Here is a 141655-nt window from a genome sequence, read left to right as displayed (position 1 = left end):
TTTGCCTTTGTTGTAGATGTAGACTATAGGTAAAGACTGAGATTGTGATGTCATTTTATGTACCCCCAACATTGCATTTTGCATTGTGCATATTGCATATTGACCCCCTTTGTACCTAAAACACCTGCACTGAATCTGGGGTAGGGTAGGGGTACCTCAACTCTGATACATGGGTAGGATGACAACTCAACATACCATATTTGATAATGTGGTTACAATTAAACATGCCTTTGCACTTTGCAATTATATTCCAGGATTTTATTTAGGAAATTGTTGAGAGGAACACAGATTTGAGATTGTTGATTGGTTATTTGGTGCCCCTTCTCTTCAGCTTTCTTTCTTTATGACTAAATATTATAGTGTTAATACTCACTGAACTATGCAGTTCTGTAGTTTCTCACCTGTGGATATATATGTACTGCATATTTTGATAATGTCTTGTTTGTGACCTAGGTATTGTCTAGATATCAGTGATAAAGTAGAGGTGGGAAACTAACTGTGCATGTAAATTTGCAGTGAGTTATTGTTCCTTCTATGGGAAGAAGGTGGACCCGGAGCCAGGACGATGCAGGAGGACTGATGGGAAAAAGTGGAGGTGCTCCAAGGAAGCCTACCCAGACTCCAAGTACTGTGAGCGACACATGCACCGTGGCCGCAACCGTTCAAGAAAGCCTGTGGAATCACAAACTATGACTCAGTCATCATCTAATGTGTCATCATTGACTGTAACTGCTGGCAGCAGCAGCAGTGCAACTGGAAATTTCCATAACCTTACCACCACAAATGCATATGGTAATCCCCAAGGGACTGGTTCTGGATCAGACCAAACCCACTATCACATGGATTCCATTCCCTATGGGATCCCAAGTAAAGAATACAGGTATGGACATTTTTGTTATATTTCAAATTATTTCTTTGTTTGCAGAAAGAAAAATTACTTCAATGGAAACTATGTCACTAGAATCATCTTGCCTGGCATATTTTGAGAAACTGCCTAGTGCCTATGCGTGTGCTTGTTATTGAGTTTCAAATTTCAATATTGTTATCTGAATTTGATGTAGTTCTTCGATTTCTATTCCATGTAGATGAATTTTTGTTATATAGATCATGATATGCTTAGTTTTTGTAATTTGGGCCCATATTATTGTCACTTTGTTTCCAGTAAGAAATATGTTTACCTGCTGCACTTGATAATTCCAGGAAAGCATTGGATGTCAGAATAGCAGCTTTTTCCTGTTTATTTCATTTTAATCACTGTTCTGGGCCATGATGTCTTTGTGCAGCTTTTGAATTCTGTAGTGATTTATGAGAATGGTGGGGTTGTGTTTGACTTTGGTTATGTTGTTGCATAGATCTCAACTCACTTGATTTTGTTGTTAGAATGACATTACTGCAGAAGTATCCCTTACATTTTTTCTCTTTCAAATTTTGTCAAAGGACAAACAAAACTGTTAACCACCTGAATTCGCTCCATCTTCTGTCAAAAATTGTTTTGTCATGTTGAAGACACGAGTTATATTTCTTTCCCTTAATCCTAAACTATTTATGTCTTTTTAGTACAATTTATATTTTGTTATATTTTCTTGTCTTGGTGATGCTCTAACGTTTGGAGCTGGCAGAATATGGAAAGCCTCGTGAATTGAAATTGCCTACAATCTTCTTATTTGGTTTCTTGACTGAATTATGAGGGAGAAAGATGGTCATTTAATTGCCTTTTTTCCCCTTCCATTAATTTATTCCTGAATTATGAAGTGCACTGTGAAACATCCTAGGATGCTAATTTCCTAATATGTCTATCTGCAATATCTGTCATGTGGGGATAATGGGAAAGGTAGGTGCACTGATTTAATGTCCTACAGTTTTCTTTTTGTTAGAAAGGAAATGTTACGTTTTCCTTTAATCATTTGCATTCACTTTTGATTGTGCTTCATGTGATTGCTGTCTATATAATTTCAAAATCAAATAATGATGCATTTATATATATATATATATATATATATATATATATATATATATATATATATATATATATATATATATATATTATAAAGATAAAGATAAAGATTTGGCCCCTCCAAAGTATAGGATTCACCACCTTTGATAAGAAGATCTAGGTATTTGATTTTTCCAAATTCATACTAAGCTACCATATTGCTTTTACTTTATAAAATTCCAAACAGTTGATTTGTTGATTAATAATAATGGAAACTCTTTACTTTAGAGGATCCTAATTTTAATACAAGGGACAATGTATAACACCCAATGCAGATCACATCTAGTCCTCTGAATTGAACTTTAATGGAACTGATCTTATAGAAGTATGGCATCAGAATTAATACCATCTTGATGATGAGGGTTGAGGGCTTAAAAAAAGAAAAGTTGAAATTTATGCTTAAGTTTTTAACTCTATTGGAGTTTGTTATAGAGAGAGACTTTGAATTTAAGATGTCATTGCACTCTGAGAAGTTTCAGCACCACTGCTTCCACCATATGTGTTAGAAATTTGAATATATGCTCATTTACTCAAAATAGGGTAAAAACAGAGCGATATTCTTCTTCTCTAGGAGAGGCAATATATATATATATATATACAAATCTGATAACAACATGCCTAATTTAAGCATAATTACAATCTCTAAAAAAGGTTCCGAATCTTGTAATTACAGATATGCTAATTTCTATAATTACAGATATGACAATTACTATGATTATAACATAATTATATGCATGCCTCATGCCAACACTCCTCCTCAAGGTGGAGCATAGATATCACTCATCCCCAGTTTGCCTAGAGAGTCATGGAAGGCTTGGCTGGCAACCGCCTTGGTCAAAATATCAGCTAGTTGTTGTATGGTCTTCACATATGATACTTCAACAATTTTTTCTTGAAGCTTCTCATATATAAAATTGCGGTCGATCTCAACGTGTTTAGTTCGATCATGTTGTATTGGATTTTCTGCAATCTTTGATAGCAGACTGATTATCACAATATAATTCCATAGTCCCTTCAGCAAAAAAAACTGAGCTCCTCTACGATTCTTTTCAGCCACAATAACTCTTGCATTCCTTTGACCATAGCCCTATATTCAGCTTCTGCACTTACAATGAAACAACCTTTTGTTTTTTACTTTTCCAAGCAACTAGATTACCTCCAACAAAGGTGAAATACTCATTTATTGATCGTCGTCTTTCTCCCTTGGTGCCCCAGTCAGAATCACAATACCCACTGACAGCTGCATGGTTATGTTTGGAAAACATAAGGCCTTTTCCAGGTGCAGACTTCAAGTAACGCAAAATTCTAAAAACAGCCTTCATATGAACTTCACTTGGATTATGCATAAAACAGCTAACCACACTAACAGCATAAGCAATATCTGGTCGAGTATGTGATAAATATGTTAGTCTACCAACCAATCTTTGGTATCTTCCCTTGTCAGGAGGAACCTGATTTGGAAGTTCCTCAAGGCCATGATTTTGCTCTATTGGTGTGTCAATCGGTTGGCAACCAAGCATGCCAATTTCCTTTAAAAGGTTAATAAGAACATATTTCCATTGTGACAGGAATATACCCTGTTTTGACCTTTTAACTTCAATGCCTAAAAAATATTTTAGACCTCCAAGATCCTTCATGTCAAATTCAGATGCCAAGTAAGTCTTCAACTTAGCCATTTAGTTAATATCACTTCCAGTAACAATCATGTCATCCACATATATGATAAGAATAGTTATCTTACCATCTTGTAGTTTTAAAAACAAAGTATGGTCTGCATTGCTTTGAGTATAACCATATTTTTTCATAGCCAATCGGAATCTTCCAAACCATGCTCTTGGTGATTAGCCCCTACAATGCTTTCTTTAGCTTACACACCAAACTCGTATCCCCAAAGAAGTTGTATCCAGGTGGCATGGCTCTGATACCAACTCAAAATAGGGTAAAAACAGAGCGATATTATTCTTCTCTAGGAGAGGCAATATATATATATACAAACCTGATAACAACTTGCCTAATTTAAGCATAATTACAATCTCTAAAAAAGGTTCTGAATCACGTAATTACAGATATGCTAATTTCTATAATTACAGATATGAAAATTACTATGATTATAACATAATTATATGCATGACTCATGCCAACACATTTCTTCTTCATGACATATTTGACTGATACAAATCTGTTCGAAGTAATGAAGTCTGAAATGCTTCAATGTTCCTGAATAATACAAACTTTATTGGTGGCTCTGCACTAGTCCGTTGCTCTTTTCTTTCTTTGGATTTGTTATTCTTGTGCTGTTGCCATCATCATCAATGTGATTATTTGCTTCCACCATTCAATTTAATCAATTAGGAATCTTGTTCCACTAACATGATTACAGAATATTTTAGCAAGATCCTTATTTTTCTCCCACTGAATTGTGGGAAATCTTTATTTGAAACAAGCAGGTATTTTCAAGGACCTAAATCTGAGGGAGGTGAACATAGTTTCTTGTCCAAAACTTTAGGAAGCAACAAGGTTCTTCACATGGAGTCACAGATGGATAACACTTTGATGCCAACCAGTGGAGTTGCCTCATTCTCTACATTGAGATCAAATAATAATTCCATGTTGCAGGGTGATTATCTGCAGCCTTCTTTCTTATCTAGTGAGTATGCCTCAGCAGAAACTGTGAAGCAAGAGGGTCAGTTCCTTCGACCTTTCTTTGATGAATGGCCTAAAAGGAGGGACTCATGGTCTGGTCTGGAAGATGAGGGATCCAACCACACTCAACTCTCAATATCCATTCCTATGTCAGCATCAAATTTCTCTACAACTAGCTCTCATTCCCCACATGGTGAGATTTAAATTAGGCCATGTTGAATGAAACCACCTGAATCCTGTAATTATATTGCTGCAGACAACTAAGAACCGCCCCTTTGGGTTCTGAAAGGACCAAAGAGCCCCTTTAGTTTCGACTCTAGCTCCCGTGTTTTGTGCACTTTCTGTTGAGCAAGTTGTCTACCACTGTGGAACTTCATCTGGTGGGTGGATTTTAATAGAATCCATCAACTTTCTTGTTTTCCGTCTAATGAACAAACAACAGTATTTTGTCCTGATTTAATGGATGTTGAATGAAGTTGCTGGTTTTGTTCATGAATTAACGCATCCCTTGGAGTTCTTTTTATGAGTTTAAGATGGAGAAAACACTTGAAATTTGGTACTAGACTATTATTAGCTGGCGGGAAAAATAAGAAAAATTTAACATGATATGTATCAATTCAATTGAACATAACAAAGTGTTATGGAAGCTAAATATGTGCCATGAATACATTTTATATAATATTATAGACCACTGAACATTTGGCTTTCTCAAAGAAAGAACATAAACGCGTAGAAAATATTCCTGGCTCAACGCCAGTCTCTGGGTTGCAAATGGCCACTAATACCATAAAAAGTGAATTGAGTTTTTGGGCCAAAAAAAGTGAATGGGGTTAGATGACTTTCAAGGCCCATTGGCATAGCCACAGTGCAGCTTGCATTTCAACGGCCAATTTCAGTTATATCTTCTACTCCGTTGCTATAGAGAATGAGGATTGAGTTTCTTAAGTGCCCGTTTAATTTCAAGTTTTGATAGAATTGTTTGTGGTCAAATTAATTTTAAATTCTTAAATGTGATTGAAATACTTGTTCAAATTAATCTTACATACAAGTTATTTCTTCTAGTTCAATCCATTTTTTTACTCTATAGTAGTGGTAACAGAGGTTGAACAAGACTTTGTACAGTTACAAATCATACAAACTCCTCCACTAAGCTGACTTTAATGGGTTTAGTTCAATCCATGTTTTGGTTGACTTATTGTGGCCTATGGTTGGTTAATATTTGAAGTTGACAGTTAGAAATTAATTCTTTTTAAAACATAGGGATTCAAGGTGTGTTTTAAAGTAAAATATCAATTTACTAAATTCAACCTAATGGTGAGGAATTTATATAGTATATGAGATTTTAGGTTCAAATCTCATCATTGTCATTATAAAAAAACATAAAAAAAATGATCCTTTGTGACTTGTACAATTAGTATTTAGTAGGATCAAATGGAGGAAAGAGGGAAAATAATCTATCTGTGTTTATACAAACATGTACCTCATGCCTTTTTTTATTTTTGTCAACTACCTCATGCCTATTGTTGTTTCATAATTTGACAACAGTGCCAAAACCTCAAGAAAATTTTGTCGAAAAAAAAAACGTTAACAATCTGAATTGTTGTGAACAAAATGAATTTCACAACAGCGCAATGCCAAAAGCTCAACATTCATTACATATAACATCTAATGGATTTTTGAATAATAGTGAACTCGTTGTCTATTTTAATTCTTCTGAATTCAGCAATGCAAGCAATTTGGAAGCTAGCTAAAATAGTCCACAGTCAGATTTAAAGAACCAAAATGAATCCTATACTGTAAGCAGGCTCCAGTCCAAAATATGATCATTTAGATTACATTTCTACATTTTACTTCCCCATGCCAGCTAATATCGGTTACTGGATTGCTGAGAAATGGCAAGGTGGAATATGAAATGAATCATTTTTCCTTGAAAATATATTCTTTCAATTTGAAATTGAGTTTTCTTGCACCCAAAAAAGGAAAAACAAAGAAATGGTGACTGATCATTTGCATTACGCGCTCTGGACTTTTTTTTTTTTAATAACAAACTAAGGTACAGTATCTTAAATACTTCTTGAATTATATTTCAATTGAAATTAAAGTTTTATCATAAAATCATTTAAAAATGAGTTCAGCGTTTACTCTTTACACCTAAATTTTTGTCATTTTTGTTAACCCTTTTTTGTTCCTTCAGTACTTCTTTTTGTCTAAAGATCTGTCTTTAGGAAATGCTATTTAGTTTTAGTTAAAATTAAGGATGAAGTGAAATGAGTCATAAACATCCTGAACTCCATTGCCACTAACATGCTGATAAGTTACGAGATGAACCGGTTTGTTTGTCTGGGACCAGAATTACATTAAAGTAATATAATTTAGATTCATTTTTTTTCCACAATTCTTACAATATGAAGAGAGGTGAGAAGAAAAGAAAGAAAAGTATATGTTTCTTCCTCTCTAATTATAAGATTTTTTCTATTAATTTATATTTAATTAATCACATTAAATATATTAATTACTTATATTATTATTTTAAATCCTTTTCTTATCTTTATATTCATTTAATTACTTTTCATTAATATTTGAAGAAAGAATAATTAAATAAAAATATGTAAGAAAAAAATAATTAATGTATTTAAAAATTAGAAAAACAACTTATAAAAAGAGACAACCAACTTTTAAAAAAAATGTCTTATAACTAAGCATGGAGGGAGTAAGGATATCTCGAATAAGAGAAGTCAAATTAAAATCTTAAACACCTTTCTGTGAGTTTCAAGATTTTATAAATTTTTTACTCAACTACAAATTTCGACATCTTAAATCATTTTTTAGGTCTTATAAGAAATCCACAGTCTAATAATTTTAAAATAATAATTATATATTTTTTAATTATATGCATCCCCTCTTTCAACTTTTTTTCCCTTCCTTCATTGCCCCCACCCTTTCTCCTCCTTCATTTTTTTTCCTTTCCTTCTCCAACCCTCTCCTCCCTCTCTCCCATTTTTCTTTCCCGATCCTCATACTCCCCCCACCCTTTTCTTCTTCCGCCACCCACCTCCCCCGCTCCGCGCCGCTCCCCTCCCCTTCGTGCTCCTCTCTGTGCCGATGAATAGGGCGAGGAAATGGGCCTAAGAGGATGCTACTCCTCCGTTCCTTCAAAGACACTGACCTTTCCTGTCAAAATACTCACAAATCTTACTGCAAATCAAAACACATTAAGAATAAATACTGATATAGTATATTTTTTTTCTTCTCTATATGGTATTTTTCTCTTTTTTAAATAGATGTTAGACATTATAAAATAAAAATATATTTTTTAGAAATATATAAAAAGTATAAAATTATTTAACACGTGTCTTCTTAAGTAATTAAAAATATTTAATATGATGCGTATAAATTATGTAACCGGTATCTTGAAAACCATCGTTACCAAGTTAGACACATGCACTCTTTGCAATTTGCATTATGGTCTAATCAAAATATCAAATGATGGCAAGGAGGTTAGCTGGTTATATAAATTATTATTTGTCGGGAGTCTAACTTAGTTGATTAAGTAAAAATGGGTTAGTTATTATAAATTTTTTTATATTATCTTTCATTTATAAGGATTAAAAAAAATCAGCCGAATAAACATTTTAAAAATCTATATATCTACAGTCAGGGAAAAAAAATGTGCAAGCCCTGCCTATATAACAAATATGCTCATTGTAAATGCCAAAAAACGCACAGCACATGCAGGGCTGTTGAACAATGTAAAAATAAAGGAAAACGTTGAATCTATGCTCTGGTTTTGTGCTAGCTAGACAGCTGTAAGAAAATTAAAAAACTAAAAAGAAAGAGATAGTGAAAAATAAAACAAGTAAATAAGTTGAAAAATGAAATAAAAAAGTAAAAGTAAAAATATAAATAAAAACATTTAATCAATTGATCATTAGGCAGTGCATATAAATAATACATTGCTCCGGTCAATAAGCTGGCTAGGTATGTGATTAATATCTAAAACAATAAATAAAATATAGATAAAAAAAAACGAATCATATTCTCCGAGTTAGAATGTTCCGGTTGTTGAAAAATAAGTTTTTTGATCTCGTCAGCATCCGTGAAATGGAAGCAAAAGATGTGACTTTGTTATTTTTAATTTTCTAGTGGTTGTATTTTACGAGTGAAGTGAATTCTTACATGTATGTGTTGTTCCCCACGATTAAAGTGAAGCGGAAACAAAAAAAAAATTATATCTGTTTAAGTTACAATTTTTATTTTTATTTTTAATGACCAGTTATTGTTTAATATTTTTTTATAATTATCGCTTTTATATATCTCATTAATTATTTTATCTAAAATATGATAAAAAAATACGTCATAAATCATAAATATGAAAAAATCAATACCCTTTGAGACAGTAAATAAAATCATAAGAATATAAAAATAATTGAAAAATAAAGAAAGGACCAAAAAAATGACTAAAATCTAAAATGTTTAATATAAAAATAAAATAAAAAATGTTGATCGGCTCATGTGATTCCGGGCAATAAACAAAAAAATCCACTAACGGAAACAAATGTAGCTAATTTGATTTGAATTTCAAGTGAGAGTAATAGATTAACTGAATCGATATCTAAACTAAGCTGATTGGTTTGACTTAGGTTGTCAAATTTATTGAGTCAATTTTAATTCGATGAAAATTTATTTGAATTTAAATTTAGATTATTATTTTTTACATCTTTTTCCATTTATATTTAGGAGTGTAAGTGAATTGTGATGAGCCCGCAAGTTCAATCAATCTAACTATAATTATTGCGTTGATTTGGATCCATTTTAGCTAATTCAAGTATATAATTAGGTTGGATGTTGGATTAATGACTTCCAAACACAAATAACCTGGCCCAACTCGATATACATAAAATGTTAATAATAAAATAATAATTATTATTATAGTTATATCATTATGTGACTATGTAGGGCATGCATTTTTCTTGTAATAGTGTTAGATCTAGATAGTTTAACTTGTATTTTAATTTAGACATGGATTGGAATCTTTAATAACATGACTAATTTTTAATTGTACTTTAGTTAAAGTGGAGTGTTTGATTTTAATTGTCCTCAAGTCAAAGGGGTTTATTTTATGCTTTCATTTTAAATGTGATCTGTCTGATTGTGCATGATTATTGTTTTAACCGGCTTTTGCATTTTTTAAATTTTGAATGACTTGGTTTTGAATGAGTTTAACTAATTAGGTAGTTCATTCCAGTGATCTTTTTTAATATTTTTTCTTTTTTGTATTTTCCATAATGTATTATTATTGTAATTGATCGACCTAACCATCTAACCCAAAATAACTTTACCTAAACTAGCCTAATTAAAGTTGAATTGACTCATGCTGGGTTGCTTTTAAAAAAATAATATTGAATCCATCCCAATTCAATTATGTTTTAATAAATTTTATTGTCTTTAAAATAGTATTGTTATACTTATATTATTATCTTCAAATTTAAATCAAATTAATATTTTCTATATTTTACATTAGTTTGATTTAAAAATATATAAAAAGTAGTTGTATTATTTTTTCATACCACATTTTATGTGTTTGATATTTCTTCGTAACATCTCCATACATTTTATATCTATCTCCCTTAATTATATAAATTATTATACAAAATATATTCTTTTCTTGAAAGCAATACTTTCCCATAGCTATCACAAGATTAATCTAGGATCTATAAATTATTGAAATGAGTTTTACTTCTTCTAATAAAATACTTTTTATGTACACAATCATAAAATTGAATTTTGTCAACATACTTAAGAAATCAAACTATTTATGAACTGTGTTTAACAATATCAGTATAAATAACATTTTTCAACCTGAAATAATAGTGTTACAGTATTAGTCAACATGGATCATGACGTCATAACTTCATTTTTATTGGTCTAATTTAAGTCTATTTTTTCAAAGACCCGGTTCGAAACATTGAATTAACTTACACCTTGTCTCACCATTATTCACTAAGCCTTAATGGATCTCATGTAGAGGTTAACAAACGTGAGGTCACTTATTAAGATCTCACATGCATCATAAACGCAACAGAAAGCATGTTCAGATATTAACTTTTAAATTTTAATTGCTTGGAGTTTCATATTTTTGTTTTGGCCATTTTTACTAACAACTTTGTAAAAAAAAAAAAAAAGAACATGAAAAGTATATTACTATTGTTATGTGTAGTAAAACTTAAAAGAGAAAGAAAACCCATCAAATCCAATTAAAAAAATAATGAGGAAAAAATTATGGAAAATGATTTTTTTTATAGGTAAATATTAGTAGTGAGTATGTTATATTAGTGGGAGATTCAAATTCATAATTTTTTACCACTCTAATCATTAGGCTAAACGAAGTATTGGTGAATATCTCAACCTTGGACATATTCGACCCAAACTTAAGATTGGAAATCATTAATGCAGCCTACCATGATAGAGCCCTTAATTATTACAAAAACCAACTACTAGTTGCTAACTATAATTAAAAGATCCTTACCTAACCCCGGGTTTAATATACCTTGTGACAAACGCTTCTTAGACACCCGAAGTCCATATACATTAAATAGTATAAAAAATTGAATGCATGCCCTTAATTTTTTACATGCTTACAATGTACGTAATAGATTAAATGAAATAAAGTATAATTAGATAGTTAAAACTTAGAATTTTATTTATAGAGGTAAAATGTGTAATTAAATGAGCCCTTAATGTCAGTTACTTCCGTTCCTTGCTGACTATTGATTTGTTGTTTGACCAGACTCAACATCAACATCTATTACTTCACTAAAATGACCTTTTCTCACTGCACTAATAAAATGACACTTTGAACACTCATTGATGCGATTAGATTAATAATTATATTTTATTTTTAAAAATTCAATAAATAGACTTTAATTAAAATATATTAATAGTGTAAAAATTGTTTACACAATCACTTAATCATGAATTGTCATATAGTTAAAAAATATTAATTTTGTGATAATTATTTTAAGAATCATATAGTAAATGATTTTTATATGATTGATAGCATAAAAATATATACACTAATAATACTTGAAAATTAAACTCTTATAATAGTTATCAAAAAATATATGTATAATAAATCATAAATAATTAACAATATAAAATTTTATATGATCTAAAATTAAACTCTCAAACTTTCATTAATATGTCGTGAACCTTTCAAAAAGCCAAAGAAAAACGAAATTGAAGTAAGTGATAATTACATGACATGTGGGTAAAAAAAGTTTGGAATTATTTATAATTGAATTTTAATTTATTTAAAATGATTTTTTATTATAAATAAATAAAAATAAACGAGTTTTTAAAAACATGCATAAACCGTGACTAAAGAACAATTACGTCTATGTACATTGGTTTAATTTGTTCATAAAAATAAAAAAGACTTAATTATATTTTTAGTTTTTAAAATGTGAGATGAATCCATTTTTGTTTGAAAAAAATCATTATATCTTTTTATAAAGATTATTCAGGCATTAAAAACAAAATTTTAAAAATTATTTTAGTCTTTCAAAGTTACTAGTAATGTTTAGGAATTCAAAACATATTTTTAGAAAATTATTTTAGTCTTTCAAATTTACCAGTAATGTTACACACACACACACACACACACACATATATATATATATATATATATATATATATATATATATATATATATATATATATTTTAAATTTAAGCATCAATAAGTCACATTAAATCATTATTATGTTAAGAGATTTAATTTAATTAGTTGACTAAAATGTGTGAGTTGTTATAAATTTTCTAATATTATCTTCGATTTTTATATATATAAAAAATAATTATATAATTTTATAAAAATTAATAAATTTATTATAAACGATATTATCAAATAATGATATATGTTTTTCATTTTCTTTTCCTTCCTAATTCTTGTTCGATAAAAACGTGAAGATATACGGGCAAAACGTGAGGCACAAACGTCTGCCAATGAGGCGTTACTAATGACCCACGCAATTCCCACGCGCTTTTCTTGAACTAATACGCCTCACTGAACTCACACGTGCGGTGCGGGGTGCTCACTTCATCCACCCTTGACTTGTTTATCTTCGTGCCCCACAGGTTCGTTTACAATAATAAAACGTAAATAAATAATAATAAATGACTGAATAAATAATAAATAGCTAATGGAGAAAAAGTAATACTACTACTAAAAAAGCAAATAAATACAAACTACTAGTAAACATTAAACAACATAAATAAATAAATAAGGTGTTATAATAAAAATGGAAAAAAATCTGAAATGGAAATAATCCAGAATTATGTTTTTAAGAGATTTTGAATTTGACTTAATTAATGAATCATGCAATTTGATTTAGAAAATCTAGAGAGGTAGAGAATTTTTTTGAGGAAGCTAGATTGAGAGGGAGAGAGAATGGAGGGCAGTTTAAGCCAGCTGGGTTAGATAGATGGATTTTGATTCTGATGAAAAAATAAAAAGCCCATTTGCGAGATTTTACTTTTATTTATTTATTTTTGGTTCAGATAAATGAAAACGAGGAGAGAAGAAGAAAAAACGGAAGAAAAATTTATTATATAATTTATGCTGCAATAAATTATATCGAGTATAAATAATAAATAGGGAGAGTTTGTTGTATGGAATTGTGTGTGTGTGTGAAATTTTGCATGCTCTTCATCTCATCTCTGAACCCTTCATTTTGTGGATCGTCACAGATAGATACTCTAAACTGCTGTAACCCACAATTTCCAATACGCAGATTGATTTCTGCGACTTCAAACGACGTCGTACAGGCGGCCACTTCGCTCTTTCTTCTTTCTCATCGGAATTTGCCTAACGCAAGGTAAGGCTGTGCGATGCAACCACGATGGTTTTCACCTGATTTTTTTTTTTTTTACCAGTTAGGGTTTTTTTATTTGATTATTCTAATTTCCTTTTTTCCCCTTAAAATCGATTTTCGCTCTTATTAATTTTTGCTTTGTTTCAAACTGTTCTGTCTGTGTTGAGATGAATTTATTTGAACAGTTGGATACTTGTTGGTTCTGACAGGGGAAGCTATAATTCTGTGTGTGGTTGGATTTGGGTTTGATTTTGTCTTTGGAAAGGGTTTTGGGACTTGAAGGATTTTTTTTTTTTTTTTGGATGGGGGTGGGGACCTTTTAGCACACTTCAATTAGGATTTGCAAAATTGCAATCTCTCTTAGATTCTTGGTTTAGAGAAGTATTTCACGGAGTGGTACCTGCTTAGAACCTTTTTCTGAAAAAGTTGTGGCAATGTTTGTTAATGTGATTTGGATGTAAATTCTGAATGACATTGAGAAGTTTCCAGCTTCTAGAACCTCAGGTATGAGTCATCAATCATCATAATATTCACGAGAACGTGCAGAAATAACAGGGTAATTCACAGGCTGTTCCTTTTCTTCTTTTATTGCAATCCGTTTATTTTTTGTCACTGTTAAAAAGCTGCCTCATTTGAGTAATATTATTACCTATTAACCTAGAATGGTTGGAAGATCAAATATGATTAACAACATTATGCCTGTCAAGTTGTCATAAGATAATTTTTCTAAGCGTTTTACTCTGCAAAAACTGTAGGAGTGGGAGATTGGAGGTGCTGTCATGTTTGAACAGAATTGTATGCATATAATCTGAATGCATCACGTGTGTGCATTGGTCTTAGTATATATTTTTTGTTTATTGTTTTCTTATTTGCTATTGTCCTCATCGAGGAGCGGCTGATTGAATAGAAATTCTATGGTGCCTAAACTATATTTCTGGATTTAGTTATGGTCTTAATCTTTCTTTATGTTTAAAGAAGAATTCATGAATAGGTAAGTACAGTTATTGAGAATTAGGAGTCCCCCTTAAGCAGTCATTTCAAGAAAAAAAAATTGAAAGTCATTAGCTCAATAGAATGCTCCATTCTCAGCATGTATGACAAGGAAGTCTCTTAAAGAATTTATTAGCTAAAATCCACAAGCCTAACAAGGAATCCTTTTTAGATGTAAGAGTAAGAAACTCTGGCTATAAGTTATGGGATGATTGACATCACAGTATATTCAAATAGAATCCTTCTAAGGACCCAAAACTTCTTATGTGCTTAGAGAAAATATTGTAACTTTACATCATATCCGACTAAATTCATGACTAGCACAATGTCCTCACATTTGAAAAATAGATGAACACTAGTCACTGAACTTCAAAATATGTTTCACAAATATGATAAGATAAATCCTGATGCAGCTTCTGTGCTTGTGAATCATGATAAATCATTCGTGTTAATCCTATGCAGTGACATAGTGAAACTTTGTCACTGGAGGGTATCCTCAACCCTGTAAAAAGCATTAGTTAGTCTGAGTAAAAGTTTTCACCTTTCTTTTAACTTGTGATTTGTTGTGATTATTTTTCAGCTGAATCTGAAAAAAAGTGTGTCAAAATATATCTATGATTCAGAACATTGATATGAGACTTGAATCGGGAACCTGCAATGTGTGCTCAGCTCCTTGTTCATCTTGCATGCATCTTAACCATGCTCTCATGGGGTTAAAGGCTGAAGAGTTTTCTGATGAAAACTGTCGCATAGGAGAGGCTAATTCTATGGATGAGGATAATGAATATTCTCTTAGGAGCAGAGCTTGTGAAAGCTCACAGCACACTGTCAGTGAAGCAAGTAATATGCAGAGTGTGAATTCAAGTCATGACGCACTGTCTGAAAATGCTGACAGTAGACAGATCATACTGAATAAGTATCAGGATTCCAAGCATTTAGAAGGTCTTGATGACAACACTTCTTGTATTAGTAGAGCCAGTGATGCTAATTTAGTGAACGATAGCCATCAAAGGAATGAAGAGAGAATAATAATGAATGTGGAAAGGGATTCATTTTCTCATGTCCCAGAAAAGTTGTCAGAATGCTCCATTGAGAATTCTAGTTCATCATTGACCAAAGAGAGGGAACCTGTTGTTTCTGGCGAGAAATATATTGCTGTTATTGAGAGTACTTCTAAGATTTCACTAAAAGTATGTCCTAAGTCAGAAGCAGATACTGATGTCTGTGATGCTAACAATGAAGATCCTAAATATGCAGTTCAAGACGGACAGTGTGAGAAAGCTCAAGAGCTGGTTAAATCCCCTGGCAAGCAGGAACCTCAATCTGATGACGAGAGTGATGAATCAGATGTTGTGGAACATGATGTGAGTATCTTTTCTTTTCTATTAGTTTTTTTTTTTTTTTTTTACTGGAACTAAATTTGATTGAGATGAAAATGAGAGGTGAGTTCTGTTTCTGATTTCATTGACTGGAAAATAGGTAAAGGTGTGTGACATCTGTGGAGATGCTGGTCGTGAGGATCTACTTGCCATATGTAGTAGGTGCAGTGATGGTGCAGAGCACACGTATGCCTAAGAAACTTTGACCTTATTTTTAGTTTCTATTATATTGTTGCAAGTTCCTTTCTCTAAAGTTCAAAATGAATTTTACAATTATTATGTCTTTGAATCAGCTACTGCATGCGAGAAATGCTTGAGAAAGTCCCTGAAGGGGATTGGTTATGTGAAGAATGCAAAGATGCAGAGGAGAATGAAAATAAAAGACTGGGTAAGAGTGAAGTTGATATCATATTACAAAAAACGGGATTATGGGGTCTGACATTTTACACCCTTTGTGCTTCTGCGAACTGCATTTGCATGCTTTGATGTTGAGTACATAAACATTGAAGCACCATATCTATATCTATGGCTGTATGCTGACTTTTATGGAATTAAATTTTGTGGTTCAGATGTTGACGACAAAAAAATGGTTGAAGTTAGTTCAACCTCACAAGTTTCTGGCAAAAGACTCTCTGATAACATTGAAGTAGCTCCAGCAGCAAAAAGACAAGCTCTTGAATCAAGTATAGGATCACCAAAGACGTCAAGTCCCAAGAGATTAGTTCCACTGTCCCGAGAATCTTCATTTAAGAGCTTAGATAAATCAAAAGTGAAGCCTGGTCTTCTGATGCCTATTCGAAACCACTCTGGTGGTATTGATACAGAGATTGCTCGCTCTCCTTCCATTGGTCCCCGGGGTCAAAATCCAAAAGGTATGGATTTATTTTTCATCTGTTGTGCTTCACTGCAACTTTCTATATTTTCTGTGGGTCTTAAGGTCTTTCGAGCAACTGGGTTCCATAATGATTTTGTATCATGTATCCTAGGGTTTATTTATTCCAAATTCAATTTTGTTCTTATGAATAGGTATGCTGTTGAAGTCTAATTCATTCAACAACTTAAATTCCAAGCCAAGAGTCAAACTTGTTGATGAAGTTGTTCCCCCCCCCAAAAAAGGGGGTAATGAACATACTTCTAAGAACATGGAGATGCCTGCTCGGGTGACTGGAAAATCTACATTATTCAAATCCTCAAGTTTGGGGCGATCAAATGCAACTGAATCAAAAGTGAAAATGCTTTCGCCAAAGTCTGCAACTACTCAGGATTTGAAAGGATCTAGACATCTAAAAGAATCAGGTGCATTTGACAGGAAATTTCCATCTAGGATTGATCGTCCTGTGGCTAGTTTGGTTGTTTCCACTCCTAAGGGTGATCAAAAGCTTACACCTCATGCGGAAAGCAGTAAAGCTTCAGCAATGAACAACAATCGAGAGTTGAAGGTTAACCAGGATGGAAAATCATGTGCATTACCAAGGTCAATGAGTAATATAAGCCGGAAAAGTTTGGAGCCTCAAGTTAGTTCAGGTGTGATCTCTATTGGAAACATATTATTCCTGCTTTCCTTTTATTTATTTATTGGGGGGTGGGGAGAGGGTTAATTTGCTGCTCTTGATACTTTAGTTTTGGTTTCATAAAACCATCATCTATGTTATTTGCCCTTGTTTTAGTTTCAGCTGGGGCATCATTCTTTCACTAGTAAATTTTGTGCTTCAAACTATGCTATCTTCAACTTCAAGTACTGTTCCTTATTTAATTTATCTTTGAAATTTACAGAGAGAACATCAACCCGTGTTGATGAAACTCAACAGGATGTGCTGTCTCAATCACGGGAGACAGCAAATCAGGTTGAGAGAAGCAGAGATAGTTCTAGTGATCGTGGAAGGCCAGCTGTTCCTACTTCAAAAAACCCATTATGTCAAAAATGTAAGGAATTTGGCCATGCTTTGGAATGTTGTACAGCTGGTTCTACACAGGAATCTGGTGCTGAAATATCTGTCACTGCCTCGAGTAGTTCAAAAGAGGAGATGCATAAAGACAATATATTGAAAGTTGCAATCCAGGCTGCTTTACTCAGAAGGCCTGAAATTTACAAGAAGAAAGAAATATCTTATCAAACTGACGAGGTTTCTACCTCAGGCACAGAGTTGAATTGCGAAGTGACTTCAAAAGACCAAGTTTTGGTTTCCAGCACACTGAAGAATAGCATATCTGCTGATGAAACCCAAGAACAACAAGAAATCCTTGAGAATTCTACCTCAGATTCTTCCAAATGTTCATCTGCCAATGATTTGAAGCAACTTAACTCTTGTCCAACTGACTTTCGGTCCAAACCAGGAAAGTCAGATTCCATTGGTCTTGCAGCTGGAAAGCCTGTAGTGAGAGACTTGTCTGATAAAGCTGTGACAATGTCCAGTGTTCCTTTGAAGATGTTGGCCTTTCCTGAATATGAATACACCTGGCAGTATGAAACATCTTTTGATGAACTAGCTTGTCTCTTGTTCTGGATTGCTCTTGCTGTTTTAATTGTCATGTTTTGCAAAAAATTGTGTTGTATATGAGCTTTGTTGTTTGCTTGCAGGGGTGTCTTTGAAGTGCATAGAAATGGAAAGCCTCCTGATTTATATACTGGATTTCAGGCACATCTATCCTCTTGTGCTTCTCCTAAGGTTCTTGGGGTAGTGAACAAGTTTCTACCCAAAGTTTCCCTCAGTGAAGTTTCTCGCTTGAGCATGTGGCCTTCACAATTTCTTCATGGTGGTGTTAGTGATGATAATATTGCTCTTTACTTCTTTGCCAGGGATGTTGAAAGGCAAGCATATGGATATTATTCTTATATTGACAGTGTGGACCATGAAATGCAAAAGTTTCATTTTTCTTTGTTGCAAGAGTTAACCTTTTACTTATGCTCTGTCACAGTTATGAGAGACACTACAAGGGTCTATTGGATCACATGATTAGAAATGATTTAGCACTTAAAGGAAATTTTGATGGTGTCCAACTGCTGATATTCCCTTCCAACCAGCTTCCTGAAAATTCGCAGCGTAAGGAATTATTCCATATGTTTGTCAAACAATCTAACATAGTAAGCAACTTGTGGAAAGATACTTGTGGGATTGGGGTTTGTGCCTTGATTAGTGTTTCATGGACTGCTGAAATTATTTCATGTGCAATTTTGGAATGTCTTGGGGAAAAGATTGTTTGAGAATTCTCTACAAATAGGAGCATTCTTCTGTTCTGGAGTGCACCTTAGGCGTATTTTTTTTGGGTAAATGGTTGCTTGTCATTTGCCTGAGTGGTAATCCCATTTATTTTAATTTAGGATTCTATGTTGCTTTATATGATACCAGAATCCTGAATAAGATTAGTATCAATAAAATGCATTATGTTGCAAAAGATAAGAATGTTCTATATTTAATTTGGACCAAGTCAAAAGCAATAATTTGACCATGCTTTCAGTAGGCATTAGTGTGTCACTAGTTCTAAATTTCGGTTAATCTTTGGTTCCCCTTTTGATCATTAGTGGGTGTTAGATATAAATCATTCTTGAGCCTTTTCCTAATAACTTGAGTTTTTGGGAGAGTTGGTCCTAACTCGGTACTAGATCCTTCCATCTTGTCTCTTAGTTGCCAATAGGAAGTAGAGGTGGTGACTCTAGCATTGTTGTTTTTGCCAATGACTTCTCAAAGAAATATTTTTTAAATTCACTTTTTATCACATTTAGACTGCTAATGATCCTATTTTTTGGCAGGCTGGAATATGTTGTTTTTCTTATGGGGCGTATTTAGGGGGAGGAGGATCAATCATTCAGATTCTGCAAAAAAGATTTGTATTTCCAGTTTGAATGTAATGCCAGTTGAGGAGAAATCCTCAACTGCCATTTTAACTATGCCTGAAACACATTGTTTGCCAAAGTGCAAGGATGAAGAATCAAATGATTGTGATAAAGTATGCAATGCATTTCTCCCATCCACTTCCAGAGACCAACATCAGACTAGTGGAAGTAGGAATGTTGATGTCAATGACCAGACACATTTGGGTTCACAAGTAAACTTAGAGAAGCTAGATAGTAGGATTGACTCAAAATCTACATCAAGGGTTCCAACAAGCAGTACTCTATTATGTCAAGAAATGAACTCCACTGTTTCATCCCTGGTAATGTTTTTATCCTTAAATACATAAAATTTGATAGACTGAAGTTTTTTGTTTTCAATTGGTAAAAATCTATTTGCATGCATATGTGACGTCAACATTATGATCTGGTCATGGTCCCTCGTACTATGTAAGTTTGAAGCAATTCTGTTTATGGTGTATGGAAGCAAGCCAAAAAAATGCCATAAAAAATATAGCACATGGTGTTGTGTCTTATGGCAAAAGCATGGCAGCAGTGATAAAAATATAATATATTTCTGTAAGTATGTGTCAGGATGAAATCCCTTGAGCAAATTTCCTTGTATGTGTGTCTAACATCTTGTTGCTTGTAAGCTATGCTTCGAACTGTACCTACCTTGAGATCATTATTTAAAAACCCATTTTGTGAAGAGTATTTGTTATCTTTGATGCCAATCATCTGAAAAGAGGTTCTTTCTTTATGCAGAAAGTTAGTGTCCTTGAACAAGAACAGTGCAGAGAGTCTAAACCTCCTGAAGCAATGGGAAGAAGTGCAAGTACTAGGATTGTGGAAACAAAAACTGATTCTGATATTTCTGTCAAGCAAGAGAACACTTTGTCTTTGATTCCTTCTCAAAAAGGTGCTGCAAGCAATATTGGTAAAGATACAATTTCAGAGAAAATAAACAGTGATGAAGACCAGCAGAGGCCTAAGAAGAAACTAGAAGAGGATTGTCCCTATATTGATTTGGAGGCAAATATTGATGATCAAGAAACAGTTGCTGCAAGCAATTTTAGTAAGGATAAAAATTCAGGAACAATTATTGTTGATGAAGATCAGCAAAGGCCCAAGAGGAAACAGAAAGATAATCATTATATTGACTTGGAGGCAACACTTGAAGATCAAGAAACAGGTGCTGTAAGCAATATATATGAGGATAAAATTTCAAGAAAAATGGACGTTGAGGAAGATTGGCGATGGCTTAAGAGGAAACAGAAAGATGATCACTATATTGACTTGGAGGCAACTTTTCATGAAGACCCAAGTGTAGAAGGGATCAACTGTGGGCTACCTAATGATAAAGTTCAGCATGTAGATCTTTCTGACACAATTATGCAGGGTTCTGCTGTCAGTTGTCAGAAAATACCTTGGAATGAGGGAAATGCCAAGTTAGAAGACAGAGAAAGTTCTGGCAAGAAGTTAAAGACAGGTTTCGGTGGGATTTATGGTTCTGGAGGTAGAGACTCTTTTAATGACAGTTTTACATCTCTTGGAAATAATCTTGGCTCCTGTTCTTCAGTTGAGGACAAAGGATGTGAGGAAGCTTGTGATGAGAAAATCATCCGGGAGGACTTGGGAACCCTGGAAAGAACCTTCTTTCCAGTTGGCACACAGAATATTACCAACTCGCTATCAGTGATGGATAGCATGTCAACCAAAGGGGTTGGTGAGTATGATGAAGGATTTCAAGATGGGATTCCCAATCTAGAGCTTGCCTTAGGGGGCAAAACAAAACCACCACCAGCTGCGCCTAAGGGTATGCTGCCTTTCTTAGTTGGGGCAGTAGACAGGCAAAATAACCGCTCTGATAACTTGGGAGACAGGCAGGAGGATGAAGGTGTCGCTGCATCTCTTTCCCTCTCTCTGTCCTTTCCATCTCCAATTAAGGAACAAACAAAAGCTGCAGAGCTTTTGCCTGATGGGCAGCGTGTGAACAACTCGTTTTTCCTTTTTGGGAGAAAATAAATCTGCTGGCTGCTTATATGTTGTTTCCAATCATGTAAATTATCTTATCTTGTTCCGGATGGCCCAGCCTGTATGATAAATAGATATAATCTTCCAGCCCCTCCCTACACAAAGGAGCCATTGTCCTCAACAAGAGTCAATAAGTTTTTTTTTTAATCCTTTGTTAAATACATGTTTTTGTGCTAGTTTTTTTTCTTTTCAGAATGCATAGTTAACGGCTGTTTGTATATATAGAGAGAATTGAAGCCGGCATAAATTCAGATGTTACTAGGAACTTGCGGATGACTATTTTTATGGCAGGGTTTCCTCTGTTCCTGGCTCCATTCTGTCTTTTTCTCATCGTTATTCTTGGTAAGCGCTTAATTATTGAACAAGTTCTATACTTCTAATTAAACTCTTGCTGCTGAAAGTGAACTAAGAGTGTGCTTGAATGGAGAATTTTAACTGAAGAAATTAATTTATCTGAGAATTTAAATTTTTGTAATCTAAAATTTATTGTTTGGATGTTTTTTATGAATAATTTAAATTTTTGAAATTTTAAAACAGAATTTTAAACAACTAAAAATGTGTAATTTCAATTTTTTTCTAAAAGGTGAAAAATTGAAATTTTCTTCTTGATAGAAGAATCTTTTAAAACGTTTGCGTATTTCTTTTATAACCTTCATCATCTCTTTCTGAAAAGTTTTCAAGATTTCGTTCTCGAGCTAGTGATTTTTTTTCATGTCAATGATTCTTTTCTTCAAGAAATATCGTATGATTGAGTGTGGGTGTAGGGGGACACATAGAACTACATAGTCATGTGGCGACTTCCTATGTCATATCAGTATTCTTCTCTTTGGAAATACACCAATCATATTTTCTTTTCTTTTTCTTCATTTTTTTTCACCCTCACAATTTTTTTTATCCAAACATAAAAGAATTTTAATTGAAATATTTAAAATTGTTAAAATTTTAAATTTCTTCATCCAAACACATTCTTAATGATTTTCGCCCGTGATTTGTTCCTCTCCATGATTACTAAGGACAAATCTAAATGGCAGTGCCAGTGTTGTAAATGTGTAATGCTGTTTTGTTTTCCTGCAATGTGATTTGTGGCATACTGGCACATGTATCAAACAACCGCGTTGAGTTGAAATTTAAACCACCACCGTTGCAACAAAAGAGGTGGGAATTCTGTAGCTCACTCTTTAGCTTCTCTAGCTTTTACTTATTTTGACATGTACTGGTTTGAGGAAGTCCCCCATCAATTGGATCTCCTCATTACCGAAGATGTAATTCATTCTTCTTTGGATGAATAATACCATTATTCTTTGGTAAAAACAAAAGAGATTATTTACGCTGTAATATTAGTACATGAAAAAGAAAGATCAATTATCATTATCATTTTCGTAACAGCAATAACAATTCAAAATGATTTACTGGTCCTAATTGATCTGCCTTTAATTGCTATACTTTTCTGCATGTGCATCCTTTAATATAACTTGGAAAAACTAATAGTTGATAAACATCAACTAAATTTTGCATATAGAAATAGAACTAGATGTAGTTTATTTAATAATTATGCATTCCCTCGTGAGTCGTGATGAAACTAGTGATAAACAAGCTTAGAATTCTCACTTATTTTTGCTTAAGAGCAGACTAAAATGAAGTGATAAACATGTAGTCAATAAGTTTTCTCTCCTCAAAAGAAGGGGGAACTTAAATTTTAGGGAAATAATCACTTTTTTTTCTTATTTATTTATCTTTCATATGGTATGAGGTTCACTTCATTTTTCTCATTTTATCAAGGTAAAATGTACATTATATTACTTTAAAATTTAGAGAAATTTAATTATGACTAAAGAAATTTTACGTTAAATTATTTAATCTTAGATTATATACTCACATAACATAGACAACTTTTTGTATTGAGTCTTTTTGTTTTACCACTTATTTGAATGAATAGGCACTTATAAATATACTGTTTCAATGGACTTTATATCAACAAAGAACCCTTTTGCATCAAATAGCAATTAATGTGACACCCAAAAACAGAAAGCAATCAATGAATAGAAGAGAAGGAAATAATTAGGTCTCATATTTTTTTAAGAACAAAACTTAAATTAATCTTGAAGTATAAAAGGGATATAGTTGTTCATGACTTTCAACAAAATACAAGAGAGTAATCTTGATCTCCAAAATCAATGTTAAAAAGAGTAAACAAAAATGTTTTAACAATCCCTAAATATTTGGTGTGCATCACAGGAGTGGCTTCTGGCCTATAGGTTTCTTCATCTAGTGCCTATCACTTTTCATTATTTCTTCCTACCTGGTTTTAATTTTTTTTAAAGGTTAAGATGTCACTTTCCTACATAGAATATAAACAATTCATTATTTAAAAAATCACTTGAATACTTTTTATATCTTACTAATCTATTAATTAATTTGGTATATAAATTCATTATTTAATTTTTTGTTACTCTTATTTGGCATAAAATATTCACTAATTTTATGGATAACTAATCTATTAATTATTGTGAGTAGATCCGATTGATTATCCCTGATAAAAATTTTCATATTTATTTTCATTCACAATAATCAAATTTAATATCTTACTAAAGACATTCAAATTTAATTATACTCATACCACCAATATTTTGGTAGTAGAAGATATATTTTGTATATGAATTAAAAAGGAAATAATAAAAATGATTATTTCACTAAGTTTATATTTATTTTTTCTATAATAGGATGAAATTAAATAATTTATTATTCTCCTAAAAAATATTTATTATTCTCCTAAAAAATATTTATTATTCATAATCTTCCCAAAACATTAGAAAATATATAAAGTAACAAATTTATCACAACAGTTGAAGAGTAAATCTATCACAACAGTTTTAGATATGAAAATTCATTTAATTTGGATTTTTTTTTTCATTTGAACAAATGAAATTGCAGATAGATAAATCAACACATAAAATTGCAGAGAAAGACAATGAATAAAACCAACTTGTCTACTCGTAAATCGTAATCTCCTAAGCTATAACAACGCCCTCTCTCTCTCTCCCTCCCTCTCTCTCTCTCTCATGGCAACTTGTTTCGCTCCGTTCTCCGTTTCAGGTGAATTTCTCCCTCTCTGTATTAACCCTTCAGAATCAACAATTTCATTTTATTTTATCACAGTCATTAGTGCCTTGATTTTTAGGGTTTCTTCTGGTTTTGTTAATTTACATTTTCTTTATATATATACCGATGATTAATCCCCATCAGCGAATCTTGGAATGTAATACTTAAGATTATTTTTTCTTTAATTCAATGTTTTGAATTAATCTTGGATTGTATTTTTTGGATTTAATTTGGGAGTAGGTGGATCTCATGAGCTGTGGTTAACAAAGCGAGTTGGACCTAAGCTCACTGTTCAAAGGAGATCAAACCTTGTGATCAAGAGGAACCACACTTCTTCAATTAGTGCAGAATACCGGTATGCCATTTGCACCTCACTTTATTTTTTGCTTGCTTTAAAATAAATTAATACCACCCTAGCCACTATACCAGATTTGTCTTTTTATTTGTACATTAAAAGATTAAAATTTTAAGACTTCGTATTTGGCTGTTGTGGTAACATGGCTGGGAGTATTTTGTGAATCATTAAATATAGAATTTCAGGAATCTCTATTTTATATGTGGTATGTGCAATTGTGCACAACTTGGTGTTTCTTTTTAATCTCGTATAGCCTTAGCTTATGCTAAATAAATTATAGAAGAATCTTCCAGACCAGTTGGTATGGTAAATTTTGTCAATGAAAGATGAAAAGTGAAGAATGGTGATGCTTAATTTTTCTTTTGACTTGTATGTTCTGATTTCATAGTTTTGCATAAATTTTAGAACAAATGGTGAATGGGCGTGTGTAACTGCTTTCTCTGTAATGTAATGAATAAGAAGCAAAAATGGTGGCCACCGATTCATTTCATGATTTTTAGGTTATTTTGGTGCTAATTGTCTTTCAAATTCTGTGTCCTTGGAGAAATGGTTGGAAATTGCACGTCACTAGATCTTATTGGTTGCTTGTTTTAGAATATTATGCAAAGATTTATCATTCTTTCCATTTACTGTCTCCATTGTATAGTGATAATAGAGGAGGTGGAGGTGGGGATTTTGTTGCTGGCTTTCTTCTGGGTGGTGCAGTTTTTGGAACTCTAGCTTATATCTTTGCTCCCCAGGTGATTCCTTCTTATTGTAATTTTAAATTTATTTAAGACTAGTAAATTTAACTGGAAACAATGTATGGCAAACAAGCTTGATTATACAATTCAAAAAGAAAGGGAAGGGAAGTTGCATTAACTGTTTGGCAGATAATTTCTTTTGGAAAAATTAACTTTTTTTTTTTGCTAAAAAAGAAAATGTAGTCATGACAGGACTGACTGAACAATGGACTTGTCACTGTTAACTATATAGTATATATCACTGCTGTTTCATTACTAAGTGGGACATTTTGTTTCATGCTCCAATGGCTAAGTTTGCTTCTCCATGAAGAGAAAAAGAATTAATAATTTTTTCTTTTATATGCTTTATCGATGATGATATCAATGTGCTGTGATGATGAGTTACAGTCATGAATGTTTGTTTTTATTGACAAATTTGAAAAATGTCTATGTAGTGTATCACTAAATTCCCATTTTGATGGCTCGGATGTTGACTTTAGTTTGTGATGCAGATCAGAAGATCTCTGCTAAACGAAGATGAGTATGGGTTTCGCAAGGCCAAAAGACCAATATATTACGATGAAGGGTTAGAGGTAATTAGGCTTCATTTCGATTTAGAATTAGATTCAACTTTTTTCTGGGTTATTGGAATATGCTGAGCTTCTTACGTTTATGTCATGATATTTTGGAAAGCAGAGGACCAGGCAGACCTTGAATGAGAAGATAGGCCAACTAAACTCTGCCATTGATAATGTATCTTCGCGTTTGAGAGGTGGCAACAACGTACCTGCTGCAAAGATAGAAAGTGATCCTGAGGTGGAAGCAACCATGTGAGACGCATTCAGTTTGATACTGTGGTCGATGATGTTTTAAATTGGTGGAAATATAATGAATTGAAAATGAAATCTCTTCTTTTTTTTGACGGTTTGAAGGATAAAATCTTGCTGGGACTAATGTAGTTTTTCTAAAGACTGGACTAAATAGTTAAAGCTGTCAAATTTTTACCTTCCCCCCCATCCCCCCTTTAATAATGGATGATTTTTGTTTCTGTGCATGATGCAATTTGGAATGTGGGGCATTTGTAATCATACTAGGCGTTACTTGCTTCTTATTTTGATAACTACGTTGCATGGACGATAGGTAGTTAGGTACAATGCCAATACCTAGTCGAAGACCATCATAATTAACAAATTCAGAAACCAACCAAATGAAATGTTGCTGTTATGCAATGTATAATGTTTTCATGGTTAATCAGGAAAGCACTGTCATGCCAAGAAAGTTGTAAATATGTAAACGATATATTTTCTCTGCATTTACAATGTGTACAAAATGAAAAAAAGAAACGATGATGAAAATCAATTTACTGGAAGAACAATATGGATGCAGCATATTAAAAAAATGAAAGTACCAGGAAAAAAAATAGATAAATGAAAGATGTGTTTATATTTGGGACTAAAATTGTCCTACGTTCAGTATAATTTGTTGCGACTATTTTCAGAATTATTCAAAGTCTTCAAGGGCCGACATAAATGTCAAAAATAACAAATTGATAACAAGATAATTGTGGTAAATTAAAAAAAGACCTTTTACATTACAATATATACAAATAAATAAATCTAATTTAATTAATTTACAATTCAATTAAAAACATTGTTTTAGCAAGAGTGTCAAAGGCGTATTGCATTTTTTTATGCTTCAGCATCATTATGTTCTTTACTATGTAAAAGGTATTGGATTAGCCCAATGTAATCAGCATATTCTCCTTGCTGGAATCGAGTGTATATCGACTTTGACAGGTCATTGCAACTGTTTAATGCCTGTATTTCACCTATGCATTTTAACACTCTATTTTAATTTGAATATTCTGATTTTATTGACTCAAGCTTCATTGCATCATCTAATTTAGTTTTGACTCTATGTGCAAACACTTCTCTCGTAGACACTTAATTATGTCATTAACGGCCATGACTCATTGTAAGTAACTACATATCACCAATCAGCTTTAAACTCCATCGGCCAAACACATGGTAATGAGCTTTGCAGCTAAATCATGGTTTCTAATAGTAATGGTTACCATTTGTTTTTAATTGTTCGACAGAAACAACTAGGAGTGTCAAAAACTGAAAACCAATTAGTAAACGGGAAATTGAAAAAAAAAAACTAAAAATTGTAAATCAATAAAATTGCTAATAACGTTTTGGGGCAGTTTTGATAGGTTAGGTTTTTGGGAGAGAGATCTCTCTTTGGGGTAGAAGAACAACGTCCTTGATTATTAACTTTTAGACAACAACTTTTATATTACAGTATTTTACATGATGACATTTCACTCAACATTCTTGTTGGTCAAATTGCTCTTAAGATGATTAATTATTCCCATAAATTAAGACAGACTTTTCAGCATGTCATTAATGTTTAGGTTTCAAATAAGAATAAAAAACATACCTGGTGCTTATTTTGAATTGTTGGATCTCTGTTTGAGTCCAACAATATTTTTTTTTTGTTTTTTAAACGTAAAACATAACATAGGATGAATTGTTGGGTCTCTTTTGGTGCATAAAACTTAACAACTAAATAATAACAACAAATAATAATAAGTATAATAGTATTAAAAAATGTAAAAAACTATTTAAATTATAATATAATAAGCTAATTAATAATAACAAACTAAATAAACATGTATTTAAATGTATTTTATATTTTTATTATCATTATTATTTTGTTATATAAAATGAGTAAGCCAAGTCTAAAACTTTCAATCGAGTTTTACGTAAATTCTTAAATTTGATAATTTTGTGTCTCATCCTTTTTCATGAAAATAGAAAGATGGAGAAATATATACAAGATAAATGACTGAAAATCTCAAAATGTTTTTTGATTACCTTCTGATATATAGGAATTCATATTTCCATCTTCACATTTTTACGAATCCAATCAAATTTCGTAAAACAAACACTTTCTTAAATATTTTTAAGCAGTCAATTAAATCTAAAAAAGAATAGTTATCTCGTGCGTAGCACGGATCCAACTGGTATTATACAATTCTACTAAGTATGATATTTAATTTAATTTAATTTAATTTTCAACTTATCTGCCCCAATATTTATTAAGTTACTTCAAAGTAAAGACACTTCACCAGTTCCCCATTTTTTATATAATAGCGAGAGGAAGACATGGATGTGATGTCATCGACAAAATTTAAATATTAAAAAAATTATCAATATTAAGCTGAGTAAATAAGTAAAATAAATCATGAATAAAAATTAATATTTATAACTTACTGATCAGGGAGTGAACATATTATTAATGACATCAAAATTAAAATTGTATTAGATGACATACTACCTATTAAAAAGTGAATATCTTTTTTTTCTCTTGGTAATATGCTTGACAGACATTGGATAAAACCTTGGGAAAAGAATAGTGTTACAAACGCCCCATTGCCATTCCTGCGTGGAGGAATGTGGCAGCACAAAGGGACATCGGTTGCAGGTGGAGCTTCGGATCACAGCAATGGGATACTTGGGTTAGGAGTTTGTGTGCCAAAGGAGCAGCATTAAGAAAAACCAAGCTGCTGAGACCTTGAAAAGAATGAAGCTAAGATCACCAATAATCACGGCAAGAACATTCCCCTGAATTAATATGATGAAACCTGTTGCCATCTCTCACGACTAATTCACGACCAGTTACTATTGAGACTCTTTTCGCAAAATCATGGCAGTCTTTGCATGATCGTGTATTTTTGAATACCATAATGGGGGTGTCAGCTGCAGTGCATATGAGACCATAGGCTATAGCTAGTCTCTCACTATGATCAAGAAGCTGCTCTTTTCGTTCAGTAAAGTCGCATAGAGCATTTTCTTCATTGAGAAGGCGCTCCTTGCTCTTTTTGAAAGAAAAATTGAGTTCTTTTAATTTTGAGTATATTTGTTCTGTTTGAGGGTGGTGTCTATCACCTACCACAAAGCGGTGGACTTTACCCTTCACAATAATCCAGCTGCAACTGACTTCCTTCCTCAAGTTCCTTTCAGCCATCATCTTTCTAAATTGTGCTGCTTCTTCCCACTTCCCAGCCAAAGCATACAAGTTGAACATGATCACATAAGTAGCAGAGTCTAGTGGGTCCAGGCGAAAGATGTTGTCAGCAGCAATCATCCCAATCTCAAGATTCCGATGGCTCCAACATCCTCCTAATAAACTCTTCCAACTCATAACATCAGGTTCAAATGGCAGACTCCTTATCACCTCAAGAGCCTCCTGCAGCAGTCCAGCTCGAGAGTATACATCAATCATGCAATTGTAATGATCAATTGTTGGGTTCACACCGTATTCGTCACTCATTGAATCCAAAATCTTCTTTCCCTCTTTAACTAAACCTGAATGACTACAAGCATTTAACAAACCTATGAAAGTGACCGCATTTGGCCTTACACCAGACCCCTGCATCTCTTTAAAAAGCCTTAATGCTTCAAAAGCTTTGCCATGGTAAGCATGAGCACATATTATTGCAGTCCATGCAACAGTATCAGGTTTATCTATAGTCAAAAATGCTTGATGTGCATAGTCCACTTGGCCGCATTTTGAGTACATACTGATCATAGCACTCTCCCCAGAGAGGTATGCAACTAGCCCCTTTTTTATTGCATCTGCATGGATTTGAGCACCACAAATCAAATCTGAGACAGCAGAGCATGCTTGGAAAATGTTGGTATAGATGAATGAATTCAATAACACTCCTTTACTTCTTATTGCCTTAAAAACCTCAAGAGCCCTGTCAAATTGACCACTTTGGCAATATCCAGCAATTAAAGCACTCCACGAGAAATCATTTGGTTCATGTATGCTCTCAAATGCTTGACGCGCAGCTTCAAACCTTGCACACTTAACATAAAAATCCACTAGTGGAGTACCAACTGAGACCTCGGATTCCAAGCCAAGTTTTATACAGTAACTATGAATTTGCTTTCCAGTGTATAAGTCTCCCAAAGCAGCACAAGCCTTGAGAATTATTGAGAAAACGAACCCATCCAACTCTACACCTTCACTTATCATCTTGCCAAATAACAACAGAGCATCCCTGTTCCTTGCAGCTTTAGTATAGCCCACCATCAACCCAGTGCAAGCCACAGCATTTTTCCTAGTCATCTTATTGGTGGCAACTTCAGCACCATCCAACCACCCACACTTTACATACATATTGGAGATTAACGTCTCAATAGAAATATTGGCAGCAAAGCCAATCCTTATCAGCTGAGAATGTATCTGTTTGCCAAGGTCTAACATTGAAGGATCTGTAAAAGACATTATAAGAGTACTAAAGATAGAGGAGTTTGGTGTAATCCCCAAATCCAGCATACGCAAGAACAATCTAACAGCTTCATCTATACGTCCTTCCTCAGTGTAAGCAGATATAATGGTGGACCAAGAGGACAAATCCTGATCAACTATTTTATCAAAGAATCTCTCTGCACTTGTGAAACTCTTACAGTCGCAATACATTTTAAGGATGCAATTGTCAATGAACTTATTGCTATTGGCCATTCTCTGCAGTCTATTATGAAACAATTTTCCATCAGACAATGCTCCCAATGTTCCACACATTTTAAAGAGGTATTCGTATGATCGAGGATTAATGGAAATACCCACTTTGTCCATGTTTCTAATGAATTCATGCACTTCTCTAAGATTCCCTTGTTTGGCTAAAGAAATCAAATGCAAGTTTTCAACTTGGCCTTGTTGATTTTGATGGGTCCTCAATGAAGAATGACTGCTTTTCAAAGAGACCCATGAAGGGATTTGAGCAAAATTGGCATGTCTGGCATCATTATTTTTATCATTAGCTACAACTATTGGTGAAGAATTGGAAAGCACCCAAGAGCCCTGGCAAGTTATTGAAGACATTTAGTTTGTCTGGGATTGGAAGAATGTATCCTTGTACAAACTTTGGTCAGATCCAAGAAGAGAATCCAGTCCAAGAAAACAAGTCTAGGATAAGGATGGCATCCAAGCCAGATTCCACACACCCCAGCAACAACTATACACAGGCAATCTGAGTATTCTATCTGATCCCTTGTGTTATCTGAAAAGAGAATGAGGGGTTAGATAAAAGCCTAAGAAAAAGTCTTCCTAGCTTAGATCAACCAAGCCTGGTTTAGTCAGTATGCCAGAAGTATTCATTGAATGAGATAAACTTTACAGTAGGAAAAGAAAATAAAAAGGTAAACATGTAAAATGAATTAAGCTTCTTCCATAAGTTAAAATCAACTTATGCAGTATAACTTTTATAGAAGTTCTCCTAACTAAGTTGATTTTAACTTATAGAAAAAACTTAATGTATGTATTTGAGCAGCCAAAGAAACAAGGCAAAGTATTCAAAATCAATTCACTTATAGGTCAATGGAGAATTGAAAAGGAAAAGGCTTGTTTAAATAATCTGAGAATGCAGAGACAATTGATCAAATCCAGTTGCAAAGCCCATAATTGTATCTAGGGGTATTAAAAGTTCAGTTCAGTTAACTGGTTTTAAATTAGAAAACTGAACTGAACTGAACCGAACTGTTCAAATAGTTTTTTTTTGTTGAGCTCAATTTTCTGCAGAAATTCAGTCTTACACCAACTGTTAAATTCAGTCTCACCTTGGGTGCTACCATAAAGTAAAACATTGATTGTAATTAACATTTCACACATATTTATATACAATCACTAATAAAACTATTAAAAAAGAATCCATAATTCTATAAATCGTATGGACTCTAGGAGCTGCAGTAAATATAGAAGCTGTATATGAATCAGAACTTGGTTTTCCTCTTTTGTGAAGGAAAGCACAAAGCGCATTCGTTCCATTCCTAGTTACTAAACAAACAAAGCTTCCAAAGCATATCTAGAAAGAGGGGAAAGAACAGAACAAACACTATCCTGAAATCCAGTCCTATGCAACTTACAGTTGTGTACAACACACAATAGAATGAGTGTCTTTTCTTAAAAGAAAAAAGTACCCATTCAGCACCCACCTGATTCTGCCTGCACCCTCCTTTCAGTTTGAGGACTTGTTGAGATTCAGCCATGCATGCCTGCCTTTCGACTTTTCTTTGTCTTTTGGGCCTTTTTTTTTTTTTTTCTACCCACTACCATAAGGATGTTAAATTTAAGAGAAATGTTAACAACAATTACTCAAAAAGAAACTCTCTTTCCAATCATTTTCGCGATACATTCAAATCGGTTAAAAATCACCCATTTTTGTGAGTCTTATTTATTATTTAATAATTTTTTTCTTCATGATTTAAAAGTAAAATCCAACAAATTTCAAATCAATCACAAACAGAATATTGCTAATATTCCTCTAAATTTAAATACTTTATTTTCTAATCTTTTCAAATTTCTCTATTTTGTAAAATCTGATAATTGAATTAATTAATTTCTTTTATTAGACATTCATATTTATATTAATGTACAAGTGCCTTCAATTTTTAAAAATCATAGTATTAAATACCGATAATACCTGTATATAGGGATGTATATGGTTTGTGTATTTACTTAACAATAACCATAATTAATAAATAACTAGATTGTAAGTAACCTATTATGAATAAATTAGTTATATAATAAGTTATATCTAAGATCAATTACATAACTCATTATGAATGAATAAAAATAAATTATTTTAAATAATCATTTCTATAAAATTAATTATAATTTATAACTATAAATATTTTTAAATGAAAAAAAGTTATTTAAAATAACAATAACTATAAAACTAATTATAGTTTTATAATTAGTTATATAAAATTAATTATATTTATTTATAAAAAATATTTCTTTTACTGCCCTACCCGTATATATTCGTGCACCTGCCAGAAACAGTGCTTAGAGTAATTCAAAGTTAACCTGTCATGGCCATCATAGATAAGATTTTAGAGGCAATGGTTTTCCTTTCCCTTATATGATGTATGAGAAGTTTGGTTAATGTCAATTATGTCATACTGTTCCCCACCTGTGGAACTATGTCACGATCCTGATACTGGTGGACCTCCTCAAATATTTTATTCACACACTTTGATATCATATAGTACTCCTTCAACCCCAAGACCAAGAGCTGAAAGCAACTAAGCTAAGCTTCTACAAGAGTGGAATGAGGCCTTTTGAACACACTTTAATAAAGCATGCAGTTCTTTTCATTTAGTAACTAGCTTTCTGCCTTTCTTCGCCACCATAGCTAGCAACATTACAAGCTTTATAATTCTTACAAGTTAAGCTGGCCTACACATTGTCTATTCTAATTGAATCTAAATTTTGTGATGGTTTTCATTTTGTTCTTAATTACAAAAATTAATTCACATACTTCTACAACTTAAGTACTCACTCCATTGCATCATTTGTATGCACCTTCTAATGTTCTGAGTGTTGTGATACTTAACTATTTCCAAACTTTAAATTTCACGTTCTATGGCATTTGAAATCTTAAAATATTTATAAATTAATTCTATGTCCATAAGATTGGGCCAAACTGCTCTGTTTTACTGCAAATCCATTGATTTGCCCCCTTGAGCATATGAGATTAGACATCGTTAGCCTTTTTGCTTCTGCTTTAATTTTTTAAAATCAAAATTAAATTTTAAGAAGCCTTATTTGAAAATATATATATTTTTTAATTATACTATCTTACTTGTTCAATCAGTTTTAATTTTATTTTATTTGATCTTATCATAATTTTTTTCATATTTTAATCTTATTTATATCTCCATTTTAAATTTTAAAATTATTTAAAGTGATCTTTTTTTTAATACGCACATGTTTACTTTTTAGTTTTTCTTCTAGTTTAATACTGAACTTTTATTTATCCTCCTTCTAGGTTTCCACTTTTTTTTTTTTTGTTATGCTACCCCAAATCTCGGAGTAGGGATGAAGATGTTTTTTTAAAAAAAAAAAATGGGATGAAGATGTTGTATTTTAACAAATCTGCACAACCTAAATATAATCCGTTTCATCGAATTATAATTACTCAACTAGCTCATAAACATTAGAAAATTTCTCTAAAACTCCAACAAGTTGTTTATCAAGCCAAAAAAATGACATCAAAGAAATTTAAACTCGCATCCATGAAAAAGAAAAGAGTTCAAACCAATCACTTGTGCCAATCAACTTTATTATCGTATTGAAAGAGTATAATTTTGAATAATTAAATAAAAACTATAAATTCAAATCTTCTTGTCTTAAAAGATTCGTTTTCTTTATATTTTCACAAGTCTAGTTATACGTACTCCAGAGCGGACTAACCTATGCTCTTTATCACAATTTAAAATGTTCCATAACACATGATGAAATAGCTGTTAATATAATCAGACCACTAACAAATGCAGGATAACCTAGATTCACCTGAAATTTAAGTGGAAATATTTTGGAAAAAATATCGTCCTAGAAATTGACGTTTTTCTAAATTTAAAAGGAAAAGCATTCGTAGAAATTATTAGCGAACCAGAGAATAGGGATGTATCATATGGAGGCTTCTACAAAACGAGTAGCTGGAATGGAAAAGTGAGGCTCCACGCACCCTGTTAACAACCCAACACATGGCCATCCATTTTTCATATATATATATATTCCATTCCATTAAATAATAAATAATAAATGCTGACTAATCTTTCCATTGCCCCACATGTCTACATCTCAACCTTCCAATTGTCAATCATGTAAACAGATACTGTTTCCAATCTTAATTTACAGTGTCCAAACCAAACTCAATCCCTTTTTATTTTTACCAGCCAAAAGTAAACCAACCAAAATAGAGCAACAGTGCATCACTACTTATCTATCTAGAATTTATGCTCAATTATTAACATATTGATTTGAATTTCACAATGATACTAAAGCTAATTTTAAAAAAAGAAGAAGCATAAACATAGGGCATGTTTTGATTACATGAATTTAATAAATTATTAAAAGCATCCATATCCATAATCATAAACGATTTTGAATATTAGATAAATTTGTTAATAATAAAAATGAAAACAGAAGATTATCACAACAGCCCCATCAATTGTTCCTTGTGAAAAAGGAATGCTGATGGTCCTTGGTTCGGGTTCGGAGTGAGGTTTGGATGTAGACTTTGAAGAAAGCCAAAATAGTAAACACTACCTTTACTTTCTCCTTTCATCATCGGCCACCCACCACTACAAACTTATAGCTCCATTCCTACTATACTTGCAAACTTTTCCCTTCTCTCTCCTCTCTGCCTAGAGAGTAGCATAGCATATTGAGAGAAACTTCTTTTTTCTCTATTTCGTTTCTGCCTCCTCCAAACCATAACTTAGCTGTTATCATAAGAGGATCAATAAACCCCCCACCATAAGAGAAATCAAACCCAAAAGTAAATCAACCAGAGTCATGGTTAGTATTATTAGTACCAACAATCAATGTAACCCCTCACATATTTCACACGTGTGCATTTCTCTTTCTACTTTTTTTTCTTCAAATTTTTCTTATTAATTGTTCTTTGTTATTGATTATAATATTATTATATGGAATTAGGGGGGTGGAGGAGGTGCAATTGGGGTGAGAGGCCTCGATGAAGATGATGATGATGATGTTGGAAAGAATGAAGAAGAAAACAAGTGGCCACCATGGCTTGGGCCACTTCTCCAAACAAGCTTCTTTGTTCAATGCAAAGTCCATGCAGATTCCCACAAAAGTGAATGCAACATGTATTGCTTGGACTGTATGAATGGAGCCCTTTGCTCTACCTGTCTTGCTTCTCACAGAGAACACAGAGCTATTCAGGTAAAAGCTTAGTTACTAATAATTAATTAATTCTCTTTGGGGGATCTATGCATAACTCAATTTGATGCAATTCTGTGGGGATTCGAACCCCCAAAAAGCCAAAACTCAAGGATTTGGATGCCTGTAATCTGATTGTGTAACTTTCCTACATTATTACTTTGTTAGGATCCAACCCTTTTTGATTGATCCTAAAGTTATTTGTCTCTTGTGTTGGTACGTGTCTTTCTATACCGAATTATCAATTCCGAAGTCAACTATGGATGGTCAGTTAAAGTTTTGCACTTTGAATTTTCTTCCACTGAATAATTGATTATTGTCCAATTTAAATAAATGTCTATCGGTTCATCCTATCAGATAGATTGTTTATTATTTTAATTAACATTTTGGTACTTTATTTTAACTAAATAATGTTGATATAATCTCTGATGGGTTCATGTATTCTTTCAATTCTTTATTAATTTTTCAAAGATAAGGAGATCTTCATACCATGATGTAATAAGAGTGTCGGAGATACAGAAATTTCTGGACATAACAGGGGTCCAAACTTACATTATAAACAGTGCCAAGATTGTGTTCTTGAATGAAAGGCCTCAACCTAGGCCTGGCAAAGGAGTTACCAACACCTGCCAAGTCTGTGAGCGCAGCCTTCTCGATTCATTCAGCTTCTGTTCCCTTGGTTGTAAGGTATATATATATATATACATGTAGTTGCTTGCTTTATATGCTTTTTTTCTTTTTCTTTTTGGTGCATTTATCTGTGTTTGAAATTTTCTATCTTGCAACATTAAAATAGAATTTCAAAGTTCAAACTAATCTTTGGATTAAATTGCTTATAGAAAATCACGGTGAATTTATTTCCTTAGTGGCGACACTTCAGTCTTATCTCTCCCCAATAATTTATTGAATACAATAAAAGAAAAATCCCAAGGCCCCGGGACCTATTTTTTAGTTAATCACAACTGCAGAAAAAAATTAAAAGTGACATGTAATATTCGCTGGGAAAAGATGTTTATGAGTATTTTTAATGATAATTTCTTTAATGAGTTTATTAAGTTATTTTTGTGGTTTTTATAGTATTTTTTATGATTCTCATAGTGTTATATCATTGTAAAAAATTTATATATAATTTTATTCCAATGATAAAAAACTTCAAAAAATTCATATTTTTTTATTTTTACTTAATCATGATATTGTTACCTATTAGATAAATATTTTTTTTAATTATTAAGAAATAATTTATTACAAAAGATATCCATCTTATTTTTAAGAAACTTTTCTTGCTACATAAATTTGTTTCAATAAAAAAGAAATTATAAGAAATAATTTTTTCACTTAATAAATCTTTCAAGAAATTACATTAGAGACGTTCCAAGTTTTTACAAGAAAAAAATAAATAATTAACCTCAATAATGTCTTAAAGATGTCATGTCACAGGAAGAAAAATATAAAAAAATAACAGATATCAATAAAAATGTACAAATATTATGACTCTATTAGTTTTTTAAAAATAACTATCCAATCAAAGTTGTCCTAGATTTAAAGAAGAAAACTTTAACTAACACTATCCCCTGCTTTATTTTTTGGACTTTTCCCATGAAAGTACCAAAACATCTACGCGTACCTTCTCTGCCTCCCTTGAAAAAGTAACAAAAGAAAAAAGATTATAAACATATGAATACAAATTACATCCTCAAGTCATCAATTTGTTTATTTATTTTCCTCAGATAGTAGGAACCTCCAAGAAGTTCCGGAAGAAGAAAATGTTAGCTGAGACAGATGGGTCCGATGGTGAAGAATCAATAAATGGCATTAGCAATGAAAGTGGAAGAAACAAAATCCATAGCTTCACGCCGTCAACACCACCACCAACAGTGGTAAATTACAGGACTGCTAAGAGGAGAAAGGGAGTCCCACATAGAGCTCCAATGGGTGGTGCCCTTATTATAAATACAACTAATTAATACTAATGTTACATAATTAAGTATTGGTAGGTTTATGGGTTAAGGTGACTTAACAAACAATAATTACACCGTGAAAGATACAACAGTTGTTGCCAGTGCCACTTCCCTAAGTGGCAATATGGCATCATTGGACAATATATGCCTTGTAAAAGTTACAATACCAGAGCCACTGTTCATTGAGGCCGGTGTTGGGAACTGCTTCACTATCTTGTATGTTGTATAGTACAAAATATAGGAGGAAAATCCCCCCCACCCCCAAAATAATCATAAAGGAAAAAGTATAGGTTAAAAATTGAAATAACTATAGAATATAGAAGGGGGGGTAATTTACGCTGGTGTAACTCATATCATATGTGTTGGTATCAGATGCGCAATGTACAAAGTGGCTTGTAGAAAGTTGTTGTATTTTACACAATAAAAGTCTTTATCGTGATTATTAAAATATTCCACTTGGTTGAATTGTTGTATATGCCCATCGTCTTTGCCCTTTGAAAGACCTGAAAATGCGGTGTTGAATTGTTAAGCGGTTGAGTGGTTTAAATTGCAGAAGGTGTTTGGCTTCTGTTTCTCTTTTTTGCGTTTGATGATTGACTTCTTGTGGTTCATTAAATAAACACTCAATTAGTAGCTGATTAGTGTAATGTATAGAGGAATAAACAACGCAATATGTTTAGTTATTTACCACTTAAAAAGTTTTCTTGATTTTTGGATTATTTATTATAATTTTTAGTCTTTTCATTTACTTGAACATCATACAAAACAAATTAAATTATACGAGATAAACATTAGTTCAACATAACTTTATTATATATAGATATAGATACACCGAATAATTGTTTGATAAGATAAATTATAAACTTATTATTAAATATGAAAACGCCTCCGCAAAACAAGATAAGATACCGAAACTGACAATATAGGAATAATAGAGGGACCCGCAGAAGAAAGGAGACCCACCTGGTTTTTTCTATATATCCACGATGATTCTAGCCACTATCGTTTGGGTTGTGTGGCACACTAGGGCCTCCTATTAAACATTAAACACATTGATTAACTTTTTAGTTCCTAATATTTTTATATTATCATTTTTGGTTCTTTAGATATTTTATTAATTTTTTATCATTATTTTACCTTTTTAAAACATTTTTTTTATTTTTAGTTTTTCATTGTTCAAAAATAATCTCAAATATAAAATAAACAAAAAATTAAAAATTGCTAAAATAAGTACTAATTTTAAGTAATAAAAATAAACAAAAGACTAAAAATAGACAAAAAAAATTAGAAGAATTAAAATTGCTAATAGAAAATTATTAAAGGACTAAAAATTGTATAATTTTTTTAAGAGATTAAAAACTTAATTAACCTTAAATATTAAGATAATTTCTTACACTAGCAGTTATTATTAGATTTAGTATTTTTATTTATGTTTAGTTTTAGTTTTTTACATTTATTTTTCATAATTTTTTAATTATTTAAACTAAATCTTTACTTCAAAATGTCATATTATATCAATTAATAGAATGTAATAAAGGTGTAATACTGTAACTCGTCATTAGTTTGTATAGTTTTATAGAAAAAATTATACAAAATAATTGAATAATAATATCTCTCATAGAATTTTTCAAAATTTTATTTATTGCCTATTTTTATGTTATTTTTTTTATCAACTTATACAAATTAATGATTTGTTGTGTGGGAGTTTAAAGATTTTTTTCGAAGAGGAGAGTTTAATAATTATATACTTATAATTTAGAACGATTTCATATTATTTATTAATCATAAATTATTGTTGGTCTGATTTTTTCTCGTAAAATTGAAAACTTATCAAACATAATAATTTATTACTAAACGATGAGTAAAACCGTAATTACTCACTCTTTTAGAGTAAATAAAATCTTAATATAATCTTATCCTTCATCTGGTCTCTTTCTCAGTTTTGATGGGATAACATTCAGTCCTAAAATAGGTGTGACGTGTATCAATAAAACAATATTTATTATTAAAATTACAATAATACAAAATGGTATTAATTTTGCAATTTTTTAAAGTGTTTCATACTAGATGCAGAAAATGTGTGCAACAAATGATAAGATTTATTACTAAAAAGGACGTTCTACTATAAATATTTTGATATATTATTTTCGTCTTTGGAGAAAAACTCACTGCTTATGATATGTTAAAAAAATTATATTACAATTAGTGTTTTTTTTTTTCGTTTAAAATTTAGCTAAACGCGCGAGAGGCACAATAGGCAGTAGTACGTGGGCACTGACGGCAAAATGGTGTCGTGTTTTGTTTGGTTGTCTTATTCTCCAAAACCCTAAAACAAAAAAGAGTTTGCGTTGTGTTGTTTTTGAGTTTTGATTGGTTATTATGAGGAAGAGAGAGTTTAACACTTTTCTCCCTCGCTCTCTCCACATCTTCACATCTTCACATCACCCTCTCCCGAAGAAACTTCTCCCCACTATTCCTCCCCCGACTTGTCGCAACACTACGCATTCTCTTGAGGCAGTTCCGGGGTAGGTTAAGCGACTCTTTGGTGGTTGAGGTTAAACACCCCGAGTTGTGCGTCGAGTTTTTCTTGTGGGCGAGTCGCCAAATCGGTTACGCCCACCCTCCAGTGGTGTACACTGCACTAATTGAGTTACTGTGTTGCAATGGCGATAATGATAGAGTGTCTGACAAGTTCTTGATGCAAATCAGGGATGATGACTGGGAGCTGCTTCGCAGGTTGCTCAATGTTCTCATTCAAAAGTGTTGCAGGATTGGGATGTGGAATGTGGCAATGGAAGAGTTGGGGAGGCTCAAGGATTTTGGCTACAAGGCTTCTCCCACCACTTATAATGCTTTGATTCAGGTTTTTCTTAGGGCTGATAAGTTAGATACTGCTTATTTGGTTCATAGAGAGATGTTGAATTCTGGGTTTGGTATGGATGGGTATACTTTGAGTTGTTTTGGCTATTCCCTCTGTAAAGCGGGGATGCGCTGAGTTTGATTGAGAAGGAGGAGTTTGTGCCTGATACGGTTTTTTATAATAGGATGGTTTCCGGGTTGTGTGAGGCTTCGCTTTTTGAAGAAGCTATGGATGTCTTGAATCGAATGCGGTCTAATTCCTGCATTCCCAATGTTGTCACTTGTAGGATTTTGCTCTCGGGTTGTTTGGGGAGGTGTAAGAGAATTCTTAGCATGATGATGACTGAAGGCTGTTATCCGAATCGGGAGATGTTTAATTCTCTTGTACATGCTTATTGTAAATTAAGGGATTACTCTTATGCATATAAGTTGTTCAAGAAAATGATAAAATGCGGGTGCCAGCCCGGCTATTTGCTTTATAATATATTCATTGGTAGTATCTGTTGGAATTGGCTGAAAAGGCTTATAGTGAGATGCTTGATTTTGGGGTCGTGTTAAATAAGGTCAATGTCAGCAATTTTGCGCGGTGTCTTTGTGGAGCTGGAAAGTTTGATAAGGCCTTTAAGATTATATGTGAAATTATGAGCAAGGGTTTTGTTCCCGATGATAGTACGTATTCTAAAGTGATTGGTTTTCTTTGCGATGCCTCCAAGGTAGAGAAGGCTTTTTTGTTGTTCGAAGAAATGAAAAAGAATGGCATTGTTCCCAGTGTCTATACATATACTACTTCAATTGATAGCTTTTGCAAAGCTGGTCTTATTCAACGGGCTCGCAATTGGTTTGATGAAATGTTAGGAGACGGTTGCACCCCAAATGTAGTGACTTATACTTCTCTTATTCATGCATACCTGAAAGCAAGAAAGGTGTTTGATGCAAATAAACTATTTGAGATGATGTTGCTTAAAGGTTGCAAGCCTAATGTTGTTACATATACAGCTTTAATTGATGGTTATTGTAAGGCTGGGCAGATAGATAAAGCTTGCCAGATCGATGCTAGAATGCAAGGTGACATAGAATCCTCTGACAAGGACATGTATTTTAAGCTAGATGACAACGATTGTGAAACACCAAATATTATTACATATGGGGCTTTGGTGGATGGTTTATGCAAAGCAAACAGGGTTAAAGAAGCCCGTGAATTATTGGATACCATGTCAATTCAGGGTTGTGAGCCTAACCAAATAGTCTATGATGCTCTTATAGATGGGTTTTGCAAGACCGGAAAACTTGAAAATGCACAAGAGGTGTTTGTAAAGATGTCAGAGCGTGGATACAGTCCAAATTTGTATACCTACAGCTCTTTAATTAATAGTCTGTTTAAAGAAAAACGATTGGATCTTGTTTTGAAAGTGTTGTCCAAGATGCTAGAGAATTCTTGCACTCCCAATGTTGTTATTTACACAGACATGATTGATGGTCTCTGTAAAGTTGGAAAGACGGATGAAGCTTACAAGCTCATGCTTAAAATGGAAGAAGTGGGTTGTTATCCAAATGTTATAACTTATACTGCAATGATTGACGGCTTTGGAAAAATAGGCAAAATTGAACAGTGCCTTGAGCTATATAGGAATATGTGCTCAAAGGGTTGTGCACCAAACTTTATAACCTATAGGGTCTTGATAAATCACTGTTGTTCCACTGGTCTTCTTGATGAAGCACACAGACTTCTAGATGAAATGAAACAGACATATTCGCCAAGGCATATATCAAGTTACCATAAAATTATTGAGGGCTTTAACCGAGAGTTTATAACCTCGATTGGGCTTTTAGATGAGCTGAGTGAGAATGAATCGGTTCCAGTTGAGTCTTTGTTCAGAATTTTGATTGATAATTTTATAAAGGCTGGAAGACTGGAAGTTGCATTAAATCTACTTGAAGAGATTTCATCATCTTCAAGCCTTGCAGTTGCCAACAAATATCTATATACTTCTTTAATTGAGAGTCTGTCACATGCAAGTAAGGTTGATAAAGCATTTGAGCTTTATGCAAGCATGATAAATAATAATGTGGTTCCAGAGCTTAGCACATTTGTCCACCTCATCAAAGGCCTTGCCAGGGTTGGTAAGTGGCAAGAAGCACTACAATTATCAGACAGCATATGCCAAATGGTTTGTCACATTTGCTCTAACTTTGTACATTACAAAACTACCCAAAGATAAATTTTCCATGACATTTTGCTGAGTTATTGTAAATATGTTAACATTAAGCACTTCCTTTATGCATTTAGTGGTAAAAAAATTGTCAAACTTTCCATGGCATTCCTTACAAAACTGCTCTGTAAATGTATACTAGATCCTTGAGTTATTATTTCAGCATGTTTATTCTGATCCCTTTTCTGTTGCATTTTCTATCAACATTGCAGGATATACGCTGGCTTCATGAAGAGGTAACCAATGCAAATTAGTTTCTGATGCACAGAACTGCAGATTGAATTTGAGTTCTGTAACCGAAGGAAAACGAATACTGGTAGCTTAGAAGAATAGGTTAAAAGCTGGCGAGTGAAATGGTTCTTGTAATCTATAATATATTATGATGCCCTTCATTTATTATTGATCTTCATTTGCAGATGTGATTTTTTGCAGTCCAGGTAAGACACCAGCGATAATGGAAGCAGAAACATGGGATTTTGAAGAAATCTCAAAAAAAGTTCTCTGTAATCCACTAATCTCCAAGTTTCAAAATCATGTGTATTTGTCCACCTTTTTTTACATCATGGCAGCGGTAATGATTTTGTGGTCTATGATCAAGCCTACTAATTGACGCCGAGGTATATAAAAATTAAACTTCCATCCTTGATATCTTTTGGAGAAAATTATGTCTCAACAATGTTTTTGTTATTTGCTAATATTCTAGAACGAGAGAAATTATATTAAGTGCTACATACTTGCATTATATAACCAATGAACTGATATTGATATAGACAAGGTGGACCACTTTTGTACGTGGTCCACCAAGCACTATTAGCCTTCAGATTAATCAAGGTTCACAATTATATGATACACCCTTCCGCATCATAACTTTCCTCTCCTTTCTCTTTTCTGTACTCTCCATTCCTCTCCAGCAGCCTCCAATGGCGCCTCTGACGTAGCAGTAGAGAGATCCATGAGGGATTCCCACCTTCAAATCCAGCTGGAACCACCGCAAGAGATCCACGTCTGACGCTCCAGAATCTGCAACTCACCAGATCCACGACACTATCGACTTTGCCGGAGTCGCACCAGATCCACAAGACGTTGTATTCTTCCGAACTGGAGCACTGACTTTGCCGCCTGCCTGATTTGAAAAACCACTTTGAGGGGTCTGCACCGCTCCGCATTAGGTCCATGATGCCGTCAACTTGGTCGGAGCCAGACCAGATTCATTCTTAAATTAATTAAACAATACTAAAGCATGAAGTTCTTGGTGAAGGTACCCACGGAGTCTTGTATAAAGCCATTTATACCCACGCAATCCCCCCGAAACTTTCGTCTTCAAATTATGCGAATTAGACTTAAAAATCAAATTTTCCCTATTCTCTTTAATGGGTTGTGAGAATTGGGTCTTTATGTTCAGTTGGTGCAAAGAAAATTGTTGAATCGGAGTAAAATATATATCCGTATATGGCCTTAGAGTAATGTAGAAAGGGAATATACATTTATTTGCTTTGGGTTCCTGAATTTGATTTAGGGGGTTAGTTTCAACAATTTGCTTTTGGGGTTTATTACTTTATCATCATCTTTGCTTCAGACAATTATTTAGGAAAAATCATTGTGTGTCATTGGGTGCGAGGAAGTGGTACTTTGTTACTTTTGTTTAGTGGTGGTAAGAATGTTAGGGGAGGAAAGCTTGAAGCTGCTTAATTAGTTTCAGTGTAGGTTTGCTGGAGAGGGAGGGAAAGTATAGAGAAGAGGAAGAAGAGGAAAGTTTTGATGGGGGAGGTTGTATTGTATTATATTACACCTGGATTAATCTGAAAGCTTATAATAATTGTGCATGGTGGACCACCTACAAAATTTTAAGTGAAAGTCTTGTCTGTTTTTGAAGTTCAGAGACCATTAATCATCTGTTTTTTAATTATGAAGTACCTTGGCAGCTAAGGAATCAACTTTTTGGGCCATGTTTGAGATGCAAGGAGTTGGGGAAGTATCCTTGGTTCAATTCTTTTCTAATCATTTGAGAGACTGGCCATGAGAAGGAATGCACAATGGTCTCGTATTGTGCTCTTTTTACAGAGTATGGTGTCTACAGGTGGACTTGCATGGGTTAGGCTTAGAGTCAACACTCTTTCTGCAAGGCGTGGTCTCTATAGATTGACTTGGTAGTCATGGGTTTGGGTCATGGAAAAAATAGCCTCTCCACTCTGTCCACCTCTCCGGACCTCACAATGGGGGTATTTTCATGCACCAAACTGCCCTTTTGTTTGGTGGTGAACAGATAGATTACAGCCTCAGGGTTTTTTATTACCGTCATCTGTCTAATCTTTGTTTCAAGAGTTGTTTTCTTCCCTTTCGTTTCCTTTTGGCTGTCTTAGGAGGACTCCTTAACCTTCATTTTGATCCTCTCTTTAACCAATGATGTTATATAATAAAAAAAAGGTGTCAAGAAAACAATTCAGAATAGGATCAAAGGCAATGCTTCTTCACTTTGGAATATGTCTAGTGCACAGAGGCTTCCGTGAAAGCTTTAGGCAGAGACAATCAGATCATGATTTCTTTATAATAGAGTGCTCAAGCGAGTTTGTGAATGGGTACCAAGCTTCAGCCAATCTGGAGGGTACAAATCACTCCCAGATATATGTTTTCTGGGGATTTTTTCCTCGACTCGAGACTTGGGGGGATGCAGTCACTGAATCCTTCACCATTTAAAGTGAGCAAGTTGATGAACACTTCCAAAACTACTATGGCAAGTGATCGTATTAATAGTTGAGCATGAGCTGATACCATTGTAATTCATTCTCTATAGATACATACGAGGATCCTACTCCACACATGTTCTACTTTTTGTCTGTCTTCCTACATTAATTTCTTTTCTTTTTCTGTTTTGGCCGGGGTTCACGTGACATATAACTGATATTTTCAATGTAAAAAAAAGAGTTGATAAGATTTAATTATTTGTCATATGCAGATGGCTTGAAACTATAATAAGTTTTGAACCATGTAATAATTTTTTGTTAGTAGGAGACACTCGTAAGACTTTTTTTAATTTACAATCTTATATCCAAGATTCTTAAAAAGGCAAAAGCACCTGTGTATGTTGCAGAGGCAAAACTATATCGTGTGCCTCCAAATTCTTAATTCTTTTACCATCTACTACTAATTAAAGTACTTGTTGTTTCTTCATGTTTAGAGAGATTGATGTTCGGATTATATATAAACGAAGAAAGTCATAATTTTAAACAGCTATCCTGAAACATAAAAAATTCATTCAAAATGTGAAATTGAGCACGCCAACTGTCTCATAAGACATTAATATATTCTTTACAAACTATAAATAAAGTATAAATATCGTTTAAGAAAGGTTTGTACAATTTTCCGGAAAATTAGAGCTGTCAAAACGGGTCAGCTCGGTTCACGTGGACTGGCCCGCAATAGGTTGAACTAAAAGTGGGCTAGCCCAACTCAGTCCACTTTTATGTGGGTTAACAAAATGTCAGTCCAGCCCGATCCACCACGGGTTGGTGGGTTATGCGGGCTGACCCACTTTTTTGCCTTTTTTTGTAAAAAAAAATTATTCCAAACAACTTAAAATAAAATTCAATATAAAAACCAAACTAAATCAAATACAAATATTTAATATTAAAGTGATTGAAGTCTTCAAAATAAACATTCAACATTAAGATAATTAAAATTTAAATGCCATCAAAAATAAATTTTTAAACTATTGAAATTAAACATTAGAGTCATGGACTGTGAAATCCAGAATAACTTCCTCTTTTTTTCTCAACATCACCATTACAAAAATAAAAAATGAACAATTATTAATAAGTCAAATAAATAAAACAACACACATTATTGTTATGATTATTTTAAGAACAATTATTGTTATGCTTTTACCCATTACTTCAGATTGATTATGTGAGTGAGAAATTATATAAATGTGAAATTTACTTACATTATTGTTATGATTATTTTAAGAACAATTATTATGATTATATGTTATAAAACTATACTCATATATTTAATGATTTCAAAGTTAAGTTAATTATTTTATATTTTACTCTTTTTACTTGTTTAAATATTAATAAATATGAAATATACAGGTGATAAGAAAATATATGATAAGTTAATTTAATAAATCATAATATTTGATATATTCTATTTTATGATGATAACCCCATGAAAAGATTGATCATCAATATGTTTAATTTTAAAAGATATTCATAATACTTACAAATTTCATTAATAATGAATTATTTATAATAAATTATAAAATAAAAAAATTATTTTATAAATATTTTATGATGTAAAATTTTAATGAATTTAAATTTAAATAATTATAAATTTATATTTACTATTTTCTTTTTAATTTATACACATAAGGATCAAATCATGAAAATTTTCGATAGACTTAAATATGTTTGAAGATAACACCTGCTTAATTAATAATAATAATAATAATAATAAAATAAAAATTTAATTTCTTAATAATTATAAATTTATAATAATAATAAAATAAAATAATATATTATTTAAATTTAATGAGTTGACGGGCTGACCCACCAACTCACAGGTTGAACCCACCTAATCCACGGATTAAGTGGGTCAGGTTGAAAAAATTAACTATATCAATTTTTTTATTAAAAAAATTGAGCCCAATCCACCTCTACCCCGCAATGGGTTGGGCTGGCCCATGGATCGAAACCCATTTTATCGACTCTAGTTTAGACGTATCTCTGGTTAATCAATACATGATGCTAAGTGAGGATGTGTAAATATTAAAAAAAACCAAACGAATCTGTTGAAATAAAACCCCAGCTAAAATAACTGCCAAGTTTAAAATGAATAATTCTAAATTTTCCTATAACTTTTCTATTAATTATTATATTTATTAAATAAAGAAAATATTGAATACAGTAGGTTTTAAGTTTCAACTTTTGTTTAATACTATATACGACCTCCTAGAAATAATTTATAAGTAATATTTTTTCATTTTAATTAAAGTGCTGCAGACCAAATACATTGCAGTGTCTCTTTCATCTCACAACGAACGTCTCAAGTGACAAAGTTTCTGAGAGTCTTACTCGTTTTGTTTTTGTTCTCTCTAATCTCTTGGTTCGCGTTGCAGATTAAATGATTTTGTATCTTTGGTTCTCTTTTAGGTGCGATTCTCTCACTCTGCTCTTAAATCATGACCTATTCTATTTGGCTTTGGTTGTATTCGTTGATGCCATGGCGTTTTGGCTTTCGTCTTCTTCCGTTTCTCAGTTTGATTACAGCAATTATTAATTACTAATTATATTATTACCACTACCAGTTTCGTGTTTGGTTATTTGATTTTCTCTTTTTCATACTTTTAGGGTCAATGGATTTTAGAGATTTAGCTCACAAGTTCTCTCGTTGTATTGTTACTGTAAGTCTTCAGTTTTTCATATCCTTACTTGCCTTGGCCTTGAGCCAGATCTGTTTGCCCGAAATTTGATGTTCTTTGAATTTAAGCTCTTTATTTCTCTCAATTCAAATATCATGCTGTCATAGACACATCTTTAGACCATACCTATTCTTTAATAAACTGGTAATCTATATCCAAATGCGTGTAACTAACTGGTAATATTAACTCAATAAATTACCTATTCTGTAAGATAAATAAATTATGCTTATGAAATTTTTCAATATAACTTGATTCTGTTAACAGGGTCCACGCTAGTGTATCAAGGTTCCAATCTAAATGCATGTTATTGTTGCTTCATGTTTGATCTATATATTGTTGAACTCAATGAGATTTAACTTAAATGGTTAGTCTATGCAACTGAAAAATATACTTTTCCATTCAACCTAAAATTTAAAGTCCATTCATTGTGGGTTTTAAGGTTTGTACAGATTGGAAATCTCGGGCTTCAACTGCTATGGTACTTTCTGCGAATAATTCTCAGCGCATGGTATTTCATATCAGTCGTGGGTAATTTGTTTGAAAGCTATTTCATCTCTTGTGGAGTATTAAAGAAATACAAGTCTCTTCATTCAGGAAAGGTTCGCTACCTTGCCATTGTCATAGAAAGTGAAGAAGCTTATCAGATTTCCAGAGTTGTTAAACTTTTGCAGTGGCTGGACATTATTGGTGTAAAGAATGTGTGCCTCTATGACATGAATGGTATGAAAGGTTTAGAGAATAAGTGATGTTAAAGTTTCTTTTGCTCAGGCCATGTAATAGTATTTTCCTTGAACTCTTCATTCTAGGAGTATTGAAGAAGTCTAAGGAAACCATCTTCAAAGAATTGAAGAATGCAAAATCCATTGAGGTACCATATAATTCTTTCCCAGCAGATTGCTTCTTTCTTAATATATATTAATAAATTTGTTTCCTGGTTTATGATTTAAAACTTCCTGTGACTAGTCTTATACATTTGCCATATTAACCAGTTTGGGTATTTCTACCTTTGCCTCATTTTATTTTGACTGATCCTTTATTTAGATTCTGGGAGATGATGTGTCCTAGATTAAATTGGTTTTATGCATGAAAAGTTCGTAAAGGTGGGGCTTACCTATAGTATTTGACTATTATCTAAGAAATTATTGATAAGATGAAATACATGCTTCTTGTTATATTATATAAGCTACGTGGCTCTCTAATCTTGATTCTAGACTTAATGCACAATTATGATATAGTCAAAATTAATGGAGAGAAAAGCAAAAGGAAGAAATTGAGGCCACACTAGAAAGTTATTTTATATTTAGGTATTTCATATTTGGATGGTAGGTTGGGAATAGGAGAGACAGAAAATAGGCATGAGAATAGTACCTTTGAGCCCACTAGAATTTTTTGTCTACAAATGAGGTGAAAAAGGAGAGAACAGACTTTGTACCAGATCCACACTTGTTTTTCCTTTTCTTCTTCCAATAATAAGAAAACTGTTTATATTTTCTTCGTTTGTTTTCTTTGTATTTTCTTTCCACATCCAAAAAATGCATTAGATATGGATCATAAATGGCTCAGTCAGATGCCATTTCTGTCTAGCATAAATAATGCTGTTATGTCACATGTTTGATCTGATCTAGCATTAACTCAGTGCAGGAAGTTAATGAAGTTGTCGCACTCCATGATCCAGATCACATGACTTTAGAATTTCTTTCTTATGCGGATGGGAAGGAGGCAGTGGCCAAAGCAGCTAACTTGATTTTTGTGGAGCACTTGAAACGACATAAATTGGGTGGAGAACTAGATCTAATCTTGTTAGAACCTCAATTGAATGAAGCATTGCAAATTGTTGGTGTGTTTACTTTCTAAACCTACTAATAGTTTAAGAGTTAATTGTCTTTTACAAGAAAGTACTTATCAGTTATCATTATTATCAGGTAGCAAAGGTCCTGAGCCTGACCTTTTACTGGTTTATGGACCTGTGAGGAGCCATCTTGGTTTTCCTGCATGGAGACTTCGTTACACAGAGATCATGTAAGTTCTTTCTAGGAAACTATTATTTATGATTAGAACAGTGCAGTAATAAAATTTCACTTGAAGTGGAACTATGCTTGTGTATAGTCTGTTGATGATTTAGCTGAAATATAAGTTCTTGTATATGAAATTTAGTTTAAATCTCAAGTGGTTGGTGAATATATTTGGATCCGATTTACCTTCTCCCTATTTGCTCTATATTCCTCCTGTTATATTTTCTTTCTCCAGCAGTAAATCTGTGGTATAGTAGTGGCTGACTGGCTGCACCATAGTTCTATTGCAGAGACATTAAGCCTTAAAAGTTAATATTTCTTTGTGAACTTCCTTGCAATGCATAGGTTATGGTATGTGATTTGAGGGCCTGCTTGTTTATAATTTTCACTTGATTTGGCCCCTATGTATATATATAGGCCATACAACCATACATGAATGATCAATTTACAAGTTAGCTAGTCATCACGTAATCACTTAAAAAGCTATATACATTTATGGTTTAATGGTTTAAATCCATAGTTCTTATTATATATTTTTAATTAAAAAGACATTTTCTTAGAAACACTCAAACCAACAGCCCCGAGTAAGAAGTTCCATTTTGTACACAGTTTCTTTTTTCTGTTTTCCCCCCTTTGAATAGATTCTGACTGATATTTGTGGGCTTTTACAGACACATGGGATCATTGAACTTCTTGAGATATGGTTCCTTAATGAAAGCCATTTACAACTTCACGAAAGTGCACCAAAATTATGGTAAGTATTCTCTTTACCGAGTCATTTACTGGTCTGCCATGGTTTGACCCCCAATAAATTGGTAAATTTTCTAGTTATTTTTACTACTGCATTTTGCATCTCTATTAATTGGCTAAATCATGTCAGGTTAGCCTAAAACTGGATCCTAGCTCTCAGGAAGAAATAAAACAAACAAAAAGTACCATATATTGAGCGATGGGCAAAATAAGTAGAGTTATGCATTATCTATAGATTATTGCAATTTGTTTTCATTCATTCATTCTTGTTTTGTCGGATTGCTGATAGGTACGTAGAAAAGGAATTTGGAGGTAGTTAAATGCACAAGCACAAAGCATAGGCGTGAAGAATAGAAAAATATCTAGCTAAATATATTTGTGGAAAAAGGGCTTTCTCACTAGTGGTTTTACTTACTGTAAATGTGTCAATCATCATGCATGAGAGATAGAATTGCACGTCATGACCGGGTTGTACCAACTGTTAATTTTTTTTTTTTTAAGATCTGGTAATTTAAAAGGTGGATTGATCTGGTAATTTAAAAGGTGGATTTTTATTTGATGCCGCCACCACCACAACGGGAGATTCGTATGGCGGATAAATTCCTCCTCCCAGTTATATCAAAGCCAGCAGCCAGATTTTGTCTAGACATGATCCTCCGTTGAATCAATATTATAAGTCAATATACATTAGTAAATTATGTGTTTTATATTGAATAAATAATAATTGACAAAATAATTAATATCTATGGATAATTTTTAATTTTGTTTTTTATTGATCTATAATTATTTTATATTAAACTAAAAAGATAAAAATATTAAAAAAATGAAAATATTTATTTAAATCAATTTTTACACCGATTTGGTCAACTCTCATCGGTTCTAAGTGTGCTGATTTTTTTTTTTTTTGGAGATAATGGTTGAAGTGGACAACATGGTATAGTTTTTGAAAGGCTAAATTACATGTTTAGTTATTTATGTCTTAGTTTTTATTTAATTTAATCTTTTATGTTTTAGAAGTTTTAATTTAAATTTTTATGTTTTAAGCTGAGTTAAAATGATCCTTTTGAAATATTGATCATTTTTTATTTTAGGATGTGATTATTTTAAACCTTTTTTATTAATTCGGGATATAAAAATTAGTTTATTAAATTCACTTACATAAAAATTATAAAATTTAACTAATGTTTGAATAAAAAATAATAAACATACTAAAAATTAGGTAAAAATGAATCCAATAGACAACACATTTTTTTTTATAAAAACTAATTTATTTTTTTTTTGTTTACGAGACTCATTGTTTGTGTTTGTGTATTTCACTAAAATCGTTTCAATCTTGATGGACGATGGATACTGGTTTTCTACTTTCTAAGGTCATAATATAGTGCTATTTTTGAAATAACGTATGATTATTGTCTTATGAGTCCAAGTCTTATATGTCAGTTCAAATTGGTATGCAGACTAAACAAGTTTGCAGAAAAATGTACTCTGACACCTGAATTTTCAATTCTTGATCATCAGTCCATCCTCAAAATGAGGATTCTCACAGTACAGTGAAAAATTAGAACTCCCTCGTGCAAGCTGGAGACACTGAAAATTGAAGTCTAGATTCACATGACCAGAATTGTTGCACACAAATTGTGGCCCAACTCTTGCTGAAAAGCCATGTGCCCTATGTACGATAAGATTGTAATCCAGAGGCTCCTGCTTCTTTTTTGAAGTAATTGATAAGAAGTTTCATCCCCCAATAATTTTCAAAGTACCTACTATTTTCTTTTCTCTTTTATAAATAATTAAAGAGAAAAGAAAACTAATGTGTGTCAATTGTCATTGCATAGTTATGTACGGTTTCTTAAAAAAGGAATGAGTAAATTCCAATTTAACAAGAAAAATGTTTATCATACTCGCTCTCTTTTTTCATCTTTTTTACCCTTCATCACATTATTTATTACATTTGTTATTTCTTCCTTTTCTTTCTCTTACTTTCCAGAATAGAATGTATGATTGCTCTGATGATTTTTTTTTTAATGATCGCATTTAAGTTAGAACCTATGATCTATATATATTATCCAAATTTTTCATCATTAAGTTGACCCTAATGGGTTACTAGGTTATTTAATATGAAGTGTTGGTTTATTTTTTTAGTTTTTAAATTTGAAGTCTTCAATTAATCTCTAATTAAAAAAATATTTATATATTTTTACCTTGTTTTTTCATATTTTATAGATTAAAATAAATGGGCTTTTCATGAACTGTAAATATTTTGAGAACTAAATCAAGAACTAAAATAAAAATTGTGCTTGCAAAGAATTAATCGAATATTTACTCTAAAAAGAAACTATCTAGAAATTTGAATTAATGATAGCTACCATTTAAAAAAAAGTACACATTATCTTAGAATATCTCCAATGAAGTTGCTTAACAAAAATATTATTTTGATGTATCGCGTGTGATTTTGAATTTTTTAAAATTAGTAAAAATTATTTATGTAAGTAATTGTTGTTTATGAGTTGTTTAACTTTTGTATTAAATATAGGAGAAAGAAATCAAATATTTATGAGTTAAACAATTTATTAATAAAAATATCGATTGGAGAGAAAATAAATTAAGTTGCTTAAGATTAAGATAACATAAATTGGATTGCTTATATCAACACCGTTAAAAATGCTCTTAACAGAAAAAATGGATTTTATATAAATAATATTTAATGCTAACTCTGCAGGCAATTTGAAAAAACTAATAAATAAATGTAGTGAAATGTGGAGACTGGTATAGTTAGGAGCAGCCTAGCAGATCAGTTCTTGAGAACTACATTAGAGACAAAACAAACGTTACTATTTTTTCTCTAATCAAAGTTGGAGTATGATATAAAATTATTAATAATCCATGCAATAAAATATCAGTGGTAATTATTCAGGTAAAAAAAATATTTTTAATCTAAAAAACCATACTATAAAACTACGACTAACTTTGGTCCGATCTCAAAAAGTAGCCAAAGTATTATTAGGAGTAATATATATAGCCTAAAAGTTTTCCCTAAAAAAAAGTTAAATTTTTTTTTTAAGTTAAGCTGGCTAAGAAAAAAATTGAGAATTTTAAACTTCATATAATATAAATTAAAGCATAAGTAATGACAAGAAAATCTCAGCATTAAGTATGTAGCTAGGAATTTATTCTGAGGTTGAAGCGTATAAAAATGTATTTGTTGAAAAAATATCTTAAGTAAATTTCAGTATCACGTGAAATAAGTACTTAATCTTCATGCCTCCTGCCAATGCCAATAGATACATAAACTGAGTTAATTAAAAAAAAAACTAGCAAAAGTATAATTGAGTGTTATTATTATTAGTATTTAACTCATGTTGAATTTGGGTATAGTTATTAAAATTGGACTAGGGCGGGCGATTTTTTGTATGGTGAAGTGCTTTAATTTTTGCATAGGACCCTCCTTGTCATGCCATTTTCTTATTAATTTATGAAGGTACCATTCCAATGATTCGCCGTATGCTGCCAAGTTCTATGCCCTCTGTGTGGGACCCACGTCTCTGCTTGCACTACCGAGTTTCACGTCTTTTATTTTATGCCCTCACTCACACAACAATCCCGTTGAGTGACATTTCATGGTCTATAATAATGTGTTTGAATATAGCAATTTAATAGGAAATTTGTTTTTTCAATAAATTTAAAATGATTTATGATAAAATAACTTGTTTAAATAGAGTATTTGAAATGAGATTTAATTTTTGTTATTTTTATAAATCATTTTAATTGATTAAAACAGTGAGATTTCAAATTTTCTACAAAAATATAGAATTTGAATTTTCTTTTTTTGAGATGCTCACTCTAACTCACGTTCTTGCTCGTGACTATTTCTCGCCCAACACTCACAACTGCGGGTGATCGATCAAAGTTTTTACGGTTGATATCGATATAAGTTGTTTATCACTAATGTTGGTCGAGGTTTTTTCGGTCATAATTTTTTTGTATGATGTCATCTAAAGCTATTTTTTGCCGATATCAACTAAGATTTTTTTGTAGATGATGTTGATTAGGGTTATTTTCTCATTGATGTTTGTCATGAGAAATTTTTGCTAACGTCTGTCAAGAATTTTTTTTTTTATCATTGTCATCTAGGTTTTTTCAGTTGATGTTGACCAATGATTTTTTTTGTCGACGTTTGGTAGATTTTTTCTACTAACATCGATCATGACTAACTTTTGAGTAGACACCTATTAGGATTTTTCAGTCGACGTCAGGTAGGTTTTTCCAGCCAACATCAACCAAAGTTATTTTTTAGCCAATATCGGCTAGAGTTATTTTTTAGCCGATGTTAGCTAGGGTTTTTGCCTTATGTCAACTAGATTTTCTTAGCCAACGTCGATTAGGATTTTTTTGCTGACATCGACTAGGATTTTCTGACTAACATCAGCCACAACTATTTCTTAACCACATCAGCTAGGTTTTTTGGTTGATGTTGACTAAGGTTTTTTCTGTTAACACCAGCTAGGTATTTTTGACTGACATCGGGCATGACTATTTTTAGTTGTCATCGACTAGATTCTTACAGTCGACATCCACTAAAGTTTTTTCGGTTGACATCGATCAAATGTATTTTTTAGCAAACATCAGTTAAGGTTATTTTATAGCTGATGTTGGGTAGGATTTTTTGTCCGACATTGGTCAAGGCTATTTTTTAGCCAACTTTGACTAGGGATTTGTTGGCCAACGTTGACCAATGATGTTTTTCAGCCGACATCGGGTGGGTTCTATTGGTCGGCATCGACCAAGCTATTTTTAGCCGATATTGGATAGATTTTTTTATCATCGTCTGTTAGGATTTTTTAGGTCGACGTTGGCTAAAAATAGTCTTGGTCAATGTCGTTCAAAAAGACCCTAGCCGGTGTCGGCCAAACAAACCCTAATCGATGTTGATAAAAAAAATCTAGCCAACATCGACTGAAAAATAGACTCAACTAACGTTAGTCAAAAAATAGCTCTGACTGATGTCAGCTGACAAATATTCCTGGCATACTTTGACCAAAAAAATTATATTTGATATCGACCGAAAAATAACATTGGTTGATGTCGGTTTACAAACATCACTGGTTGTGGTTAGGCAAAATAACCCTAATTAAAATTATCAATATTTTGTATTTATAAATTATTAAAAATTGAAAATATTTTTTAATTAATATTTCAAAATTAGATTGTGTTTATTTTCTATAAAGTTTAATATTAAAATTTCATCTATTTAAAATATAAAATTAAAATTTTGCATATGGAGAAAATTGAATTATCCTATCCAAACAAAAAATTTAAAATGAAAGAAATTTAAATTGATTTATCTAAACAAAATATTTGAAAAATAAAAAAAATTAAAATCAAAGCAATTCAAATTTTGAAAAGTAAGAGGGTCACGTTCGTTCAAATAACCTTGGACCAATATTTTTTCTGTTAAAGCAACTCTTATGTTGTTTTTGCGTTAACTCTGATTAAGTTTAACCTTAACCTAATTCTTTCGCAAGCAAACACTAACAAGTTATTTTCTACAATAAATATTTTATAACATTATAATTTTATCTTATTTTTTTCCTTCTCTAACTTTTTGTTACACATACTTACATGTTTTTTCATATAAAATTTTCGTACAAATACAATATCTCTCCATGCATAGATCACTTTCATCATCGAATATATGCCTTTTAAATTCTTCAGCAATATATACCTGTTATATATGCACAAACAGAAGGTTTGATGATCGCATTCTCTTTATTTCTTTACTATTTCAGCTGCATATATTTGTCGTAAGCGATGTTCTTAATATTCAACAAATTAAATTGCACTATTCATGGATATTACTGGTCCCCCTCCACTTATATAAATTTCAAAAAAGAAAAGTGAGTGGGGGTCGAACCAATGCAATGGCTTGCATTAATTAATCTCTCTCGTTATAAGGACCCCCCCTTTTCTCATAAACAAAAATCTAAATTGATTGCCTTTGTTTCTATCCGAAGTTCTAAGTGCTACTATGTATATATGAACAATCTTAGAATTATATCCGTATCTTAAACCACTAAAGAAAATCTTTGGAAATTAAGTTCTCATTGACTTGGACCTATATCATCAACATTAAGCTAGCCAGCGTCACGATATATATAAAATGCATTTAACTTTCTACAGATCGAGCTACTTCACAAAAGTACTATATATGTAATATTGAATTAACAACGAAACATTAATTAATGGAACTGCTGAAGCCAAATAAGCGCTGAAAAGTGAAGAGAAAGATGCTGGCATGGGAAAATTAAGAATCTTAATTTAAGGAGGGAGAAGCTGATGATAAACAACATGCCCTCATTTTGCTTCCCACTTCAGAATGATAGGTACGTACGTGTGCGTTGTCGCGTTGCCTAAATAATATGATTGATGAGTTTTTTGCCGTTTTGATTTTGATTTTGATTTTAATCCCACTCACCATATACGTGGAATCAGAAATCCATTGCCCTCTACTAGTCTGTGTATCTACTCCTCCCCCCACTCTCAATAATTTTATGAGATCAATGTGTATATAAACACTTCTATACGAATAAAATTTCTCAAAATATACAAGTCTCGAAATATATAAAAATATGCATGATCGCATAAAAATCTTTTATTAAGCTAATGTTTTTTGACGAAAATGTTTAAAAAAGTTAATTCGTTTATTAAATTTATTTGTGAATATATATACTCATTTTAAATTTTTTTAATATAACAGTTATGATGGCTATCGATTATTGATCAAGAGTAGTACTTAATTGATATTTATGATATTTAATTTGCATAACTGACTTGTTGTGTATAAATGATATGCAGGTAGAAAATACTCATCCAAAATAGCAGGCTGTTGTTGTTTTCAAATATATATATATATATATATATAAAAATAATTTTTTTGTACTCATTGGTGATATTAACGTTTTAACTTTTATACTTAAACCTCTTCACATACATGCATCTTTAGCTATTTTAGCAGTTCTTGCATGTATATATCATTAATTTTGTACCCCAGCTTTTATCAGAAAATTCATGAGGCATATTTAAAAGAGTAACCAAGCAAGGCTGTATTATTTTAATTATCAACTCAAAACAACGTCTGTGTCTTTTTCTTTGTGGCGCTCCTTTTCAGTAACACAATGGACCGTTAATTGATTGAATCGGTAAATCCTTATAAAGTTGTTATGATTAACTTCTCTACTATATAGGGATAATTCTTTCAGTACGTATCTCAACCATTCTTGTCTGAGATGTCTAAACAGAACAATAGCTTGTTCACTTGATACTTTCTAACTGATACATTAATTTCTTGACAAATTTAATTAACTTTAATTTGAATGATCATATGTGTGATTGTTGGCTCGGGTCTTCGTGACCAAACTCACAGAACTTCTCAATAAAATATAATAGTCAAATCGGTAGCAACAGAAATAAACCGGGTAAAACTCTTAAATAACTTAAAAGATATACATACACTCTGATGAAATAATTAATATCAAATTTTAAATATTAAAAATGTAAAATCAATAAAATGATAAGGTTAATTTGTGAGGTATCTGGGTTGATTCTTCTATATATTACTTAGACGACTTTCTTGTATTGGTACAGTAATTTTGTGTACAATAGTGAGAAATTAAGAGAGAGAGAAAGAGGTGTGAGATAAATAATATGAGTAATATATATATATATATATAAAATAAAGAAAGTTAAAAAACTTAGTTATAAAAAATATTATCTAAATAATATAACTAGTGCATGGTACACCACGTACGTGTCAACTGATCAGCATGATTCCAGGAATTACATTGCTGCAATATTGTCAATACATCAGAAATTTACGTTAAAAGGTATCTATATATATCATGTAAAAATGGAGGGTAAAAGTCATACATGTTAAAAATATAGTTGCAATTAAGAATAATTAATTGAGTAAAAAACTTGATCTTATCAATCGGTAAGAAAACAAATATACGAGTATTTATTTCGGGTAATGCAAAGTTTTTACTTACCTTTCCTTTTAGGCATAGAAAATGTGGCAGAAATATCTATCGATCGATCTCAGCACTTGGGAGTTGGGACCAGTTACAAAAGAGAGGAATACGTAATGAAAAGAAAAGAAAGGTTGGTGGAGTACGTGAGGGGAAGGCATGAAACTTAATTTTCTACCATAGTTTATAATTCTGATGACTTATTCCATGCAAGTAACTATATATGTGGTCTCAGTAAAAAAATAAAAACTATATATGTGGTCTGTTTTGGAATCGCCGGTGTCAAAGAGAAAAAAAAAATCCAAAGCCACCACCGCACCAAGGACCTTCCTTTCTTGTATGCCAAGGATGGAAGGGATTTAATTAATTTCTTTGAAAGATTTTAACTGAGCTAACCAGCTTCTTGTCTATAATTAAGAGTGTAAGACCGAATTCAAAATATTTTCAACATCAAATCAATAGCTAGAGAGATGTGTGAATAATGTACAGATTTGTTCATATAAAAATTTTAATTATTAAAAATAAGAGAAGGAAATATCGAATTTTAATTACTTTGATAATATAATTTAATTTTCATATAAAACAAAAAGAGAGATCAAGAAAATGATTTGTGAGGAATTAAACTCATGTCGTCACTTTTAAAATCCTCAAAAGACGGAGAAAACAATAGAAAAAAATAAGAAGACAAAATGGATATGATTATTGTGTTTTTTTCTTCAGCCATTTTATTGAAAGACCCATATTACTTTTAAAGCTTAATATAAATGAGAAATTTTTTATATACTTTATTGCACAGTCTTTTAATTACAAATTGACATATATTTTTACAATAATTACCTTAAAATTCATATTTACCATATAATTTCAAATGTTCTATAGTTGATATTGTAAAAAAAACAAATACAATGACAAATGTACCGACTTATAAAAAAAACGCTTACAGTGCATTGAAATTAAAATAATATATTTACAAGTGAAAAGCATGTTGAATAAATATTAATTCCGTAGGTGACATCTCTTTCAAAAGATGGTTCAAGTTGCACCTAATATCTGAATATCGCACAATCACAATCAGTTTTGCTTGCCACAGCCACAAGATAAGGAAAGTGTGTTGGTTGCTAGTCAGTTTCTCACCATACAAAAGTTGATACAATGGCAAATTCAATCTAAATTTGTTCATTGCGCCATTTACGTAAAGCAAATGCAGGTGGTTCCCGTTATTCAACAGTAAATCCAACCATCTTTAATTTATAATAAACCTGCAATCACAATTCGTTTGAGCTGATGTTGAAGGTTTTTATTTTATGTAAATTTTCTGAATTAGTTCAACTATCCCTACTTTTAATTAGTCCATATGCCACAAGCCACTCAACAGCTTTTTGTCTATATTATTTACTTGATCTAATACTTTAGTCAACTTCGTTGGCAAATTAATCATCAATTTTTCTAAATAAATGTTTACAATTTATTAATAAAAGTAGAAGGCAAATTAGCTGCTTTATAGGTTTCAAAACAAAAAATGACTAATAAATCTTCAGAGCTCATGTAGATTTATAGAACTATTAACAGTGTAACAAAACACGAAAAATAACGTCTAAAACATAGCATTGACTTCAACATTAGCGCTAATAGCATTGGTTGAACCAACGCAATGTTGTAGCAAATATTCTTTTATAATTTTTTTAAAACCCAAAAAGCCAATATTGACAATAGTTGACGTTGATTTGATGTTAACATCACTTTTACATTAGTTATAGAAGATAAAAAAAATAACATTTCTAATAGCATCGACTTAATTGACACCATTTAACATTTAATATGATTAAATAATTTGACCATTTTTAATTAGCTACATCAACTTAAGCCAATCCTATTTTATACACTAAAGTAAGCTAATTAAGTTTGCACTAACGCATAATTAATGACTTTGTGTCAACCTTAACATGAATTTGCCTCACACATGTGATTATATGATACCATCATTTTTCACATTCTTCATCTTCTACCTTTTTTCCAAACCTCTTCTCCCTGGCCACCACCTTGTCTATTCCTCCCCTACTTGGTAGGAGCATTCATGAGTTCAAGTATACTCCTGGGCCAGTCGATCTAATTATAATGAGTTATATTTTTTAAATCAAATTCAATCTAATTTAATTAAAACTTGTTCATAAATAAATTGGGCAACAGATTTAATTATTTTAAACTCAATCAACCCAACCCATATCATATAATTATATTTATTATTATATATAAATTAATTATTAAATAAAAACATTAAATTTTAGTTCATATATATAATTTATTAAACTAAACAAACCATATATTTTTTTTTAATTTGTTGTTTCTATATTTATCTTGATTTTATTTATGTTTTCTCATGTTAATATAATATTTTATTTCTATCTAAAATAAAATATTGGATTAACATTGAAATCATTCATTCTATTAGTGAAACATTGTTATAATTTAATATCTTTTGAGTACATTTAGTTATTATATACTTAGAAAGTTTTAAACAAAAAAAAATATTGTTCTAATTTTTTACAAAATAAAAAAATGACTAAATATCCTGATCCTATTAATCCAACTTGACCTAATCCATTTATGATCAGATTGATTTGGGTTGGGTGTGTATGAAAATTGCTTAAACTCAATCTAGTCTAACTCGTAAAATTTTGATCGAATTATGTAATGAATTTAACTAAATGCGACCTGGACACACCTTACTATTTGGCCCTACATTGTTGCCACCCTTCACCCCACCTATGAATTATTTACTAGCTTGTGTATTATATAAGATAAATATTTATTTTTATATAATCAAAATTTATAACAAATAATATCTTTAAAATATAAATAAATTTTAAATTTACAATAAAAGGTTTAAATTGCGATATAAGGTTGTTTTGACTATTATTAATTTTTTTAAGAAAAATTAATTTAATTTAAGATAGAGATAAAATAAGGTATATTGAAAGTTAATAAGTTAAAAATCAAATACATAAATAAAGATATAAAAATGGTAGTTTGAGATGATCAAGAAAAAATATTCAACTAATTGTAAGAGTAATATGTGAAATGCAATTTCAAATGAACGAAGAAAGATGAAGAGTGTTTAATTGAGAGAAAGGGATATGACTTCTAACGAGAGAATATGTCTTTAAAAGGATAAAATACAATAATAACCATCAATTGAAAAAATCAACAATTGAAATTGTAATTAGTTTTAGAGTTTGTTACGTATTTGATTTTGTCACAATTTTCATTCGTTGGTTTTTTAATTAACAATCACGGATACACTTTTTTAGCTAATGTGAAGAACTTCATTTCAGGGGAGCCAAATTCTTGAAAAGGTGAAAATGCTACTGTATAATTTTTAAATGTTATATTATTATTATTATTATTATTATTTACTTAGTTTTGATAGTTTCTATATATACATTTTTAAAATAATGAAGCATTATTATCTGTATTTTTTCTGTGACGATTTCAGATTTATAAAATATTATGTTAGTATTTATGATTTATGTAATATTGTATTAGCATTTTATAAATATTTACTTTGTGCTGATATTAAACATTTGTGTTTTTAGTATTATTTAATTGGAACATGAACAATTCTAGGTGTCAATTTTTTTTTTTTATATTTACATCGTTTGATAATTTTTGTAAAATATGAAATAAATTAATACAACCGCCAAATTGAAATTTCATATAAAATAGAACAATCTATCAAATTCCATACAGATGACAAATTTATTACTACTTTATCATAACATATTATATATTATTTAAAATATAAATAAGAGTCCACTACTAGCTAACTTACCAATACTTTATGTGAATTTTGAAATGTATCATTAAAAATATATGAAGTGATTTAATTAAAAGTTAGATTGGTAATTTTTTTAATATTTTTTAAATATTAAATATAAAAAATTGACAACTAGTATTAATTGATCCTGTCACTATTTTGTTTTATTTTATGAGTGTTTTTTATATGCATGTGAAAGAAGATAAGAAAGTTAAAAAATAAATCAGCCATCCAAGATAACAAGAAAAGAGGGATGAACGAGGAATTATAAACAAGACATTGACACTAACAAATGCAAGATATGAACATTTTCCTGTTTTTTTATATGGTAGAGTTAGAGATTAGTAAAACACACGCGCGCGTGTATATATATATATATATGCGCAATCAACGTCGTCTTCTCCAAAATCTGCAGCTGCTTTTGTTTTGGATTATGTGCAAAAACATGATCATCACTTTCTAACAATGTCCATTGCATCCAAGAGTAAAGTATTCTGTGTTTGGATTTATCCTCGGCCAAGAGGCAAGTATAACAGTCTTATTACTGTGTTACGAGACATTTTAAAAAATTAATTACACTTTTATTCTTTTTAATTTTTTCAATTTCACCATTTGATCTCCCAAATTTCTTTTGTGAATTTGATTGTCTATTATTTTAGTTAGACATTATGGATCATGTGTTAACTAACATTCAAATATTCAATAAAAGATGTGATATAACACTTTATTGTACTGTCACATAGCATGGATGAACGAAGATTACTTTTTTATTACGTCAATACTTTCATTGAATATAAGATATTAACTTCGTAGATGAATTAAAATTACTAATAAAATAGTGAAACAATCAAATTAAAAATAAATAAATAAAGAGACAATTTATCAAATTTAAATAAATAAAGAAGTCAAAAGTGAAATTAAGAAAAAAAAATACTAAGGGAGATAAAAGCATAAGATGATATATTATATGCACACTTTAAGAGAGAGGATCTAACTCAACTCCAAAAGTTAATTCAAGGAGTGAAGATTATTCCTCATCTATATATTCTAATTTGACTTTATTTTTAATTAATGTGAAATTTTAGTATTTTTCAATAGTGTAGATTTGAGTTATTTTTTAGGATGATTATTCTTAACTTGATAATAAAATTGAAAAATTGACATAACACCTGTAACAATAATCAATTTACTTAAAATAATCAATGCTGACTTAAAGATAGAGTAGATTCTCTTAATTTTATAATAAATAAGAAAAAGTCAATATGGCCTCCATAACAAGTAGTAAAACATATTTTCAAAATTAACATTTTTTAATTAACTGCAACTCCTTCACGTGCTTTTGTCTTTGGGTTATATTCAGAAACATGATCATGACTTTCTAACAATATCCATTGCGTCGAAGAGTGAAGTGTTTTATATGCTTCGAATTTCTCCTCAGGTTGGTACAACAGTCTGATTATCGAGCCACAAGAATTTTAAAAAAATTTAACAGCTATTTTTTTTTAATTTCAAAATTTGGTCATCTTATTATAATAACATGTTTATTTCCGTTTTTATCAATGATAAGTTTCAAGGAAAATGTTGATTAAGTATAAATTATCGCGTTCATCAGTGACAAATTACAAAATAAAGCGTCAATTAATTCTTGCCTTGTTTTTGTGACTTATAATTTTTTGAATAAAATATATTTTAATGAAACTGCATGTTAAAAAGAGAGAGATTACATGTTTTAAAATTTAAAATATACAACACAAAAAAATAATCTGAAAGCATTAAAAAGAGTTAACAAAAGCAAAAATCATGAATATTATTTGGTGATTTGAACATTCACACGCTTTCTTTATAAAATACTCCAACCTGGCAAAGCTGTTCGTAACATGCATTGATATCTGCTTATCTCTTTCAATTTAATATTCTATTTCATAAAACCAAACTATTTTCTTTTGAAATTTTCGGCACATGCACTTGTTGCAGATATTTTTAAATTTAGAAAATAATTTGAAGAAGAAGAAAAAAAAAGAGAGTTGCGGGACAGTTCCCAATCCCATGGCAAACAATCTCTTTCCCTGAAAAGAAGGGTAAGGTTGAAGAGTCACAGACATGTCTTTGCCTCAGAAAAAGCTACACATGCCTTTGGCTTTGACAGATTTAAGATTACTCAGGGTTACTTTTGTCCATTCACACCCCTTAACCTCAACCTCAAGATATACGCTAACTTTAACTACGGCTTCCACTGAGAGAAAAATGAAAAAATGAAAAAATGAAAATGAAAATGAAATAGGTAAAGAGCATAGTGTGTTGGTGTGGTCACTCTGGAGACAGGAAAACCAACTCAGCTTATTTGGTTTTTGTTTATGTTCTGAAAATACCTCTCCATCTTCTTCTCGTTCCAATTATTTCCCACAAACCAAAAGAAAGAAAGAAAGAAAAAAAGTAAAACTAAAAGAAACAGTTATGAATTTATGATCTTATTCTGATCCTAAATTTTTGTTCGGTTTCTTCTTTCTGACAATGTTGGAACTTCAGCATTCTCGGTTCTGCAACTGACACTTTCAGCATAGGCAACACCTTCTAACGTTTTGTTGTTTACTTGGTTGCTTCCCACCAACATGGCTTCAAAGTCCAGGTATGTCAAGCTCGGTGCTTTGTTTTGTTGGTGTCTCTATTTGCTGTAAGATCTGATGTGGGTTTCTTCAACTTCTTCGGTGCTCCGTTTCACATTTCCTTTTTTGTTCTGGGTGGTTTTCTATTTGATGGTTTTTTTGATCTGCTGCTTGAGCACATTTTTAATTGAATTTCTTGAGCTATGTGGAATGCCCTTTGCTTCATCTGTTTAAATTTCGGTGCTTTTTTTGTTTGCTATAAGGTGTGTGCGTGAAATTTAAAGATGGGCTTCACTTCATTTCTATTTTTGGTTATTTTTAAGTCTCGATCTTCTTCTGTTCTTGTTAGATTATGTTATTTCATTAGGGATTGCATCTCTATCTGTGTTTCTGGCCCTAATTCTCACTTTTTGTTAGCAGTGACTAACTTACTATCTCCTTTTTCTTTCTCTTGGTGATTTTTTTTCATGTTTGATGTGTTTGGCTCGACAATGCTTTTAGTTGCTGAGTTTGGAATAAAGAGTTGGTTTCCGCGGGCTTAGATCCATCTGTCTGATTGGATACAAATATGGCATTTTGTTACTTTTTAGTGTCTTGTCTTTTCTTTTCATTAAATGCATTATTGATATGAAATTGACATTGTGAATCTGATAGATCCAGTTTATCTGAAACTCCCAACAAAGCAACCCCGGCTACTCCCAACAAGACACGGCCATCAACTCCCAACAAAACATCACCTGCAACTCCAAGAGTTAGTAGACTCAGCAAAGGAGTGTCTAAGCCGGAATCAGAATCACCATCACCTCTGCAAAATTTGCGCCTGTCTGCAGAAAAATCGTCACCACTAGCTTTGAATTCAAAGCCTGCCACTGAGCGGAAATCACCAAGACCCACTTCCACCGCAGCTGATGTAAGTTATAGTAAATGTACTTTGTGTTGGATCACCAAGTGGCCATGTTTGGACAGTTGGACTGTTTTCTTTTCCAATTCTGTTTTTGGATGAAGCATTTGAATTTGCCAAATGTATCGAGTCTATTAACAAGTGTTAGTTATTTGACATTTTTTTCCTTGGAATTTGAAATTTTAGATAATCCATAGCCTCTTATTCATTATTACAAGATGTCCACATTGTGCTGTGTAATAATTGATACAGAAAAAAAAAGAAGAAAAATCTGGTTAGTCATGCTTTTCTTTGGTTATCTGTACTCTGAGACATGTTTATTATGTTCCTTGAATTTTCAGAAACAACTTCCAAGAGTTGCAAAGGGTTCAGAATTGCAGGCCCAGTTGAATCTTGCTCAAGAAGATCTAAAGAAAGCAAAGGAACAGCTGATTCAGGCTGAGAAAGAGAAAGAGAAAGCAATTGATGAGCTGAAAGAAGCACAGAGAGTTGCTGAGGAAGCAAATGAGAAACTCAGGGAGGCAATGGTGGCTCAAAAGCGGGCTGAGGAGAGTTCTGAGATTGAGAAGTTCCGAGCCGTTGAGTTGGAACAGGCTGGAATTGAGGCTGTACATAAGAAGGAAGAAGAATGGCAGAAAGAGCTTGAAAGTGTGAGAAACCAACATGCTTTGGATGTGTCTGCTCTTCTCTCCACTACTCAGGAGCTTCAGCAGATTAAGCAAGAACTTGCCATGACTTGTGATGCAAAAAACCAGGCACTGAGTCATGCTGATGACGCAACTAAAATTGCCGAGCTTCATGTGGAGAAAGCAGAGATTCTCTCAGCTGAACTGATACGTTTGAAGGCTGTACTGGATTCAAAGCTGGAAACTGAGGCTAATGAAAACAAGGTTGTACTGGAGCTGCAAGCAGAGATAGAAGCTCTTAAGGAAGAACTTGAAAAGGCACAGTGTTATGATGCAAAGTTGGCAGAGAAAGAGAATTATATTGAACAGCTTAATGTGGAGCTTGAAGCTGCTAGGATGGCTGAATCTTATGCACACAGTCTGCTAGAGGAGTGGACGAAAAAGGTTGAGGAACTAGAAGTGAGGGTTGAAGAAGCAAATAAGTTGGAGAGATCTGCATCAATGTCGTTGGAATCCCTAATGAAACAGTTAGAAGGAAACAAGGATTTGTTGCATGAAGCAGAATCTGAAATTTCTAGTCTTAAAGAGAAGGTGGGATTATTGGAAATGACAATTGGGAGACAGAGAGGAGATCTTGAGGATTCAGAGCGTTGTCTTGATGTGGCTAAGGAAGAGAGTCTTGAATTGTCAAAGAAGGTTGAATCTCTTGAATCTGAACTTGAGACAGTCAAGGAAGAGAAGGCTCAGGCTTTGAACTACGAAAAACTTTCAGCTTCAAGTGTGCAGACCCTACTAGAAGAGAAAGACAAACTTATTAATGAATTGGAGATCTCGAAAGATGAAGAAGAAAAGACTAAAAAGGCAATGGAAAGCTTAGCTTCTGCTTTACATGAAGTATCTGCAGAAGCTAGAGATGCCAAAGAAAAGCTATTAGCCAACCATGTTGAACGTGAAAACTATGAGACCCAGATTGAAGATTTAAAGTTGGTCTTAAAGGCCTCTAATGAAAAATGCGAGTCCATGCTTAATGATGCACGGCATGAGATTGACGTTCTTACATGTAGTGTTGAAAATTCTAAGAGCAACATCGAAAACTACAAGGCAGAATGGGAGCAGAGAGAACATCATCTTGTCAACTGCTTAAAGCTAACTGAAGAAGAGAACTCGTCCCTGGGAAATGAAATAAATAGGCTGATTCGTTTACTCAAGGAAACCGAGGAAGAAGCTAATGCCAAGAGGGAGGAAGAAGGCCAACTGAAGGAAAATCTGAAGGAAGTTGAGGCTGAGGTGATCCACCTGCAGGAAGAACTTAAAGAAGCAAAGGCCGAGAGCATGAAGTTGAAGGAGAGTCTATTGGATAAAGAAAATGAGTTTCAGAACATTTTTGAAGAAAACGAGGAACTCCGATTGAGGGAATCCACATCTATTAAGAAGGTGGAGGAGTTATCTAAGATGCTTGATGAAGTTACAAGCAGAAACCAGACTGAGGAAAATGGGGATCTTACTGACAGTGAAAAAGACTACGACATGCTTCCTAAAGTAGTTGAGTTCTCTGAAGAGAATGGACATGGAGGAGAAGACTTATCCAAGAAGGTAGAGCTTTCAGCCAATGAAGAGGGACTCAAACAAAGCTTACAGGAAGAAAGTATTCCCTTGGATGACAAGTATGAAAAAACTGAATCTCCCAAACCTGAGAATGTGAATGAAAAAGTGAATGAAGAAGTGAGCAAAGAAAAAGATGACTCAGTAGAAGCCGAATTTAAAATGTGGGAGAGCTGCAAGATAGAGAAAAAGGAGTTCTTACCAGAGAGAGAACCAGAGCCTGAATCCTTTGAAGAGGAAGTTGACTCAAAAATAGAGGGTGCTGAGGGCTTTGATCAGGTAAATGGAACCTCTATAAAAGAGAAAGTTGATGATAGTGGGAACTCACCATCAAAGCAACAAGTGAAGAAGAAGAAGAAGGCTTTGCTTGGCAAGTTCGGAAGCCTGCTTAAGAAAAAGGGTGGTAGCAACCACAAATAGAACAATGGCAGGTATATTGAACATTAAATTGCTTGGCATGTATTTGCTTTATGATTTTTTGCTTCTTGAATAGCTTTTAAAGAATGACGAGGCATGTAATATTGTTTAGGAGTCTTACTCTAGTTACTTATTTTGGGTTGCAGTTCTCCATGTTGGCAGTAGTAAATTGTATGTGGTGGAATTATATTGTTTTTTTGCCCTCCTTTATTCTGCTTTTCCACCTTGTCCTTCTATATAGATCTGACTAAAGAAGTGGCAAGTTGGATTCTATTTCTATCTCATCTTGATTCCAATGAAAGGCTAGATAGAAGTTCTGATGTTTGCTACCCCTTTGACATATAATGACCACTGGGTGTTTTCTCTCAAGATATACGTAGTGCTAAAATCACAATGAGTTTCTATGTTTATTTGTTAAAAAAAAATGTTTTGCATGTAGTAGTTTGACATTCAGTTTGAAAGAAACAGATTACTATTACATCGTGTAATTATAAATTAAATTAAATTAACTCTTTACGGTCATCCGTTCCTGCTATATATTATTAGGTGGATTGACTCTTAATTATCTCAATTGATGCGAAAAAGTAAATCCTATTTGTTAGTTAAAAGACGGTTGAGATTGTGATGTCAAGGCTTACACGACGTGTATTGGCATGATTACGAGTTTACAACCATAGTGATTGAGCTTATTATTGGTTTCAGTTCCATCAAATTTTTAATTAATTTACTCTTATTATGAAAGTGTGAAATAATACTGTATCCTTGATCAAGAGCAGTTCACTTTTTTCCACACGCATTCATGCGATTAAACATATTGTAGCTGTTGGATGAAATGTTTGAGAAACAACACAGCTTCAAACTGTACTTGCATTGCATCTTTGGCTTCCTTGACTATGTAACACTCCAAAATTCCATCCTCGATCTGCAAGAAAATGGAGACAAAGCATCGAGATTTTATTTGGGTTTGGTCCGTTGGAATACTCTTTGCTCTTGGCCTTAGACACTTGGAGAGAGAGGTTTTAAATGATTCATACTTGATATTGAAGATCACAAATAATTTAAGATGTTTACTTGAAAACCCAACATTGATACTACATATAAATCAGTGCAATGTGTCTCATCTTTTTTAAAATATTTATTTTCACTCCACCAAACAATTTTAATTATTTCCGTAAACTTTCTTTCTCTATTTTCTCACCAACCAATCATGTTTGGGTTATCTATTTTGTGTAAGTGAAAGAGATAAGAGTGTGATACTTATATTTTGAGATTTTATATTATATTAAAATAATGTTTTTTCTTTAATAACTATATTCATTTAAAAATAATTTCAGTTTTTTTAATTATTTAATCATTATACAATTTCTTTAATCAATATTACATGTGACGAGATATTTAAAAGTTATTAATAAATAATTTCATATCAATTAAATTAACTTGTTATTTTTTCTAAAACGAAACAAAAATTTAGAAATAAGTAATTTTATTTATTACTTTTTAAATGAAATTGTAAAAATATTTAAATTAAAAAATAGAAATTTGAAGCAGACACCTTAGCAGGGAAGACACGGTAGTAGAAAAGCTAAGCGGTGAATAGCCATAGACTGAAGACTGAGAAGAAGAAAAGTGAGGATTGCAACGATGTGGCTCGAGATTATCTTCGGTTTGGTCATTTACAAATTGTTCCGACGCTTCTTCTACGACGACGACGTTTTGGACATTGAAGGATCCGATTCTTCTGCTCTTTTCTTCGTCGCAGATAGGTCTCTCTCTCTTTCTTTCCCCTATTTTTCCTTTCCAATTAGGGCACATATCGATTTCAATTTTTTTCAGGCTTAAGAAACTCTACGGAGCAAATGTGTATGTGGGTCTTCGGATTCCCGATGCCGATACTGCTTCTCGACAGAGCATTGATATGGTTCTTCTCACCAAACAGTATTCTCTCTTTTCTTCCTTTCAAATTTTTTTCTCATTTTACTAATGTAAGGCTTGCTTCCTTGATAGATTGTAATTAATTGAAGTATGATTTCGTTTTTTTTTTTTTTGAATTCCAATTTATTACTCTGCAGAGAGCTATGGGTGATATCTGTGAAAAACTTCTCTGGAATTTTGACAATTGGTGGCGATGGTAGTTGGGTCTGTGAAAAGCCAGACAAACATAAAGCAGAGCGTCACCCTGATCCTGTAAGCTGTTTTTATTTATGCAGAATGCTGTTTTTATGAGATGGTTTAGAAAGTACTTTTGAATGTTTATTAAATAATAATAATATGAAGCGTGGTTTGAGTTTGTTTTTGTTTGTGATTTGTGATTTGTGATTTGTTATTGAGGCTGCATTAGACGTGGAAGAACATGAGTTGATTGCTTACTTAGTAAGTTTCTCCGTTAATTGTTTTTCTTAAATTTTGTACAGGTGGAAGAAGCAAGGAAGCAAGCTTCAATCGTTGAATCATATCTTGAACAGAGAGGGGTTGCTCTGCCTGAAGGATACATTTCTTGCAAAGTTATACTTCCAAATCCTAAATTATGGTATGATTTCAAACCTCCTTGTAATATCACTCTACTTGCTATTATTAATGTCAATTTCTTCTTCTAATCTTTTAGATGCTACTCTCTTTTGATCTGTGGTTTGTGATGTTCATGATTTCAGGTTGAGAAGTTATTATTACCTTTATAAAGCATTTTTTTTTGTCATTTTAAACTTGTTTGGTAATGTATGTTCAAATCAAATAATAAATAATTAATCTCTTTATTTGTATTTGCAGTACCATTCCTGCTGGCAGTTTTCCATCTGAAGTTATTACCCATGATCAATGGATGCAACTGAAGCCAGAACCAAAGAGGATGCTGTCTAGTTGGGTGAAGAGTGCCTTTCGTAGTGGGAAGAAGGATATGCAAGAATCTGTTAATCAGAATCTTGATTTTGTCCTTGGCTCAGCTCCAATATGGGATAGGTTAGTTACCGTTTGTACTTAATGAGTCACTGTTTTTTTTTTTTCCTAGTAAAATTTCTGACAATTTGATGCTGTTAATGGTGCCTTGACAAAACTTTGGCTTAGGGAAGTAAGCATGTTAATCCATTTCTTAGCTATGGGATTTTGACTTGTTAAAAGTCTGGTTTGTCTTTGCTTGATATGTGTCACAATTCACAAGCAATCTTGAAGCCCTATTAAGAGAAGGCTCAATGATGTTTTTTATTTATGTTTGTGATGCCACAGAATAACAAATGATCATGCAAAAGCTAGCTTGAAGCCATAAAGCATAGGCCCAGTCTAACCTTGAGCTGTTATTTTTTTTTAAATGGATTTATAGACACTGTTATGAAATGACTAAATGTGTGGTTCCATCTATTTCAATACATTCTTTTTGGATGATTTAAACACTAATGATTTTGGTGCAGCCACGAAATTCTTCGGAATCAGAATAATTCTGTCCGTATATATATATATATATATACTGTTCGTACTTCTTCATCGAAGAGGTTATGTTTAGGGGTGACCTCGTGGGTCTGATTATCTTGTTCAGTAAGCAAATTTAAGTTTCTTGGGTCTGAGGTTGGGGATGAAGATGACGAGCTAGAACGAAAAGAAATACGGGAAAATGAACGTAAAAAATGAGACATTATAAATTTTCATCCTCTAGTATCTTTGCCTTCATGTGATTCCTTAGAAATATTTCCATAAAATTATATGTTACTAAATTTCCTGGATCTAGAAAAATAAAAAAAATTTAACTTTTATATATATATATATATATATATATATATATATATATATATATATTGATCAAAAAGGGGCTTAGAAATCAGATGTACCTTCATATAAGTATGTTTTTGGAGATTTGTTGGTATCTTTTAATATTACCAAATCATAGGTTTTCACTAACAAAAGAGATTGTTTGGTTTGTAGGGTGGAGCTTAAAGGCAACAAGTATGTATTGGGGGAGTTCCTGGAATTTAAGGGCAAACAAGAAGATGTTGAGGCTTTAAGACCTATTAGAAGATCAAAAGTTGGTCGTATGATAATCCAAAAGACAAGCATGTTTGGACTAGGTAATCTTTTGGGAATAAATCATGATTTTACTTTTCAATTGTATTAATCTGCTTAACAGTAATTATGATATCCTCTATCCCCAAAACATAGTAATATATCCTCCTTTAAGTTAAAAGTAGATGAATCAAGATCAAGAAGAATGAGGGCACAAAATCATTGTAGGAAGGGAGAGAGAATGTTAACATCCCACCATTGGCTCTTATACACTAGGGGTACCCTTGATTTGCTAAAAAAAATAAAGGAGCAGACAGTACGAAACTAATGGTTTTATGTTTGATTTTAAAATGGACGTGGTATAAAATAAAACAAAACAAAACAAACTAACAAAGGATGAAACACTAAACAAAAGTTTAAAAATATGTTACTCTATAAACCAAGGGACAAATTTGTTTTATGAACAACACCATCCAAAAGTTAGGGGGAAAAAACTCTCTTCCTCTCTGTGATAATCATATTTCTCAAGCTCCCTTCTCTCCCTAAATGTGCATCAAATGCATCTTAGTTGACATTTGGAAATCAGGAAAATATGTGGTTCATCTAATTATGATATTGAATTAACTACCTGTTACATGAATGATCTTCAACTGATAATTACCTGTCTCTGATGGAGGGAAAAACATTCAAGAAAGGAAGCTTTCTATACTTGTATTGATTTGGTCTGTAGTTTGCAGTTTATTTGATTAACTTGGGATGATTTGCAGCTCCTTCTAGGCTTCAAGTTCTATACAGCTTGCGTGACTATAGAACTGAAGGGGCATCAGGACCAGAGTGGAAAGAAGTAACTGTCAGATCAAGTACTGAGATAGCCTTTCAGCCTGAAAATGCTTCAAAAGTTCGAAAGTTTAAGCTCTCTTCAGTGAGCTCTATGCTTCTTAGCGCTTGAAGTTGCCCAAACTAAGGAAAGGTATTTTAGTGCTAATGTTTGCCGATGTCATCCATCGCTCGTCCATTTATATTCCTCTTCAAGCATGTATATTCTTCGTTAAGCTACATGAAATGGATGTATACATTACTAGCCTTAGAAAATATCAATACAGTCAAATGTCTTTTTCGCGAGATTGTATTATGTATATTTTAATATAATTAAAAGTTTTATTTACGTGTGAGGTTTAACTTTAGATCTCCCATTGTTATTTTCTCCCCCTACTGTGAATTGCAAAGAAATATTGCATGTCCCAAGGTATTGAAATGCCCACTCTAACCCTATTCAATATTCAATGACAAGATTCACCCTCAACGATCAATATACTCCATAGCAATGAGAAATTTAGCTTCCCAATGTCTGTTTAATTTAGAATTTGCTATAATTGATTTTGAATCCATAAATGAGATTGAAATGCGTTTTTAAATTTACAGTAGCCATAAATTTTATATTAGAACATGTCATAATGTGTAAAATTGATTGAGTGCTAACCAAATTACTAGTACGCAATCAAGCAGCAAAAATGCTTGCTCGAAGAGTGATACCTCTTGTATAATTGTGATGTAAGAATAATTTTTTTTTGGTAAATGTAAAATATATGATACATAAATAGATTTCAAAAACAGTAATTTTTTCCATGAAAGTTGAAAGTACGGAACACAAACAAGTAAAAAAAAAAAAAGTGTAGATGGTGGAATTATCCGTTGCAAAAGGAAGAGTTCAGCTGTTTGCACACCATTCCCGTTGGGTCTGTGTCTCAAGTTCTTTTTCTAAGTTAGCGTGTAAGCTTCTTTTTCTTGCTTCAACTTTACACATCAAATACGTGCGTTTTCATCTCAACAATGCACATCCAAACATTCCATAAAAATATTTGGATAGAGTATAAATTTAATTTTCATGTATCCTCAAAGATTTTTTTTATATTTTTAATTAATTAGAAATTATTATAATTATAACTTTTAAAGAAGTTATTATAAAAGTCAATAACATATACGAAAATCTATGATTAAGTAACAGTATTGCATTTTGTTTGAGTTTCTTTATTTTTTAGAATAAAGAACTTTTTTCATGGAGAAAAATATTAACAATATACTTTTTCAAATACATTTTTTATTGCTATCAGAATTTTTTTAGAAATTGCAAAATTATGTGTCCTATAGTTCTATTTCATATTTAACAAGTAACATTTATGATTTTATACTATTAGTTGAAATTTTTAATAAGTTTCAAGTAATAGTAAAAAATGTGTTCCTAATCTTTTTTTCACAAAATATGTATGAATGTCTCTCTTTGTGTATATAGAAAAATCAAAGATATCATAATCAACACAGGTTGAGGCTAGTGAAAGAGGTTAGTCTTTCACAGAATGGGGTAAATCAATATTTGAATCTAAGCTAAAAAATAAAAATGGTGTCTACATCTAGTTTTTATTGTGTCTTTAACGTGATTACTTTGGAAGGATACATGTGAGGAAAAAAATTAGAAAGGTTCCACTTATTTGAGATAAGTCTTGCAAATTTATTTTGTTTAATAAATTTTTCCAGAATACGAATTTGAAAAATTTAAACTCTTGAGTTATGTGATATCAATGTGTTGACAATGCTTGTCAAATTTTAGATAAATTCAACATATGTAGACTGTAGGTATGTAACCTCATAACTAATATTTACTGAAAGGTATAATATACTTTAAAATAAAGTAATTGATGAAGTATAAAATAACTTCTAAATTCGTAACGTTTCGTCTTTACACTAACATCAATACACATAATTTTTCAATTGAATTGGCTTTACAAAACTTTGCGGAAAGTTCTTTAGTTAATCATAGATTTGCCAGTGAAAAAATTCAGCTTTATAACCAATAAAAATAAAACAAAGCAAATATCTCAAATTGGGTAATCTTTTTTTTTTTTTGGTAGAGTGCTAGTTATTTTGGTAGAGTCAAATTGGGTATTTTACGTACCTTTACTTCCGACTTTCTTTTTCATCTGAGAATTTTTTCTTTGGACCGGATTAGTTGTGTAAATTGTGTGTTCTCTTGCATCTATAAAAAAAAAAAGTGTACTGTTGCATTTATTGAAACTTAAGTTAATTAACAAATATGAAAAAAGTCCTTTTGTTTTAGAGATTATGCATGGTTGACCCTGAAAGTTTTATGATTCCATCCATTTAACTTCAAATTAAAGTTACGGTTGCATGACACATATTTATACCCAAATTAAAGGAACAGAAGGTTTTATTGAGAGTATTAATTAATTAAAGTGCGTGGGACCATGTAAAGAGGGGATAAGAAGATTGCCTTTAATTATAATAACGTAAAGTTTTAAATCATATAATAATATCATGTAACTGAAAAAAAAAAATATACTACAGGATTTCATGGATTAGTTAAAATTCAATTTAAAAATTAAGTTATTATTATGTGAAAAATAATGATTGATATTATTTATTTGTGAAAGGTTTCTTTCATACTGGACCAAAGTTGATTAATTGAAGAATTAATACAATTTTGACTCTTTTTTTGCCTTATTTATTGGGTCAAAATCATTAGGAATAGTCTTACCTAACAGATAACAATAACAAAAACTCTTGACTTTTTATCCAAAGACATATAACCATCAAGTTAATTATATAGAAGAAAGATCATATATACTGACTTTCACCTCTTGAGTAAATTATACCGTTCGATTTTCTAGGTTGCTTTCTAATTAGTGTCAACGAGAAAATAATTGCATAGACAAATGGTATAAGGGCAATGTTATTAAGAATCATTGAGAAGTTGGACTTGGGTTAGTGTCATAATTTTCCTTTTACTTCAGAGTGCATATAAATGAGTTCTTTTCACAATTGTATCTTTCGTGTCTTGTCTCTACATAACTAATCGTTATTCACACCCTTTTCCCATTCTTAAAGCTTCAACTGAAGTCTCCTCCATTTTATTCAATTAATTTATTTTTCTTGTCTCTCTCGTTCAAAGATGTTAGTTTGTGTGGAAAATGGATGAGCCAGACAAGTCGAATGGAAGCATTTTCTTCGTCATGCAAGGCTTAGTTTCAACCATTTATATGTACATTTAAGGTTTATGCAAAAATAAAGACTGCATTTAGGAAGGAAAGCCTACACAACCTTTTATTTTATAGTTTATACAAAGAAGAAGAACATCATAGGGCCTCTATTCTATGGTCGATTTAATTGTACGAATCTCCACGTTGTACATTTAATTTACAATCCAAGAGCTTTCTATATTTGGATCTGAAATCAATCCATCGTCAATTAATACATACAAACCAACCATTATATATAACTAAACGAACAGTATATATGTTTATTATACATAGATCAGCGAATAAATCCCGTTATTGCTGTGACTGTGATAACTCTCAAATGCCGTGATCTTTTCTTTCATGGGACTGTCGACCATGGCTGGTTAATTAGAATGTTGGCTACAAATAAACAGATAGAAAGAGGAAAAATGAGTGTGCCGTGTTATGCCACAAGTAATAACAATAATAATAATAAACGTTTATATTTACTATCAGTATATAAAAATTTGAATACTATGAACTAATTAAAATTAATTTTTAAAATAATTATTATAAAAAACAAACAAAACTATTTTAATATTCATTTATAATTAAATTTTACATTTTCAATACATATATTATATTATTTAATTATTCTAATAATAATAACCACCATGAGAATGATAGTCTAATATATATATTATACTATCGACAATCAAAATATAATAAATATGAATTATAAAGACGTTAACTTATTATTTGCAATCAAATATATGACTTAGAAAATAAAATAATTTACGTATGTAAAAGTAAATAAGATCTGATAAAAAAAATTATTTCGATATCTCTGAAGGATTTAATTTTAATCTTATTACATTAATCAATTGTGTTGTTGAAGTAATAATAACAGCAACTAGAAATAGAAAATGCGAAGCACACTTACTCGATCTATGAAACCTTTCCAATAAGTTTCGGTTGTTTCTTCATCCATGAAATCACCCCACGTTAACTCAAAGGAGGTGGAACAGTCCTTTGAGTTTACCATAATGTTTTCAGCTTCCTTGAATGGGGAACGTTCAGGTGAGGCAGAAACCAGATTTGGAAGCGAACTCGATAGTGAAGGGTCAGCAATATTATTTGTGGAACCAAATTGCTTTTGCGATTCCCTGAAACTAGTATTTCTGCCACCATTCAAGTGCTGCGTTGGCTGCTGAGGGGCCTCAAAGTTTTGGAAATTGGGCTGGATTTGAGAAAGCGAATTACCATCATAAAGGTTTTGGAGATTAGAGTGAAGATTGAAACCCAAAAGATCATTTAGCAAAGAATAAGAATCTGGCAGTGAGTTTAATGTTCGAAAAGGATTGATCAGTGGGTCTGAGTTAGAGGCAGTAGGCCTAGCATACATGTTTTGCAATAATTGGAGTGTGGCATCTGACTGTAGCCAGCTTAGAGCAGATGGGTTCGTCAAACTGCTCACAATTTTAGCAGCTGCCAATATCTGTTGTAGATTGCTAAGAAGGTTTAGGTTATCAGTTCTTGGACGGTGAGTCACTGGGTCTAACCCCATTTGCATTAGCTTTTTCTTTAAATGGGTGTTCCACAAATTCTTTATTTCATTATCAGTCCTCCCTGGTAGATGAGATGCTATAGCCGCCCACCTAGTAATTAACAATGGAAACACAACATATATATTAAAATCACGATGATCACTCTTTGTATAAGTACTCCACAATTTTGACATATATATAGTCTAAGGGTAAATTAAACATTTTTCATTTACGCTTGCTTTTGGATGTTGATCTTCAATTATAAACTAGATAATCAAGAATAAGATTTGGGGATTACTTATTCCCGAGAGCTGAATGTAAATTGATGATGAGTTGCTCTTCTTCGTCAGAGAATTTTCCGCGTTTGATATCAGGCCTGAGGTAATTAGTCCACCTTAGTCTGCAACTCTTTCCACACCTGTTTAAGCCTGCAAGCCTTGGAAGGGCTCTCCAACTTCCATGGCCATGTTTCTCAATGAAATCCACTAATATTTTGTCCTCTTCTGGGCTCCAAGGCCCCTTCTTCAAACCACTTTCATCATTGCTTGCAATTGGTGTTCTCATCATCACGTACTGCATGCAACATTCATTCATTCATTCATTACAAATTTACAATAGTATAAGAATATATATATATATATAGTTTCATTCAAGAGTACGTACTAGTAATTTCCATAACCAAAAAAGAAAGAAATTAAGAGATCAGCAGAAGAATCCAAACCTTTTGTCAAGTGTTGTGAAGAGGATATATTGGAGGATAAAACTAACATTTACCAGAGAAGTATTTGTTATATATATATATATATATATATATAAGGTGGCGATCGATGTTTGGAATAAATAGCAATTCTACTTAATTATATATGCATCATATGTTGTGGTGGCATATTCCAAGTTTGTCTGTCGTGCATATCGTACACAAAGTCAAATAGATAACAACCTTGAACGGAATCAGCACACACTCACTCCTCAAATTGCATATACTTTTACCAATAGAAAAATAATCAACCCCAACCCCGCTTAATGTCAATGACTGTTACGTAAACATTTTCCTTTGGAAACCATATCTAGTTTTTAAGGCATTCTAAAAATACAGATAATTTCTTCTACTTTAATGAGCAGTTACAGAAATATTGTCCGTTGAAAAGCCATATCTACTATTTTTCGTCATTTTAAAATACAGATATTATCTGCATCACATTGTAATGTAGTATATATACTGATATATGAAACTGATAAAAAAACTACTGAAATATGAAAGCATATTAATTAGTTCTCAATTCTCATGACTATATATATTAGAGTTATACTTTATTCTTTATTTGAATATCATATTTCCTTTTCTTTAAAATATTTGTCTCCTCTTGTTAATTTATTTTCAATCTTAACCATATTCTTAATACAAACCCAATTCATATTAATAAATTAATGAAATTGATAAAGAAAATATCGTTTTAAAAATAAAATGGAGTAAAAATATATTTTAGATAATGTATCTAATTACATATAAAAAATAGAATGTTTTGATGTATGCACTTTTCATTTATTTTATTCTTATAATTATATTCATAAATCAATATTTTATTCCTATAATCACCTTCACATGAATCACTCCACTAACTTTAATTATATTTATCTTTATTTAGAAAGACCACGCAAAAACAAATAAGACATGGAGTGTCGTCTTTTTTTCCTAGTAACTAGTAATAATAATATCATTAGAATTTCTTAAAATGATCATGCATTCAAATCACTACAAACCGTAGTTAGTATTTTTACAACATGGAGAATATGTTAGGATAGGAAATATAATATGCGGTTTCATTTTCTCGCAGGCGCAGAGTTTCCTGAGAACAGCCTGAAGTGAAGACAACTTCTCTGATATAAACTGTGATCAAAATTAATTTTCCATATATAGACTTGAAAAGTAGCTAGCATGACAGCTAGAGTATAGTCAACATATATAACTCGAAAACGTACGTATTGTTTTATATAGAAAGCAAGAAAATTATCAATTAAAAGGTGAAAAGAATAAATGAATATGATGAATTACAATTAGGATATACGCTGAAGGGTAACATTAACATGATGCAATTTTCAACCGAGGCTAGGTATGAGTATGACCTTCACTTGTCCAACAAGAACAAGGCACTTCACATCAGATGTATGCGTATAGCGAGGGCAACATGAAGCCGCAACGAACTTGAACTACCAGCCAGAGTTGGTTTACACGTGCCAATCATTTAGCGGCTCTTAAACTCACTTTCCATTTTCATATCCCATTTGGAGAAGAAACTTCCTAACTTGAAACCGTAGAGTATGTCTTAACATTCATTTCTTTAACTTAATTTTGAGCCTATTTAATTTATGTGTTTCGTGTCATGCAACTCAATGAAGGCAAAACAACATAAGCGGTCCACTTGTGGGACCCCAGATTCAACGAATCCATATATGAACATATATTTATACACGATGTTTCATTGGTAGCTAAATTGTATACTGAACAAACATGAAATAGATAATGCATAGTTTATTAATAATTGAAACATATGAATGGGTACATATAAAAAAGATTCTAGTCACTTGAGCATAATTTGTAGATGTTAATTAATCATGTTAATAATGAAATAAAAGATGTGTGTGTGTGTGTGTGCCGTGAGCTAGTTAAAGTTTCCATATGCATGGAATACAGTCAATAAGAGATTGCGAAATCAACGACGACTAAAATTGGCATGTGTTTGATAAAATCTACATATAAAAGAATATCAAATGGTAGATACAGCAGCCTTTTAATTTATTCAATCTTGTTTGGTAGTAAAAGAAAAAAATGATTATACATTTGCATCCCACCACAATATTTAAAAATCAAATAATCATGACATCTAGTACACAGTCAAGTCCCTTTAGTTGAAAAAAGAAATATATGCATATATTGTACACAAATTAGAAAACACTACTCTAGTTTCTCTAGTCTAATCTATATCCATTTTTTTTATTAGTAATCTATATCTATTAATTAGTTATAGGAGAAGAGTCCTCTCTACTTTTAGGTGAGATTGAGAAAAAAAGTCATATAGCATCCTCAACACAAACTTAAAGGTATAGAGGCATGCTAAAGGTTAAAACGCCGTTGATTTTAATTTGCTTTTTAATATTTGAGTTTCCAATCTCATACACTGTCAATAGGTCTAAGTAGCATTCTCTATTCTCTATCTGAATTACCAAAATCTTTCTCAATAATATCAAAATCCTTATGGCTATGACAGAAAGTTTTGGCACCATTGTCCTTTTTAGAATATATTAAACACACACAAGGCGGAGGGGAATCTCCAACTAATCTTCAGTGTTTCCATAGCAACAGTTTTTTTTTTTCCCTTTTACCAAATAAATTCAGGGTTTTTGTTTTTTTGTACCGTCTTTATCTTTTATACCCTCCCAGAGTCTAAAAATTTAGATTTTACCTGAATTTGATTGCATCGTGTAATCATTAACCAACCTATATACCTATCTATACATATAAAATACTTTTCACTGGATAACAAGTAGTAATAAAGTATGAATCATGCACATGAAAATTGCATGTAGTTTCAAAATTTATATATAAAAAGCATTTATATGGGAATAACTTTAGTAAAGTGAGTTTTTAAGATAAAATCATATATAAGAGGATTACACTATAAAGTGCGGCCTTATTAGAATTCTGTGAGACTTGCATTATTTTTTATATTTTACGTTAAAGTTTAGATTAGGGCAAGACATGCCCCTTGCAAGGTCAAAGAAGACCGGGAATATTAATATCATCAGCTTGGATATATATATCACCTACTAACAGGATAAATCTAAGAATGAGACCCAAGTCACTACTAGTATATATGAGCGGAATATTCAACTAGATGTATCACCAACTATTGGCTATGAAATTTGTATTTACATTTTAATATGTTTTATGCATTGAAAATAGATCAAATTATGTAGATATAATTTTTGTTAATTATTACATTATTTAATTTTAATTGAATAATGTTTTTTAAAATTTTATAGTTAGATTGAAAGTTTAATTCTTTTACATAAATATTATATACAAAATTTTACATTAATCAAAATTATTTGATATCTCATTTTTATAGGTTAAAATATGTAATATATACTTTTTAAAATATATAAAATATAAATTATTTAATCACTTTATTGTTATTTAATTTTAACAAAATTTGATATTAAAAATCAAAGTAATATAAAATTATAATAATTTAAGTGTTGGTCCAACAAAATTCATCTTTTATATAAAGTTATTAATAGTGTAATAATTGGATAGAATTCCACTTATATAATTTCATTTCCATATATATTAATGTTTGGTTAGTCTTATATAAGGGGAATTGTTTTATTTTTATTTTTATGGTTTGATAACAGAGACAAAAAAACTAATTCAAAATTATTTGAGTTGTCTAATTAAGATAAACATCAAAATTCGTCAAAACCCGATTTGTTTCATATGGCTACCCGTAGCTAGGTGATGCTAGCAAATAGACCTAATGCATTTCCTTCCACTTTTTAAAATGTTCCAAACAAACAGAAGAGAAGATAATTAGTTGTTTTCCATCGTTTGATATTTTGTCCTTCCATTTTCACGTGTTCCACTACTCAAATCATTTCAGTGCTCACCATCATGAATATATACTATCACCACCACAATAACAATAGTAAAGTCTCAGTCAATGCATACCAAATCATGCGGAAGAAGTTGTAGATAAGCAGCCAAACAGAATCCAACATTATACAAAAGAAAATGGGAATCGATTTGACAGTCTTCTCGTAAAAGTAAACCACTACTATACATGAGTGCATGGAAAATCTGTTTGCGCACTGTAATCAAGTCATGCATTAAGTTTATAGTTTTTCACAAACTCTCTCTTTTTTTTTTTTTTGTTATATTCAACGGGAATAAAGGGCAGACCCTAACAAAATGAGTTATATGCTAGGTAAAAAAATCAAATTAAAAGTTATAATTTTATGGTTTTTAATAAGTTTGAAGCAATATGACAAAAGATTGAGAGAAAGGGAGGTGTTGTATGGCCCTTTGCTTTAGCTGTTTCCTTCTAGACACATATAAGGAGTGTTTTATGTTTTGTTTTGCAACTGAAAGTCACATCATTGGACACAATAGTCAATTTGGGGAGGGGGTTAAAGGGATAGTAGACCTTGTCGTTGCTGGGGGTTTTTCTACGAACATTACCTCATTATCCACATTTACAAGTCACCATAGGTTTTTCATGTTTACTATATTTTATTCTCATCTAATTAACTAATGACAGCTCTTTCTTCTAAAGATTTGGTGTAAACGGAATATTTTGTAAAGAACAATAACGAGATCTACCCTGTTGCTTATTAAACTTGGTTTCTTTTAGTAGAAAATTAGGCCAATTCATGTTTACTTGCTCACTTGGTACATGTTTGCCACAAACAGACTAATGTCGTTAAACTAAAATGCGTTTATTAAATGGATAAGTAAAATGGATTGGTCGTTGTTCTGAAACTATAAGTTGTTCAACCTAAAAAATAAGAAATTTACTTTAGAAGTCCAAACCATCAAAAGCATTAATTATCAAAGGAGTTGGTAAAAGGAAAGATTTAGGTAATAAGATTTACCAAAGGTTAGAAGGTTAGTTGAGAAGAAGATGCAAGGTGACTTTGAATGTTTGCGTCCATAATTATTCTAATAATGTCTTAACGTGCAAAGAACTACTATAGTAGAATATTTACGAATAATTTCATAGCGTCTTTTTTTTTATAACAGAATACTTGCATAAACAAATTAACTTGAGAGATTGATCAGCTTGTACTTCTACTGAAGTGAATTTAGTCATTGAAACAAATTATTTAGTGGTTGTAAAACATTAAACGCTATTTTCTTTAGGATTGTTTTGTTTTAATACTAGATACCAGATGAAATTTTAAAAAAATCCAGTCAGTGGAATAAATTTCTATTTTAACAAAATCTCAGACAACTTCATAGTAAGCTGCAGCAAAACCCAAGTCCCTGTTTCTGTAAACGTTTCAAATCGAGTATAAATATTCAATCCCGGCTTCTGAGATATCTTTCACTGAAAGTTTATCAAAGCAGAAATAATTCACATGACTTTGGGTCAAACCAACATATTAAATAAAAATTCTTAATTATCATAAAAAATAAAAAATTGTAAAAATTGTAACTATATATAGATAAAACTATCCAAAACTAAAGTTAGATTGTAATCACATTACTAAAAAAATCATGGACACTTATTAATTTATTTTCATAAAAAATCTTACTTAATACATTACATGTACTTGTATGGAGAGGAAAAGTTAATTTTTTTAAACTGAAAACATGATATATCCACACAATCAAAAGTAAGCATGATATATCAACACAATCAAAAGTCACAAGACTAATCTTTCTTAAAAGAATATCAATTAAAGGACAACTCTTTTTCATATAAGGAATGCTTTGTTTCCATAGAGAGGAATCAAACCAGTCATATACTTGATACACCTACTAACCACACACACCAGACCTTGTAATAGATCAAACTTTTTTGAATGCAACTTAGTAAAAAAAAATACTCTCTTGAATAACTCTAATAATTCAACTAATATATGCATATTCCACACATAAAATTTAGATAAATTTATCATCAACATTTACTTTATAAATTTGAGTACTCAATATGAATCTTTAATCTTTAATTTAATAATAATTATTGAAAAGAATAAATGCTTATATGAGTGTGTATGCCCGTGCGAAATAAATTTTAACCATAACGAAATATGTAGTCATCAAGCACCCAGTCAAAAAATGCAAGGAAGGCATATGGATAAACCATATTGAAGCCTGAAAGGTTCTCAGAAGTATAATAGCGTGCTTGCTAAACCACCACCCCTTCAAATGAAAATAGTCTAGCTTTCAATTTAGGAAAGCATGAAAAATTATCATTTCCCTTTTGGATGGGATGAAGAAAAGACTTGGTTTATATGCGCGGAAACAATGATTTACAATTTATATAACTAATTTTTCCTACGCTATGGTCGGCGTTCCCCCGAAAAAAATTTATGGCCGACAGACAAAAAATGGCACCTATACATCTTAGTGATTGATTCTACATTTTTTCTTTATTCTAATTCTACAAAAGTATAGGTAGTAACAGCATTTTATTAGCGTGATTCAACTGAAGATAAGGATAACTGAGGAAATCAATCACTCGCAAGTCAAGAACCGCTTCTTAGGTTTGATCAAACAGCTTGTATACCGAGTGGTTTGAATGTTAAATGAATGCAGCAACTTCTTGTGTTGTGACACACATGCCGCTAATCCTTTGAACGACAACTTGTAATCAAACTTCCAGACATGGCTCCTGTTTGAGATACAAAAAATTAGTGTATCCCTCATTGCCAAACAATTTGCAAGAAAGGAAAGAAACTATGGGATAACCCTCATTGTCCCAACCCAACGCATTCAAAAGGAAACAACAAAGTGTCAGAAATTGATCAAAGGTATTATAATATCGATGATCTCTGCATGAGTCAAAAAATGGATCTCCACTTTGGAAGGAAAAAAAAAAACAAGAAAAGCCATAACATGCTAACCTCCCGATCTTAAAGCAAGCAGGCCAAAACTTAGTCCAAAAATATCAGGTTGTTGGCCGTGTCATTGTAGATAAACCTCGTCCCACCGGAATAACACCTGGATAAACATCATCTGCTACTTCCTCTTCTAAAGGAGCTGCAAAAGATAGTAAAATTACTTAAGTAACCTTTATTACATAATTTGTACTTGAAAATGAGACAGATTTCTTTCTTCCAAAATGATGTGGTAAAATAGTGTTTTCGACTATTTATGGACACTCAACATATAGCCAAATCCACAGAAGCCTGGACATAGTTGACTGGTTACTTCAGATACTAAGATCCGTTTGTTACCTATGGAACATGTTTAATGTAGATACATGTAGCAGTTCAAAATTTCAAGTTCTGAAAGGAAGAAATTGTGTCAATGCCCTATGTAACGTATCAGAGCTTAAGGGCAGATTTGGAATTGGGATCTCATTCCTCACTTATTATGTTTGGAATATTCTTTTTTCACTTCAAACGTTTGAAATATTCTTTCGAGAATAAAATTTTAATACTCAGTCAAACCTGGGAATTGAAACAATTGTCAAAGCTAATGCCCAAATTAGGTAAAGATGAAAGATGAAATCCGGATTTAAGTTCCAAAATTCCTTGGAGAAATTAGCAAAGCAAGATCCAATGTTAGCCATTGGGAATATTACTAAACCTGCTATATCTTGTGCAGTCTGAGCACCAGCAATTCCAATGCATGAATATAGAGAATTCTCATCCACTTTCAACTGTTCATATGCAAGATATATATCCTCAATAGTAGCAACTTCATATAGAAATGTTAGGTCCTTGATACATGATATGTCCTGGATCACACAATCAATATTAGAATAAGAATAATTTAGAAGCAAGAATGACAAGATTAGAAGCACAATAGAAAATTTTACAAGTCTAAGTTTGGCAGGACTAAAAACCTTAAACCTAGTTTTGTTTTGCAACAAAATTAAAACTTGAATATCCCACTTCAAGATTCGGATATTTCTATCTCACCTTCCTTGGAACAGAAGAAGCTTGTAAATGAGCTAATAATCCTAACCAGTAGGCATTTGACTTAATTTCAGCTTCATGTCTCATAAGAAGGGTCCGTTTAGCCTACATTAGAGGAAAGCACCAAAGGAATCTCAAATTTAAAATGCATAGCATATAGCAAGAAAATTTAAGCCGTATTTGGAAATAAAGTGAGGGCGCCATGTACATTTTAACCAGAAAGGTATTTACTCTTTTTTAAGAAACCATTATGGAGAAACACAATAGGAAGCTGAAGAATCAGTTCATATGAAGAGAGAACAAAAGAATAAAATTAATCAAATTTGAATACGGATACTATATACGTTTAGCAGAAAAACTGTCTAAAAGTGCTGCCCACTAAATTGTAATGTAAAAACAAGTTGAGACAAGTTGAGCATTTCAATAACTAACCCTGTCCAACTCCCTCTCAGTAATTTTGTTGCTATGCAGACCTCTAAGAACATTCTTGCATGCATCAACAGCTTTGTGGACCTGCAAATCAATTTGACCTGAAACTTTTGAACAGAAGGAAACTAGCAGCAAAAATAAGAGTGAATGTTACTAGAATGAAGCTCACACCTTGCTTGGAGTTGATGTCACAGAGATCACATACCATCCTAGTTTAAGCCTATCAAACAAGTTTAATTCAAATGACACGTCATATGTCAACCCCAGAGAATCTCTGACAGTTGTGAAGAGCCTGTACAGAAACGTGTAATCAGATTTCAGACTAAAAACAACTAAAAATAACACTTGGGTATTTACTATACTCCTAGATATTTTTAAGATTTCAACCCAAAAGTAACGGGGTTGGCATGTTTTCAGTATGTAGATGATCAGGCTATAGTCTAAGCCTAGAATTGAACATGGTATCTAAAATTTCTGCCTATAAAGCAACAACTCCAACCAGACACCCCGGGACATAGCTTATGTCCAAAATATAGGACCAAGGGGCATTGTACACATACACTAGTATTTAAGCTTGTGCCTTGCACAAAATAAATGTTTAATGTATATACCTAAAATTTATAATAAATAAATACTTTTAAATATAAAAATTATATTATAATTAAAATTCATAATAAATAAATATTTTTAACATATAAATTGTATTTTAGTATGATAAATAATTTATATTGTGATACAATATTATTGATAATTATTAATTTCTTTTAAAAAGTATTGAAATTCAATTTAAAACTAAAGATATTGAAAATGATAGAATGAAAGATATAAGTTGATAAGAATCCCTAAAATTGCTCCAGTTAAAGAAAAAATCCTAAAAACACTCTAATTGAAGAATGATACCTAAAAATACTCTTGTTCAACATAGCTATTCTAATTTATGTAAAGAGAAGATATAAAATCAACATGACAAAAATCTAAATTAAGAATTAAGATTTATATAATTCACATTCTAAAAACAAAATTGTTAAGGATTACAATTTTCATATCAAATTGAACAGAGAATACTAAGAGGGATCATTTCACAAGGCAATATTTACCCAAAAAATCCCAAGGTAAGAAGATGAATCATATCTCTTAAAAGTTAAAATGTCTAGTTTAGTCCAATGTAAATGAGCCTCACCAAAAAATGCTATGAGCCTCGAAATATTTATAAGTTGACTTTTTTTATGGTAAGTGTCTAAGAAGTGTTTAGCCAAGAGTAGGTGTTGGCTCACTCTCTTGACTCATGTCCAAGTCATGTTAGAAAGACGTCCAAGCTGAGTCAAAGAGGTGTCCGAGCCGGACAAAAATTGTTTTTAATTATGACACAGTGAGGGGTGTCCAATATGTCATTCAATGGAGGTGTCCATGCTTCCTAACTTTCTTTACCAACCTAACTACAGGTGAGAGCTGAGGAGAAAGAGGTACCTAGAATTTATAATCTCAGAAAGCAGTCCCATTGTTATACCAAAGAAAAGAGGATGACCACAAAGGCTTTTCTGCAAACCTTGTGTCTGTTGTGCATCAGATTTTGACTGATCATCTGCACAAGCCATTTCCAGAATTTAGCAATTAACAGTAATTCTGAAAAGATAATTTTTGAAACACATAGTAGGATATGATGCCACAAGAAATAAATAAGATCAACAAAGTTCACCATTGATTATTGATGCATTATTAATTGACTCTAACAAGTCTACTCCATCAACAGTAAAACCCCAACGGTTTGGCGCTGGTCCTGCTATATAAGCACATGCCCTCTCATCGGTGTCCTTCAAAAATACCTGCAAAAAAGGAAAAAGTAGATGACCATGTCAGAAGCCAAGTTCTTAAATGTATTGCCACTAATTCTGAAAGTGCAGAAAAAAACAAATTTGACTATGCAACTAAAAATTATATTGTCAAGTTCTCACAAAACAACATATGCATAAAGGTAATTTATGCTTAGCTTCTCACTTCTTGAAACTGCAAATCAGATGGAGATGGTCGAAATAAGGGTGGGTTGAATTTTTGCTCTCTTTCATGATTTCTTGTGGCCTGAGCTGTGCCAAGGTAATCAAGAATGCAAGATTCAATGTCCTCCTCAGTGAAGTCACCTACAATGCATACCTGAGGAACAAAAAATATTTAGTGTTTGAATGTAATTGTAAAAGAACTATCAATTTAACAAATTAATGATAACAAACCTCCATGTTATCACCAAAAAATTGATTCATCACTGCATCCTTAACAGATTGCAGGGTTAAATTTTCCAGTGATTTTGGTGTAGGCTCAATAAACCGCTCATCTCCATCCAACATTGCTACCATGAGTTTGTGAGCAGTTGAGCGTTCCAAGCTCTTAGGGATGGACCGGTAATATGACAGATACAATTGCCTTGCTCTATCAAAAGCATCATCAACCCAGACACTATGCTGCATAACAGAAACATCACAAGGAATGCAACAGAGCAGAGATGTAATTGAGTACATAAATGCAGTAATACGACCAAGAATTATATTTATATATTATATGTAAGCAACATATGTGGTTAAGAAAAGGCTTAGTTATAAGAGGAAAGATGTTTACCTCAAGTACCATGTGAAGCAATTGAAAGGCTGCACGCATCCCATTGTCTCTTAAAGTAAAACGGAACTCCATAGATATGAATTCCTCCGTAGATTCCAAGGAGCAATTTATCAGGTGATTTACACAGAAAAGTTCCACCTGGTATTATGCATGAAATACAAGATATTCGTTAAATGGAAGTGTAGATAAGTTTTTAGATACGGAAATTATCTATGTGTAGATGACATATTCACATCCATGAGAAGAAGTTCAAATAATAGAATTTATAGGGGTGAAAAAGCTATGCACGGAGTTCTCCAGACATTAAGTGCATTCGCCACCAAATTTTCACAACATATAAAGAATAATCTAATCTGTGCATTCAGTATCATACAAAGGCACCCTCAGTGCTGAGAGGACATTTCTCCCATAATTATGCACTGCAATAAAAATGGCCTTTTAACATTTGCCATGCAATTATACCAATCTGTATATCATATTAACATTCAGAACACTGTTTAATATATGCACACTATTATAAAATTGTGCTTAAATTTTGGTGTATATTTGAATGAAAAGTTTCCACTTTGCATTTTGGAATAAGCATTTCTACAATAGTATTTAACCAGGAATAAGCCTTTTAGCACTTTAATTTGAAAGAACTGAAAGAGGTATTATATAATCATGTTCTCCTAGTCCATCTCAGCAACAAATGCAAACATAACAAGGCCTACTAAGATGCTAACCATGGTCTCTCTTGCTCCCCCAATATATTAACAACTAAGCTAGTTTAGAGGGAAAAAAGTTTAAAAGAATAATAGAATCAATTAGTTAAGAAAATATCAACAAATAATTCCATAAGCTTCAAAGTGCCAGGTACAGAAGAATGCACGTAACTCTATTGTGAGTCAATGGAAAATAGAAACATCTGACAAGTACCTGCTCCCTTGAGAAATTGCCAACACGACCTCCCTCACTAAGTGTCCTAACACCCACAATCACAGATCCTCTTGACTCAGGACTCTCAGCTGCTCGTCCACCACCAACAATCAGCCGCATCACACCGCTTTGTGTTTCAGTTTTTGATATCTGTCAACCATAAAATGAATTAATAAGTTCAAGAAAACTGATGGGGCAAATAGAAATAGGGGAGAAATAAAGTAGAAATTAAAGGTGTTTGATTGAAGAGAAGTAGAGAAGAAATAAGGAAACGATAAGTAGGTGAGTAGAACTAGAGTGGAACTGAGTAGTAAAACCCACTTACTTTTTAATTCTCTCATTTCTATTCATATCATACCAAACAAACCCAATTTTATCCATCACCCCCATTTCCACTCCCTCCCCTCTATTTCCAAACAACCAAACAGACCCTTAATGCTGAATGCATCACAATGACATAGCAAAGGAAAATAAGGTACTAGTATCATGACTCATGAGAATCTCAATATAAATTCACAAAAAACCTTATAATTAACAGGAATTCCATTAGCGAGACGGCGCCGGGTGATCCCAGTTTCCTCATCATGAAGCTTTGTAGCATCTGTTTCAGGATTTACAGGAATAAAGGCCGGCTTGCGCAGCTTTTTCAACTCTTCTAGCTTTGTTGATTGTATTAGCTCTTTTGGCACCTCAAGCTACATACATACATAGCAATTAATTAGCTGAACAACAATCATGTATATATTATATGCTAGACAGACGAATTAGCTCTCATTACTAGAATTCACTGTCTATATATAATGAATCCAATTTGAATCAGTGATAGACTCATATCATAGCACATGAAGAATATAGATGTCATTCATAGGGAACAAAACAACTTTTGAATGTAATCAAATATTAAATACATTAACAAGTCATCAGTCACAAGGTGAAAATCAATTCTTCTAAAGCCAAATCAGGATCAACTAACAAGGAATTAAGCTGAAGGAAGAAATACCTCAGGCTCTGGCTGAATAGGTTCATCCAATCCAGCTTTGATAGCATCCGTAATTTCAGTTGATGATATCTTGAATTCTGTTTCACCAGCTCCCTCATTGTGAACTTTTTTTGGAACACAAGCAACAATTGCTGCAGGAAGTGGTGCAGTAGGCTTTGCAAAATCAGCTATAAATTCTAACACCTTGGCACCAACAGAATTGACCTGAACCAGAAGACATTTTAAGTAAATGACTAGAAGGTACCAGTTATGTTTTTTATAGCTTACAACAAAAAAAATTTCTAAGATGACTTTTGAACATATTAAATTTAATTTAAAAATATAATAAAATATTTAGTACATTTTGTTTAACTTGTCAATAAAAATTGAGAAAATGACACAACAAATGAGCAAAACAAACAAAATACCAGAAATATAACGTGGTTAAGGAACAACATTTAAAACCAACTTAAAATTTCTTAAAGTAAAATCAATACAGTTAACAATGATGTAATGGTATCCTAAATATTTTCTTTAACACACTAATGAGCTACAAGAAAACAATCTAAGATAGAATGAAAGAAACTAAAACCTCATCTTTAGCATGGAAGGAATGCACAAATCATTATGCAAAGGGAAAAATAATCAATCTCTCTTATCAGGATAAACAAAAAGGTTGCATTAAAAAATTAAATTGTTACAAAGAGATATCTGTACAAAAACTTTGCATCAGCTCATGCCTCTAACAGAGACTTCTACAGTTCTACTTATAAGTTGTCATAATAAAAAAAGAGTCAGCAACAATTAATTCGATTGTAAAAAAATCAAGAAATCTTAAGTAAATTAAGTAGATTCAGATTTATAACAAAAATTCAAAATTAGTGTTAGCAATCTGCACAAGGTCCAATAGCTATCAATGAAATTACCTCCTCAAGGGTAACTGTCCCAGCAACAGCAAGTAAACTTTCATGCCCTTGTCTCTGGTCCATAACTTTATGTCCAAGAGCATCACTTTCCATGATAAAATCCAAGTTATCAACAGAAGATACATTATCAATCATGGCTGCTAGGTGTTCACTATCTTTCAGAAGGGCATCTAAATAACGAGTTAATTCACCCTGGGTAACCCCAAACTCTTTAAGTCTCCGAACCTGTATGACACAAATTTACATTAGACTCTTGTCATAGAAAGAATGAAGTAAAGGTAGGCTATCATTCAAGCTATTTGAATCCTTAAATAATAATTTTTGTTATGCAACCCAAAACCCAAAAGGATCCTAGGAACATTCATAAAGTAAAAGAAAAAAATCATAAACTTCATGCTAAGTAATTGTCATAAAGTTGAGTCATTTTATATCTTTCTAGGTTAAACAAAGGAATAAAAACCAGCAATTGAAATATAAACAAAATGGATCTTAAAATAACTAACTGAAACAACCAATGGAAAGAAAAATACAAAATAGTTCTATTGCAAACAATCAAAGCACAGCATAAGAAACAAACCTCTTGAACAGCAACTCTAATTGCATTTTGCCAATTCTTTGGTTCTGCAGTTATGGTAAGAGTGGTCACAGTGCATCCTTCCCTTCCAGAGTCACTGTGATCCAATTCGACTGAAGTGAACGGTGGATTTGAACTCTGTAAATTTCAGGCATCAATAAACATTTAAATGCAAAGGGATGGACAATCCATGAAAATAACAAGAGAAAAGGGATTTATATTGGGAAATTTGAGTATGTATGATTGAAAAATGAAATCCACAGAATGGAATCACTTGTTATCTCTGTCAATAACTTGGACATACTTTATAGAAAACTGAGTATAATTACAGGAAAATTAGGATCAGTTTCGTTAGAAGAAACATTTTCTATTTCTATTTCTTGTTTTCACTAAAAATCACAAAAATGTTATATTATTTTCAATTATCAAATATTTATACAAGAAATGGTGAATACAACAAAATCACATGATAAATGCCAAATGAATTCCTACACTAGTCATAAAAAAGACAGGATCGAGAAATAGAACCGATGCAGATACAAAGAATTTCATCTCACCTTATATCTTGTATTAATTCGAAAATGAAGAGCAGACAAAAATATTCTTTTCATCAAGACCTGGCGCAAGTCTCTGTATGTTTGAACCTTATTCACTGGAATCTGCAAAAGATATAAAAAACATAATTAATAGAGGAAACATAAATTTAATAATATCTAAAAGCATATCAATAAAACTCTAAATAGGAGATACGTAAAGAAAAAAGTATGGAAGAAGAAAAATGAGGATCATTATAGAAAATGTATAATATCTAAAAGAATATCAATAAAACACTAGTGCCAACCACAAAAGTAGCATAGCAAATTCTGAGATAAACCTTTTTTTTATGAATGAAGGGATTCTAACTCTAGAGTCCTTCTAATGCAAGAATAAAAAAGGTTGTGAAATCATAAAAATCTCCCTAAAAAATGAGTAAGCAACGGCAAAATGGGTGGACCAAACAGGGATTTCATAACTATTCAGATTAGGAATTTGCTAGAAGCAGAAAATGTTGCAACATTGCAACAAAGTTGTTGAAGCAGCCAAAGGCCGATATCTGCCCCACATTGCTGCTATAGCATGGCACAATTTTACACTATAACTATTCTAGTGAGGACCTTACAATGTTTAAAGCCAGGAAAGGTTTAGTGACATAAGGACATAGGCATGACAGGCCCAGCTTGCATTGAATTCCACCTTGTCTCTAAAGCTTATTGCTCAACACTAAAGTACACTCTAATTATCATTAGACCAAGACAACATCTACTAGACAAGTTATATGAATATGATAATAGTTTATTTCAATTGTTCATTAGACCAGTAGACCTTGATATGATCCTGTAAATCACATATTTGTGTCCTTTCATGTGTTATGCCCAACATCTTCATTGACCATTTCTCCACCACAAAAAGGTCTCCAACTAAGTTATCAGCTCCAAAAATTTTATTCACATGCAAATAATAATTAACAAAAAAAGACAAAGAAATGGTAATTCTTGGGGGAAGACAGAAATTATATTTACAAAAGCAACTGCAAAATCTACAGTAAGTTGGACTCAAAAATAAGAAAACACAATACTCAACCTTTTCATACCTTGCAGAACATATTAATTGAAAAATTTTGAAGTAACTCATGTTGAAATATTTGCGGCGGCATCAAATCAGCACCGCTCCCAGGAAGTGACCAATTATGCTTCACAGGAGGACGAACAGCTTGTCTTTCCTTATTGAATACTTTTGATTGATCCATAGCATTGGCTGATCTTTCAATAGAATTTCCACTCGAACCAACAGAAAGCTTAGGAACGAGAAAACTAGCCATTGCACCAAATGCACTTGGAGTGGCTACAGAACCTTTCTCATTGTCTGCACCAGTTTGTCCAAAAACTGCCTGTGTGACAAGTATAAGATTCTTAAATATTGTAAGAATGATCATAACCAAACCTAATAATTTGCAAATATAGGACATACTTCAATATGGTAAACAGTCTTTGATATGTTATCAATATCCCCCACAATGTACAAGGTAGCATTTGCAGGGAAATACCAACGCTCATGAAACTTCCTTATTTTATCTGCATCCCACTTCTTTATCTGTTCTTCTAAGCCAATGGGAAACCTTTTGCTGAGCTTATTTTCAGAATGCAGATGCTGTAACAACTGCAATTACAGAGAAATTAAAAGCAATGAAAATAGGAAGCAATAAAATTGAGTCAATATTCTGCAGAACACAAAGTTGATAGCTTGAATTTTCAAGAAATATTATGTTCCTCACCTGGCAATCAACTCGATACTCTATTGTATTCATCATTTGAAGCTCTGAGAGTATAGCACGCCGTTCTTTTTCAATTCTAGAAGCAAGAAACTTTGGGTGGAAAGCTATCTGCAAGCATCAATAACAATAAGCTGTGAGTAAATGCCAACCTAGAAGTACTAAAGCATAAGACCTAGATCAGATGAAAGACCACCTTAAAGCAAATATATACATTTGTACAAAATAGGAAGAGGCTTATATAGCAATGGCTTGAAATAAAGCAAAGTTCAATAAAGCGTACCTCATTCAAGGCATCTAGAACAAATGGAAGTAAATCACCATCAGAATCCTGACAAACAACACCCATTAATAATCAACAGCATCAATAAAATATCAAACAATTCAATATGATTTGATGCATATATACATATATTGGAAATAAGACATACATGTTCACTTTCATTTTAGATGATCAGTCCAAGTAACAATTAAGCAGTAAAGAATATGAATCCCAGTAGCAAGAGGCTGAGAGATTTAAGATAAAAGCAGAGTACACATTGGGAAATTGTAGGCAGTTTAAATGCGCCAAAGAAGAATTTTAACACATAATAAGCAGAGTAAACATGACTGTCAGATTTCTACCTTTATGGTTGTTCAGTTGCCTTAATTGCAGTCCACCCCTAGCCTGTCTTAATTGCGGCCTCTTTGGGGGCTGCCTTAATTGCAGCCTTAAGGTGGCGTTTAGTCCCACATCAACTAAATGATTTAAGTAGAGCTTATAAAGCTTGGGTGAGGATCACCTTACCAGCCAGTTTTGCGGGGTTGAGTTAAGCCCTAAGCCTAAATTCTAAGAATAATCTTTACCTTTCCAATTCATTCTCTCTCACTGGAGAAGTTTCTTTCTAGAAATAGAGCCTAAATCTCTCCCTATTCCCTAATGGATTTTTACTGTAAATATCATGTTGAATCTCTTTTAAAAGAATATAATTCCTTAGCATTGACATGGATTTAGCTTCAAATGTCACAAATTTTAAGTGCTGGGCACTTTGATTCTATTAGAACATTGGGATTATTCATGACAAATTCTTCTTACAACTTAAGGTAAAAAAAAAATACATTGTAAGTCGAATACTGTGCTGTTCAAAATGTGAATTAATCATATTCAATATAATGTCAACAATTTCCACATATTGCTTGGACAGAGGTACACAAGAAACATCATTTACCCAATTCTCATATTCTTAATTTAAATTAATAATCAGTAACATAACAAAGCTGGAAAACATCCAAAGTTGTAAATGAAAAACATCAAAGAACTAATATTTGAATATATCACAAAGAAATGCACACCAAATGGCCCATACCTTGGTGCTCGTAGGAGCATGGATGTGAAACACCGTATGGTGGAAATCAGTATAAGCATTTGAACGGGCTCCCGTCCCCAAAAGCTTCTCACGTTTTTTACTTCCTAGGAAAGCAACATGTTCAATCATATGTGCAATTCCTTGCTCGTCCTCCTCCTCATCTATTGATCCTGCATGAACTTCCAAATGTGCTTCGAACCTAAAATTGAATCAGTTGATATTAAGTAGTTAGCAACAAGCACATTCTAGAGAAACTGCAATGCATACACGTGCACACAACCCATTTTGAACTTGTTATCATCAGTATATTAGTATTGCAGCAAAACAATGTTTAAAAGAGAAAACATAAAACTATATGACATTTGACTGTATCAATTTTATTAAAAAATCTTCTAGAAGTAATAATGTGATTGCAAACTAAATTATTCACTTCAAAGTGTTGATATTATATATGCATTTAAACTCAGAACACTATTCACAGACACATTTTAAATAGAATACAATTCACAATTAAGAACTATGAACTGCTAACATAGCATTCCTGCAGAAACAACTACTGGTGAACAAGAGAGTAAGGCACTGAGGTGAGGTGCCTCAAGGAGAATTGAAAAACACAAAGCAATATGCTTCAGCCCTCAAGCAAGTAAACAAGATGCGTGTGCATTCAAGATATCAAAATATATTTCATCTTATCCACATTAATAGGGTGTAATAAACAAAGTCAAGGATGACAAATCAGCAAATCCACATAGAAACACATCCTAGTTTTGGAATGAATTCATAAAAATGGTTAAAAATCACCTATTTGGTGGAACTTTATTTGGCAAAATGAGATAACGCAACCCATTTTTCAGTTGACCTCGATGCAACTTAGGGTGAGATGGAAGTTCAGACTTTAGAAAGCCCTCTATCTGCTCCAGTTCAGAATCATTTACAGTTAAATCTTGTTTTTCAGCAATACCATCTGGCCAGGTTGTACTTGCTGCATGAGGCTCATCTGGACCGACAGTTGCACGTGGAATTTGAACCTGCTTGACAATTGACATGACCGGCAGAAAATACATCACAATAAGAATCAAAAGCAATGAAAACAAACATATAATAGTGTCCTCCAGCTTATTAAAATGAAGCTTGAGAAAACTTACAGAAGAACGAAGGAGCTTATTGTTGTTAGATAGGCAGAAACAGGATTTATCGAGAAAAGCTCCAGGGACAAATGTTGAAAGATTGGAACGGCGTTTCCTCGCGAGACAGCAAGAGGCACAGCTTTGTTGCGGCAACAAAAACGAGGGTTCACCAACGACGAAAGCGAGGCCGCCGCGGGAGTTGTTCCTTCGCAATCCCAATCCGCCGCCACAAACAGCCTTAAGCCTCCTTCTATCACTAATAGAGAAACACGAAGAATTAGCTACAGTAAAGGTTCGAATTTGACATTGGAAGTATCAGCAATCAAAGAAGAGAGAGTAATACCTTGGGAGAGAAGAAGATAGGAAAAAACGGTTGTTGCGCAATCGAGTGCGAAAACGAGCAGAGGAGGATGTGGCAGGAGGATGGCGCGGGAAGGCGAGGTTACTTCCAACGACGGAGAGCGAGGTTGAAGTCGAAGCAGCCATAGCCATGGGCATGGGCATAGTAAGTAACTAAATAACTCCTTAGCCTCAACCGCAGAACAGAAAGAACAATCCAAATCGAGAGAGAGAGAGAGAGGGTAATACGGTGGTTATAGACACCGCCACCCCACACAGAGAAGAGACACAGAAACAGACGCAGCCTCTCGATTTTCAGATTTTTCCTTCACTTCCGCATCCTCTCCTTTCCATTTGTATAGTTTACAAATGTCACGTGTAATCTAAACACGGCCCAACGCTCTCTATATATAAGCAAATCAAAATATCAAAATCAAATACTCCTTTTTTATTTTTTTTTTCTTTCTTTTTCTTTCCAAAATATCTTTTTATTCTGGAAATACTATTTACCTAATAATTAAAAAAATAAGCCATTTTTCCTAGTTTACTTTTTTTTAGTCCTCCAATTCAAAAACTCATTGAAATATCAAAATTAAATATGCACTTACAAATTATAAGACTTGGGAAAATGAAATTTATGTTTGTTTGGTTTATTTTGCAAATGGAGCTTTGTAAATTAAGTCAGATGAGCATAATCCATGAGTTATTAAATTTATTATGCATGTCTTTGATTTTTAGAAATAAAAAATAAGTTTTGTGAACAAAAAAAAAATCGGTTAAAAGAAGTTGTATTAAAATGTGAGTTTTAACATTAGTTTATTAATTCTCAACTATAAATCTAACAAGTCATTAATTCATTTAACCAAATTATTTAATCTATTTTATTACGAGTTAACTTATATAAGTTAATTTATATATATGTATTTATTTATATGTATAAATTATATTAATCAAATGATGAAATATTAAGATTGAATTATTTGAGTAATACTCAGTTAAATTTTTTATAAAAATAATTTTTAATCAAGATCTTTTTCCTCTAAAAAAACCAGAGAACTAAGAAAAAAAAAGAATGATTTGACCCTGCATTATTTTTACTTAATATTGGATTTTTATGAATTTTGTTTCTAACTCAATTATATCAGTCTTTGGTTTCGATTTTTACTCACATTATTACTTCTCATCGCATTCATCTCTAATTTATTTTTTATTATTTAAATGAATTAACAGTCTTGAATAATCAGAGATCTACGAATTATATTTGATGCTTGTGGTGAAAGGTTTTCTGGCTTGTGAATCATACTTCAAAATTAATGCTTTTTAAAGTTTGAGACCCAAGCATCAGCATTCATTTGATCGTAGGTCTTTTAATTAGAAGAGATGAAATCAGGTGCGTTTTCTTTCCTGTTCCACCATCACAATTGCATTCTTAATGAAGCTAAAACACCATCATGACCTTAGTAGCCAATTTAAAACAAACTAATTGTAGCAATGATCGACAGAATCAAAAGTTCCATTGATCGCATAAACTGAGAGATTATTGTTATCAACTTCTAACAGTATGTGTGAATTCACCAGATCGAGAAAGTTTATTATGACATCATAGCAAGTAAATACAATGTTTGGCTTTAATATGACTTTTCTAGAGGGAATCAATAGTGAGGTTGAATGATACAGGAAACAGAAAAGCTTTTAAAAAATATATAAATAAAAAACAAAGTTAAACACACTCATAACCAGGACACTCGACTGCCACGTTTCTTTTGTTGGGTGTTGCTGACACAAGAGAATGACTTTCTTTACACTTTGCCCGCCTTGAGATCTTCCTGCCTCCGTTCTTGCACAGCCTTGCTGCCACTGAGTTAAAGCCACTCTTCATGTAGCTTACTATTGCAGTGAGAAACTCTCTGAAATGTGAAATGGACATTACAATTCTGGAAAGGATTTACATTTTAGATAAAAAGGATCTACAAGAGGATGCATGTGGCTCAAATACATATACATATTAAATAGAAAAAGAACAGTCAGTTGGGCAACCAAAACTAAGAAACCACATTATATTCAATTTTTAACTTTGAAAATTAGTCAATAATCCATTTTGACAATGGCATGATTGCATCATTTAATTTCCAAGTCCAAAACAACTTGTAGCAAAGAAATGAAATATTTTACGCACATCAATCAAGTCAAAACGTGTATATATCAACAAAGAATATGAAGACCCTTATCAGTTCAAGTTCAACCTTATAAAGTTTCAGAAACTAATATCCCAGTTAAGAGTAATAGTGCAAAAACCTCTACACTATCTATAACAGGATTCATTTAAAGCATAACAGTAAGACTAATCTGAACAAATCAAGGGATAAAAATCAAAAGGTATTTGGTACTTACAATGGTGAGCAAGGAGACTGTCCCCCATTTACATAGTACAAGAATAAGAACGAATCATAATGTTGCCCATTGATTAAATAAAATCCCTGCAACCTTCTCACACACTTGAAAGACATTTTCTTGTACAAATTGATTGCAGGGTTATTGTAAGAGATTACATGCAAGTAGACAGCTCGGCATGTTGGAATACTTGAAGCATATTTTATGACCTCCCGAATCAGAGAAGAAGCTGCAGACAAGGCACAAATTAGACTTCCAATTTATATTACAGAGGACTTCAACAAAACTAAAGTACAAAATTCCTACCTATTCCAAGACTTCTATATGCTTCCACTACTCCCAGCGTCAGAACATAGACTAGAGTTTGGTCAGATTTAGCCGAGTCATATCCAAGCATATCCACTATCTACAAGAATAAGATCCATGCAATAAAATTCACAAATCATCAGCAAAAAAATAAATAAATAAGTTTTCAAACATTTACACTTTAAGTAGGGCATACCCTACATGACAGTTTGAACAAGTTTATTACAAAATAAGTTTTAGTGAGACGTTATCTAAAGGTTATTAACAGAAAAGTAATAAAACAATCAAGCCACATAAGCAGACTGTGTATATCAAGAAGTACATGACACTACAAGTTTGTTATGGCTGTCTTCAGATCAAGATGATTGATTGAATCATAGTATAAATATTAAGATATACTTTTCCATCATGTTTGTCTTGGTGTGTGCCCATAGCTTGTACATTAGAGTTTAGACATCTGAACAGGTTTATTGGAAAGTACTTTTCCATCATCTTTGGTTTGAAAAGATTGATTAAACACATTTCAAATAAATTTTGCAAACAAGAACTTGCTACATAATATACCCCTTTATATAGTCAATAAGCATTAAATAGCTTCACTTTCCACATGCAAGATGCATTCGCACAGAGTAGTAGAAACAGAACATGTGTTCTCTTTTCAGCACAAGTTCAAACATGGACAGATAACTTTTTCATAGTATGTTCTCTTTTCAGCACAAGTTTTAGCTATGATGGACAGATAACTTTTCATAGAATGCTTCAAGTAATTAGACAAAAGGCATACAATTGTACATGAATGGGGTCAACCTCACTTTCTTTTGCAAGAACAATTCGTGCTGTTACAAATCCAATGAGTTCATCACTTTGACCATCCGACCGACTGCTGTCAACAGCTCCCCATGACACAATGTCACGTCCATTTACCACATCATGGAAAAAAGTGGATTCGTACCTGAGAATTGTAAATATCTTTGGGTAAACACAATTTCAAGAGCTCATACTTGAACTTGAAGTCAATAAAACAACACATGACCTGACCTGATGGGAAATAATCTGCAATGGATATGCTCTAAAATGTCCAGGTCAGAAGGTTGAATAGGCCTGTAGCATATTTTTGGTTGAGTAGACACTTTTGGGTTTACCATTGAGTCTTTTTCACTTAATCCCCAGCAAATATCTGATATACTTGAAAAAATCGTGCAATAACAGCTGCTTCCATTTACACAGCAACAAAGAAAAGGGCCATTGAATAGTTGCTATAACTGGAAATTAAACAACAGTGTCAAAACTTCATATATATTATAAATACTGAAATGAAGAATAAAACAAGTGTGTGTGTGTGTATGAAAATTTTGGCTCAAATGTTAATGGAATGCTCCTTTTCTACAAGTGTCCATTTGGCACACGTAATTAGACAAGGAATTGGGGCTTGGAATTTTAATTATGACATTCAGAAGTTCTTTCAGAATTGGAATCACAATTTCAAGTTCCAATTAAATCAAATTATAATACAACTAAAACTAACTATTCCTAATTTATAATTCCTAGTTCTGAATTACAATTCCAAACCTCACCTCCACACTAAACAACCACTCTCCCTTATTTTGTCATTCTCATTGCCACCACTGTCGTCTTTGCTACTCCCCACCATGATCATTGTTACTGCTATCATTATCATCATCATTGCCACCAACCACTGCCACCAATGTAACCCTTTACATGACTATCCTAATTAGAGGTATCAAAATGGAATCGTATTTTGGCTTAAAATTATAATTCTAATTTCTACACTCTAATGCTTTGCACAACTCAACCATAAGAATAATGATTCTAGACCAAACCCAAACTCTTGTGCCAAATGGATGTTAAAAGTGTATATTTTTTGGATAGAAAAAGAAATATTATTAGAGGGAATCCACCTAGGCAGGACAAAGAAAAGTATAAGCAGGCAAGAAATGCAGCAAAACTCTACAATATCTATCCAAGTCAGACAAGATGAATCCCTTAAAATAGTTATTGGCAGAACACTATAAAGAGGTCATGTACACAATCCTAGCCCAAAATAAGCTAACTCTTATAACTTGTTCAGGAATCCCTTACAAGTAGTTTCTCTCCACTAATTCTTTTTACTAAAATCTTTAAACCTGGCCAGCAGAAAATAAAAATTACTCCAAAGTAGAAGTTCAGACCCACTGCTCAGTACTAACCAAGCCCTCCAAACAAAATAGTCATAAAAAAGAGATAGCCTTACATTGCAAGAGCAAGTGTTCAGTTGTTCATGAATTACAGCAGCAAATAGCACATGTGAGGAAATCCAAAGTCCAAACTCTCCTACCAGAATTGGAGTGAAATCAACTTGAGTTAATTCCATTCACTGGGTCAGAGGCAGAGCCAAGTACAATACCCTTACTTAGCTGTGAGATTCTTTACCACTGTTCTTGAGAAAATCCAACATACCAAGAGGCATCTACACTTCCTAGATGAAAGAAGTTAAAACTAGAATATCCCTTTTTTTTTCCCTTTTAAACCTGGATTTCGACCTTCAATTGTTCTGAACCTAAAGTAAAATCATTCCCCAGATAACTTTATACGGTTGACCTTCAATTGCTCTCAACCTAAACAACTTCCTTTGATAGACAACACTAAATATATAATCTATCAAAAACAACAACTTTTTGGAAGTTTCCCACACACACAAAAAAATAGTAATCATATAATGTTTTTTTTTAATCCATAGCTGGGATTTACAACAACTCACACACCTGCCCAAACAAACAAAAAAATATCCTAAGTCATGATCTTATACAACAACACCCTTTCCTAAAGAATCAAGTAGCAATCAAAGTATTGATAGAGAGTAGTAACCGCGGGATAGGATTTAGTTGTATAGCATAACAATAAAGTAAAAAGTTGAATAGTGATTGTAATCAATCACCTCCTCAAAGCGGAGTGATCGAGGCAACAAAGATGGGATTTGAATCCAAATAGAGAGAGAGTGTTGAGAAACAGAGATGAGATATTGGGATTACCATAACACAATCATTTCTTCTTAAGACTATCCCAAATTCAATTGAATGCGTTCCACCCTTGTCTCTAACAACCCAACCTAACCTTCACCTTCTCTTTTCAATATATATTTTTATTTTTACCCTTTTTAAATTTATTGTTTAGTAGTAGTATTTCATATGCAGAGGTATCGATTCAATTCTTCTCTCTTATGATTTTGTTTAGGATCTCGTCATTCCGTTCTTCCATCGCATGTTAATTCTATGCTAATGGAATACAATAATGCACATTTTGTTCCTGACCAAATCAAACCTAAGATATAATCATCCCATTCCTAAGCTCCATGCCTATTACTATTATAATTATAATTATTGTATTATACTAGTGTAATAATTTTGTTGTGAAAGCATATTAAATTTGCAATTGAAAAAATATTGTTGTAATTTTTTAATATACTTTTCAAATACTTTTTAATATATATATGGAAGTGTATATGTGTATAAATGTTTACAAAAAAATATATATAAACAAATATAGATATTGTTATATATTCAAATTATTTACAAATATTTTATATCATTCTAATTTATATAAATATATCTTTTAAGAGTATTAATTTTATAAATGCATTTATGTTTGTATGCAAGTTCAAAAATAAAGAAAAAATTACATTTATAATCATTAATTTTTTCTTTGAAAATAATTTCCATTGTAACAAAACAAACAAATAACGTTGACTAGAAAAACAAAATAGTTATAAGTATTTAAACTTACAAATTTTCAATAAAAGTATAGGATAATATTTACATAATAATTTTGTTGATTTTATTTCATTTTTGCTAATAACAAATGTTAACTTTAAACTTATTTATTTTGGTAAAAATCATAAGTATCTTTCATTATGGACATAAAATCTTTCTCTATATTTAACGCAATTATATACTTAGAATTTAAACTTGAAATCACTTGCCAAACTAAAACAATTTCATCCGAATAAATACACACATTCCATGGTTGTATTTTTTTTTTCTAGTCAAATAACCTATTGAATATTAAATAAATAAGAAACAATTGAATCATATATGACTCCACAGTACACACTTCCATAAAGTGTTTAATTTAAGAACTCACAACAACCTTTCACTTTAAGAATTTAAAATAAGTCTCACAATAACCATCCATTTTTCATGCTTTTTAATTGGTTCTACCGAGCAAAACATTTTTTAAAATATTAAATAATCTTATATAAAAATCAATTTACACTCTTTTTTTTTTTTACAAAATCAATTTTACACTCTATTTTTTTTTTTTTACATCATGAGATAGATTAATATAAAATATCCATCAATTTTGCGTTTTGCCGGAGATATATAAAAAAAATGTTACTACACACATTCAATGAGATTTCTCATGTAAGCTTACTCTAATCAAAATTTGAAGCCTTAGTTAAAGATTCGAATCCAATACACTGATTCAATCAATTCCACACTTAAAATCCTCGGCAACAAACGTTAAAGATAAGAATTCATAACAAATTCCTGTTTTTAACAGTCAAGGATAATGTAACAACGGAATTGGTAAATTTTAACACTCTTTAAGTTCATTGGTCTCAAAATGCAGAAATCTTGAGATTTGGGCAGAATATGAAAGTGGAGAAGATAATAAAGCATAACACCGATATTGAAATCAAGCTCTCAATACCAAATTTAATATAGGACAATTTAGTATAGCATTTTCCTGCTAAACCCAAAATACTTCTTTAGGGTTAGAGTGCTCCCCAATTTAAAGATCATATTCTCTTTTAATGAAGAAAAACTCAAAATATTATATGATAATAATAATAAAAACTACTCAAATATATACATTAAAGGTCTATTTATTGACCCCCTAACAAATTACTCCTATTCTAAGCTGCAATAAGATCATCCAAAATAGAATAAAAATCTCTAAATAACATATGACGATAAATTATTCCATATAAAAAATTCTAAATAAGTAATGTGAAATTGATAAAAGACACACACAACAATGTTCTTTGACCTTGAAATTCAAAGGACTGCCCCAGTCATAAACCGATGATTGAGGACAGCCTCGGCAGTTGGTCTTTTTCGAAAGTCAGCATTAAGCATTGCCTGGAAATCAAGAGAACAACAGCATGAACTGCAGCCTGAATTAGGACTTGTTTGGATAAAGTTCCCCATAAACTCTCGTAATAAAAGAAGGTTAGAAGACAAAATGAATTCAGCATTTCTCGTAAGCCAAAATGAACTTATGTATCTAGCCTTTTGGAAAAGTTAAATGAGATAATTTTTATAAAAGGTAAGCATATAAGTTGATCTTAGCTTATAAAAGAAGTTCAATTGTAATATTTTACTTTCTCATGTTCTTCTCTTATAAGTATTTATGGAGAAGTTTTTTTCAAACAGGGCCTTACACTAATTCACACTTGAATTGAAGTACTAATGACAGCATGGTTTTTTTTAACCAGAAGACACTAGCAGAAAAGGCATTATTACATTGAATTTAATTTTTATGCACTATTAGTATAAAGATTTCTACACTATCAACCCATTAAAAAATAGCATGATCAAATAACTTTTAAAGTAGTTATTATAAAAGTCAACAATATTATAAAAAAATAGATTATAATTAGAATCATCTTTTTTTTATGCTAAATTCATCTTTTAAATAATAACAAACTCTTGTCATGAGAAAACAGTTACCCCTGAAACAGGTTTTCCGTGAACAGAATAACTTTAGAGATCTTTCTTACTAAAACTAAAATAATGTAACCCTCAAATACTGTAACACTCCCTCCCTCAAAGCTATTCACTAATGGTTGCCCGTACTAACAGACATATAAATACCTGAAGTAACTCAGCACCAGCACCAGCACCTAGATCCAGGAACTCGACAGCATTTACTAATCTGTCATCTGCCAGACAATACCTGCCAAACGAGGAATAAAATAGAATGAGACGAAAGCAATGACCTGATAAAATGTAAATATACACTTTCAGTAGACAGATTTTTCTTCAGGGTTTAGGTATGCTGAATAAAGTGCAAATCTAGTTCGGGAACTTTTAAAAACCACATATCAAAGTGCAGGTGGGCGAGTTTTAAATACACGGTACGAATGGAATGGCACCCCTAATCCCACTAGACAGGTCATCACTGGCATGCCGGGGAAATCAGCAAAGACCCTGCTTAAAGAATTATTCCACACTCATAAGTCATAACACAGGTATTAGTTCTAGAACAAAATTCATCTCAAAGAAGTTGTTTTTTTCTAATCCAACTTTTTTCCATACTCTTTTTTTCCTTTCCATTCTCTCTTTTCCCTCTATAAGCTAAATTTAAGGATGGTTATTAGATAATTTAGATGAGATATAACTGTAGCCTGAATGAACAACAAGCATTAAACTAGCCAAATTTTTAGAATATAGATAAACAGAATCATCGCATTTATATAAAATGAAATTAGTTTAGAACCAAAATAAGCCAATTTGAACTGGTTTGTTAGACATGGACTAGTATAATTGATTCCATCATTTACCATTATTATTAATTATTACTAACTAGTTTTCAAAATTCCCAAACATCTCCTAGTCTTTAGTTCAGCTGTTCTTCTTATGAATAACCCATCCCCATTATAAGTATACCTCAACCAATGGAAAAATTAGATTATAAAATAACACTATAACATATGTCTACTCTGTGAGTCTCCGCAAAAGACTAAACCAGAAATTGCACTAGAAGATTACATACTCTCGTGTTGCTTCAAGATCAAGTTGGAAAATGTTCTCCAAAAGCCTCTAAATTTCATGGCCAACAAAAACTTCAGTGAAAATATTGTCTTACAAGAAGGAAAACTTTCACAGAAAAGAATTATCAGCTATCAAAGACGAAGTCAAATTGGCAGCACAGCTTACTTGCAAGGAAAGGCTATCCATTACACCAGCCTCACAAAATAGAACAAAAGCCATGTATGCAAAAAGAAGACCTGCTTCATATCTGCATTGGAACTCATAAAAGAAATCGATAATCTGAAAAAGATGCTGAAACAAACTTCTGCATTGACCCAAGTTCTGACAAGCTACATGTCATCAGCTATTCCAAAAGCTCTTTTCTCCATTTGTGTGAATGCACCAGCACCTGATGCTCTTCTCCAAAGCCCCTCTGTAAATTGTCCTGAATCATCTAGTTCTGTGTACCTGTAATGATGGAAGTATAAGTAATGCTATTTATGTTGTAAACTACTTCAGCTTGTAGTTAGAATGTTAGCATATAGCAAATAAAGCAGCAATTTTGAGTATGACCTCAGAGTGAAACCCAACCTTGCTGCATAGACTATCTAGGAAATTTAGAAATACAAAATACACAATAGAAAAAAATATGTAAAAGAAATAAATAAAAAAAAACTATGCAGAGTGCACCAGTGATTGCCAATAAGCAGGGCAACATACTACACACAAAAACCAAAGTTCAAAGAAAAGATAAAAACATTTAGATAAACTAAAAAAAGAGAGAGACGAAAGATAACATTATCCAGCCCATATGCATAATGTATTAATAACAATTTAATTCAAGACAAAAATGCTCAGCAAACCATTACCTTACCTGACATTAACAGAAAAGGCTAGATCTCGGAGTCTTGGAATCAAATAAGAACCTTCTCTTTCTGAAATTGTGCTGCAATCATATGACAAACACATAAAAGGTAGGGTGAGAAGGTATAAGACAAATGAAAAATCTTCAATAAAATTAAATGATTGCTAGTTGCATACATGAGAATCACAGAAAATGGTCCTAGACTCTGGTGCAATCTATTATGGTCATGCAAGTAAGCTAGACCCTTCACGACACCTTGGAGCATCTTTATGATAAAATTTCGTCTCCTTTTAGTTGTTAGTCCTTGTTCAAAGGGATTCCAGGATGACCCTTCTCGATCTCTCGATACCGTTTCACTTGCAATTTTTGCATAGTCTGCGGCGCTATATTTTCCATCATCACGAAATGCAAGCCACCAGATCAAACACGTTGCTCTAAGTGGACCCCGAGAAACTCTCCCTTCGTAAAGCCTGCAACACGAACAGAACTGCCATGAGTATGTATTATCATTATGCTAACCAAAAGGGGCACACTACGTCCCAAATGGATTCAGTGTCTGTTGTCTTTTTTCACGCATTCACACAGTGAGTGCATATGAAACCATTGGATAAAGATAGGCCTTTTAAGTCATCCAATCTTCATGGAACAGTTCCAAATTGTTGAATGTGTGAATGCAGGAAATCACAATGATTTATTTGCATTGCCTACCTGATTTTGACCTTGCCTTCTCCAACATCTTGACAGTGACAGATGGTGGTCGAAATTGGAAAGGTTGCCGGAGGAGAAATAAATCTAGTGTGGATTGGATAGATTACAGATGAATCCAACTGTTGACAAAATTGGTTCATCATGAACCACTTAAAGAACCTGGTTCATTGTAGTTTTGACTAGAAACAAAATCATTTTTCTTTATTAGGAAGAATCTTGGTATAGATATTGGGTCACATTAAGGCTCATTAAGGTTATATAACTCACGAGTACTCATAATATTCTAGAAAAATATTTTGTACTCAAATATAAGAAAAAAAAATATTTTTTACTTGTTAAAAATTAATTTTCATCATTTAATTCAATTAATGATATTTTAGTTTTTTTAAAATATTTTTATTAGAATTTAATATAAAAAAGTCATTAAAAATATAATCTCCAAATCACAGTACAAGACTAGATTTCACATACAACTTCTGTAACTATTCATAAAGAAAAGTCTATCATATCAAACTATTTTCCTATTATTTTTAATATGTGTGTTTAATTTTTTTAGTCGTCTATCGCTTTTAATTTATTATCATCTATCTTTATTTTTAAATTAATTTCAATATTTTTAAAATTATATAATGGAAATAATTTTATATCAAAAGTTAAATTATTTGTTATCTATAGTACAACATATATATTTTTAAAGATTTATATATTCATTATAAATTTTATTACAATTTTATACATTCAAAATTATGTATTCAATTCCATATAAAAATAAAGTAAATAAATAAACAAGAAGAGGGAAGTGGAAGCTAGTAGTCCGTTTCAGCGTGTGTGATACTTTCCTTTCATCTTCTTCTTCTCTCTGCGATAAAAGCAAAACCTAAAATTTGGTTTAGGCATAGGAATCTGTTGTAGAGTTGATCTACCTGGAATGGAGGGAGCATCGTGGAATAGTAGTGTTTGTGTGGCACCGTTTCTGAGCAAGACCTACGACATGGTTGATGATCCTTCCACCGACTTAGTGGTGTCGTGGGGCGAAAACAACAACTCCTTTGTTGTTTGGAACGTTCCCCAATTCGCCACAGACATCTTGCCCAATCATTTTAAGCACAACAACTTCTCCAGCTTCGTCAGACAGTTGAATACTTATGTGGGCATCACATCACTTTTTCTCCCATCATTATCATCTTATCTTATTTCTTCTTCTTCTTCTTCTTCTTCTTCTTCTTATTATTATTATTATTATTATTGCTTTTTGCTTATGCTAAACCCCTCTTTTTCTATTATGGGGTGAAAAGGGATTGAAGGATTGTTGTTCTTTTCTATTGGGGTTATATCTGTGCTTTATGGGAAGCCCTATCTGTCTTCTTGTTGTTTTATTTCGATTCGATGTGGCACATTCTACCTTTCATTTCTGTGGCGTCTCATTGATTGGTATTATGAATCTCGAATTTGCAGGTCAGTATTACACCTTCATTGGGTATGCTCGACTTTAGTAAATTTCGCAAAATTTTTTGTTAGATCTGAGTTTGCATAGTAAGTTAGCAAAGTGAACTCAATTTTTTCTTTTATGTTTTTGTCTCTTGTTCTATGGGTTAAAATATATTAATTCGTGTATGTTTTTGTCTCTTGTTCTATGGGTTAAAATATATTAATTCGTGTATGAGGAAACCGAGATTGATGACCTTCGATAAAAATGCTTTCGATTTTCCCTGTTTCTGCACTGGGATTCAGTTGTTTAGGAGTTAAGTCCGGTAAGTTCATTATTGATCATGAGAAAACTACATGTTTAAATTGTGGTTTTATGGATTAGTTAATGTGATTTTCAGCTTGTCTGCACCATGATTGAAACTGCCTTTGCTTGGTGTTTGGCTGTAACATATGTTGCTTAAGCTGAAGAATTTATGTCATGCAACTAATAGTTTCTTAAACAGAGTCCATATCATCTGTAATTTCTGTTATTAATATACACAAACAATGATGTAGTCAGAATGAAAGACTGCCAAAAGCATGGATACATTTAGCTGGTTCTACCAGTGTACAAAATTTATCTTTCATTGAGAGTGATTGTGATTGTGGTAACTTTAGGCCTAGGGCAAGGTGATTGAAAAAGGGGTTGCAGGATATAATTAGGCGTGATTAAAGACAATCTTTGGTATTGTGCTGTAGGAAAAATGTTGCAATGATGTGATATGGTCATAGGTTATGGCAAATATAGGTCCCCTGGTTGGCACTTCTCAGTGAGGTTTATTAAGTATCACAAAATCTATTCTATTGCTCTCTAAGAAAATTTACCGGTATCTCATACACTCACAGAGAATATTGTTTAACATGCCATCTCCCCTCCATGCATAATTAACATTACATGTAGTTTTATCAAGCTGGATTAGTTGTACAATTCACATATTTCTCTTCTCTTAATCTGTTATTCTTTTTGATTGACAAGCAGGGTTTTAGAAAGGTTGACCCAGATCGATGGGAATTTGCAAATGAAGGATTTTTAAGAGGTGAAAAACAACTTTTAAAAAGTATCAGTAGGCGGAAATCTGCTCATGTAAATGGTAGTCAACAAGCATCTCAAGTGCATAAATCAGCTGCTGGAGCATGTGTTGAAGTGGGGAAATTTGGGCTTGAGGAAGAGGTGGAAAGACTGAAAAGGGATAAGAATGTTCTTATGCAGGAACTTGTTAGGTTGAGACAGAAACAGCAAGGGACTGATAACCAATTGCAAAATGTTGGGCAACGTGTGCAGTCAATGGAGCAGCGTCAGCAGCAAATGATGTCATTCCTGGCTAAGGCCATGCAGAGCCCAGGCTTCTTAGCTCAATTTGTTCAGCAGCAGAATGAAAGTAGTAAACATATCCCTGGGAGCAATAAAAAGAGGAGGCTCCAGCGACAAGAAGAAGATAGTTTAGCCACCAAGGATCTCCATAGTTCTCTTGATGGACACATTGTCAAGTACCAGAGTTCCATAAATGAGGCTGCAAAAGCATTATTTCGCCAGATATTGCAAATAAACAATTCTACAACACAATCATCAATTAAGAACCCTGATGTTTTCCTTATTGATGATATTCCTTCTGCCATTGCATCAGATAGCAGTAGTTCATCCACTCAGGTTTCTAATGTGATGGTTCCACCTATATCTGAGCTGACGTCTATGGAAGTAGGATCACAGTTTCCTCTCAGTTGTATGCCCAGTAACATATCTGAGGTGCAGTCTTCACCTGCTGTTTTGGGTTTCTGTAGAAGTCAGGGGATGGAGACAGAAAGCAGTTTATTGAATCATGAGCTGAATGTTATGGGGGCTGATACTAGGAACATGGGGGAGATAGATATGATGTCAACTGTTTTAGATGAGGCAGACGAAGCTGATCATTTTTCACCTGACACAGATGGAATTTCTAAACTCCCAGAAATCAGTGATGAATTCTGGGAACTGTTTTTAAGGCCAAGCCCACTTACAGAAGACACAGAGGAAACTAAATGTAGCTCTCTAGGATGTGGTTTGACTGAAGATCAGGGTTTGCCTTCAGAAATGGGAAATAAGCAGGAAAATTTTGATACAATACAACATGTTGACTGTCTTACTCAACAGATGGGACTTCATGCATTGGAGTACTGATTGTGTGTATATATGTTACTCACAACTGAAGGTAAACTTTTTAGCTTGCAGCCTCTCACTTATGCATAACTTTATAAGCATACTGGCTCAATTAGTTCCCTGAAATGAAACCAGTGTAAAATCTCCTTTCATTATCATCATACCCAATTGCTGCCATTAAAGAGTGAGAACAGTGAGGGAGTAAATCAGGAGTGTTTAAAACAATTACATTGAATGTCTACAAAAATGTCTGATGTATTATGATCATACATACACATTATTAAGATAGAAATTTACTACGTATGTGCTTCTGAGTTTTGTTGTTATAACTTACAACAAGGTATAAAAGTAGGAACGGGAATTTATTTTCATTTCCCCCTTGTTATATATCTATAATCTATTGTATCAAGAAGAATGAGAATTATATGCTTCCTTTCGTTGTTCTTAAAATGTCATACATGCATTGATGTATATTATTATCCCTCAATTCAGAGGAGATGAAGTTGGACAGTGTAATGTTTTAGTTTCCAACGCTTTTCTGTTGATGATTCCCTGCACAGGTTGAGGTCCCCTTTGCTACTGAGCAGACAAAGCCATCTTACTTATACAACAAAGAAACCTGACAGATCCAACAACTTGATCGGTGCTTTTATCCGCTTGTAATGTCGTCGTGTGTTCTGTTTGTCATTGGGGGCTTAAAAACATACAAGTTCACGAAACTTCATATATCTCCATGTATTTTGAATTTTAATAACTATGCCCCCGTTTCCAATGCGATGATATTTTTGTGGGGATGTTCCGTATAATTGGATCATAACTCTTGAATTGCTGTTGAATAACTACTGTTTACTGAAGCTAAGTTTAACCTCCAAGTACATAGACCATGTCGTGTGGTCTCATACCATTTTAAAGTATTCCGGTGTTTGGGTTAGTTTGGTTGTTTTCTGTTTTAATTTTTATCGAAAACTAAAAAATGGTGATGAAAATATATTTGGTTGGATTTTTGAAAATATTTTTAGTGAAAATAATTTTTCAAACGAACCAAAAAATGAAAACAATCAAATCTAGTTTTTAAATTGATTTTCGTCCAAATAAATTTTTAGGTATTTATTTGAAAGATCATTTAACCTTATTGAATCTTTTTTTGGTGCCTTCCTTATTTAAAATTATTGCGTTTCGTGTTATCTGTTTTCGCATAGAATAACATTGCTGCTGCAAATAGTTTCACCTTTTGATAAAAAAAAAAAAAAGTCTAGTTACCCTGTACAGGACTACACACCCCATCCCCGTCTTGATTGCTCTTTTTAAAAAAATTTATTTTTAGAAATTAAAAATTTAGCAGCTAATTTATTAATAAAAATTAATATTTTAACTTGGATGACAAAAAAAATAAATGTTTACTTTATATAACTAAAACATATAATTAAAATTTTTAACATGCAAATTATATTAAATTTATGATAAATAAGTTGTTATATATAAAGTTATTTTAAATAGTGATAAAAATTAAAATAACATTTAATTTAATTTAAAATAAAGTTGGAAAATATAGATTGAAGAAGATAAATAAATAAAAATCCTAAAAATGTTAAAAAATTAATCCTAACAACGCTAATAACACTAAAATGTTACATAGGATAGGATTAAAAAGAGAGTTTTTCTGATTAACTTTGTTTTGAACGAAGGAATAACTACAAGGACATGACCCGCCGTCACCGTCCACCGCTTCCGTCATAAAGCAACTAAACTCTCCACGCATCCACGGCCGTCCATGCATTACTGGGTCGTGAATCTCAAGAAGCTTGACCAATGACCATGGTCTTCATTGAGGCTTCAACGTACACAACATAAATCTTGATATGAAGGTTTACGTGGAACAATGTGAGTCTGAAGGTTTAATATATTGTTTTTCACTTGTGCTTAGCTTTTATATGAATTTTTTAAATTCACCGCCAAAATCATCAAAGCTCAAACCTAAACCAAAATCCTAACTTCATTCTAACTAATTGCGAACCAATCTAACTACCCTCTAACTGAAGTAACTAATTCCGTCTCTTCATGTGACTACCCTATAAAAGCTGTACCGAAGGATATAGATGTTAATAACAAAGCTTCAAATCCTCTCTCTCGACTTCATCTTCTTCCCTCTCCCCTCTTCTCTGAAATCCTCTCTCTCGACCTTCGTCTTCTTCCCTCTCCCCTCGCGATTTCCTATCAAGCTGTGTAATAGAAACAGTGCAACCAACTCATACTCCAAGCCACCGTCAAAATGGAAGCCGAACCCAAATTCTCGGAGTCCGAAGTTGTGCGCCAAATTGACGTCTTCTTCTCACCTTCGGTCGGTGCTCAGACTTGGGTCCATCTTTCTCTATCGCCCATGCTTGTTCGAATCAATCGATTCTGCCTTTTTTTTTTTTTTTAATTTTCAAACTAACATTTCTTTGTTTCTTTTAGCTATACGTTTTTCGGCAGCTTTCCACGTCGCCTCGTTGGCGACCGTACTCGTTGGCGACCGTACTCGTTGGATGAACAATGCCAAGAGGAGGTACGGTTCAACCCTAAACATTCAGAATTCAAACTTGATTTAGCCATTGACAAAGAGTTCAACCAGGTTTGTTCGTTATTATTGTAATTTGCTATTTTGCTTTATTTTAGACTTGAAATATTCAATTATTATGTTATTTGTAAGTTTTTTTTTTTAGATTAAGTGAACTTTTACGAGTTTATAGAATTTCCACGAATTATCGTAAACTCTCGAGTTTGACAATCTTGCTTTCAATTCTCTTCAGACTTTTTCAACTTTGTGGAAGCCATATAAATCAGTACCATATGTTGAACCTGGATATGCTGTTGGGCTTCTTATGGGTGATAAGGTAACTATGTCTCCCATTCTATTATTTGAACAACATTGTATTAGGTGTGCCAATGCAACATGTGAGATTATTGTCCTATTTATTGAAAATTTAATACTAAATCCAATAAATTAGGATGGGAGTCTTTTGCTGAAACTACTTCTTAGGATGAGTTTCTTTTCTTCTTGGTTACAGTTGCACCTGCATCCAATCCATGAAGTTGTGCATCATCTTAACTCTGCTGAGAAGTCTGTTAGTACATCTAAAGAGCAGGTATCATGTATTTCTTTCATTCATGCATATTTGTTATTTTATTGTAGAAATATAAAAGCGACTGAAAAATATTTCTTTCATGCAGTGGGTTCCCCTAAAGTACCTCAGCTGCAAGAGTGATATCTCTTGTAGTTATTTACAGCAAATGGTGGTGGCAGAAGAGAGTTCTTCCACAAACAACTTCACTATGAGCGCGTAAGAATGTCCTATTGTCCCTTTTCACTCTTATGTGACATGTAAATTACTAAATTTGTTAAGTTTGTAAATCTTTGATTCAAGGAATGATTATGTTACTGCTCTGTGTACTGGAGGGAGCAGCAACAATTCACCAAAAGTCGAAAGAAAATGTAAGTTTTCATTAGTTTTTGGTTGTAAAATTTCATTAGTTTTGCAAAACATTATTTGTCGTTTGTTTTCATAACCTTACATGCCAAAAGACATCGTTGAAAATATGAAAAACATTGTAGAACATTATTAATCACCCTATTTCGTATGATAGTTGCATTGCTTTTAGAAAAATTTTGTGGTTAATGTTGAAGATTTTGAAATTAAAGACAGTTGCTACGCATGGTGAGTATAGCTGGTATCTGTGTAAAGGGAAAAGCATGGTTATAGTTTCAAACGAGATATAGTACATTTACATGAAATGTGTTAAGCTTTTCTGTTTAACAGAGAAGTCCCATGGAAAATACTAGCCCGGCATTTTGACTGTGTGAACATATATCTTGGACTCCCTCATTAGTTGATTGTGTGGCCTGCTCACAAAGAGAAATTACCTTCACCTTCCTGATTAATATTTTATTCATCTTGCTTGCTGCTTATTTTCGGTGTTCAAAACTTACAGCTAGCGTGGAAGTTGCATTTAGTCTTGGAAGTTCATCATCACATTCCCTCGGGACATATGGCACAAGCAAATCTGTAGATAGTGTCACAAGCAGTGGCTCACCATCTAAGGATCAAGAGGATCAAAATGATGCTTCTAATGCATTTGCCAGGAAAATCAAGGAACAATGGGTGAGAATTTGTCATCACGCATCTGTTCTATTCTTATCTGTATCTTGCTCATACGTCTAAGCATCTGAACCTTTAACTACAGGATTATGAAAACTCTTACAATGCTACTCTTGGAGATTCAGGTTTGCTCTCATATACATAAACAGATGAACTATTAATAGAATTTTTCTTTAACAATGACAGTCATGTATTGAACTTTTATTCTGGTAGAAATTCATGATGCGGAAGAGTATGATGAGAATTCTGTGAATTCTGCTGCAGAACTCCGGATCTTGGTTAGTAGTCATTAATGACATATATAAAGAAGTAATTGTACAAACATTACACAGCAGAAACTGTGATATAATGCATAGATAATTTTGTAACAGGAGAAGAGTGAGGACCAAAGGATGTTTTTCTTTAAGATTCCTGCTTATCTGCCTGGTACATCAACTGTGTCGGGAGAGCCCACACACTTGAAAGACTTGCCAAGGGGATACATGGGCAAAATGCTGGTGTACAAGAGTGGAGCAATCAATCTAAAACTAGGAGAATCTCTGTTCGACGTAAGAATGCTATTTGCCCATACATTTAAAATAAAATAAAATACCCTTTGCTATTTGTACATCTCCTCAATTTATTATATTTACTAAAGTGCATAGTCAGTTTAGTTTTTCCCTTGTGCGTGTCCAATTTAATTGTAGAATATTTTACCTTGTAACTACAATTATTGCATTTATAATTTTGTTTCTGTTACAGGTGTATCCAGGTTCAAATCGTGGACATGTTGAAGATGTTGTGGCGGTGAACACACAGAAACAGTGTTGCAATCTTGGCAAGATTAGCAAAAGGGTCAATGTGACTCCCAATATTGATTTTCTAGACAAATATAACTAATGCACCACATAGAGGGAGATTAACATACGTAGTGGGGGATACAAAAACCCACATTGTAGGCGACCACACTATATGCTGAATACGTAACATCATTACATCAAAGCCTAAACTGATTGATCTCTTATTTCTTATGACAAACCTTCAATTTTACTAGCTATGTTAACAATGTTATAGAAAACATCACAAACGAAAAAAGTACTCACAACATACTGTATCTGACTTAGTCCTCATTAGTTGAAGGCCTTGAACATCCACAAACACACCCCTTACGGCGCCTTCTGCTATTTTTCCTTCCAATGCGAATAAAGTCCTTCAGCAACACACCTGCTGGTCTAGAGTTTTTGTTTTTGCATTTGTTGTTCTTCACATCAGCCAGTTTGAGCAGAATATACTGGATGTTCTGCACCTCAAACTGCAACCTTCCTATCTGTTCAGAACCTCTTCGAGCTTGTTCTGTTAGCTTTTTTCTTTGCGTTTGTCCTCCTTGCTTTTCCAACTGCATTGTGCTTGTGTCCGAAGATGAGGATGTGCACTCTTCAGTATCCTTTGCCAGTTGATCATATATGCCTATTTGTTTCATGACAGCTTCCTCAACATCTTCTATATGTCTTTTTACTGTTTCATACTCAATCTCATTTACCTTGCTGCTTTTCTTCTGTGTCTCCGGTTTCTTCTTCAAGTCTTGCAGTGTCATTTTAAGAATGGCAAGCCTCTGAGAATCAGAGGCAAGCCTCTCCAGAATTTTCCTCTTGCTATCTTCACTTGTTGTCTCTTTTCGAGTCTTCCATAACTCTAGCTTGTCAACCCCTAATTCCTTCTCTGTCTCCAATTCTGAAGAGTAATTTTGGCATCTTTCTGACTCATGGCATGTAATTACATCCTCTAGTGAAACAGAATTCTGTTTATTTTCTTCAGTAACATCATGCTGATCAGTTTCACATAACTCAAGCATATGATTATCAATCCTAGTGTGATCTCTCTTGCCATACTTGTTGAAGTCTGGATCATCCTTGTAGTCATCAAGAGGAATGTCTATCATTATTAACCTTTTCTGAGATTTTGTCCTCCATGCATTATGGCCTCGTTTGCTGTTGTCTTTCTTAATTTTCATCACCACTTTTCTGTCGTCAATTTCTGGATATGTGCCAACTTCCAAATTTGAATGCTCATTCATTTCTGTTACAGCTTCTGCTTTGACATTTGCGGTCAAACTTTCCTTCTTCACACGTCTTTCAAGTTCTTCCATCATAAACTCTTCAACTACTCTAATCCTCGTCTGCATGCTCAGCAAATCTGCAACCCCATCTGGTGTTAAGGAGCTTTCACTTCCTTTTAAACTTTGATAGCTAAGTTCTTCTTGGAGACAAGTCTCAATGGCTACATCCTGGATAAAAATTCATGATAGACATGGATAAATAGAAAATATAAGTGAACTGCATAAGCTTTTTTGACAAGAGAAGAGGAAGAAGAAAATACAAGTACATGATATCTAGGTGAAACAGGATGATACCTTCTGTTCTCCGTTGCCTACAGCAAAAGTTTTATTGGTCAAAAGAAAGTAAGTGCGCTCTAGAGATGCAAAATCCTCTTTCAAAGAAGTAATCATTGGAGTATATGCAGATAACTGCCCCTTCTGTCCTCTAATTTCCTTTTCCAGTAAACTGATTCTTTCTATCATTTATTCAATCAACAAGCCTTTTCCAGCACTTTCATCATCAAGTCTCTTGAAAACTCCAGTAAGCTCAGTGACCTTGCCTTTCAGCAGTTCTTCACTAATGGATGAAATCTGAAGCTCCAAATAGAACGAAGCTGCCTCAGCCTCACAAAGTTGGCATTCATTTGTTTTGTCCTGCAACTCTGTATTCAGTGCTTGTTCTCTAACCTTGTGTTGTTCAACTTCATGAAGTAATGATCTCATCACGGACTGAAAGCTTCTATTTTCTTCATTAAAGTGTTCAATTTCTCTTTTCTGATTCATGCAATTTTCTGATAGTTCAAGAATCTGCCTGTCTAGGTTTTCTCTGATCAATCTTGATTCTTCTTGATCCATCTTCAGCTCCTCAATATATCTACAAAACTCCCCATTCAATTTCTCTGCAGCCTTCAGCCTTGTCTCAATTTCTAGCAGCTCTATGTCTTTCTTCTTGAGAAGATTCTCTGAATTTTCAACTTGATGACTTAAATGACAATTTGCATTTTTGATTTCCCGCAGCTCTTTATCCATCCTCTTAGTAGCCTCATTCAGATAAACACTCTCTTCTTCTTTCAGCTCAAACTTCTTCCTTAACACACCAAGTTCCTGATTGAGGTCACTGTTTAAACGGCTAAGATTGCTGCTGAGATGTTCAGAAAGAGCTTTTTGTTCGATGACTTTCTGGGTGAGAAAGCTCTCATAAACCAAGTTGAGGTTGCTTAGAGCTAGTACCTCATGGAGTATTACACTGTTTTCATCTTCAGCCACGAACATTGCATCTTTGAGGTCCAAAACACTCCTAAGCAGTGAATTTTTCTCCTCCCTGAAACACTTGATTTTTTGTCTGCAAATCTATCAACTCCGCATGCAGGGTTGCCAATTTGTACTTTGATGCATTGTCTCTTTCTTCTCCATTGGCTACTTATGTAACATTCCAATTTTTCGTAAATAAATTTAAAAAGTTTTTTAGTAAAAAAATAAATAAATAAATAAATATAAAGCAAATAATAGGCTGAGTACCCTAGGTATAAATAGCTATGTTAAGTCAGGTGCCTCCTCTTCCCCTCATTTTCGTTTTTCTCCACTCAAAACCCTTTCTTTTTTCCGCAGTCCACCAAATCTGTCTCAGAAAAACGACGATCTCGGACTCATTTACCGTTGGATCGTCGTGAAATTTTAGCAGCATGTTCGCAATCCAATTTCGAACATTTTCACCGTTGGGAATTTCAAAATCATGTCTGAGCTTAGAGGAAAACCCTTCGCATTGTAGCCTTTTATTTTCCCGCAGAAACGCATAACTGTCTCGGTGATCCCGGTTTCGTTAACCGTTGGATTTTCATGAAATTTGGATATGTTGTTCTAAATTCAATTGCGCACACTTTCACCGTTGGGATTTGCAAGATAATATTCGTGGAGGGAGAAAAAGGAATCGCATGAAGACAGTACAAGTGGAGGCTGCAATCTCTTCTCCGTCTCTCTGACGTTCGAGAATTCTATCGGAACAGTCGAAGGAGAAACCAGAGGAATCTCAGGGAATCGCTAGAGATGCCGCTATCGTTGTCGGAAGACACGTGAGTCCGCTCAGAGGTAAGGGATGAGTTATTCACAATTGGGGGTTAGTGAGAACATGTGTAGGGATCCTTAGAGAACTAAATTTGGGTTTATTTTGGGATGTTTATTGAATTATAATTTTTATTTATGATTATGAATACAATATTATTGTGTTCTATGTACCAATTGATGTCCTGATGAGAATTGATTGATAAACTTGAGTGCTCTTGATGTCTTTGTGTTTAATCCATGATTTTGATTAATTGATTTTGATACAATTGTGAGAAACTATTTTAGAGGTTTTATATCCCATGTTGTGATAAAATCTTTTGTATAAATTGTTATGTTTAGGTTATGAAATGATGATTCAAACTGTGCGTATGTGATAAATTGAACATGTGATAGATGATGAAATACATGTGTATTGAGATGAGATGTGTATTGAGTTGTGAACTATGAATTGTGCAATCACACAATTGTAAGACCCTTTAAGGGCGACGAGTATTGTGATGGGATCCACTGTGGGAACCCGACGAGTTAAAATAATTTTGAAAACAATTTAGTAAATGTGTGTATTGCATAGTTCATAGGTAAAGTGTATATGATTCATGAGGTGTGATAACATGTTAAATTAAGATTATACCATTGTGATTGGGATTAAGTGTATGTGATAAATTGAGTATGTATATGATTGAGATATATATGTGCATTGAGTTGTGAACTATGAATTGTATAATCACATGATCATAAGTCCCTTCAAGGGCGACGAGTTAATGCTAAGTCCCTTTTAGGGCGACGAGTTGATGTTAAGTCCCTTTTAGGGCGACGAGTTGATGCTAAGTCCCTTTTTGGGCGACGAGTTAATGTTAAGTCCCTTTAAGGGCGACGAGTTAATGATAAGACCCTTAAAGGGCGACGAGTTAAAATTATTTTGAGAACAATTGAGGAGTCGTGTGTTTTGTACAGTTCATAGATAGAGTCTGTGTGCTAAAATATTTTCTGGGTTGGACTTGAATCAGGAGGGAGAGGCCCTGACGGACTCTTCAGAGTGTAGGCCTTGGGGGTCACACGGTTTGAGTGCTCCTTTAAGCCTATGTTGATCCCATATGGTTGGAGCATTCTTGCAAAACACTGTGACCCTGACTGGTCTCCCTATGATATTACCTAGTGAGAGTGACTTGACTTGTCAGTGTGTGGTTTGTCTTGTCATGTACTCCTAGGAGCCCGACGAGTTTGTTCACTAACATGGTACCACATTGCATATAGGCTTGAGTCTTAGTATAACTGTTTCATGCGCTTGCTGATTGTTTATTATGAAATTGATGTGTTATTATGTCTTGATCAGAGCGTGTGATTCTTGTGTAATGTGATTGATGATTGAAAAGTGTGATTGATGGATGAAAAGTGAACTTTGAATGACAAAGTGGTGGAATTACGTGAATTACGTGTAAGTTTTATTTGATTTATATGATATGTATATTTAGCTGTTTTGTTTCTCTATTAGTTAGGAATGTGATAACTCACTCCCCGTGTATTGTTTGTGTTTGGATCCTGTGATGATCTTGAACTTTGTGTTCGGGGGAGCAGATGACTAGGTGAATTGCTTTAAGGAACATTATGCTGAAGGACGTCGAGACACAACGCTCTGATAGAATGTGACAGTGGGACATAAGTTTTTATATTAATTGCATGATGTTAGTTTATTTTATTTTATTTCACTGATTTAATAAAATATCTATGTAAATTTTGACGGCTTTATTTTGAGGCGAATATGTTTTAATAAGTTTTAATTGATAATAGTGAAGTGAATGTGGACCTTTTACCCGTGTGAATTTGGTTACCGATATTTTTATATATTTTGTTTATTTATATATATGTCGGGGTAGAGGGTGTCACAACTTCAGTCCTCAGTTGCCTGTTCTTCTCTAGAAGTTCAACGTTCTCTTTCTGCAACATTGCATTCTTCTGTCTCATGCTCTCAAACTCTTGCTCCATGATCTTTTTCTCTGACTCCATTTTTTCTCTATCAGATCGATTTTGCTAAGTGAAGTTAGGAGGACAGAATTCTCTACAAGGAGCTTCTGCTTCTCCTCTTGGCTTTTCACATAAGAACTTTTCAAGCCCTCAATGATGTCTAAAATATGCAATGTTGGCATTTCCTCTTGCTTGATTCCTTTGTCGTGCACACCATATGGATCAATCTGAAGAGCCCCACACACTTGATGAATAGCCATTTTAAGCTTTCTAATTTCATGTAACAAAAACTCTTCTTCCATCAGTTGCATAAAGTTTTCAGTCTCCAACTCAGATAACTTTGTTAGAAAATTTTTGATGCCTCAACATGCTTTTCACATTCAGTTAACAAGGCCAAGTTCTTCTGCCCCAGATCTTCTATACAACTTTGCAAAATGAACATCTCCATCTGAGCATTTACAGCTTTGTCAACTTCTTTTTCAAATTCAATCTTCCCCAACCACAGTTCTTCCTGTAGTGCATGAAAAAGATTCTCCAAATTTGTCAGTCGGACTTCACTCAAGTGTTTATGATTTGCATGCTTTTCCTTTTGCACCAAAAATGAAGCACGGAGCTCTTCTACTTGATTGCCCGTGCTTTCTTTGTCCTTCTCCGAGTCTGCATATTTTTCTTCTAATTTGGTAAACAACTTTTCCAGGTTTCTTAGTTTAGCCTCAACACTTTCCAACTGAGATACCAGGATGCTTCTTTCGTTTAGAAGATTGTACTTCTCATCATTTAGCAACTTGCAGAATTCTTCCAAGTCAGTTGATTTAGCCTTCAAACCTTCCAGCTCAATCTTTGAATCAGAGAGGGACTTCTCTAACAAGGCATTCTTCTCCAATAGTTTCTGCATACTTTCAGTGACTATTTGTAACTGTGAAAGTAGAGCTGATTTCTCATCAACGACCGTAGATTTTTCTTCCTGGCGAACTTGGCAAGACTCTTAAATTTCCTCACTGTTAATCTTAATCCATCTAATTCATCATTTAATCTTGAGAGGGAAAATTCCATAAAGGCATTCTCAATCAAAAGTTCATCCATATCCTTTGACTTTTCATGAAGAGCTTCTTTCTCATTACGTTCCATCTTGCAGACCTCCTTTAGATTTGAGTTCTCATTTTGTAAATCTTTCACAGATGCTGCAAAACATTTAGGATCCAAACCTAAAGTCTGTAGTTGTTCCAGCATAGCATGATATTTATTATTCAAGAGCTGGATATCATTCTTTATTTGATGAGCTTCCTGCTGGAGGGCATTGTTTTCTTCAGAGTTTACAACAAGCTCTCGTTCCAGTTTCTCTTTGATCTCCTTTAATTTAGAGATTTCTGTTTGCTGCCTTCTTAATAACGTCCTAGTGGAAGAGAAAGTAAGTTCATTCAGGATCCTGTTTTCTTTCACATTCTCTTGCATTTCTTCCTTAAAACCCTGTTTCGGAAACTCCAAATCCTTCAACAACTGAAGCCCATATTTAAGCTCCATAACAAGACTTCCTTGCTCCTGTTGTGACTTAGAGTACAACTTCTGCAGAGTCTGTAGAGTAGATTCAATCTCAAGAAAGTGAGAATGCTCTTCATGCACTAGAGTCTGCAGCCTCTCTATCTCAGCATGCTTCTCTAAAAGTGCTTGATCCTTCATAGCTATCTTCTGCAGCAGATTTTCAGCCTCTAGTCGAAGAGATTGATTCGATTTCTCCAACATATCACAATGTTCTTCAGAAGTCTTGAGTTTTTCAGCCCCTTTCTCAATTTCTCTATTTAGTTTTTCAGAATTTTCTTGGGCAAGCAAAATTTCATTCTCCATTTTAGATATCTTCTCCAAGCATTGATGGTAAAGGACAGCTAAAGATTCTTTCTCTTCATTCAGTTCAGCAAGATCTTTTATAAGCGCTTTAACTTCCAGTTCTGCTCTTTCAAGTTGCTCATTTAACATCCTGGAATTCTCCTCAGCAAGGGTTATCTTGGCCTCCAAAACTGAAATCTTTTCAACACACTGCTTGTATCTAAGAAGACCAGCATCCTTCTGAGCTTCCAACTGGCCTAGTTCTTGCTTTAGATTTTTGGCTTCAATTTCAGCCTTAGAAGCTCTCTCATCAAATTCCTTGACATCCAGCTGGGCAAGAGATAACAGAGTCTCCAGTTTAGCTATACTTTCTAGGCACTGGTTGTACTGAACTTGACTAGCTTCGTTGTCAGACTTTAGATGTGCCAGTGCTTCCTGCAACACTCTAGTTTCAATTTCTGCTTTACTTGCTCTTTCATCAAGGCCTCCAGCATCTTTTTGTGCCTTATTAAGATCTCTTTCCATTTCGGATAACTTCTCCATACTCTTCTGATACTGAAGAAAGATAGCATCCTTGTCAGACTGTATTTTGGCCAGGGCTTTCCTCAAGGTTTGAACTTCACTATCTGCTTTCTCTGCATGCTCAGACTCGGAATAATTTGGACAAGGCACTCCTGGAGTGTGTGATTCAACACCCTGCGAATCATCGGTCAGCATGTAATGTGCTTGGTTGGGAAATGCTTCTGCCATTGTTTTGTGGGCATGGCATAGCTCTCCCATTGCATGATCGTATCTCTCTGCTAAAGCACGGTATGCTCGGTAGAACTCCTCCACTAATTTCATGAGCTCCGGACGCTTCTTATAGTACATTTCTGCCCTCCTTGCAAATGAATCTGCTTCCTCATCAATCAGCTTGATCATTGCTTTAACTTTGGTATCTATGTCTGCATAAACATAACATCACTTCAGTTATTGGATTAAGTAACATAAGCATAGACCCGAATCAACCATCATTTCCTTAATTACTCGCACTTGTAAATTATAGTTATAGCATCTTTGGCACATTATAACAACTGGATTTATTGTTTAAAAGTAATCACATAACTTCTAATGCCACACAGTCGAGCAGTGAGTCTGTAAAAAGTAAAATTGGTTCAACATTTTCTGACATTAGAATAAACACCCCGACAAAAGGAAATCTTGTACAAAACGTCATTTCCAGTCTCTGTCTTCTTCACATTTATATTCTTAGATTCACTATGTATTTCATGTGGACTCGTAAGTAAATAAATAAATAACTATTTCGTCCTAATAAGTTAGTTAGCATTATTTAATTATATCAATCTCATTTAAAATAAATTTTTTTTATAAACTATTCCGTAGAACTTGATATTAAAAATAAATAAAAAGTCATTGGAAATAAAATCTCAATTAAATGAAAAGTATTTAAAAAATAATTTCATTAATAAGGTGAAATTTATTTATATTTGAGACTAACTAACAAGAAGGTTTTTTTTTTCTTATATCCAACACGGTAGGGAATATTCTTATTTCAGTTTTACAAAAAAAAATAAGGGAGAGTTAGAAAAAAATTTAATCTCGTATCTGATTTGGCTGATATGGAGTTCCACTTCCTTTTATTTTATTTTTAAATAACTGAAAAAAAAATTAAGAACCATATTCATCAATTAAGTTTGAGCATTTATCTCCATCATTGATTTTATAGAACTGTAAAACACTCTAGACAAATATGACTAATGCACCACATAGAGGGAGGGAGATTAACATAAGTAGTGGGGATACTTCCCTGTAACATCAAAACCCACATTGTAGGCGACCACACTATATGCTGAATACGGAACATCATTACATCAAAACCCACAGTGAAGGGAACCACATTAGTTTTGGATCAAATGAGTATGACATAACTGTAGTCTCGCAGGTAATATGCAAAGACTATCTTAGCTAGAATTCATGCACCATATGATAGCTTGCCCACACAGGAGTTGCTAGGTGCACCCAGCAATATTGTTGGTGCACCCAGCAATTTATTGAAAGTACGATTTTGCCCTTCAGTCAAAAAATTTAAAACATTTAAAAACGTTTCCCTCTCCTCTCCCGGAATCACTCACGCCCTCTCCTCCTCTTGCTTCTGCTTTTCCCTCTTCCGCGACCCTGTGAGTTCTCCTCCTCCGCGAGCCCGGCTGCTGCTTTTGTTTTGGTTGGATGCCATTTTCGTTCGAGGTAGGTGTCGTTAACCTTCCATTAGCTTTTATTATGCACTGTGTAGTTGTAGCATTAGGCTAGGTTAGAAGAAACATAGGTTAGCGGAACCATAGGATAGAAGACGAGAGCAGGAGAGGCCGGAAAAAATGGGGAAAGAGGTTTACGACGGAACCTTTCGGAAGACCCGTTATGGGTTCTTCCGGAAGTTCCGGAAGAAGCTTTCCGGAAGAAGTGATCTTCCGGAAGTAACCAAACGTCTTCCGGAAGAGCTTTCCGGAAGAAGTGGTTCTTTCGAAATTGTTTCAGAAGAATCACTTCTTCCGGAAGTGTTTTTTTTTTTTAAACAAAAATTGTTTTGTTATTTTTAAAAAAAATAATTATTATATTTTTTTTATTATTTTTGTTTTTGAGATTTTATGAAAAATGAGGCTTGGATTTTTTATGTCATGTTTTTTTTATAATTTAAATTGTGTATTTTTAGTAAATATTAAATTGTAAATTATTTATTTTTTTGTTTATAAAATAAGTTGTGTTTGTTTTTGTTTATTGTTTATTTTTTAAAATTAGTGTTTTTTGTTTATAAATGAAGTTGTTTATTTTTATAAATAAAGTTGTGTGCGTTTCGGAAATTTTTTAAAAATACTAATTTTTTTTATAAATGATATAAATAAAGTTGTTTATTTTATTATAAAAGAAGTATTTTTTTAAAAATAAAGTTGTGGATGTTTACTGATTAATTAATTTTACATCAGTTGTGTTTTTTTTTATAAATGAAGTTGTTTATTTTTTTAAAATTAAGTTGTGGAAATTTTTTTATTAATTAATTAATTTTACATTAGTTGTGTATTTTTTTATAAATGAAGTTGTTTATTTTTTTTTAAATTAAGTTGTGGATATTTTTTATTTAATTAATTTTACATTAGTTGTGTTTTTTTTAAATGAAGTTGTTTATTTTTTTAAAATTAAGTTGTGGATATTTTTCATTTAATTAATTTTACATTAGCTGTGCTTTTTTTTAAATGAAGTTGTTTATATTTTTTTTTAAATTAAGTTGTGGATATTTTTTATTTAATTAATTTTACATTAGTTGTGTTTTTTTAAAATTAAGTTGTGGATATTTTTTATTTAATTAATTTTACATTAGTTGTGTTTTTTTTTAAATAAATTTGTTTATTTTTTTAAAATTAAGTTGTGGATATTTTTTATTTAATTAATTTTACATTAGTTGTGTTTTTTTAAATGAAGTTGTTTATTTTTTTTAAATTAAGTTGTGGATATTTTTTATTTAATTAATTTTACATTAGTTGTGTTTTTTTTTAAATGAAGTTGTTTATTTTTTTAAAATTAAGTTGTGGATATTTTTTATTTAATTAATTTTACATTAGTTGTGTTTTTTTTTTAAATGAAGTTGTTTATTTTTTTAAAATTAAGTTGTGGATATTTTTTATTTAATTAATTTTACATTAGTTGTGTTTTTTTTAAATGAAGTTGTTTATTTTTAAAAAAAAATTAAGTTGTGCATGTTTAGTAATAATTTTTTTTTTACATTAGTTGTGTTTTTTTTATAAATGAAGTTGTTTAATTTTTTTAAAAAAATTATGTTGTGTATGTTTTAAAATAGTTTGACTTAAGTTAGTCTTATTTGTTTATAAATAAAGTTGTTTTTTTTATAAAAAAAATTGTGTATATTTTGACCGAAAAAAATACGTGTTCGACATGATTTGTAGATCAAGGCCAGAACACGAGGTTTAGGTCGTGCCATAGGCAGACTTGTAGGCAGAGATAGACCTGATGATCAGAATGCTGCTGATGTTTCCGAGAGGCGTAGGCCTACTGCCTCAGTCCGTAGGCTACGCGTTCATCAGATGACTGCGGAGGGACGTGATATGGCTGAGGACGTCGCTGACATGACTGACGATGTCCCTGAGCAGGCTGCGGAGGCACCTGAGATGCGTGCGGACGCACCGGTTGCTGATAGTGGTGAGGGGTCAGATGGTGATGATGCTGCTGAGGCATTCCTTGGTGGTCCACGTGACCCATCAGTGCTCACATCATTTGCCGAGCATGTTGCACATGTTGTTTGTAGTGGACAGGTATTTTAATTTGTTAATTATTTATCATTGTTGATTTATTTGTTTGTGATTAATTTTTTTTAATAATTGTATAATTTGTACTTCAAATCAGGAACGTCCTGATTTGAAGTTAGTGTCACATGGGAGGAAGATGACACTGATTGGGAGGCCAGTGCCTGAGATTGAAGGCCTGGTGGCTGCCACAAGATTAAGTCCACTGATAGATTGTTCAGTTATTACTGGCGATCCTGAACTTATATCCGCATTTGTGGAGAGGTGGCACAGTGAGACTAGCACCTTCCACCTTCCTGTAGGAGAGCTGACGGTCACATTGGATGATCTGTCGTCAATCCTACATTTGCCCATCACTGGCGGCTTGCACAGTTTCCACGCTCTTTCTACGGAGGAGACCAGATTTTTGCTTACGGAGTTGCTGGAAGTGTCTGCCGAGGAGGCCAGAGCCGAGACAACACTCACACGTGGAGCATATGTACGATTAGGATGGGTTCGAGACATTTATGAGACGAGATGTCAGGCCCGGCGATGGATTGTCGCAGCTCGCGCTTATCTGCTGCACCTTGTCGGTTGCACTCTTTTTGCTAATAAGAGTGCAACATACGTGCATGTGGTCCACCTTGACGCTTTTCGGGACCTCGCTCATAGTGGTGGTTACGCTTGAGGAGTTGCCGCGCTGGTTCATATGTATGACCAATTAGATGAGGCTTGTAGGACCACCACCCGACAGCTTGCGGGGTACTTGACGCTACTTCAGGTAAATTTTGTGTTTATTAACATGTTATGTTCGATTATGATTTAAACATGTTTTTATGTTATGTTAACCTCAATTATTGTGTAGTGTTGGATCTATGAGCACTTTCCTAGTGTGCATCAGTGCGTGACTGACGATACGTACCAGGAGACGTCCCCACGTGCTTCCCGGTGGTTGACGTCGAAGGCGCACATGAAGGGAATCACAGGAGCATCCTACAGGGCACGTTGTGATGGTTTGATCGTCACAGATGCGTCCTGGTTGCTGTTTTCGAAGCATCGGGGGGTTAGGGCGTTTCAGGAGATTTCATCTTTCCAGGGTCAGCTTAGATGGGTCCTATGGTCATCACAGCTCGACCGGAGAGGGTGGTACGCCAGTTCGGTTACATCCAGAGCATCCCTCCGCTGCCTGTTAGTGCACGATTGTCATACGATCAGATAGATGACAGGTGGATGCAATTTGCGGATCACTTACTACCTGCGGGTCAGGTTTGTCTAGTGCCTGGGCAGGTATCTGCGGATTACATGGAGTGGTTTTTCCGCATATCTCATTCATTCATGATATCGACCCAGGAAGGTGACCAGCGGAGAGATGCACCAGCCGTAGACCCTGAGGACTACATACAGTCGCCCAGCCCCCAGGTTCCAGTAGCATTTGACCCCCTCCACATGTGGTAAGATCATTTGTGCGTTTAATGTTTTATGAGTTATTATAAGTTTTTTTTATAAACTATTCCGTAGAACTTGATATTAAAAATAAATAAAAAATCATTGGAAATAAAATCTCAATAAAATGAAAAGTATTTTAAAAATAATTTTATTAATAAGGTGAAATTTATTTATATTTGAGACTAACTAACAAGAAGGTTTTTTTTTTCTTATATCCAACACGGTAGGAAATATTATTATTTCAGTTTTACAAAAAAAGGGAGAGTTAGAAAAAAATTTAATCTCATTTGGCTGATATGGAGTTCCACTTCCTTTTATTTTATTTTTAAATAACTGAAGAAAAAAAATGAAGAACCATATTCATCAATTAAATTAAGTTTGAGCATTTATCTCCATCATTGATTTTATAGAACTGTAAAACACTCTAGACAAATATGACTAATGCATCACATACAGGGAGATTAACATACGTCGTGGGGATACTTCCCTAACATCAAAACCCACATTGTAGGCGACCACACTATATGCTGAATACTTAACATCATTACACCAAAACCCCACAGTGAAGGGAACCACATTAGTTTTGGATCAGTCATTTTTCTTCTTTTTCGTTTTTTAAATTATTTTATGAGAGTAAAAACAATTCCACTCGACATATAGAAAATATAGCCAAGCTAATTATGTTCAAATGAGTATGACATAACTGGTCTCGCAGGTAATAGACTATCTTAGCTAGAAGTCATGCACCATAGGATAGCTTGCCCAGATTTTTTTGTCTAAGAAGAAGCAAAAAGGGACAAAAAACTAGTCCCAAAAAAAAAAGTTTTACCCATAGAAAATAAGGCTAAACATTCAAAGAGAATTGTAATCACATTGTTGAACTATCTCGTGCCCTCTAGACAAAAGTTTTCAGCTTCTCATTGAATGAATTAGATTAATAGAAACGATCTACACCACCATTGGGAAGATCATTATGGAAAGCATGACAGAAACTCTCAGCTTATCTGTGAATGAATGCTTCCATGAGTTTGGCTTTTGCAGCATCAGATATCTTCATAAAAACAAATTTTATATTCGGGGATTCATTGTCATCAGTTTCATTTGAGCTCCTATCGATCTGTCCACAATTCAAGTCCAAATTAACCAAATTGTGATACCTACCTACATAAATGTGGGAAGTGATAAAAAGAATTGAGTAGAGGAACTATTAGATGTAAGAGGAAATTCTGGATTAACTTGACACTGTATTCATCAATAAAACAGCCTATATATAGGCATTACAACTCAACGTTCTACCATCAGACTAGGCACTGTCTGAACATGCAAAACAGAAAATACATACACGTATTAAAATCCACTAACAAATTCCTATAGACTCGGTCAATAACAATAAACCACATCTTGCAAATATTAATTGAAATCAGATAATGATCTTGACATGGAGGGAACAATTGTTGCAAAATCATCCATAAATTTGATCATGTTTTCCCCGTTTCGTTTCAATTAATGGTTGTTTTGTTTGTCTTTTTGTCTTTTTTTAAAACAATTTTAGGTCATGAGGGAGTTATGTGTCTCAAAAGGTTCTGTTTGGGTCTTGAAAAGCGGTGATGGAAGCCAGTAAGCAATGATCCGAAGTCCCGCTAATTGGTTTGAGCAAAAAAATTATTGTTTGAATCAAAAGAAAAAGGTAGAGAAGTTAGATGAAAGAAAATAGGAATGGCCAAAGATTGCACCATCAGCTATTAATGGAAGTTACATGAAATGATTTTTATCCACGTTTAAATATGCGCAATTATTTTCCAACTTTAATTTTTTATAAGGAGAAAATGAAAATATTTTTATATATTTGTATTGAAAGAAAAAATGAACAAAGTGAGAAGAAAATATAATGACATCTAAACTTTTAAAATGTAAAGAAACATAACTAAAACAAGGGTACGTATACACTTATTTCACCAATTCTTTCCCATCCTGCCCCGTTTTCTTCATTAGCGAAAAATAAGTTTTCTTTTGTCCTGTGTTTCTTCTTTTTGCGGTTTGTCTTTTCAAACATGTTATTGTAACTTTCCTCTAAATTGATATTGAACCTTGATGGTCATTTAAAATATCAAAAACCTAAGCTAGCACAATAATTTTTTTTTTGTCATTTTTTACTTTTCAATATCTTTGAGAATCGATGGTGCAAAGTTAGTGATTCGAGCTCATCTTAGTCAATTATAGGGTTATTCTTATTCATGAATTGGATTGCTTAAGTTTTAAGAGAATAATAAATAAATAAATAAAAATGTTTGAACTAATTAGAAAGTGAATTTGAACTAAGTTCAAAAAAACATTTTTTTAGTCATAATTGTGACACCCTCTACCCCTCACATATATATTAATAAAGGAATAAAAATTCAAATATTAATTAAAAAATATTTTTAAATACAAGTCTTTCAAATGGGTAAAAGACTCACATTCACTTTCTTCTACATTATATTCAAACTTGTTCAAATAAATAATAATGTCATCTCAGCTCAAACAAGGTCATCTAAGTTTCATACAATTAATATAGAACATATATCCTAATGTCACATCCTATCAGAGCGTGGTGTTCCCATGTCCTCTAGCATGAGGTTTTTCAAGATCATCACAGGATCCAAACACAAACAGCAAACCGAGAGTGAGTTATCACATTCCTAACTACTAGAGAGAAACAAGACAACATATAGTAGCCAAATACAATTTACTTAGCATATCTCACATTATTTTATCACTTTGTCATTCATCAATCTCACTTTTCATCCATCAATCACACCTTTCAATCATCAATCACAATACACAAGAATAACACATCAATTTCATAATAAATAATTAGCAAGCGTATGCAACAGTTATGCTAAGACTCAAGCCTATATGCAATGTGGTACCATGTCAGTGAAAAACCTCGTCGGGCGTCTAGGAGTTCATGAAAAGACAAACCACACACTAGTAAGTCAAGTCACCTTCACTAGGTAATATCATAGGGAGACCAGTCAGGGTCACTTTGTTTTGCGAGAATGCTCCAACCATGTGGGATCAACATAAGCTTAAAGGAGCACTCAAACCGTGTGACCCCCAAGGCCTACACTCCGAAGAGTCCGTCAGGGCCTCTCCCTCCTGATTTAGGTCCAACCCAGAAAACATTTTAGTACACAAACTCTATCTATGAACTGTACAAAACACACGACTCCTCAATTGTTCTCAAAATAATTTTAACTCGTCGTCCTTTAAGGGTCTTATCATTAACTTGTCGTCCTTAAAGGGACTTAACATTAACTCGTCGCCCAAAAAGGGACCTAGCATCAACTTGTCGCCCTTAAAGTGTGCGCAATTAAATTTCGAACAACATATCCAAATTTCGTGAAAATCCAACGGTTAACTAAACCGGGATCGTAGTTTTACCGAAACAGTTTTTTATTTCTACAGGAAATTAAAATGCTACAATGCGAAGGAGTTTCTTCTAAGCTCAGATATTATTTTGAAATTCCAAACGGTGATAATGTTCGAAATTGCGTTGCGAACGTGGTAATCAAATTTCACGATAATCCAACGGTGAACGAGTACGAGATCGTCGTTTTTCTTAGAGTGGGCTGCGAAAAAAAATGGATTTTGAAAGGAGAAGGGGAAAAACGAAAATGAGACCAAAAAGAGGCACCTGACTTAACATAATTATTTAAACCTAGGGTACTCAGCCTATTATTTGCTCTATATTTATTTATTTATTTATTTTATAAAAACAAACTCTTTTATTTTCTATCAAACAAATAAATGAAATACCCTTTTTATTTTTTCTCAAATCATTATTTTAATTAATAATTATATCTCCTTATTTATTTATTTATAAAATCTCATCATTTTTCTAAAACTCTATTTATTTATAAATAACAATTATTTTTAATCTAGATTACAAAAATTGGGATGTTACAATAATAACGTATTTTGCATTTAAGTAAAAGTAAAATCAAGGAGAAAGTTTTAATTGATTGATTGAGGTTTAAACTTAAGATCCTATGCATGCTATTCTAAGTTTTCCCCATTAGGCTGATCCTAATGGTTTAGTTGATTGATTCATATGATTGTTCCTTTTAACTGAAACAACTAGGGGTGTAAGTTAGGGTTGAATTGGGTTTTTTTTATCCGACCTGCGTGCACTTGATTAGAAGATTAATCACAATACCTGGCACTTAACATTCGGCTAAAAAATTGAGGGTAGGATTTGTTAAAGAATGCTACAAATAGACTTTTAATATTTTATTTTATTTATAATAAAGTGAATTTTATTGAATAATAGACTTTGTTAGAAAGGACTTAATATTAATTAAGTGACTAATTAAATTTTTTGATAAATTAATTTTAAGTAAAATTGATAAATTTTTTATACCTACCTCGTGATAATAAAAAATGTCTATATAATATGTCATCTAATACTAACATCCTTCACCATCTAGTTATTAGTGAGTTTTTTCTACCAAGTGAAGTCACTTAACTCATGAGTTGACTAAAACAATAATAATTTTAGAATAAAATATTTTAAAAAATTAAATGTGAAAAAATAAGATTTGAATATGAATTATTGAATTTTGGGAATTGAGTTGATAGTGTGTAAAGGTGAAAATGAAGTTTGAGACATACGACAACAAAGTAATTTCTGTATTGAAAATGCATAAATTGGCTTGGCATTCATGCTTGAACCACACGACAAACTGGTGATGACGAAAAAATACTTCTAAAGCCCAGAGTGAATTAAGGATAAACTACTTATTTCAAATGACTAGCCAAACTTTTATCTCTCACTAGTTTATAAATTTCATCCGGTCTTTTATTTTATATTTTTTGAATTATTTTTTCTTAAAATATATTTTCATTTAATTTTTGTAAATATTATTTATTTTTCGTTAAGTATTACGAATTTCACATTTAAAAAAAAATAATGTGTTCCTTGTTTGACTTTTTTTTTAGGAATTATTGTTTGACTTTCTTACTTAGAAGGATTAAATAAGAAATTCACAACATTTAAAGAAATAATAATAATAATAATAATAATAATAATAATAATAATAATAATAATAATAATAATAGTAATAAAAAAGTATAAATAAAAGAAATTATTAATGACAAAAAGAATACTTTACCAAAAAAGTGTTATTTAAGAAGAAGAAAAATATATCAAATAATAAAATCATATTTTTTTAGAAGGAAAATCGAAAATTTGTTAAAAGATTAAATTTTTAAATTAGTCTTTTTTAAATCGTAGTATTAGATAATAAATATTCTATTTTTAAAAAGATAATTAAGAGTTAATGAGTTATGGTTTGCAATGCGTATCAAATAAGTTAGAGAAAAAATATCTTAAGATCACAATAAATTAGGATTACAACAGAATTTTTAAGATCTATTAAGATTACAGTTATAATAATTTAAAGATTTAATTTATCTAAAACATATCTTCAAATTGATAAAATATCTCGATATTTAATTAAAAGATTAAAGGTTAAAGATAATATTTGAAATTTGAAAGACATAAAATATATAAATAATTCATATTATAAGAATATCTTGTTTATTTATAATTTGAAATCTTTATTATCCCTTTAAGATTTGGCTCATTTATATTTTTTGTTTGTGCGATCTATAAATCCTATACAGTCACAGTCGTTCAATTGTTGAAGCGTTTCACGTTTGGCAAAAAAAGAAAACCAAAGATGAAAGATATGAATTCCACCCTTCCTCGTACTCTCCCTGAGGATTTGATCACAGAAATTCTGATGATGTTGCCTGTGAGATCGATATTGCGTTTTAAATGCATGTGTAAGTCATGGTTTTCTCTTATTTCTGATCCAGAATTCGCTCGATCCCACTTTGCCCTAGCTGCAACACCCACCACCAGATTTTTTGTGTCAGCCGACGATCATCAAGTTAAATGCATAGATATAGAGGCATCACTTCATGATGATAATTCTGCCAAAGTAGTCTTTAACTTTCCTCTTCCGTCACCCGAAGACCAATATTATGATTGCCAGATAGATATGGTGGGTTCATGTAGAGGATTTATACTCTTGATAACCCGTGGTGATGTCTTTGGTTTCATCATATGGAATCCTTCAACGGGTCTCCGGAAAGGAATTAGCTATGCGATGGATGATCCTACATATGATTTCGATCTTGATCGATTTGGCTTTGGATATGACTCATCAACTGATGACTACGTGATAGTGAATTTATCATGTAAATGGTTGTTCCGCACGGATGTCCATTGTTTCTCCTTGAGAACCAATTCATGGAGTCGCATTTTGCGTACTGTTTTTTATTATCCTCTTCTGTGTGGACATGGAGTGTTCGTTAATGGGGCTCTTCATTGGTTTGTTAAACCCTTTGATCGTCGTCGTCTTCGAGCTGTGATTATTTCATTTGATGTGACGGAAAGGGAATTATTTGAAATTCCACTACCACTTAATTTCGACCTTAAAGATCCAATATATGATTTGACGGTCATGGAAGGATGTCTGTGTCTCAGTGTTGCTCAAGTGGGTTATGGAACTAGAATTTGGATGATGAAAGAATATAAAGTGCAGTCGTCGTGGACCAAGTTATTTGTTCCAATTTACAATCAGCGTCATCCTTTTTTCCCTGTCTTTTGCTCAATATGTTTAACCAAAAAAGATGAGTTTTTGGGATCAAATCATAAGACATTAGTGAAACTTAATAAGAAAGGTGATTTGCTTGAACATCGCGCACGTTGGCACTACGTGGACTATTGTAGTATTTTAGTACGCCGTGGTGTGTACAGAGAGAGTTTGCTATCACTCCCTGAGTAATTTGTGAAAGCAACTGAAGTCTGAAATTGTGTGCAGAAGGCATAATGCGTGAATTGGGTTCCTTGGCCTATCTTGTAATCTCCCTTTCCTATTGTCAAAAGTATAAGTTGGTCAATCCTCGTTGGAGTTGGTACATGCTATTTATAGCATCTATATCTTTTTTATTCTTAATATTGTCAATAATAGGTTGACAGTTAATTTGTTTTGAAGTTTAATTTGTTCTCGTATTTGAATCTGTCTACATGTATTGGAGTGATTTGTTTTTCTATTAATGTTGATAATCTTTCCATCACATATAATTTCATGATATCCCTAAAGCTTTGGCATATGTTGGTTGTATAAAAAATGTATAAAACTGAGCTAGTTTCATGACATGCAAATATTCTCATATGGAAGAGTTGATCTCTGTTAGGTCATGTGATGCTGGTGTTGGTGGTATGTTTTGGAGTACTTACTACTTAGGAAGGTCAATGAATCCCTCTTAATGATTTTTAAATTTCCTTTTAATTTTGTTGTTTTGATTTCATTACGATTCTGACACTGTAGCTTTATAAATTAAACGTACACAGCCTAGTCAGCAACTTCTGGCATATGGTTTTAGCATTTATGAAGCTTATATTAGCATCATACACAAGTAACATATGCAAGTTCACAATGAAAGCAAGTTTGAGACCTTAAACTAATTAGGATCCATGACCTAACGCGTACAAGCTAACTAATTGTTCATTTAAATTTGACATGTCTTTTTAAGATTACAATAAAACTTTTAGAATTGATTAATTTTAAAATTTACTTAATCTAAAAAAACATCTTTAAATGATAAGTATATATCAATATTTAAAGTAGATATCGTGGGTTCATGCAGAGGATTTATACTCTTGAGCTCAAGAATATGGATATTCAATTTTGTTGTTCACGATATGTTTATTTCGAGCTAAATTTTCTTTCTTTATTTGCTTTTTTCACATAGGTGGATTACAGTTTTTTTTTCCAATTATTATTTATTGCATTGGTTTGTTTTTATTAATTTATTTTAGGATCGTCATTAGTTTTATTTGTTACTTGCTTGGTTATAGAAGCCTATTTTTATAAAAAAAAATGACAAAAATAGGTAAACTGAACAGATACGTAATTATAACGCTTTGGTTCTTAAATTGCATCCATATTTTGTATAGAATGGCTACCAGGGTAGAAAAGGCTTGGTAGCTAACAAGGTAGTGAAAGTACTAGAGAACTAGAGCCTAGAGCCTTGATCATTTCTAATGACAAGTGATTAATTAACTTCTATTGTGATATTATGCTAATTAAAACACTAATTAATAAATAGTTTGATGGCTTTTAAACTCATGCTTGTAAATTGCACATGCCTAGATCACTATTTAAATAAGAGTGGATTTATTTTTATACCAAGCTGATGATTGAACTTTTATTTTTCTATGTTGCCTGCATAGCCATATTAATTGAAATCAGATAATGATCTTGACATGGAGGGGACAATTGTTGCAAAATCATCCATAAATTTGATCATGTTTTCCCCGTTTCGTTTCAATTAATGGTTGTTTTGTTTGTCTTTCTGTTTTTTTTTTTAAACAATTTTAGGTCATGAGGGAGTTATGTATCTCAAAAGGTTCTGTTTGGGTCTTGAAAAGCGGTGATGGAAGCCATTAAGCAATGATCCGAAAGTCCCGCTAATTGGTTTGAGCAAAAAAAAAATATTGTTTGAATCAAAAGAAAAAGGTAGAGAAGTTAGATGAAAGAAAATAGGAATGGTCAAAGATTGCACCATCAGCTATTAATGGAAGTTACATGAAATGATTTTTATCCACGTTTAAATATGCCCAATTCTTTTCCAACTTTAATTTTTTATAAGGATAAAATGAAAATATTTTTATATTTTGTATTGAAAGAAAAATGAAGAAAGTGAGAAGAAAATATAATGAAATCTAAACTTTTAAAATGTAACGAAACATAATTAAAATACGGGTACATGTACACTTATTTCACCAATTCTTTCCCATCCTTCCCCATTTTTTTCATCAGTGAAAAATAAGTTTTCTTTCGTCTTGCGTCTCTTTCTTTAGTCATTCCTCCTTTTCTTGCTTCTAGTCACCCAATTCCTTCTTCCATCCATATTAGCCCCTGAAGTGTAAAGTCTCTCATGACTATGAAAGGCTAAATCCCTTTTGTTGGGAGCATAGAGGAAAAGACACACCGAGTCTCAGAGTCACAAAGTTCTCTAATGAAGAAATTCAAAGTCTGAGGCTCTCCCTTAAGGGAAATCATTTTTCTTTAATCATTCCTCCCTTTCTTGTTTCTAGTCACGCAACCCCTTTTTTCATTCATATTAGTCCCTAAAGGGTAAAGTCTCTCATGACCATAAGAGGCTAAACCCCTTTTTTGTTGGGAGCCTGGAGGCCAAACTAACTTTGTCTATTATCTATTTAATGCAATTATGTTTCTATTATTCTTTTTTGTGCTTTTCTGTTATTATGATTTGATCATCTATATAATGTTTAGGGGGTAATGCATTGAAAAATGATTATTTTCTAAAAATTTGGGGAAGAGTATCTAAATAAATTCATTGTTAGAAATAGATTGACATTTGTTTTGCCTAATTTTTGCATCTTTTATCTTAATGTGGTTTGCTTATTTTATCTTTGCAAAGAAATTTGGGGGAAAAAGGATAAATAAACTAGGTCCCAACATTACATTACATCTAGTTTGACATATTAAGCTCTAACGTTATCACAGATTTCATCTTTTTGTATTTAAATTATTATTTATTCTTCTTGTTAT

The 141655-nt window shown here is 32.6% G+C and overlaps 15 protein-coding genes and 2 pseudogenes across 25 annotated transcripts in view; 11 read left to right on the top strand and 6 right to left on the bottom strand.

Moving 5' to 3' along the window:
* LOC114367327 (growth-regulating factor 4-like) overlaps nt 1-5136 on the top strand; it is a 5577-nt gene extending 441 nt beyond the window's left edge. The window contains exons 2-3 of the mRNA XM_028324492.1: nt 517-880; nt 4441-5136. Of these exons, the coding sequence (XP_028180293.1) occupies nt 517-880; nt 4441-4840 (764 nt within the window). The 3' untranslated portion in view covers nt 4841-5136. The remainder of the gene's footprint in view (nt 1-516; nt 881-4440) is intronic.
* Nucleotides 5137-13026: 7890 nt separating this feature from the next.
* Nucleotides 13027-22053, top strand: LOC114367301. 4 transcript variants are annotated; one of them, XM_028324481.1, is made up of 12 exons: nt 13027-13510; nt 13997-14063; nt 15078-15861; nt 15977-16062; nt 16170-16264; nt 16446-16748; nt 16903-17400; nt 17650-18337; nt 18455-18685; nt 18793-18917; nt 19625-20028; nt 20471-22053. In XM_028324481.1, exons 3-12 carry the CDS (start codon nt 15112-15114, stop codon nt 21728-21730), a joined length of 4440 nt encoding a protein of 1479 aa, XP_028180282.1. In that variant the 5' UTR covers nt 13027-13510; nt 13997-14063; nt 15078-15111; the 3' UTR covers nt 21731-22053. The 4 variants fall into 4 exon arrangements, with proteins under 4 accessions (XP_028180282.1, XP_028180273.1, XP_028180258.1 ...); XM_028324472.1 differs by having other exon boundaries at nt 13717-14063; XM_028324457.1 differs by lacking the exon at nt 13997-14063.
* Nucleotides 22054-24687: 2634 nt separating this feature from the next.
* LOC114367282 lies at nt 24688-26984 on the top strand. 2 transcript variants are annotated; one of them, XM_028324445.1, is made up of 5 exons: nt 24688-24832; nt 25079-25193; nt 25840-25933; nt 26416-26508; nt 26612-26984. In XM_028324445.1, the coding sequence occupies exons 1-5, from the start codon at nt 24799-24801 to the stop codon at nt 26747-26749; spliced, it is 474 nt and encodes a 157-aa protein (XP_028180246.1). In that variant the 5' UTR covers nt 24688-24798; the 3' UTR covers nt 26750-26984. The 2 variants fall into 2 exon arrangements, with proteins under 2 accessions (XP_028180246.1, XP_028180254.1); XM_028324453.1 differs by having other exon boundaries at nt 24689-24832; nt 26428-26508.
* Nucleotides 26985-29164: 2180 nt separating this feature from the next.
* LOC114367262 (pentatricopeptide repeat-containing protein At5g13270, chloroplastic-like) lies at nt 29165-33047 on the bottom strand. Its single transcript, XM_028324413.1, has 2 exons — nt 32923-33047; nt 29165-31991 (listed from the first exon to the last, which is right to left on the bottom strand). The coding sequence occupies exon 2, from the start codon at nt 31811-31813 to the stop codon at nt 29516-29518; it is 2298 nt and encodes a 765-aa protein (XP_028180214.1). The 5' UTR covers nt 31814-31991; nt 32923-33047; the 3' UTR covers nt 29165-29515.
* A 3004-nt stretch (nt 33048-36051) lies between these two features.
* LOC114367271 lies at nt 36052-39115 on the top strand. 2 transcript variants are annotated; one of them, XM_028324424.1, is made up of 4 exons: nt 36052-36346; nt 36437-36685; nt 37154-37369; nt 38410-39115. In XM_028324424.1, exons 1-4 carry the CDS (start codon nt 36293-36295, stop codon nt 38644-38646), a joined length of 756 nt encoding a protein of 251 aa, XP_028180225.1. In that variant the 5' UTR covers nt 36052-36292; the 3' UTR covers nt 38647-39115. The 2 variants fall into 2 exon arrangements, with proteins under 2 accessions (XP_028180225.1, XP_028180235.1); XM_028324434.1 differs by having other exon boundaries at nt 36055-36295.
* On the top strand, nt 38765-46654 carry LOC114399001 (annotated as a pseudogene).
* A 2038-nt stretch (nt 46655-48692) lies between these two features.
* Nucleotides 48693-53790, top strand: LOC114367237 (dehydrodolichyl diphosphate synthase complex subunit NUS1). Of its 4 annotated transcripts, none has more exons than XM_028324386.1 (8): nt 48693-48856; nt 49055-49107; nt 49575-49845; nt 49932-49993; nt 50767-50962; nt 51048-51144; nt 51809-51891; nt 53406-53790. In XM_028324386.1, the coding sequence occupies exons 2-8, from the start codon at nt 49060-49062 to the stop codon at nt 53447-53449; spliced, it is 801 nt and encodes a 266-aa protein (XP_028180187.1). In that variant the 5' UTR covers nt 48693-48856; nt 49055-49059; the 3' UTR covers nt 53450-53790. The 4 variants fall into 4 exon arrangements, with proteins under 4 accessions (XP_028180187.1, XP_028180206.1, XP_028180200.1 ...); XM_028324405.1 differs by lacking the exon at nt 53406-53790 and adding an exon at nt 53345-53369; XM_028324399.1 differs by lacking the exon at nt 53406-53790 and adding an exon at nt 52177-52582.
* An 11946-nt stretch (nt 53791-65736) lies between these two features.
* LOC114367219 (WEB family protein At3g02930, chloroplastic-like) lies at nt 65737-70209 on the top strand. The gene is made up of 3 exons (XM_028324365.1): nt 65737-66348; nt 66980-67235; nt 67568-70209. Exons 1-3 carry the CDS (start codon nt 66332-66334, stop codon nt 69872-69874), a joined length of 2580 nt encoding a protein of 859 aa, XP_028180166.1. The 5' UTR covers nt 65737-66331; the 3' UTR covers nt 69875-70209.
* Nucleotides 70210-71422: 1213 nt separating this feature from the next.
* Nucleotides 71423-75039, top strand: LOC114367230. Its single transcript, XM_028324376.1, has 7 exons — nt 71423-71634; nt 71705-71806; nt 71941-72055; nt 72283-72398; nt 72635-72823; nt 73778-73920; nt 74623-75039. The coding sequence occupies exons 1-7, from the start codon at nt 71513-71515 to the stop codon at nt 74802-74804; spliced, it is 969 nt and encodes a 322-aa protein (XP_028180177.1). The 5' UTR covers nt 71423-71512; the 3' UTR covers nt 74805-75039.
* A 2890-nt stretch (nt 75040-77929) lies between these two features.
* LOC114367210 (transcription factor MYB53-like) lies at nt 77930-80234 on the bottom strand. Its single transcript, XM_028324355.1, has 4 exons — nt 80134-80234; nt 79711-79985; nt 78809-79523; nt 77930-78285 (listed from the first exon to the last, which is right to left on the bottom strand). Exons 2-4 carry the CDS (start codon nt 79977-79979, stop codon nt 78274-78276), a joined length of 996 nt encoding a protein of 331 aa, XP_028180156.1. The 5' UTR covers nt 79980-79985; nt 80134-80234; the 3' UTR covers nt 77930-78273.
* Nucleotides 80235-86279: 6045 nt separating this feature from the next.
* LOC114367202 (stromal processing peptidase, chloroplastic-like) lies at nt 86280-99986 on the bottom strand. Its single transcript, XM_028324342.1, has 25 exons — nt 99616-99986; nt 99291-99528; nt 98947-99176; nt 98146-98344; nt 97083-97130; nt 96803-96910; nt 96499-96687; nt 96122-96418; nt 95049-95150; nt 94495-94629; nt 93918-94142; nt 93013-93216; nt 92537-92707; nt 92013-92162; nt 91095-91232; nt 90713-90940; nt 90483-90635; nt 90184-90310; nt 89955-90069; nt 88659-88779; nt 88491-88571; nt 88062-88163; nt 87727-87877; nt 87039-87174; nt 86280-86806 (listed from the first exon to the last, which is right to left on the bottom strand). Exons 1-24 carry the CDS (start codon nt 99774-99776, stop codon nt 87083-87085), a joined length of 3765 nt encoding a protein of 1254 aa, XP_028180143.1. The 5' UTR covers nt 99777-99986; the 3' UTR covers nt 86280-86806; nt 87039-87082.
* A 1117-nt stretch (nt 99987-101103) lies between these two features.
* LOC114367194 (histone acetyltransferase MCC1-like) lies at nt 101104-105524 on the bottom strand. The gene is made up of 6 exons (XM_028324331.1): nt 105338-105524; nt 103347-103570; nt 103116-103260; nt 102309-102408; nt 102003-102231; nt 101104-101518 (listed from the first exon to the last, which is right to left on the bottom strand). The coding sequence occupies exons 2-6, from the start codon at nt 103451-103453 to the stop codon at nt 101332-101334; spliced, it is 768 nt and encodes a 255-aa protein (XP_028180132.1). The 5' UTR covers nt 103454-103570; nt 105338-105524; the 3' UTR covers nt 101104-101331.
* Nucleotides 105525-107126: 1602 nt separating this feature from the next.
* On the bottom strand, nt 107127-110904 carry LOC114367186. Its single transcript, XM_028324320.1, has 8 exons — nt 110634-110904; nt 110102-110395; nt 109935-110006; nt 109415-109528; nt 109247-109328; nt 109083-109129; nt 108182-108263; nt 107127-107446 (listed from the first exon to the last, which is right to left on the bottom strand). Exons 1-8 carry the CDS (start codon nt 110774-110776, stop codon nt 107363-107365), a joined length of 918 nt encoding a protein of 305 aa, XP_028180121.1. The 5' UTR covers nt 110777-110904; the 3' UTR covers nt 107127-107362.
* Nucleotides 110905-111428: 524 nt separating this feature from the next.
* Nucleotides 111429-115104, top strand: LOC114367178 (heat stress transcription factor A-1b-like). The gene is made up of 3 exons (XM_028324306.1): nt 111429-111780; nt 113080-114286; nt 114795-115104. The coding sequence occupies exons 1-2, from the start codon at nt 111562-111564 to the stop codon at nt 114253-114255; spliced, it is 1395 nt and encodes a 464-aa protein (XP_028180107.1). The 5' UTR covers nt 111429-111561; the 3' UTR covers nt 114256-114286; nt 114795-115104.
* An 827-nt stretch (nt 115105-115931) lies between these two features.
* Nucleotides 115932-119314, top strand: LOC114367163. 3 transcript variants are annotated; one of them, XM_028324295.1, is made up of 11 exons: nt 115932-116115; nt 116689-116845; nt 117024-117107; nt 117282-117359; nt 117445-117554; nt 117639-117706; nt 118204-118373; nt 118456-118495; nt 118584-118648; nt 118742-118918; nt 119112-119314. In XM_028324295.1, the coding sequence occupies exons 3-11, from the start codon at nt 117096-117098 to the stop codon at nt 119247-119249; spliced, it is 858 nt and encodes a 285-aa protein (XP_028180096.1). In that variant the 5' UTR covers nt 115932-116115; nt 116689-116845; nt 117024-117095; the 3' UTR covers nt 119250-119314. The 3 variants fall into 3 exon arrangements, with proteins under 3 accessions (XP_028180096.1, XP_028180086.1, XP_028180077.1); XM_028324285.1 differs by having other exon boundaries at nt 115932-116572; XM_028324276.1 differs by having other exon boundaries at nt 115932-116590.
* A 27-nt stretch (nt 119315-119341) lies between these two features.
* LOC114398913 lies at nt 119342-128521 on the bottom strand (annotated as a pseudogene).
* Nucleotides 128522-137746: 9225 nt separating this feature from the next.
* LOC114398820 (F-box/kelch-repeat protein At3g06240-like) lies at nt 137747-138859 on the top strand. The gene has a single exon (XM_028360968.1). It carries the CDS (start codon nt 137747-137749, stop codon nt 138857-138859), a length of 1113 nt encoding a protein of 370 aa, XP_028216769.1.
* The last annotated feature ends 2796 nt before the right edge of the window (nt 138860-141655 follow it).

Source organism: Glycine soja, chromosome 1 (genome assembly GCF_004193775.1).
Source record: "Glycine soja cultivar W05 chromosome 1, ASM419377v2, whole genome shotgun sequence".
NCBI lineage: Eukaryota > Viridiplantae > Streptophyta > Magnoliopsida > Fabales > Fabaceae > Glycine > Glycine soja.
This window is presented reverse-complemented; position numbering and strand designations above follow the sequence as displayed.

Excerpts from the sequence above, each read along its gene's own strand:
- LOC114367219 (XM_028324365.1), top strand. Across the intron at positions 67,236-67,567 it reads CCACTTCCACCGCAGCTGAT|AAACAACTTCCAAGAGTTGC; the intron begins GTAAGTTATAGT and ends TTGAATTTTCAG.
- LOC114367194 (XM_028324331.1), bottom strand. The coding sequence starts at position 103,453 with ATGGTAAACCCAAAAGTGTCTACTCAACCAAAAATATGCTACAGGCCT. Across the intron at positions 103,261-103,346 it reads TGCAGATTATTTCCCATCAG|GTACGAATCCACTTTTTTCC; the intron begins GTCAGGTCATGT and ends TACAATTCTCAG. Across the intron at positions 101,519-102,002 it reads CAGTCTCCTTGCTCACCATT|AGAGTTTCTCACTGCAATAG; the intron begins GTAAGTACCAAA and ends TTCACATTTCAG.
- LOC114367271 (XM_028324424.1), top strand. The coding sequence starts at position 36,293 with ATGGTTAGTATTATTAGTACCAACAATCAATGTAACCCCTCACATATT. Across the intron at positions 36,347-36,436 it reads ACCCCTCACATATTTCACAC|GGGGGTGGAGGAGGTGCAAT; the intron begins GTGTGCATTTCT and ends ATATGGAATTAG. Across the intron at positions 37,370-38,409 it reads TCTGTTCCCTTGGTTGTAAG|ATAGTAGGAACCTCCAAGAA; the intron begins GTATATATATAT and ends TATTTTCCTCAG.
- LOC114367178 (XM_028324306.1), top strand. The coding sequence starts at position 111,562 with ATGGAGGGAGCATCGTGGAATAGTAGTGTTTGTGTGGCACCGTTTCTG. Across the intron at positions 111,781-113,079 it reads TCAGACAGTTGAATACTTAT|GGTTTTAGAAAGGTTGACCC; the intron begins GTGGGCATCACA and ends ATTGACAAGCAG.
- LOC114367262 (XM_028324413.1), bottom strand. The coding sequence starts at position 31,813 with ATGTCTTCAATAACTTGCCAGGGCTCTTGGGTGCTTTCCAATTCTTCA.
- LOC114367202 (XM_028324342.1), bottom strand. The coding sequence starts at position 99,776 with ATGCCCATGCCCATGGCTATGGCTGCTTCGACTTCAACCTCGCTCTCC. Across the intron at positions 88,164-88,490 it reads CTGAGAGGGAGTTGGACAGG|GCTAAACGGACCCTTCTTAT; the intron begins GTTAGTTATTGA and ends CCTCTAATGTAG. Across the intron at positions 87,175-87,726 it reads GACTGCACAAGATATAGCAG|CTCCTTTAGAAGAGGAAGTA; the intron begins GTTTAGTAATAT and ends TATCTTTTGCAG.
- LOC114367163 (XM_028324276.1), top strand. The coding sequence starts at position 116,331 with ATGTTAATAACAAAGCTTCAAATCCTCTCTCTCGACTTCATCTTCTTC. Across the intron at positions 117,108-117,281 it reads GGCTTCTTATGGGTGATAAG|TTGCACCTGCATCCAATCCA; the intron begins GTAACTATGTCT and ends TCTTGGTTACAG. Across the intron at positions 117,707-118,203 it reads ACCAAAAGTCGAAAGAAAAT|CTAGCGTGGAAGTTGCATTT; the intron begins GTAAGTTTTCAT and ends CAAAACTTACAG.
- LOC114367230 (XM_028324376.1), top strand. The coding sequence starts at position 71,513 with ATGTGGCTCGAGATTATCTTCGGTTTGGTCATTTACAAATTGTTCCGA. Across the intron at positions 71,807-71,940 it reads ATGGTTCTTCTCACCAAACA|AGAGCTATGGGTGATATCTG; the intron begins GTATTCTCTCTT and ends ATTACTCTGCAG. Across the intron at positions 72,824-73,777 it reads TCAGCTCCAATATGGGATAG|GGTGGAGCTTAAAGGCAACA; the intron begins GTTAGTTACCGT and ends TTTGGTTTGTAG.
- LOC114367301 (XM_028324457.1), top strand. The coding sequence starts at position 15,112 with ATGATTCAGAACATTGATATGAGACTTGAATCGGGAACCTGCAATGTG. Across the intron at positions 16,063-16,169 it reads AGTGATGGTGCAGAGCACAC|CTACTGCATGCGAGAAATGC; the intron begins GTATGCCTAAGA and ends TCTTTGAATCAG. Across the intron at positions 18,918-19,624 it reads GCTTCCTGAAAATTCGCAGC|GCTGGAATATGTTGTTTTTC; the intron begins GTAAGGAATTAT and ends ATTTTTTGGCAG.
- LOC114367237 (XM_028324386.1), top strand. The coding sequence starts at position 49,060 with ATGGATTTTAGAGATTTAGCTCACAAGTTCTCTCGTTGTATTGTTACT. Across the intron at positions 49,846-49,931 it reads GTGCCTCTATGACATGAATG|GAGTATTGAAGAAGTCTAAG; the intron begins GTATGAAAGGTT and ends TCTTCATTCTAG. Across the intron at positions 51,892-53,405 it reads GAAAGTGCACCAAAATTATG|TCCATCCTCAAAATGAGGAT; the intron begins GTAAGTATTCTC and ends CTTGATCATCAG.
- LOC114367186 (XM_028324320.1), bottom strand. The coding sequence starts at position 110,776 with ATGATGAACCAATTTTGTCAACAGTTGGATTCATCTGTAATCTATCCA. Across the intron at positions 110,007-110,101 it reads CCATTTTCTGTGATTCTCAT|CACAATTTCAGAAAGAGAAG; the intron begins GTATGCAACTAG and ends ATATGATTGCAG. Across the intron at positions 107,447-108,181 it reads CTGGTGCTGAGTTACTTCAG|GCAATGCTTAATGCTGACTT; the intron begins GTATTTATATGT and ends CTTGATTTCCAG.
- LOC114367210 (XM_028324355.1), bottom strand. The coding sequence starts at position 79,979 with ATGATGAGAACACCAATTGCAAGCAATGATGAAAGTGGTTTGAAGAAG. Across the intron at positions 79,524-79,710 it reads CATTCAGCTCTCGGGAATAA|GTGGGCGGCTATAGCATCTC; the intron begins GTAATCCCCAAA and ends GTTAATTACTAG.
- LOC114367282 (XM_028324445.1), top strand. The coding sequence starts at position 24,799 with ATGGCAACTTGTTTCGCTCCGTTCTCCGTTTCAG. Across the intron at positions 24,833-25,078 it reads CGCTCCGTTCTCCGTTTCAG|GTGGATCTCATGAGCTGTGG; the intron begins GTGAATTTCTCC and ends ATTTGGGAGTAG. Across the intron at positions 25,194-25,839 it reads TCAATTAGTGCAGAATACCG|TGATAATAGAGGAGGTGGAG; the intron begins GTATGCCATTTG and ends TCCATTGTATAG.
- LOC114398820 (XM_028360968.1), top strand. The coding sequence starts at position 137,747 with ATGAAAGATATGAATTCCACCCTTCCTCGTACTCTCCCTGAGGATTTG.